Source organism: Tachypleus tridentatus, chromosome 6 (assembly GCF_004210375.1).
Source record: "Tachypleus tridentatus isolate NWPU-2018 chromosome 6, ASM421037v1, whole genome shotgun sequence".
In the NCBI taxonomy this organism is placed as follows: Eukaryota; Metazoa; Arthropoda; class Merostomata; order Xiphosura; family Limulidae; genus Tachypleus; species Tachypleus tridentatus.
This window is the reverse complement of record NC_134830.1, coordinates 140,619,461-140,733,941: the sequence shown is the minus strand read 5'-3', so window position 1 is coordinate 140,733,941 and position 114,481 is coordinate 140,619,461. Positions and strand designations below refer to the sequence as shown.

At 34.1% G+C, this 114,481-nt stretch overlaps 4 protein-coding genes across 11 annotated transcripts; 2 read left to right on the top strand and 2 right to left on the bottom strand.

Moving 5' to 3' along the window:
- Window positions 1-3,574: 3,574 nt before the first annotated feature.
- On the top strand, window positions 3,575-8,577 carry LOC143253857 (dCTP pyrophosphatase 1-like). Of its 2 annotated transcripts, none has more exons than XM_076508305.1 (5): window positions 3,575-3,720; window positions 4,560-4,666; window positions 5,705-5,815; window positions 6,097-6,131; window positions 8,018-8,577. In XM_076508305.1, the coding sequence occupies exons 2-5, from the start codon at window positions 4,575-4,577 to the stop codon at window positions 8,218-8,220; spliced, it is 441 nt and encodes a 146-aa protein (XP_076364420.1). In that variant the 5' UTR covers window positions 3,575-3,720; window positions 4,560-4,574; the 3' UTR covers window positions 8,221-8,577. The 2 variants fall into 2 exon arrangements, with proteins under 2 accessions (XP_076364420.1, XP_076364421.1); XM_076508306.1 differs by having other exon boundaries at window positions 6,097-6,156; window positions 8,018-8,160.
- Window positions 8,578-9,978: 1,401 nt separating this feature from the next.
- Window positions 9,979-58,414, bottom strand: LOC143253856 (NAD(+) hydrolase sarm1-like). Of its 3 annotated transcripts, none has more exons than XM_076508304.1 (9): window positions 58,280-58,414; window positions 27,068-29,194; window positions 26,802-26,978; window positions 26,118-26,242; window positions 25,638-25,873; window positions 18,937-19,039; window positions 18,258-18,447; window positions 15,982-16,103; window positions 9,979-14,849 (listed from the first exon to the last, which is right to left on the bottom strand). In XM_076508304.1, the coding sequence occupies exons 2-9, from the start codon at window positions 29,192-29,194 to the stop codon at window positions 14,585-14,587; spliced, it is 3,345 nt and encodes a 1,114-aa protein (XP_076364419.1). In that variant the 5' UTR covers window positions 58,280-58,414; the 3' UTR covers window positions 9,979-14,584. The 3 variants fall into 3 exon arrangements, with proteins under 3 accessions (XP_076364419.1, XP_076364418.1, XP_076364417.1); XM_076508303.1 differs by lacking the exon at window positions 58,280-58,414 and adding an exon at window positions 44,373-44,643; XM_076508302.1 differs by lacking the exon at window positions 58,280-58,414 and adding an exon at window positions 37,317-37,854.
- Window positions 58,415-63,158: 4,744 nt separating this feature from the next.
- On the bottom strand, window positions 63,159-93,325 carry LOC143253855 (carboxypeptidase D-like). 5 transcript variants are annotated; one of them, XM_076508301.1, is made up of 10 exons: window positions 82,372-82,964; window positions 79,997-80,215; window positions 79,764-79,861; window positions 78,380-78,552; window positions 77,678-77,865; window positions 77,110-77,283; window positions 76,193-76,345; window positions 75,650-75,792; window positions 75,180-75,275; window positions 63,159-64,344 (listed from the first exon to the last, which is right to left on the bottom strand). In XM_076508301.1, exons 1-10 carry the CDS (start codon window positions 82,382-82,384, stop codon window positions 64,210-64,212), a joined length of 1,392 nt encoding a protein of 463 aa, XP_076364416.1. In that variant the 5' UTR covers window positions 82,385-82,964; the 3' UTR covers window positions 63,159-64,209. The 5 variants fall into 5 exon arrangements, with proteins under 5 accessions (XP_076364416.1, XP_076364412.1, XP_076364414.1 ...); XM_076508297.1 differs by lacking the exons at window positions 63,159-64,344; window positions 82,372-82,964 and adding an exon at window positions 92,590-93,325 and having other exon boundaries at window positions 73,078-75,275; XM_076508299.1 differs by lacking the exons at window positions 63,159-64,344; window positions 82,372-82,964 and adding an exon at window positions 92,590-92,782 and having other exon boundaries at window positions 73,078-75,275; window positions 75,650-75,744.
- Window positions 93,326-100,558: 7,233 nt separating this feature from the next.
- Pis (phosphatidylinositol synthase) lies at window positions 100,559-113,492 on the top strand. Its single transcript, XM_076508295.1, has 6 exons — window positions 100,559-100,649; window positions 102,939-103,073; window positions 103,760-103,913; window positions 106,069-106,153; window positions 107,060-107,141; window positions 109,566-113,492. The coding sequence occupies exons 1-6, from the start codon at window positions 100,610-100,612 to the stop codon at window positions 109,721-109,723; spliced, it is 654 nt and encodes a 217-aa protein (XP_076364410.1). The 5' UTR covers window positions 100,559-100,609; the 3' UTR covers window positions 109,724-113,492.
- The last annotated feature ends 989 nt before the right edge of the window (window positions 113,493-114,481 follow it).

Sequence of the window (114,481 nt, the reverse complement as noted above, 5' to 3'; positions counted from 1 at the left end):
ATCTTGATGAAGTCCATAATAAACATACTTCACCAATTGTCACGTGAATGAAATGGCAATTTTTGCAACAAAGTTCATTAGTTACGTCTGCTCACTAAATATTACATGTTTTTCAACATTAACTGTAGATTATTCCTGGTGCAAGTTTGATAGAAAACACTTAACAAGTGCTCTAACACACTGGTTTTCTATCATTAAAAGAAACTAGTGTTCTGTTTCTAGTCAACATCCTGTATTTGATTTTAATAAGTGATTTGTTTGTTTTTTTGTTTTTTGGAATTTCGCACAAAGCTGCTCGAGGGCTATCTGTGCTAGTTGTCCATAATTTAGCAGTGTAAGACTAGAGGGAAGGCAGCTAGTCATCACCACCCACCGCCAACTCTTGGGCTACTCTTTTGCCAACGAATAGTGGGATTGACCGTCACATTATAACGTCCCCACGGCTGGGAGGGCGAGCATGTTTGGCGTGACGGGGATGCGAACCCGCGACCCTCAGATTACGAGTCGCACACCTTAAAGCGCTTGGCCATGCCAGGCCCCTTAATAAGTGAAATTGTTTTTAATGTAAATGTAAGAAACTGTAGCGAGACCAATAAGTCTACTCTGATCTGTCGCCAGGTGAGACAGCGATAAGTATTAGGGCTTACAACGTCAAAATACTGGGTTTGATTCCACATGGTGGATACAGCAGATGACCCACTAACTGCTACATATGAAATTGTTCATTTGTTTATTATTAGTTTTATCCTCTGTGCTTGAAACGAGAAATATTTCTTGCATTTTTACCTATAAAATATAATTTTAAAATTCAGTTTTCAACTTCCCCTAATTTAACGTTTACATATATTGCATACATTATTCATCATAGAAATTCAGAAAATCTTTATCTTATCAATGAATAAAATCATATACAATACTGTTGTATATATTATATATATAGATATACCACGCATTTCTAACTTTCTATTTTAATATAGCATTTATCCTGAATTGTATAATTTAGACTGTAAATATGACAGCTTCACTTAACATGTGGTCGATAAAGTTGTTTAAAAATGTCGTTCTAGCTACCTCGTTCTTTGTCATTCTATTGAGGTCACACCTGTTCTGTCCTTGTAGGAACATCTCTAACGCGGTTGAGTTGTGCAAGAACGTAGACAACTGCTTACTTCAACAGCAGATCAGGTGGTATATCGTAGTTAAAGTCTTCTCTATGCTTGAATGAGAATGACTCACATGATAGCGTTAGTAGATCCGGATAAATCCGACGTAAGTAATGCATATTGAATCTAAACAGTTATAGCATCCAGTAGAAGCAATCGTATCGTGTTTAATAAAAACAAGCACACACTCTTTGTTCTTAAATGAAAAAATATTGTTTATATTATGCACTATCCTCAGTTATTCAGGACTTAGAACTACTTGTCAAACACCTTGCTAAGTGAGCCAACCCCCTTGCTCTAAAGTTAATTCAGTTGGGCCTGAATATACAACGAAAAAAAATATAACATTAAGTCACTAAGAACAATGTTTAGAATATTTTTAATACCTAACTTACCAACAATTGTACTTGTAATAAATTCTTTATGTAAAATTGTAATCAAAATTCTATTTGCAAATAATCTCAGGTTCTTAAAGAAGTTGTCATAGATACATCATTAATTACAAAATAGTTATTGAACGTTGTCATAGATACGCAATTAGTTACAAAAAATTATTAGACGTTGTCATAGATACGCCATTAGTTACAAAATAGATATTGGACGTTGTCATAGACACGCCATTAGTTACAAAATATTTATTGGACGTTGTCATAGACACGCCATTAGTTACAAAATATTTATTAGACGCTGTCATAGATACATCATTAGTTACAAAATAATTATTGGATGTTGTCATAGATACACCATTAGTTACAAAATAGTAACTAGAAGTTGTTATCATTTGTTAAATAATATATTTTACCAATACAATGTAGATTGCATCACGTTATTTACAGGAAAGACCTCATTCTTTATCTGGTGGGTGTTTTCAAATCACGAAGTTCTTTTTTAAAAAGCGGAAATGAAAGTAATGTAAGACTCTTAAAAAAATTCTCTTACACATAACTTAAAATAGAGGTATAGTTGCTTCAACCTGCTGTGAAAACTGAATAAATCAGTAGGTAACTACATTCTTTATGTTTTTGGTTAAGAACTGAAACATGTCTTTAGTACATTGTGGAAATATACGTAAACACTATTGAGAGAATTATTAAAGGGAGCTTTACATTAGATAAAGAGTAACAACATTAAGGGAGGGAAGAACGCATATAAAAATATTTTAAACCCAACATAAATGAAAGCAATTATTTCATACAAAACATCAGTGAATTTTTATCCTTCATGAATTCATTATTTATAAGTGAGTTTGAAAAGTTTATAAAGGTTACAGTTTTGAAAGCGCACTTCTTAAAACATAAATAGATAAGCCACAAACTGTAATTTTTTAAATAGGGAAAAAGTGTAATTTTCACCTTTTTTTCAGGATGGTCAGAAATTTTTAAGAACCACCAGAAGTAAGAAAACAGCCAGTTAGCAGCACCTTATGACACACCATTAATACTAAAAAATTAGCTCTATGTGTGTGTATGTGACAAAACCACATCGGCCTATCTGCTGAGCCAACCGAGGGGAATCGAACCGCTGATTTTAACATTGTAAGTCCGTAGACTTGCCGCTGTACTAGCGGTGGGCAATTAACTCTGCCTTTTATAATGCACCAATACATTAAAGTGCGGATAACATTTTACTGCTCGTACCGATCCAAATCTGTTTTATCAGCCTTATGCCCTTTAACAAAGAAAGCTTTCACAAAATTTTAAATACTGTAAGAAATAACTAACTACGATTTCAGATATGCGTACAATAGTTTATTTTTTAAAAACTATACATTATTATAACAAATAAGACTGATGTGAGCAGTGTCACTGAATTCTTTGTCATTTTAATTAACTACTAAAATCTTCTCAAGGTTCGTTAGAATATACTTGAAGACGGTTTGGTTTGGTTGGTTTTTGGAATTTTGCACAAAGCTACTCGAGGGCTATCTGTGCTAGCCGTCCCTAATTTAGCAGTGTAAGACTAGAGGGAAGGCAGCTAGTCATCACCACCCACCGCCAACTCTTGGGCTACTCTTGTACCAACGAATAGTGGGATTGACCGTCACATTATAACGCCCCCACGGCTGGGAGGGCGAGCATGTTTTGGCGCGAACCCGCGACCCTCGGATTACGAGTCGCACGCCTTACCCGCTAGGCCATGCCAGGCCACTTGGAAGACAATATTGACTTTTATTCACCAGAAAATCAACTTGTATCAACGAATGCAGATATTTAATAAGTTAATGGCGATGAAGGAAAGATATAGTTAATTAATTAATTAATAAAAACACTAAAAACGAATTGTTGGACAGATAAAACATATCAAGTATATATCAATATTAAATGATATAAACAAAACCATATTTTTTAATAATAAGGAAAATAGTAAATTTGTTGACGATCCCTCTTTTCCTTTCTTATTTTTGGCGGGAAATTAGGGTATAACAAGAAATCTTTAGTTCAAAAGATACGTTATTGTATTCTAGTGTCCTGATACAAAATTGAGATCCACCTACAAGTATTTAGTACGATCCAATTCGTAAACCTTCAAAGATAAACAAAAGAGGAATAATTTATTGGTAAGTTTAGAAAAACAACTTTGTTTTTGTACACATTTTATTTGATTTTTTTAAAACATGAGCCTTACAGTTTCTCTAGAACCTAATATTAATCTTGTACAGGAAGTACTAGAAAGAAACTTGAATAAGACTTTTCTCTTCAAAAGTGTTAGAGTTACTGGGATAATTTAGTTATCTATGTTATAAGATTGTTCAAGAAAAATGATACTACGCGTAACAACTGTGACCTAGGCCACTACGTCTATGATATTACAGCTGGTCTAAAAAAAAACTCGTTTGGAGGTAAAAGTTGTATGAGTGATAATAAAGAAAATTTTACATTGAAAATTATTATATTTTAAAAATTGCTTACCATTGAGCCGTAAAGAATTATTCAGGAAGGTTTGGATATTGTATAGTGTGTTTAAAACTATCTTGAACTATTGATTGGATGTTATTTATTTAACCTTTCAATTCTGCCCAGTGGCTACTTTTAGATTCTCCATATTTCTGGGGTTATTCCTTTAGATTTCCTTTGAAGAAACCCCATAGACAAAACAAGACAATTTTGAAACTTACTGCATCATGTCCAAACCTTTGTCATTTAAAAATTATAATTATATTAAATACTTTTCTACAGCCATCCAGTGTTGATATGTTACAAATTAACACTGTTGTTTAGCTGATAATATTCCAACTATTGGTGAATCTAGTCAAAGATTTCATCAATTATTAAATGAGATGAAAACACAGTTAATAAAATCAAATGTTTTTTTCTTTTTTAAATAAGACTGTTTCCTGTCAGATGTGTTGTGTGTTCACAGTGAAAAGTAATAAACTTGTTATCTATTCCACTGAAGCGTTTTATAGAAAAAATGATGGCTTGTGGAGTGGGAGTTTGTGATTCTAAAAATAGCACAGATGAAGAACATTTTTCTTTCAGTAAGCATCCAAACCTTGAAGATATGTAAGTATGTTTATGTTTCCCAGACAAACAAGCTGTTCTTAGAGTTGTATAACTATTGTAATTGAAGTGAAAATCATCATTGATAAACAGTGAATTACTGTTTGGTAAACAGTAAAATATTGTTTATTAAAGACCATAGGTGAACTTTGTAGAAAACTTAAAAGCACAAAATAGTTCTGAGTGATAGGAAATAGTTTCTGAGGCAGAGAGGACACCACAAATGAAACAAAAGTTATGATGAAATTCTCAAAGATTTTTTGAAACAATTTCTAAGATATATAAAGATACGAACAATATAGTGAGGAAAATTAGTTCTAAAAAGAGAGGAATTTAAAACTGCCAGCTGGGGTTGTGAACTTTTTTTCTAATGGAGGTAAATAAAAAAATTGAAGATAAGAAAGTGAAACATTGGTACAGTTTTTACTGTACCTGTAAGAAATGTTCTGGAACATTATTTGAAACTGGAAGGAACTTAGTTTAGGCAAGTGGCTGAATGTTTAAGATACCAAAATTTGTGTATGTCTCAGTAAACATTTGGTTATCACTACAGAGCTGGGGTGTGGGTGTTTGTGTTCTAATGTTTTTATGTCTTAACCATACCAAAAGACAGTTCAGATGTTTTGATATATCACTGTTGATTATAAAATAATGGTTATATATCATTGTAAAGTGTATAAAATAATGGTCATATATCCTTACAAAGTGAAATAAATAATGGTCATATATCAGTGTAAAGTGTAGAAAATAATGGTTATATATCCTTACAAAGTGAAATAAATAATGGTTATATATCATTACAGAGTGTATAAGATTATAATTCTCTTAGATTTTTTAGTTTATACTTTGTAATATCATTATTTTTGATTTGTATTATCTTTACAGTGATATGTTTGTGTACTTAACACTAGAAGTAAGGTTTTGATACCCGTGGTGGACAGAACACAGATGGTTCATTATGTATCTTAACTTTAAGCACTTGTTGAATTGTATTGTAAACTGAAGATTGTTCCTTTATTCTGTTCTTATTAAATGATTTAGTCGAAAGCTCCAGGCTGAATTTTCTCAGGAAAGAAACTGGGACCAATACCACCAACCCCGAAATCTTCTTCTTGCTTTAATGGGCGAAGTTGGAGAAGTATCAGAATTATTGTGAGTAGTTTGTTATCTTGTGTAGTACAAAGGATGAGCTTTCTGCATGGCCGTCTTATTGAGTAGAAGAAATTATTAACATTGGTTATAGAATTATTCTATGACAAGACAGTTTAACAAGTGAACATACATCCTTGATATGAAAATTCATTTTTATTGCAAACATTAGAAGAAAAACAATTCACTGTAATTGATTGTATTTTCTTAAATAATTAGAATAAATTAACTGTTGCTATGCTCTTCAAAACTGCTGTTTAAGTTTTTTCCTTTCTCTTATGTAGTCAGTGGCGAGGAGAAGTGCCAGATGGACTACCAGGTAACAAGGATCATTTTGAACTCAAGTTCTTAAAATAAATCATACCACTGTAATTTGGTTATTTTATATATCAAACTATAGTAACTATGTATAGTTGTAGTTTTTAAGTGATACAGTTGACTGGGATCTTACTATGATTTTTTACCAAGTGCACTTACTAGTCAGGGATGTATGCATTCTTTGTAACATACATTTTTGTTTAAATGTTATGATGACAGTTATTTAAAAAAATCTTATTTCATATCTGGGTTTAAAAATATGAAACTTATGAAATATTAATTTAATATTAGATTTATATTTTTCTGTTTAATCAGTTTTGTTATTCACTCAATTTATTTTTTATTAACTTAAAACATTTAAATTCTTTCTATACTGAAAACTATAAACGTTATTTGTTTTAAGTAGTTTTTTAATGTAAAGTAGGTCTTAAGATAAACGTAAGTTTATGATGACTTAATTTTTGGAATTACTGTATGGAATGTAATAAATTAATTCAATATTTAGATAAAAGTGTGAACTTAAAGCAATGAAGTAAAATTAAAAATAGGTGAATTAATCAGGCAACAAATATTTCTGGTGTTGAAAATTTAAAAATCCAGCTCTCATGGACTTATAGTTTGTTTTCTGTTTCTCCTGTAAATAGGATTACATATGCAATAAATTCTTTTTATTACTTACATGAATGTCTCAGTTTTTACACACAATCTTTGTCTGATCTGTTCCCCAAAACTCCATAGCTGAACAGTAAAGTGTATTAGCTATTTGCCTCAGTTGTTTATCTCATCTGATGTATGCCATCATGACAGGTCCTTGGCCACTAGTTGTTGTTAGGGGAAGTTATACAAAATTCTGCATATATGCTGTTTTAGAGGCACATGGCCAGCATCAATGTATGATATAAATAACTTGTTCACCAAAAGTTCTGGGGTTTGGTATGGCCTGGTGGTTAGTGAGGTCCATTCACAACCTGAGGACTGTGCGTTAGAATCTTTGTCACTGAAAATACTTACCCTTTCAGCTATGGGAGTATTGTAATGTGATAGTTAATCCCACTATTCATTGGTAAGAGTAGCCCAAGGGTTGGCAGTGGGTGTTGTTGACTAGTTGTCTTCCTTTTAGTCTACACATTTACAAAGAATGTTTGTTGGGTTAGTGAACTAATCTCCATCTTCTAAGCTAACAGAAACTCGTTGAAAATACCAACAATAGCAATTCATCAGTGTATTTAATGATTTTTATGACATTAACACTTCTACTTAGCCTAGTGTACATTAATTAATAATTTAGTTAGCTCTGTGAAAGTAATTTGCTTTAATCACAAGCTATCAATAATTATAATATTTTTTCTTAACTTACTGCTTTGTACAATGTTGTTACTTAATAACATGTTAATTATTAGTTGTTTAATTATTATATTAGGCTTACTGTATTTGGACCACCTGAAGTGAGTGTAATATAAGCCTCGTATTTGAGTATTTGTTGGGTAAAATGTTCACTTTCAGGTTTCTAAGTTAGACAGTCAAATGAAAGTTAGAGAAATTAAGATTGTATTTTAAACTGATCACTAGTTTACATTAATTGTTTGTGTTGTGTTAATGTGGTGTCCTTGGTTTGCATTTCCAACTGTGGGTGTGTTATAAGAGTGGAAGGTGTTCATTCTCTCTTTTAAAATTAGGGATGGCCATGTCTGAACCATAGGAGTCAGTTGGCTTGTTGGTACATACGAAGTGTTATTCAGGTCGTTGAAATTGTTGGATTGATAAACATGTTTAAATTAGGTAATTTATGGTTTTAAACATGCAGGTCAATTAAGTTTCCTGCTTCTATACAAGGTTTGAATTTTCATAAATGGAATAAACAATAAGTAACTTTCCTTCTTTTGAAAGGGTGGTCTGAGAAAGACAGGGAGCATTTGGCACACGAGCTTAGCGATGTACTGATATACCTGGTACGACTGGCTGAGAAATGTCGGGTTGACTTACCAGCAGCTACTAAAGAAAAAATTGCCCTAAACAAGCAGAAATACCCAGCAAATAAGGTGTGGGGGTCAAATAAAAAATATACAGAATATACAGAAGATAAAATGTGAAAGTTTGGTAAAAAACATTTTGACAGTAAATTTATAAATTGTATATAATGACAAAGACTACCATGAAACTTTCTGCTTAGCAATCTACTTTTTTTGTTCTCCGAGTAAAGTTTAACAGAACAAGTTTAGAAGGTTTAAACACTTTTTAAATTTAAAAGTAACTTAGGACAGAAAACAAATTACAACTGTCTTTCATTGTAAACATAGTTTCTGAAAACCTGTATTAGCTTTAAGATTTTTTTTTCTGATTGAAATTATTTGTTATGAATATCAAATCTGTTTAAGCAGTTGTCTTCTCATCCTTTGTGACAAGCAACATGTATGTAGCACATGAATAAACTTTGTACTTCCAATTAAGTTTTTCTTTGTGTGTGAACATGATTTTAAAATGTGTGCGAAATTTATGAAAAACTATATAGAATTGGTACATGTGGAGAACTGTTGAAGTTGCATTGTTACATATTTTAAGTTTTTCTATACCAAATTTTGTAGTCTATTTTAGTTGGTACAACTTGTATACAGCTAAGCCTGTTGAGTTACATATATTAAACATAAATTATTTGTAGTACTCATGTTGACAAAACGTTGTGTTAGTATATTACAGTTTTGATTTTTAAATCGATAGCCTGTGTATGTGATAATCAGTTTTTGTGCAATGTCACCTAGTAGCTAATTATTTTATGACGGACTTATGTCTACAATGCAACGTTTTGTTTTCGCTGTACTGTTTTATGTATATTTAAAGTATCTGGTGTCCTCTAGTGGCAATAAAGTGAACTGCCGTGTTTGATTTTTTAATAAATATGGTGTTTGAGAATTTATCTTTTGATGCGGTCCAGCAGTGATTACTATCAAACCTTTACAAGTTATCTGTCTGCAATTTCTTCTCTAATGGAGATTTTTTATATGTGTGATGCTTCTAGCTAGACTGAACAGAGATACTGTGTATATCATGTTTCAAACCCAACCTTATAACAGAGTTGCACAGAATTAAAAAAAAAAAAAAATAAACTTTTCACTAGCTTCTTGAAAATGACTAAATTACTGTGAGTGTTTAAAGAACAGCTATTTCTCACTGGTACATGGAACTTCAAAATGCGTAATACATAAATAATGTTAGTTTTCATCTATAGAAAGCACTACCTAATAACATACCTTAATTTTTTTTTTAAATCTTGTTTCAAATTTTAAAGGTCATATAAGGATGTACTAGCTCCTGTTTATAACAATGGATTTAAGGTTTTGTGGGCCCTACATCCCATGTAATTTTACATGGAATAAAATTATCAATGGGTCCTATTAAGGCCATAAATTTCAGTCACACAAAATCTACTGGTACTTGATTTATTTAGTTATTTTTCTTAGTATAGCAAGTGCTAAAAAGTAAACAATAACTAACTACAAATATAGAAAAAATAAAGGATATTTTCCAAGGAATGAAATCTACAAACGTTATTTCCACAGTCTACACCACTTTGTACTCATATTTTTCACAGCACTTAAGAGATGTATCAATGAAAATAGTGATGTAGTTTAGCAACACCAGTCTTTATCAAAAGTTTTCTTACTTTAAAAAAAATACTATCCAAACAATACTGATAGTTTTGTACTTGTTAAAGAAATATATTCTGGATTTAGGTTTAACTGCTTGTTAGGCTTGAAAATTGTTTGTAACAAAGATTGTAAAACTGTACTTTGATTGTAAAAAAAATATGTAAAAGTATAGCTGTTGTCAAAATAAAGGGCCAAATCATAAAGTTTTTATTACAAGTTTTTATATAGAAAGTTTTAATGCATGTTAAATATACAGTTGTTTGAAACAAAATAAGTAACATAAATTATTGTATAAAAAACATTATTAAAAAAGCAAACAATATACAAACCTGAATAATAAAATCGTTTAAAAACAAGTTGGTTTAAATTTTGTAGCTAATTTGACATTACCTTCTAACCAAACACATCTCAAAACTCAATTACAAATAATTGATTCATTTTCCCTAATTTTTTTCTGTGACCAGTATTGTAAAGATGTCACAGGTTCTGTATTACCAGTCACGCAATAATTTAAGATTTTTCAGGAATTAAATGGGAAGTGCAAAACCATTTTTACATTCAACCCAAACAGAAGTATCCAAAGACACGTTATATCTATAAATGCTGTCTAGCTGTATTCACATATTTTTAAAAGTATGCTTTCTTCTATTTCAGTTTGATACAAGTATGTCTAAAGTTACCAAACATTTTCACAGTTACCATATAGAAATTAAACCCTTAAAAATCTAGGGGGAGAGTTTCCTCTGCTCTTTTGGAAGAAAAACATTTAGTACTCTGACCATGTGTCAAACCTCCAGTTATGAAAGGTTATAAATATTGGTATACTGTTTATCTGGAACTTTCTTACCACTTAGTTTCAGCGTTAACTGAAAAACATCTTATTTAGAGTAACATGATCATATAATTGACAATGAAAAAAACAAGCAGAAAGAGTATATGTTTTATACTTCAGCATACAGTTTCACACATTTCTTAGATTTCTAAGATTAAGTCAATATCGCTGTTAGTGGAGAGTGATTTTGTAAGAATATCGTTAAAGAAGATGGCAGTAAGCAAGGCTAAAGAAAACATTGTACAGTTTATTGGAAGTATTACATACTAATACTATCTGATGTCACTAACCAATCAAGTCGGTAACAGATGTCAATTTTTTTAACTGGTTAATCGTCTCGGTATGCTTGTGACTTTGAAAACATTAAACTTGTCAGTACCAGGTAAAAACCAGAAATTTGTTTAAAACGTTTTGAAATTCGTACAGTGAACTTTTTCATAGCTGAACCTAACTTTTTTAAGTTCAATTTCTGAAATTCTGTGAAAAAAATGGGCAGTTATTTAATTTTTATTAATCATGAAGCATTTTAATAACGTCTTCATTAGAAAACGCTATGGTTTGTTTTTCAGCGAGATGTTGAAATTCAATATTTTTCTGCAATGGCATGGAATTATTTGACGTATGTTGTTATAACCTGGATGATACTACTGATAAAACACAGGCCTAAATCAAACTTACAAAATATATTTGGAAGAAAAGTATTACAGTCTGAATTTTTTATAACCAGTTATGTTCGAACGTATTTGAAAGCTGTAACCGATTTAACTTGAAATCTACGAAACTTAATAGCTGTCGATATTATATTACGGAGCTGGCACAAATCAAAAGATTAATTTAATCCACACTTTATTTATTTATTTATTGAGTTTTGGTTATTTACTTGTACAAGAAATAGATTATTAAATTACTCTTCTGTTTCAGAACAAAATAATTCAGATGAGCCCAAATATTAATGTTACGACATCGGCTCATTTGTTCAGAACCATACACGTGTATAAACTATCATAACCACAATTTGTCGCACGATATGGCAAAGCAAGCAAATTTCAAATGATTCGTGACACATGCAGTAGTGTACATAAAATAGGTATTAAATAAGAAAATGACTGAGTAATGGTTAGGAAAATCTGCAACCAGTTATAGACTCGAACCGAAGTGTAACCAGTTATTTGAATCATCATAATGCCTCTATCTGGAAGAAATTACTGTGAGGTACCTAATTGCAAATTCATCGAAGTATTTGGAGATAATAGCAAATTTAAAATTATATAACACTAGCTCTATAAGAAGTATATTACATTACCTATACGATAGCTTAGTAAAACGATTGTTACTATTATTACTCACCACCAAGAAGGAATGAGATGACTCTTGCCTCCTTTTGATGAATGTTTTAAGCAATAAAACTACAGTGGAATTTTCTCCCATAATCCAGGAGTATCCAATATAAAGTTGCCAGCATGCATCTGGATAGAATCTATAAAAGGGGTTGCTACTTTTGGATGAAAAACTAGGTAAGGGAAAATTCAAAATGACATGTTTTCATTGAAATGTCTTTATTTTGATGTCACCCGAGATTATTTTTACACTTAAATGTACAATATACGGACTGCCATCGCACTCCCCACACATATACACTAAGTAATGAGATCCTTACTACGATATAAATTGTTACTAGCCAACTTATTTGTTCTACCTAAACAAAATAAGAATATAAAACCTGACAAATTTCATATATAAGCTCTAAGTAATAATTCAAATATTCTAGGGTTAGCCTATAACTTACACTATCAATCTGGGAATATCTTCTTTTCCTTGATAAAAGCTTTGGTTATTTTACCTGGTTCAAAGATTGATGTGTTACACAATAAATAATCATTAAATATAAAGCCGTCTTCAACAGACACATTAATTAATTATAAATATACGAAATAATATCCAGATGAAATTAGCAACTTTCAAGTTATTCAGCTGTGTCGTGACTAATTCGAAATATTACAATAAAGAATGGTTGACGACTTCATGAGTATCATAAAACAACTGCACTGTAATCAGGATTACCTAGTTGAAGGTGGGGTGTAGGTCATAGAGGATTTTTTGTTGTTGTTGTTGGATAAAACTCAATATTTCGAAGTATGTTCTCTACTAGATAAACCTTCATAATGACTCACTATACTATGATTACAAATAAAATATAAGGTTTTCTTTAACCGCACTTCACTCCATTTCATTACCAACTTTGGGTTGTAATCCTGAGTTCAGTTATGTTAATGAATTTATCCAAATACCAGGATTGTTTTAACTCTTTTAAGACAAATAAATTTCACTAATATCTCCTTTTTTTCTCTCTCTCAGTTGGAATACTTACCCAAATTGCATAAAAACAATTACCCGTTCTTTTTAGACCTCCTGCGTACGTGTTATTTTGTAACTATTTAAGTTAAATGAAAAATGCAATATTTATTATTTTGCGTTTAATGACTTTTGATTTAAGGCAAAATATCGCGTAAGTAAAACATTTAGAATCCCCCAAGTGTGTTGCTTCAATTTACGCCAATCGTATCCTAGAATTCTGAAAAATTCGGGACCGCAACCCCATTACTGTTCTTTTTCTCCTTCACAGTGTTGGAGTGATGTGACCGCAAATTACGCTTCCCAACCTTTTACCATCAGTGTTCAGAAAGCAAGCGGGTAACGATATTTCTTGCGGCTGGTAGCAGGTAATATATAAACATTTAATATCTCTGCACCAAACTAGTAGATTTATTCATGCTGTATTTCAAGAAAAAACACTCACTTTACACAACTTAAGTATGTTGTAAAACACACACTTTATTTTAATGTTCTATGATTTCAAATCAAGTGCATGCTCCTGGGGCATCTGTTATGGCCTATTTATCATATGACGCTGTTTTAAACTATTTTATGTTAACAAAATGTTCCGACTTGCAAACTAGGCCTAATGTACATTTATAATCAAACTTGCCAAATAAAAGTTAATATTACGCTATAGACTTAAGTAAATTTACATAACTTACGGATACATATCGTAAATATTGTAGCAGAAGATCATGGCCTGAATTTGTGTTTTTCTCTCGCTTTTAATTATGAACAACAATGTACAAAATGAAAACGAGTTTACATTGCTTTAGAAATTAATTTAATGGAATACTAATATAATAGTTAATGAACTAACCAATCTTTTCTTAGCCCTTTCTCTAGGTTAAGCCTTACAATTACAATTACAATGTTTCTAAGGAAATCGCGGCAAGTACTTCATTTGTCCCCTGGTGTAATAGACCTACAATGAAACTAACTATGACTTTTGTGTAATAAAAGTTCAAACACACCCATCGCCATAATACAAATATATGACATAATAAAATACTGATATGCTTAGATCTTTTAGATAGTAAAAATAGGATCGACGCTTAGGTCTGTGAAGCAGGAGCTTGAGAAACAAGTTAAATTTTTAACATACATTCCATAGTTTAAGTTTGTTTTGTTTTTGTAGCAAAGCCACATGGGGCTATATGCTGAGCCCACCGAAGGCAATCGAACCCTGATTTGAGCGTTGTAAATCTGTAGACATACCGCTGTACTAGCGGGGGCCATAGTTTAAGAAAATATAAGTTATTTATTTTAAGAATTTTATCTTTGAGGTACAACTATCTATTTTCTTTTAAGGTATAAATCTATGTCTATATCTCAAATGACTCTTAAAACAGCTAAGCTTCTTATGACAAAAGTCAACACCAGTGACACCTGGGAGATTTCTAGAAAATTATTTTTTCCCCATTGCCTGCCAAAATGGAGGCTAATAGATTGTTGAATGACCATTTTTCAATGTCTAATTTCCACCGTTTGCATATCCGTGTTTATCACAGTGCAAATGGAGTACGTAGTTTTATTATAAGGTTTTCTTCTACATGTTGAAAAAAATCGTTTCCACTTAGTGTAAGTCTTGATAATAAAGGGTCAAACATGAGATCCACCCGACGACCAACCATTACCGTTACAATGAGTGACTTCTCTGTCCGAACACGTGCTACCTTTTGCACTGTCATTACTACCACTACGCTGATAGAGGGCGTTTCGGTTAAGTGTCGTACTAGGCGTTCCCGGAGTGCCAGGGCCCATGCCTACGTAGCGACCTAGAGGGCCATCGCTTCTAACATTCATTTCACCTCTCATAAACCTCTCTAACTTGTCAACACATGCGTCTTGATAGTCGTGAATCCACCTATAATGAGTAAATGTTATCAGAAAAGAGAAAGACATGACCAAATTTCAGCAAACACTAACGTAAATTATTACATTGTTCATTTTTTGATACGCTATCGACCATTCAACATATTACGTTGTTACTTGCTTTACGTTTTTTATAATATTTGTTTAGATACATTAGTACAATATCAGCATCTTAATAAACACAGGTACTAAGAAAATATTATTGATTTGTTTTGGATTCCGCGCAAAACTACGTGAGGACTATCTGCGCTAGCCATCCCTAATTTAGCAATGTAAGACTAGAGGGGAAAAACAGCTCGTCATTACCACCCACCACCAACTGTTGGGCTACTCTTTAACTAACAAATAGTGGGGTTGATCGTCACATTATGACGCCTCCACGGTTGAAAGGGTTAGCAAGTTTGATGGGGATTCGAACCCGCGACTCTAAGATTACGTGTCGTGCGCCTTAACCACCTGGCCATGCCGGATTGTAATTCTTATTGATTGAACTGGAAATTTCAAAACTCAATTGAAGAAATGTTTAAATGACACTGCTATAAAAAGTATCGCAATAACTTTCAGAATATATAATACATATATCTTTTAAGTACAAAACCGTTCAAATTGCCTGTACCTATATGTGCTAAAGAAAAAATTTAAAATTTAGAACTTAAATACATTCATAGATTTAAAGTTATTTATATTATTCTGTATTTTAATTTTTGAATTTAAACTTTTATAATACAAGCAATAAAAATATAAAACAAAGTACATCAATATCTGTACATGTTTTTTTCTCATTTCTAACTGTAATACGTTTTCAAATTAAAAATTGTGATAACCAAAACACAATGTTTATTTTGAAAACGTATTAATGCCCTGTACAGTATAAAGTTAAATAATCGTTTAATTGATTATTTCTAGGATATATACAGCAATGATGATTCGTAAATATATATTTTATTTTAAACATTTCTAGCCTAGCCCATTAAATTGTACAATATTCGTACAATGAGTAAATGTTTTAAAAATAAACAGTTTGATTGCAACGTATGAGTAACGTAAAGAAAAAAACAAACAAAAAAACTACGTGAAATAGAAAATGGCATGTAACACTTACGTCGACAGATGGCGATACTAACCTAACTCCATTGAAGTAACACACTGCTCTCATGTCCTCCGGTAAAGTTTCTGGCTCAGGCCATTGAAAATTGTCTAATATAGGAATTATATTACACTGACTATGAAGAGCTTCAACGACTTCCTGTTCCAGGAAAAGGCAGGAAATCAGTCTTTAAAATACAGTAATTATACCTCAATAACAATATAAAGTAACTTATGGCTAGCGAACGTATAACAAACTACATATATTATTTTTTTTTTCGCTATCGTTTGCCAGTTGTTTATAAGGGCAGGAAGATGATGGGGTGACTTGAATAAATTAATTGAAGTATTATATGTTTATTTACTTGGTTGTATTATAAGCAGGATGTACGTATAGGGTTTATGCCAAAAACCAAGTTTACAGTTCATGTATCATTACAAAAAGTCCCCACAATTTATCAATGTCGTTAAATTAGATTGAAAAATTGTACCCCTGTCAGTGTATGTTTCTGGAACAACGTTAGGCCTAGTGTTTTTATATATGTCGCTGCTTCTAACCACGCGTGTCTCTTTTAATTGAAAGATAAAGGACCTTACTAAAAGATATCGAAATATCAGTTATTGTCAAGACAAAATAGTTATGTCTTAAAAAAAAAACAATATAAGAGGATAAGATTGTTTATTTAATATGATGGATGTTAAAATAGTTTAAGTTTATGACCGGTGTGAAATAGTTTACTTTTAGGTAATAACACTGAAAGAACGAGAACTAGAAATTAATTCACGCAAATGAATCAACAATTAACACCAACAAAACATTTATTTAATGAATACTGTAACTGTCACTAATTTATTTTACGAGGCACTATATATTATCAGTTAGGACGAATCAGTTCTAATGCATTAATCTGAAATCGAAAACTTTAAGTCTTTAATGGTTTGCTCCCCAGTGGTATAGCGGTATGTGTGCGGACTTATAACGCTAGAAACCGGACTTTAATATCCGTGGTGGGCAGAACACAGACAGCCCATTGTGTTGCTTTGTGTTTAATTCCAACCAACTTTAAGGGTTTTGCAAAAAAATTATTGAGACTGAATATTTTGTCTTTTATATATATATATATATATATATATTTTACGAGAAGAAACTCGGTAAAACTGGATTTAAACATTTCCCATATGGTTAATAACTCATGTTTCATCTGTAGACCTGTAATACTGTTCTTATATTACACGCTGTTGGTTGCTAAGTGTTGACATTAGTTCGTGTTTCATATCTAACAGAATGGTAAAGTCCAATAACCTAAAATAAGCAAGGCTTTCTATTCCAAATTCCTCACATTGTATGAAATGGCTGTTAAAAAAGTCACAATTATTTTAACCCTAATTTTATCATTCTTATAATATTCTTGATCTTAAAATAATTTAAAATATCATAATTAACTGGGAAACAAAAATCTAGTTATCAACATACACTTCTCCACAATAAAATGTTAAAAACATATGCAAAAGAAACACTTAAATTATAAATATGAATGGATAAAATGTGAAATAGAATCGATGCATTATTTAAAAAATGTTTATTGTATTCTTAAACACTGCATTATTTATTCCGTATATTAGGATTCATCCGAGAAGAAAGGTGTACTGTAATATTTGAGACACGCCATGTCCACCATATCTTAGTTTTGTTGTTGTAATGCACACAGCTACACAATGGGCTATCTGTGCTCTGCCTACCACGGGTATATAAACCCGATTTGTTTTTCTTGCACCTTCAGCCTACAGACTTACCGTTACATCTTGTGTACTTGTATTTAAATATAACTTAAAACATAATTTACTTTTATTTACTAGTTAGAAATAACACGGAACCTTCATGTTGTCGAATCCACGGAACTCTAACTGGACTTCTTTATTTCATACACACAAAATTTAGTAAAATAATCAAAGAAAACATTAAGATTTTATTGGTGTTGAGACTGATTAAATTAAGAAAGAACTGATAATTTAACTGAAAAACTCTCTATAAGAACGGTGTTTTTCTGAGTTTGCACAAAATATTATTGTATAACAGTAAATTTATTCGATTACAACCAATTAGTTGGCAAAAGTTTCTTTATTTTAAGTAGGAGAGGATTGAATTTGGAATTGTGATGCCTTATAAGCTCTTAATTGTAGAGCTCAGCGAAACAGCATGACACTTGAACCAAACTGAAGGAAGACAGAAGATAGGTAGTTTTAATGGAGACAATAAAGTGAAATGTAATACAAGATAAATTAACTGTTCTCAAAGTGATTAAAACGTCCTTACCCTGTGAACCCAATCTTTACAATCGACGTCTCCCATACAGCGATCTAAAGCGTTTGGAGTTAGGACTAGGAGAAAATGTTTGGCTTGTCTTATGCTATTGAGGAGGTTGTTATCAAATTTCCCTGCTTCCAGTCTCTCCACGTCGATAAACACTGAAAAACCTCTCAACTGAAGGTGCACCTTCAGTAAGCTGTTCCAAGAACGACCATGTAAAGAAAAGTGTGAAAAGCCATAGTTCCATCAAAGTCTAGCGAATTAAGAACAATTTCATTGTGAAGGTCAAAGAAAATATGTTGTTTAAGTAACGAAACCATCGAATAACGTAAAAGCAAAAACAAGTATTTCTGTTATAACCAACAACTCTTCTAGGAAAGTCAATAACCAGGAAATTTTCTGAACAAATAATGCGGTCGTTGGCTTTTCGACGACACTTCTGAAAATTTGACATTTCTCTCTGTCTTTCAATCTCAAAGCAAGAAAGACAAGTGTAACTAAAGAATACTGTCTGTTCTTTATTGTCAAGAAAGACAAGTGTAACTAAAGAACACTGTCTGTTCTTTATTGTCAAGTAGATAAAATCCTTTTTACATTTATTATATTTATTTATCTTTAAACATATGCGTTTGTTTTCTTATACTATTTGGGTTTGAATCTCGATGGCTTCCTACGAGTGACTTACCTGGCTAATTGAGAGCCGTTTGATCTTCGATAGCTTATGAAGACGTCCAGGCTCTTACTGTTAGTGATGTCCTCTTCGCTGCCGGTTCTAGATTGTGCCAAACCTTCACAGAACACCCAGAGACAAGGTTGGTTAGAGCAATATTTAAACAATAAGGTTTAGTTACATGTTCGAATATTGTGTATCATATTTTTAGTTAGGCATCTTTACGATGATTAAACAGTAAGTGGTGAACACTGCAGTATTACGTTGTTAAGGAAACTAGTCAACTGTAAGTTCCTTTCACACAGAGATAACAATGCAAACATTTTATTGTTGAAATATCCATAAAAAAATGTGCCGTTAGAGGAAACATTGTAATACACTCTAAATGATTATTGTATCAGAAATAACAAACACAATACACACATATCGTAACTGTTATACACAATAAACATATCAAATCTCCTAATCTTTACACTATCAATATATATACAGGAAATGACATATGTTTAATGTCAGGTCTTTGCTGTAACATACTGCGATTAAATAACAAGTTTTAAGATAGAAAACTATAAAATGTAATCACTGTACTTGTTGCGCAGTAGCATAGTGAGAAGTTTGCGCATGTGCAAATTCACCCGGATGGGTAGAAATAGGAAGTTTCTACGTCTTCTGTAACGTTTTTGAAATATGGTAACGTTCCTTGCAAAGTTAGAACTACGAAACAGTCGTGATAAACATCTGTCTTAAAATATCTTGTAGCTACATAGATTGTGCATGACAACGAAATGATTCACTCGACAGTCTAAATCTAGCTTACTGCAAATCAACGTAATGTATGGGGGTAATTACAACTGAGTTTTTATTACTTAAGATCATGGGGTATTGCCATTTTTACCGTCTTTCAAAATTATCATATATAATACAGGTACTGTTTTGCGTTAGAGAAACCATCACGATTAGACCTGCAGCTCAAGGAAAGATAAAAGGATTAATATATTAGTTCTTGTGAAAACACGAGTTAACAATACATCGTACAGTCGTGAGTCACGCTTGTCGCCACCTGCCAAATAAATACCAGAAATAACTTTATATTATCTCTCTAACAAACAGAATGTTTCAGTTCAAATATGTAAGACGTTCTTTCAAAGTTTAAACTTAACTTAACCTGCGTCACAGGGATTCTCTCCAATTCCTAAGAATAATAAAACCTTTTTGCTCAAATCAGAAAGAGCACTTTAAACTTAAGCCTAACTTGCCTCACTTTGATATACTAGGACACATATGCAAGTTGCAAAAGTTTGTCAATGGCATTCGACAGAATATATTTGTTACTGGTATTGAAGCCATAAAACGAAAATGTTTCTAATGAATATTTAGTACTAGAGGTTTTCAGAGGTTGAGTGCATTATATTAAAACGATTTTGGGGGCCACAATATCGTTACTGTCCATGTCGCTATACCCGGCCATCCTCTTTCTGAAAACTGTGTTTCTTGACAGTTGATTCCATTGTCATAAAGCTATTATGTCGAAGTACGTCTCCTTTCTGCATGGTTGCTATAAGCCAGCTTGAGTACGAGAATGTACAGTATCATGAAAAATCGTTTAATTTCCAGTTCTTTAAAGTATGTTAAAGCTGAGTGACTATATCGTGGAAGCAGTTTGTTCATTTGCCACTTTTTCAAACAAAGGCCATTGTTCAATATTGTGTACAGTTGCCAAGAGCTCATGGACGAGTTTTGCCACTTTGTGTTCTTGTTACAATACGCCGGACTTTGCTTGTCATGACTGGGAGTGACTTGTTGCAGGTCTGTTCTTGGACGGTTTTGGTACCCCAAGTTGATCCACATTCCTTTTTTTTTCATTGCCATTCAGTACAAATAATTTTCTTTGTCATTAAGCATAAGACTGCATAGGACTATTTCTGCTGTGCCCACCGCGAGTACCGAAACCCAGTTTTGGCAATATGAATCTCTCAGACTTATCACCAAGCCACTGAAGTCACGAGCATCTATGGCGTGGGGTCTACGAGCCTTAGTTCAGTTATAATACAGAAATGCACCTAAAAATAACTCGAAAAATCACCTCATATACTCTCAATACTAAACTTTAAAGAGTGAGGGTTTGAAAATATACTTGACGTTTCAAGAAATTATGCCAATAAACCGCCTGTTCGTGGGGCCACCGGTGGAATAGTGGCGTGTCTCCATATTCACAACTCTAGAAACCGGGTTTCGAGACCCCTGGTGTAATGTACAACTCTAACAACAATAGAATGGCCTGCGCTGTAGGCTAGATATGTAACATACAACTCTAACAAGAATACAATGACCTGCGCTGTAGGCTAGATATGTAACATACAACTTTAACAACAATACAATGACTTGCACTGTAGACTAGATAGGTAACATATTACTCTATCAAATATAGAATGACCTGCGCTGTAAACTAGATATGTCACTTACAACTATAACAACAATACAATGACCTGCGTTGTAGACTAGATCTGTAACTTGAACTTATTTGTCACTTACTTTGTTTTCAGTAACTTTCAGTAATGGGATTCTGATCTAATGAACACAATAATATCGTAGCTGATTTACTTTTTATTTTTTTGTAAAATATCACCACTGTGTATGAACTTCCCCTATCGGTAGATATTGTCATTATATCACATGCCCTAGAGCAGAAATACTGAAAATATTTTAAACGTACCTAACAGGTCGAGTAAACAAGGTCATTGCCAAAAAATGTTTAACGCCCTTACGTCCCCTTTTCACAGCACCACTCTCCCAAATGCATCACACCCAATCAGCAAACTATACTGCAAGAGGAATATTTATGATCCCCCGACAACTTAAGGGACTATCATGTTTTTGCACAAGTTGTTAATTAACAGGTATAATCAAAAGGTCATGAACATTTTGTACTGTCCCTGGTCTAAGACCTCCCTGTTACGTTCAAAGATCTAGGCTGTAATGGACGTGCTGAGACATTCCTGTTTTGTTCAAAGGTCTAGACTGTAACGGAGAAACTGAGGATTCCTAATACGTTCAGAGTTCTAAGCTGTAATGGAGAAACTGAGACATTCCTGTTACGTTCAAAGGTCTAGGATGTATTGGAGGAACTGAGACATTCCTGTTACGTTCAAAGGTCTAGGATGTAATGGAGGAACTGAGACATTCCTGTTACGTTCAAAGGTCTAGGATGTAATGGAGGAACTGAGACATTCCTGTTACGTTCAGAGGTCTAGGATGTAATGGAGGAACTGAGACATTCCTGTTACGTTCAAAGGTCTAGGATGTAATGGAGGAACTGAGACATTCCTGTTACGTTCAGAGGTCTAGGATGTAATGGAGGAACTGAGACATTCCTGTTACGTTCAAAGGTCTAGGATGTAATGGAGGAACTGAGACATTCCTGTTACATTCAAAGGTTTAGGATGTAATGGAGGAACTGAGACATTCCTGTTACGTCCTGAAGCCACATTAAGTTCTCTAAACGCATGACAGCGGGTGTAACTGACAGTTTGGCTTTGTAATAAGGCAGTGGTATTAAGAGAAAATAGTCTATTTCTGTAAATATTCGATGAACTGACAGCACTTCTATCAGATGTTGTGTAACACTGCTGTACGTTTAACTTAATACATTGATCTGGTAAAACAATTCACAGTTTTTCTATTCTTTTCTGAAAGTTTATTTTAGTGCCGGTGAGCTGGGTTCGAATCCGTGCGATATAAAAAAGAATCTTCCATACTTAAAGCTGTGGATACATTAGCGGAGTGACAATCAGCCCCTTAGTGTAGGTGGTGCTGTTTGATTGCCTTCCCTCTGGTCAGTAGTTCATAAACAAATTACAAAGGTTAATAAACAGTAACTTGTCAAGAGACAATTATTGGTTAAAAAAGAACACGCTGTGCAACAATGACAGTAGTTAGGTTGACATTTTGGACAGATTAAATGGATGAAAAATGTTTGAACCAGCTGGAAATATTTGAACGTCGTGTAATTAGGGCTACATCCTTTTTAAACACGAGGTTTACTGTTCCAATAAGATGAAATATTTTTGTTTCTAAGGGAATACATTTATTGTCATTTGACTTCCTCTTCCCAAGGATGAGTTTAATATTTTCTTCAAGCCTTTCTCTGTAAAAGTACTGAAACGTTATTATATAATCATATTTAACTGACGTCATAACTTTTACTTTCTGATGAACATTCGAGCTCTATATTTAGTGAATTTTATATTTAGGACCATAAAGACGAGTGACTGACTCTTTAGGACTTTCAAATATATAAAAAGAAAGGTAAAATTCATCGTCACGTGACTATTAAGAAAAAGACATAAAAGAAAAATAGCTTTGTACGATTTTCTTAAATGAAAGAATTTTCGATGACATTGAAAGGTTAAAGTTCGTAAAGAAGAAACTGTATTGACCAATCACGATATACTAGCTTTCATTTTAGTTTTACAAGTTCCACGATACATAAGTTTAAAAGAAACAAAGAAAAAAAAAAAAAAGGAAAATAATTATTTACTTGTGTTGGCCTGCGTCAGTACGTCACAGACGGCAGATGTTCTATTAATCTAGTCATCATGCTGACACTTACTTGTTAAACTCAGACATTCAGGCATCTGTCAGATTCTTTACGAAGACGGTCATTTTTGTGTGTCAGGAAGAAACATAGTAAACACTTCTCTATCATCACAAAATACTTTTCAAACAAGCTTTAGACATAAGCTACTCCAACTTAGCACGTAACTAGATACATTATTTTACCAAAAAATAAAAACCCAGAAACAACGAAGGTTTTGGATATTGAGAACATAATGTCTAATTTATGTATTTTAAGGGTTGAGAACACAAGGGTTAATTTTTGATTTTTGATGTAAGGACACACACCTCAGTTTTTAAAGGTATAGTATATTTGTGTGGAACTGGGGACAATATGTCCCCTCTTCAGCTAAGTTGATTTGTCTCAGTAATTAAACGACCAGGGACAAGATGTCCCCTCTTCAGCCAAGTTGATTTGTCTCAGTAATTACACTTCATTGATACTATGTTCAAATTTTCCAACATATTGCGATAGTCTTAAGATTAGTTGATATCAGATAGTGTTTATTATAATTCTTTACTTTTTCTACAAGTTACGATTGTATTAAAACATGGAGAAGTTAAACTCGTCGACTGACATTTGTACTGCAGTTTAAAGAAAGAAACAAATTTGTTTATAAAATTTATGAATCGTTATAAAAGACAGTTAGTAAACTGACATAGCTGGAAGAAACAAGTGTTGTTAACTTAGGTTTTCCAACATGGGAACGTGGAACATGTTGAAAATTTTATCACATTGACCGGATAAACATGTAAAGTTATATACAAGAAATTTGATTAAAAATTCCCAAAACATGTGAACATCGGTGAATCTCTTCAAACGAACAACCAATCAACCCCCCCCCCCTGAACTTAACGGTATTTGAGGAAAAAGGGGTATGGCTCAACTTGGGGCAAAAACCATACAGAAAGTTTGTTTACTGGAGCAAAGTCACATTGGATTATCTGCTGCGTTACCCGCGGAGTATCAAACCCCGGACCACGATGTAAGTCCGTAAATTGGCCGTTGTCACATCGGGGATCCATCCAAAGAGAGATCCGCAACAAGGTGTAGCAAGCAAAGTGTGGTGTCTTCTAACACGTAAGAATCCACGAACAGAATTGTCAGTGGAGAAAACTGCCCACGTGCATTAAGCAACAGCACGTGACATAATGGAGAAGAATATACGTCTGGAAAGTGAAACGGGTATTTATGTTAATTCTGACGAAGACATACTGTTAGAGTCGCCGGGCGCAACGCCCATGGATATATATATATGTTCAGACAGTTGAAACGGGCGTTGTCCTACACCAGATGTATAATGGAAAGCATCGGGGAGATAACAATCTTATGATGAAGCCTTTTGCAATAGATAGTTCGCTGCAGGACTATTGTCAAGATGCACTATCGTCCGATAGAGCATGCCCATACGTGACGACGTGTTGAGACACCAAAATCTGTTTAATATAAATGTACTCATCATTAGCAGAACGTAAATTTTGTTCAAGTTATAAAAATGGTTCCTCTGTTTAAACAGTTTTTATTCCAAACAACAAGATACCTTGGATAAAGTAGGAACGCATTTAATGTTATTATATCTGGTTTTATTAAGCTCACATTAACACATAAATATTAAAGGAAACGTCATGTAAAACTCACAATCAGGTAAAATTCCCAGTATCATGAAACTGACGATGTACAACGTTAATATTTACATTACGTCACGTGGCAGTTACTGTGATGGAAGTTATGAGTTTAGTGTCAGTTCGATGATTGTTGATAAACTTCAAAGGAACAACGTATTTCTTTTCTAACTTAGGAAACACACGAGATTAATCAAAGTCTGTTCTGTTCCAATTACAAACCCTTCCTTTAGCGTTGTCAGGTGCATTGTTAGGGTAAATAACGAACTAAAAGAATTTGTAATCGCTGTTCATAGTAATATGATGCTGGTAGAAAGTCTGACACCGCAAATCTTAGAAAGCCTGATACTGTTAATGATAAACTTGTGGGGAAGGGAGGGGAAACCATTTCCACCCACCCAGAAAAAGGAATTAGAAGAAGTTGACAGTAAAATTTCGTTTTCAGATTGAAGGTAAACTTTTATTAAGCCTAACTTTACCTCGAATAGCCTGACAGATTCGTATCCGATGTATACTGTTATCTACACCACACTCTTTGGCCATCTGTTCCTCAGACAACAGTAGCAAGGTGTCTTTGTCCACACCACACTGCAACATGGGATAGGTGTACTGACTCAAGTCTAAACCAAGGTCTTGCAGAAGACGGTTCAAGTTAGTAGAATCACAAGATGAATAATCGGCCATTCGTTTTAAAAGGCTCAATTCCCTGAGGAACCTGCAAGAAAAGGATAACAGGCTTAGCACAAACGTCTCTGTTATTTCAATAATGGTTTAATTAATCAATTTATTTTCTTTATAATAACGTAGACAAGTAGAACACTTTAACGTGAAAAACAGTATAGCCACCAAAGAGATAAACACTTCATTGGATAACAACGAGTAATTTATATAGGAATATTCAACTACACATTGACACTTTTTATTAGATCATCTTACTTTAAACTATTGAACTGTCCTACCTCTTCCGAAGAATTCCGTTTTTAATCCCAATGTCTTCTTTCAACATTTCTTCTGTCAGTTGAAGAAGGAGATCGCCATCCACTCGACTGGTGGTGAATTCATTACAATACTGGGAAAAGTTGATCTAGAAACAGGTGTATTAACACGCCAAATAAATCACAATATGTTATCTGGGGTAATTCAACTAAATGTAACCAACTAAATCACAATATGTTATCTGGGGTAATTCAACTAAATGTAACCAACTAAATCACAATGCGTTATCTGGGGTAATTCAACTAAATGTAACCAACTAAATCACAATGTTATCTGGGGTAATTCAACTAAATGTAACCAACTAAATCACAATGCGTTATCTCAGGTAATTAAACATTATGTAACCAACCAAACAATTAGACGTTAGTAGAATAAATGGATATAATGCAAGTAATGTTCGTTAGAAATATTAAGAGTTTTTCCTTGGAAAAACCCAAGTTCGATAAGTTACAAATCCATGCATATTTAGGTACCAATCAATTACATGTATCTTTGGTTTACTAGGCACCTAATATCCTTATACACAAGTATTCATTGAGCACTTGGGTATAAATAAGTTAATTATTTCTTAATGAACTGAGGCTAACCTCTTAATTCCTGAAGTGTCTATTGAACCCTGTAAATAAAAATGTTTGTAAACATCCTACCTGTTTAACCCACTCTCGCACGTCTTCAACGGTCCAAAGAGGGACTTGCTGAGATAACTTGTGAGGAATTTCTTCTCCAATCAGTTGGAGAGCCTGGGCAGCATACTTAGAAGCGATGGCGTTTGGAGAACTAGCGACCTTCTTGAGGGCCTCAACAGCTCCGATATCGTGGAATATCTGGTAAAGGTAATACCGTTTTGGTTACCAAATCAAACGTAAAATATAAAAGAATTTGAAACTATAAAAATAAATATTTCTTGCCTTACCGCTGTGTTTCCTTGTCGCTTTTTAATCCCAGCCTCCATGGCGAAATGGAAGGCTGCCAGACTTCTGGCTTCCTCTCTCTTGCTGTCCAGGACAGGAACCAGCCGAAGGAGCCAGTTTTTGGACTGCCCGTGGACGTGAGACACGGTACTGTTGGCAAACTCTTCGGGATTATGACTGGACACGAAAGGTTCAACAAGGTCCAGCGTTCCGGAACGTAATACTGCTGCTTCGATCTCTTTGTTAGCTACCAAAGCAGCAATAGCCAAGCAGGCATAGTACTTAATATTGTCGTCATTGTTGAACGCTAAGGGGAACAACCAGACGGGGACTTTGTGTTTGATCATGGCTTCCTGATTCTCGGACCCACCATATAAAGATAAGTTAGCTAAAGCAGTAGCACAATGACGGAGTGTTTCGACATCCGAATTTCTACAGTCGTACAAAATGGCTTTTAAGCCCCCCATTCGTATGACATCACTGCATGTGGTCACGGAGTGCTTAAAGAGGTGTTCGAGGATACCCGTGCCGACACGAGAGTGAATGACCGAGTTTCTCATGCTGCACGAGTAGGCCACGGAGACAACGCTGTCCAGACCTTTATCCACCACGTATCCTCGGTTCTCGGTTGATAAACACTGTTCTAGAAGCTGAGCACTAGCAAACTGGAGTTCGTCGTTACCAGAAGAACAGTTCCTCATTAGGATATCCATCCCACCGTTGTTCCTTAAGATATTGCACAAGTTAAACCCGAGTTCGTAGCCGTTAGTTGGAACAGCCCAGGCTTTTCGGATGATGTCGTTCATCGTGGTCAGAAGCGGCACTGCTTCCTCGTCAGAAGCAGTCTTCAATCTCTCAACACAGGTACTTATGCGGGACCCAAACCTTGTCATGGCCTTCTCAACTTCTGGAGACAACGCTGGCGAGTTAAGAATCTTGATATCCTCTTCAAGGCCCTGGGTGAGGGCAAGATTGGGAGAAAAGCCGTTTATGTGAAATGGTCCTCCTTCATCAGGAAACGTGACGATGGGACTCATGTTAACAGAGGACGAAATTCCCCCAAACCCCATCTGCTGTTTGTTTTGGCTGCTGCTGATAGCAGTGGACGATTTGAGATTCTTACTAGTAAACCATAGTTTGGAAGAGGATACATTCCTCTGCTGTTGGATGGATGCTTGAGAGAATTCCTCCTGTTTGGACATGGCAATCTTTTCCTCAGTAAACCCGTCCGTTTTAAGTTTCATCGTGGAGGACACTGCAGTCCGCTCTTGCTGCTGGATTCTGCCTTCGGTCTCCAGGTGGCTTTCTTTCTGTCGCAAAGCTATTGCCTTCTCAGAAGAAAATCCTTCTGTTGCTAAGTGAGCTTTGATGGCTTTTCCTTGATAGCTCTTAACTTCCTTGTTATTAGAAGTTTTGAATCCATCAGTAAGTAACTTCATCTTGGTCATTCTCTTCTGTTCGAACGTCACTTCCTGAGGAGAAGACCCTTTGACCTCTCTCTCTTCCGACAAGATGTTGTCCATTGAGAGACCCCTTTGAGCAGTGAAGGTTTTCTTTCTAGACTCATTAGTGCTAACAGCAGTCTCCTCCGACAGGACGTCCTCCATTGATGGACCCCTCTGAGCAGTGAAGGTTTTCTTCCTGGACTCACTAATGTTGCTGGCAGTCTCTTCCGACAGGATGTCGTCCATCGAGAGACCCTTTTGAGCAGTGAAGGTTTTCTTCTTAGACTCACTGGTGTTGCTAGCACTGCTGGCAATGCTGGTAACGCTGACGCTGCGGTTAAAGTTACGATTGCCAACATACGATTCACTTTGGTGCTTCAGTTCCTGGTTGACAACCGAGTGAAGTAGCTGTGATTTTTTGCTGACCACAGAACCAGATGTTGAAGATGATGTACTACTACTCTTCAACATCTGGGCGGAGGAAGAATTAGCACTGAGTTTTTCTGTGCTTGTGAAGGCTGAACTCGAATTCAGTTTTTCTGTGCTGCTAGTAAAAGATGCCGTTGTACTGTTTATTCTGTTCAGAACTGTTGACTTCTGATTAAAGTTTTCTACTAAAGAGGACACATCCCCGTTGGCCGAAACTGGTTTTTCTTCGCTGTTTTGTGCAGGAAAATCAGACATCTGTAATGTACAACAAATATTATTAATGAATCAATCACATTTATTGATTAAAATTAAAACTGGTAACACTGCAAAAACTGACTATTTAAAAATGTGATTATTTGATATAATTAGAATGCACTTTTTACCTGATACGGTTAAAGCGTTCTCTGAATATTCTTATTACTGTACTCCAGGAAAGTGCAACTCCAATGGTCCTAATAATGCTAGCAAACCTTATTTTACTATAGGACGTAAAGAAACTGTGATTTTAAAAGAAATATAAAAACCTCTGCAAATTTCAATAGAATCACCCACCAAAGATAAAACAAATTTAAAAAAAAATTGAATTTTGAAAATTGAAAAAAGTTCATTGAATTAAATTAAAACTGGAGGGTCCTTCCTGACACTCAAGAAAAGTCCATATGTTGAAACTGTACGATAAGTAAGAAAATACGTTTCTTAGAAAGTCATTTGATTTTCAAAAGGATATTGTCTGCGGTTATGATACGGTGAATAAACGAAGTTAATATAAAAATAATTCAAACAAACCCGAGACAGGTATGTAAATATACAGATAAATGAAGACAAAAGACTGACGTCTCTGTAATTGTCGTGTTTGATCATTTATAAGTCGTGCTGGACCATCCCCAATATAAGCAATTCTATTCACTTCCTATAATTAATCTCAGTTCAAAATCCACTACACCATGTCAGTACTGCTGACAAAGTTACCTTGTTGGAACACATATGCATTTATTATTAATAATCAAGCTATTCGTCAGTTCAGTGAGTAGAAAAAGATTGATATTAAGACAGAAATCCGACCTACCTTGTGCACAAACTGAACAAAAACAAAAATATTCAAGTCCACACAAAAGTCGGTTACGACCGTTGTAATAGACAAGTTCTTATTAGTAGAAACTAACACCGGCGTTTGTTCGACAGTCTAAACCAGTTGTTACTAGTCTGTTAAGACCACAAAATACAAACACGAAGCACCTAAATGCAGTACGCATGAGAAGAACTGTCAGGAAGGGCTAACAAAGTTATGAAAATGTTCCCGAAGCACGTGCCTCTGAAAGGTCAGGAAATTGCCCGTGACCTCTACCCTACAAGGAGTTTTATCTCTCTCTCTCCCAAATATGATTTGATGGCTTACCTGAATAATGTTAAAGAATTAAGAGCCATGCGCGAGCTCTTAAGGCGTAATTTCAGAGTCTAATCAACTTGCCCAAACATTCATTATTCATTTCACACACTATGTGAGAACCAACTGTTTGTAGTTATGACAACGTTACTACGCAACTCCGCCGTGGTCTCAAATTTTGAACTGCTGGTTAAGGAGAAGACAGTTCTTTTATCGTCGAGAGACTGGTTGCTATTCTTATAACGCAGATATAGCTCAAAGTGAAGGGGATACTTTTTGGTATCTCACGGACTCGAACCTTTGAGTAATAGTGTTACTATTAATGACTTCAAACACTATAAAAGTTTTCTGAGATTGAACATAAGTCTTATCTATCCTGGAGTACGTTTTTACAGTCATCTCATCAGATATGGAACTAGAGAGGGAGTAGTTAACACAGACAACTGTCCCAGTTCATCAATCAAAGTTTACAAACCAGCTTGGACTGAGGTCAGGTCTGAAACGGGTACTTTACACGTCACAATCATAGTAGTAACTATGCTAATATACCCACAACGAGTCGTGAACTTTGTACAAAAAGGAAAAAATATAATAAAAACTTCTGATCTCTTAGTTCAAAACTTGAAAGTAGGACTAAAATGGGCTGATTTATTTGAACTATTGGATGTAAGGTCTTCAAACGGAAGAATTATCAACATCCGCACATGAATTACTTGTTTCAGACAATTATTTGTAATCATTCATCACAGTAAAACTCAAATTCTAGTACTGGCACGTTTTATTTCATTTTAACTGCTTTGCTACAAATTATACATGATAGAGAAAACAGTTGCTATCAAGAGAGAAGAAACACCCTGTATTAACAATGTAACCATCATCGAACCTAAATTACTGTGATATTAAAGCGTTAAAGGGTTTTAACTGTCGAACATTGTACCTTGATTACTGTGTTATGAAAACGTTAAATGGTTTTACTGTCGAGCACTGTGTTATGGCAACGTTGAAAAGTTTTAACCGAACATCGAACCAAGATCACTGTGTTATGAAAACGTTAAATGGTTTTAGCTATCGAACATCGAACCTAGATTACTGTGTTATGAAAACGTTAAATGGTTTTACTGTCGAGCATCGAACCCAGATTACTGTGTTATGGCAACGTTGAAAAGTTTTAACTATCGAACATCGAACCAAGATCACTGTGTTATGAAAACGTTAAATGGTTTTAGCTATCGAACATCGAACCTAGATTACTGTGTTATGAAAACGTTAAATGGTTTTAGCTATCGAACATCGAACCTATATTACTGTGTTATGACAACGTTGAAAAGTTTTAGCTATCGAACCTAGATTACTGTGTTACGACAACGTTAAATGGTTTTAACTATCTCACTGTGTTATGACGAAATATCGAGAAGACTCCCATGTATTTAAGTCTCGAGTATAAACGAGAAACTTTCAGACGCGTCATCGTGACAAAGTGTTCAGGATCTTTAACAGTAAAACATGACGTCCATCTGCCAACCTTTTATTTCAAGCAATGTTACTACAAGCATTAAATAAATGACGACATCACTAGTGCTGCAACTTTTACCATTGATTATTACTGACGAGGGTAAAATTCAGTAGTGCTATATATTTCACTATTTAATATATCCATATACTTAGAGAGTAGACCGATTTGGTTTCAGTGAGTACTAAAGAAAAGTACTCATGGTTTTGTTTGTTTTTATTCTTGTCGATATATCTTATTTGTATATCCTAGTTTGAATGGCTCGATATCACGTGACTGAAAGTAAAATTAACACGTCCCTGCTGTGTGTTAAATACATAATTAGACACCTTAAGTGCTGACGTAAACATTCATCTAATTACTTTTAAATGTAACGTGCAAACGTATTCGTAAACGCTAATAATCGAAAATATCTCGCACAATTTGTATGTGTTTTCTTATAGCATAATCACAGTGGGCTATCTGCAGTGTCCACCGAGGAGAGAATCGAACCCCTGATTCTAACGTTGTAAATCCGATTTTTTTTTTTTTGCACGATTGGATTAGAATTCAATCATAATTTTGCTATTAAACATCTTTAAACTTAGCCTCGTAAACAAACTCAAACTTCGGCAAGTATTTCTTAGCCCACGTATAATAACAGTAAGAATCATGGCATAATCCACTGCGCCCTCACTTGGAGCTCCTCCACCCTTCTTCCCCTTGTTGTGTTTCGCTCTTCCCTTTTCCGGTATTAGACAACGCCATCAGTTTCTTGACCTGTTTTCCGCACGAGTATGATGCTGACCATACACGGTAAGAAGTCCATTTTCTTAACGTTTAACGCCCCTTACATAAAGGTCCTCAGTTCCTTACTCAGACGTTGTGGAACTTGAGTCGAGCAGACGACGAATGAAAGTGAGTCACAGATGGGCGCAACGGCACCACCTAGCCTTTTGGTCATTTTGGCGCTTTAGGAAAATATTTTAATACTGAGCTCAGATCGCTGATTATTCAGAATGAAAGCAAACTATACACCTTTCACATTTAAATAATAATTAGAAAGCAGGCTTTCCTTTAAAATTTCATTTACGTAGCTGCATGCTCTCCTACTACACAGATAAAAAATACAGTTGGATATTTCTGACACATTAAACTATGTCTCCAGATTTACAACGCTAAAATCAGGGGTTCGATTCCCTTCGGTGGGCTCAGCAGATAGCCCGATGTGGCTTTGCTATAAGAAAGCATGCACACAGGCAGAAGCCAAAACTTAGTTCTAAGGCTCTTTATTTGGCCCAGCATGGCCAAGCGTGTTACGGCGTTCGACTCGTATTCCGAAGGTCGTGGGTTCGAATCCCGGTCGCACCAAACATGCGTGTCCTTTCAGCTGTGGGGGCGTTATAATGTACGGTCAATCCCACTATTTGTTGATAAAAGAGTAGCCCAAGAGTTGGCGGTGGGTGGCGATGACTAGCTGCCTTCCCTCTAGTCTTACACTGCTAAATTAGGAAAGGCTAGCGCAGATAGCCCTCGAGTAGCTTTGCGCGAAATTCAAAACAAACAGACACATTAAAGTTATATTTTCACTACAGTTAAACATATCATTTGATAGAAGGTGCTAGTAAAAAACACCAAACATTTATTTGAACATTAGCATTGTAAACCTGTAAACTTACCGTTGACCCACAGGAGCGCTAAAATATTAATATGTTTAGTGTGACTGGTAAAATGGGTTGTATCGAGAAAAATACTGGAAATATTGAATAAAAAAATAGTTTTATTGAAACAACTTTCCGCGGTATTTTGGAAAGTTTCTTTTAGGGTTAAATTGTCTTTTAGCCTTAATAGTTCAAACTCTAGTAAGATAGTCATACAGACTTCAAGTGACTGAAAGAGATGTGACCTGTGGCAGGGCCAAGAGTAGATGACCCGGCAGTGAACATGTAAGAGCTTACAGTATAAAGTATAGATGAACAATAATTTGTTTTATTGTCATAAATAACAGCTAAAAGGTAGAAGTACACTAAATATAATACTAGTGATAAAAACAGTTCTTATCAGGCTAAACCATGTGTTTCTAAGAATGAAAATGAGTGAGAAAGGCTTAACAACAAGCATGGCTTTTCAGAAACCAGTGAGATAGTCTTTAAATAAACTTCTAAGACTTACTTAGAACGTCAAACTGTTCCTTGTTCTTGGCAGACTGTAAATATAACCTGTCATATATTAGTTGTAAGTCCACCAGTGTGTTAGTAACAAAATTACCAAGATAACTTACTGCTATCGTAAAAAACCTGACAACATCCAACCAAAGTGCTTTTATGTGTATTACCAGATTCTACGTTTTACAACCCCATTAATAATAATAATAATAAAAAAAAACTGTCAGGTTTACCATCATATCATAGGTCCGGCATGACCAACGTAGCTAGGAACGCTCGCCTCGCAATCTGAAGGTCGCAGGTTCGAATCTTCGTCACACCAACCATGCTCGCCCTTTCAACCATGGGGACATTATAATGTGATAGTCAATCCTACTATTCATTGGTAAAAGAATAGGCCAAGAGATGGCGGTGGGTGGTGATGAGTAGCTGCCTTCTCTCTAGCCTTACACTTCTAAATTAGGGACGGCTAGTGCAGATAACTCTCGTGTAGCCTTACACGAAATTCAAAACAAGCCATTACGTCGTGCCATCTATTTTTCACATGCTTTAAAAAAACGTTTATAAAAACTTCAAAATGTTTCAATATTTTAAGTCGAACTTTTCGATACATATTATGGAAACGTTCTCCTATCATTATTTCTCTCTTTTAAATAAATTAAAAACATTACAGTTTAAACGTCGAAAGCTGACTTAACATTTCTGACATAATTCGTATTAAATGCGTTTCTTTTCGATATTTCTCTTTATATGTTCATTTTTGGTTCAAAAACAGAGACGTGTAAACATACCGATACCACAGTAATCACAAGTTTTGTTTGTTTTGGATTTTTGCATAGGCTACGTAAGAGCTATCTGGGCTAGCCATTCTTAATACTGAACTGATGGACAAGAAACAAGGCAACTAGTCAACATCATCCACCACCAACCCTTCGACTACCTTAATCTAATAGTGGGTTTCACAATCATCCTAAAAAACAAAACAAAAACTCATTGCTCCAAATTAGGGGGGTGATAATTTTTTGTTTAGTGTATATCAGAACTTGAAAGAATAGCCTTTTATTCCACAGTCCGGCATGCTAACCACTTGCCACACCCTGAGCGCCACAAAGCTGTTCTTTCCTAGTAACCTCACTATCACAACGACTAAATATGTTTATACATATAATTTGATTCACACTATTCCGTCTTGTGAAAACCTGCAAGTTAAACGTTACGATCTATCGTTGCTATAGTAACTACAACGCTTTTCTAAAGGGAGAATCACTAAGGCAACCAAATATATTTTTTAGCCTTTACTGAAAGTATACAGTAAGTTGTTAAAGTACCTCCCATAACCCTAGCTATATCTTTACTGTAATATAAAGCAGGACATTTTAAACAAGACTTCACACTTCACTTAGCTACTTAATACGTGTTTTTGTTTAAAAAGGAAGAACAAGTTGGAAATGTTCTAAACTAGGAACCGTTAGGTTTAGGATGTTGTACTGAACTAGGAACCGCCAGACTTAATATACTAACTTATAAATCATTCTATGTTGTTAAGCAGAATCTAATAATAATAAAAAGAAACAATCGAATCATTTTCGTCTATGACCTAATAATATAACTCAATAATCTCTGTATTTACCATTTAAAAAACGGAGGCAAATGTAAGACTCATTCTTAATTTGTTTTTGTTTAACGCTGAGTTATACCATATGTGGCGTCATGTCAGCGCGATTCTTTCGAATAGCAAGTCTAATAATACATGTAAGCTGACTTCAAACAATGTGTTTATTCTGTCGTTTGGAATAACCTAACAATACGTATAAGCAGACTTCAAACAAAAACAAATTACTTCAAATAATATCAAACCTTTTCTTTATTGTTATGTAAGATCTAACATAACAACACTGACTAGAACCTAGGCCTTATTTTCACATCAAGAATCTGGCAAACAAAACAGTCACTTTTATTTTTTGAACATGGAATTATAAGGACTAAAATTACGTTGCACGTTTACTAAAATAATGTTTTAACTCAACATAACCATCCATATTATCCACTTTTATCATAATCTTTCATCTAAATCTTGTAAAATACACCCACTTGAGTAGGCCAGTGGGTTCCGGATGTTTGGCCTTATTGACAAACAAGTGATAAGCTGTCATTCATTTAGTTCCGTCTAAAAATACATTTTTCTAACAAAATAAATCATTTTTCAGTGTGGGTGTAGAAAAAAAACAGAAGTTTTCCACAAAACAGATGGAATATGTTAAGCAGGAGTTAATATTATTAAAGCTAATTTCTCGTATATCTGGTGGATATCGAGAAAAATGCCAAAAACAAAGTACACTGGGAATTTTAGTCTGATGTAGTAAAAAAAGCAGTAAGAACGTGAATGAATAGTTTAAAGTTATTAATGTATTTCTCGAGACTCGACATGGCCACGTGGTCAAGGCACTCGACTCGTAATCCGAGGGTCGCGAGCTCGAATCCCCGTCACAACAAACATGCTCGCCCTTTCAGCCGTGTGGGAGTTATAATGTTACGGTCAATTACACTATTCGTTGATACAAGAGTAGCCCAAACGTTGGCAGTGGGTAGTGATAACTACCTGCCTTCTCTCTAGTCTTATACTGCAAATTAGGGACGGCTAGCGCAGATAGCCCTCGTCTAGCTGCGCGAAATTCAAAACAAACCAAAGTATTTCTCGTTGTACGGTTTATAACATATATGCATAATATTTAAAACTGTGCCGTTTGTTAAATCAATGAGTGAATAAAATATTACTAAATACTAAAATGAGTTTTCTTTACTATGCCAATCTAAGCCAGAATTTTAGCGTTATAACAAACAATAACCTCAGTGTAAATAGTTAATACAGTAGTCATACGTTTCCCCACTAGATGGCCTAAAGACTGAAGGCTTATAACACTAAAATGAGTTTTCTTTACTATGCCAATCTAAGCCCGAATTTTAGCGTTATAAGGCTTCAGTCTTTAGGCCATCTAGTGGGGAAACGTATGACTACTGTATTAACTATTTACACTGAGGTTATTGTTTGTTATTTACGAATGTACAGGTCGAAATAATAATGTTTAGTTGTTTTCCCGTTAGGATTATAAAGTGTGCTCTCCTATTACTATTATTATTACAGATTGCACAGTTGGTTCGTTGTGGTTTTCTTTGAGACAACAATACACAACGTATTGTATGCAAAACTCGTGAGTAAAACACAGAATAAATAAACTAGCCATAAAGTTTTCTGATGTAACTGTTCGTGTTATTGTCATACATCTTATTACACTTGTAACAAAACCCGGCACTAAATTTGAATACGAAATCAAAACTTGCCTTATTCCTTGACTTTCCCTGTCCCAAACCTTTGAACACGCCTGCTAAGGCTGCCTTCATCTTTCTTGTGAGGATACCGTCCAAGTAAAATGACGACAGTTGACTTCAACCAGCACAGATAATGTTAACAGTTGAAATGCTTGCTTGCCTTGCTCACCGTCTGCTAAGCCTAATGTATCTTCTTTTTTTGTAACTTGAAATAGAAACTTATTCAGAATCCCCCCCCCCACTTCTTCAGATAAAGATCTATCCGGTGTAAAACTGACGTGATATCTCCTGGGACACAACAGTGGAGGGGACCCAACAACCATTACGTTAACTGACAACGTGCTATCTTTAGAACCTCTTTTGTTGGGCGGCAGGGTACGAGTGATAGTTATGGTTATTTGCATGCCTGGCACGTTGAAGGACATCCACGTGCAAAGCACGAGAGAGAACCTCTGAGAGCAAACGTGTGAAGGGTCATTGTTGTGAAGGCCGTTGAAAAACCACGGACGACATCTGATTTCTCCCGTAGCTGTGATTTCAGTACCTTTACCTGTCACGTGCACAAGTGATTGAACAAATGCGAGCCTGTATTTCAACATATTCGATAACACCCCAATAAAATATATATATATATATATATATACACACAGAGATTTCACAATAACACACGTTGAAAACCAGATAATTTAAGTTAAAAGGTGTGTTCGGTATTTCTGTAATGATAAAACATGTCAATAAAAACATGTCTAAAGTTATCCAAACGAAACTATGTATTACGTATTCAATACTTCAAGTTATAATAGGTAAACGTGTGAATAAAAACAACAAACTAAACTAGATACGTCACAAAGTTCCATAAGTCCAAATTTTCCTGGGTCTTGCATGGCCAGGTGGTTAAGGTACTCAACTTGTAATCTGAGGATCGCGGGTTCGAATCTCAGTCACATCACACCAAACATGCTCACCCTTTCAACCGTTGGGGGCGTTATAAAGTTACGGTCAATCCCACTATTCGTTGGTAAAAGAGTAACCCAAGAGTTGGCGGTGGGTGGTGATGACTAGTTGTCTTCCGTCTAGTCTTACACTGTTAAATTAAGGACGGCTAGCGCAGATAGCCCTCGTGTGGCTTTGCGCGAAATTCAAAATAAACCAGGCCCGGCATGGCCAGGTGGGTTAAGGCGTTATACTCGTAATCTGAGGATCGCGGGTTCGAATCCCAGTCACACCAAAGATGCTCACCCTTTCAACCGTGGGGGCGTTGTAATGAAACAGTCAATCCCACTATTCGTTGATAAAAGAGTAGTCCAATAGTTGGCGGTGGGTGGTGATGACTAGCTGCCTCCCATCTAGTCTTACAATGCTAAATTAGGGACGGCTAGCGCAGATAGCCCTCGTGTAGCTTTGCGCGAAATTAAAAAAAACAAACAATAAAAACAAACCAAATTTTTCGTCTTAATTGTTCGACGATGATCTAACCTGTAACCTAGTTAGGGTTAAAGTCTCCAGTACCTGTCAAACTAGAAACGTTTCATAAGATGGTAAAACATTTAACTTGAAATATGTACATAACCCACAAACACGTTAGGGTTATAATCTACGTTTACGTTTTGACTCTGAATCAACAAGCATTTACTGAAAAGTTGCCAAGCACGTTCTAAGATTAACAGTAAACTAGTGACCCACTACCCCATTACCTGCTTTCAGACCAAGGTTAAGTTTTTCGCTCCTATCTGTACTTCTCTGCGAAAAGAAAGATAATTTTAGACAGTGTTTCTTTTCTACTTTAAATTTGTCTTCTGTGTCAATATTAGAAGCTTAGCCTAAATGTAACACATGAAAACAGGAGTTAGTTAACATACTGCAGGTCTAGTGTAAGGCTTATACACATTTTGGTTAAGACTACTTCTGTCTTTGTTGTATCAATGTTCTTTCTGTTGGTTTTAAGTCAAAGTCACAATGTTCTATTATACAAACCAGTTTTTTCTTCTGTCCAGTTCTAAATAAACTTAATACTGACTTTTTGTTTTCGGAAAGTCAATCACTATATCGAATAGGCTTAACTCTGAATATGTTGTGTTAATGTTTATTTCGAACTATGTAACGTAATTGTTTGTGTGTTCTAATACGAGACTTAGACAACAGAGCTGTCATTGTTCTTCGGTCGGCATAAGGGTGGTTATGACGTAACACATTTTATAAACAGTTTTAATGAGCTCTGGGAACTAACTTATATTTTAAGTTCTGAAAACAACCGTATCTTTCAGGGACGTCCCTTCTTCCAGTAATAAAGTGAAGTGATTCATCGTCATTAGAAATGACGTCGTTCCTACGAACTCTTCGACCTTCGTCTTTTGATGTCGCCGATACCTTACACTTCTGTACTTGGTTTATTTCCTCTTCCTAAGATAATGCACTGGAAGATTTGATGGTGAGGAAGAGTTAGTTTTTCTCCTTTAACTTTAAAGATCGATCGGCTTTTGGTTTGGTCACTTCCGCCACTAACCAAAAGAGTACGTGAGATCAGTTCCAAGTCGAGGCCACCTACTGAATGAACTCTATCTGAAATTACTTCGACAGTACCGATAATCTGTAATATTTCGATTGTCGATAAGCCTAACAACAAATACTGTCAGTAATAGCATGTAAATCCGTCCAGACAAAAGTGATAATGTATTATAAGCTCAACTCTACAACAAAGCACCTGTCGACCAAACTTACCACATCATCTATGGAACCGTTTCATCAGAGACGTCTTTCTGAAATAGTCAAACCTACAAAACTGATTTCTAAGAGGATACAAATCAATCATAGAGACTTGACCTACACGATCTGAAACATCTGGTATGTTGGGGTGTTTTGAATTTCGCATAAAGCACGAGACGTCCCTAATTTCCCTAGTGTAAGACTAGAGGGAAAGCAGCTAGTTATAAACATCCATCGCCAAGTCTTAAGAAACTCTTTTAACAACGAATAATGGGATTGAACGTAACATTATAACGCTCCCACGGCTAAAAGGGCGAATATATTTGATGTGACTGGGATTTGAATCCGCAACCCTCAGATTACGAGTCGAACGCCCTAACCACCTGGCCATGCCAGGTCTAAACAGCTAGTTATAAACGATTAACAACGGGTAATGGTGCTGAAACAGCTGGTTATTCATGTTAACAACAGGAAATGATCTTGAAACAGCTGGATATTAATGGTTAACAACAGGTAATGGTACTGAAACAACTCGTTATTGATGATTAACAGTAGGTACTGATACTGAAACAGCTGGATATTAATGGTTAAAAACAGGTAATGGTTCTGAAACAGATGGTTTTAATAGTTAATAATAAATAATGGTTCTGAAACAGCTGATTATTAATGGTTAACAAGAGGTAATGGTTCTGAAACAGATGGTTATTGATGGTTAAGAAAGGGTTATCGTTCTGAAACAGCTGGTTATTAACGGTTAACAACAGGTAATGGTACTGAGACAGCTGATTATTAATGGTTAAGAACAGGTAATGGTACTGAGACACCTGGATGTTAATGGTTAGCAAAATGTAATGGTACTGAAGCAGCTGGTTATTAATGGTTAAGAAAGTGTTATTGTCCTGAAACAGATGGTTTTAATGGTTAATAACAAGTAATGGTTCTGAAATTGCTGGTTATTAATGTTTAACAACATGTAATGGAACTGAATCAGCTGGTTATTAATGGTTAACAAGAGGTAATGGTTCTGAGCAGCTGGTTATTAATGTTTAACAACATGTAATGGAACTGAATCAGCTGGTTATTCATGTTAACAACGGGTAATTGTTCTGAAACAGCTGGTTATTAACAGGTAATGGTACTGAAACAACTCGTTATTGATGATTAACAGCAGGTACTGATACTGAAACAGCTGGATGTTAATGGTTAAAAACAGGTAATGGTTCTGAAACAGATGGTTATTAATGGTTAAGAACAGGTAATGGTACTGAGACACCTGGTTATTAATGGTTAGCAAAATGTAATGGTACTGAAACAGCAGGTTATTAATGGTTAAGAAAGTGTTATGGTACTGAAACAGCTGGGTATTGATGATTAACAACAGGTAATGGTTCTGAAACAGCTGGTTAGTATTGGTTAACAACAGGTGATGGTCTTGAAACAGCTGGTTATTAATGGTTAACAACAGGTAATGGTTCTGAAACAGATGGTTTTAATGATTAATAACAAGTAATGGTACTAAAACATGGGCATTAATGGTTAACAACAGGTAATGGTACTAAAACATGGATATTAATGGTTAACAACAGGTAATGGTAATGAAACAGCTGATTATTAATGGTTATTAATTTAACAACAGGTAATGGTAATGAAACAGCTGGTTACAAAAGGTAATAATGGTGAAACAACTGAAACAGCTGATTATTAATGGTTAACAAAGGGTAAGTATACTGAAACAACTTGTTATTTATTGTCAACAACAGGTAATGGTTAACAACAGGTACTGAAACAGATGGTTATTAATGGTTAACAACAGGTAATGGTAATGAAACAGCTGGTTATTAATGGTTAACAAAAGGTAATGGTATTAAAACATGGACATTAATGATTAACAACAGGTAATGGTAATGAAACAGCTGGTTATTAATGGTTAACAACAAGTAATGGTACTAAAACAGATGAATTTTAATGGTTAACAACAAATAATGGTTCTGAAACAGCTGGTTATTAACGGTTAACAACAGGTGATTGTTCTGAAACAGCTGGTTATTATTGGTTATTAACAGGTAATGGCACTGAAACAACTCGTTATTGATGATTAACAGCAGGTACTGATACTGAAGCAGCTGGATATTAATGGTTAACAAAATGTAATGGTACTGAAACAGCTGGTTATTAATGGTTAACAACAGATAATGGTTTTGAAACAGGTTGTTATTAATGGTTAACAACAGGTAATGGTACTGAAACAGATTAATGGTTAAGAAAGGGTTATGGTTCTGAAACAGCTGGTTATTAACGGTTAACAACAGGTAATTATACTGAAACAGCTGGTTATCAGTGGTTAAAAAGAGGTAATGTTCTAAAACAGCTGGTTATTAATGATCAACAACAGGTAATGGTTCTGAAACTGCTGGTTATTAATGGTTAACAACAGGTAATGATTCTGAAACAGCTGGTTATTAACGGTTAACAACAGGTACTGGTACTGAAACAGCTGGCTATTTATGGTTATACTGAAACAACTGGTTATTAATAGTTAACGACAGATAATGGTACTAAAACAGTTGGTTTTGTACGGTAATTATTTATCTTGCTACCCATCAGTTCCTATTTGGATGACAAGTTCTAGAAAGCCACGCCACTGCGTGAGGAAATATAACTCATTCGTTTTTAAATGTCGAGTAACTTCCCGAAGGTTAAGGCGCTAATATATAAGATTTCGGGATACTTTCTGTTCTCTGAATCAAACTACACTGTTTTTAGGTATTTATGCCTGAGTTAATATTTCACCCGATACCAGGTCTTCACGTAGTGCTAAAAATCACCTATTCGTATGCTATCAATTCCAATAAATATTTCTAAAACAAGTTTATAAAAACAACATTAAAACACTATGAGAAATGTGAACTTATGTTGTACGAGTTTATGTCATGTACTTTGTTTCGTAACAAAGAAGTGTTCAAATATTGTGTTATCTGAGTATATAAAGTTTGGTACGTCAAACTTGGTCCAGAAATTGACTTACCTCTTGGTTTGCCTTCTGCATCTCTTTGTTTCTCTCGGGTATCAGATTGTTTGTTGTCAATTTCGTGCAAAGCTACACGAGGGCTATCTGTTCTAGCCGTCTCTAATTTAGTAGACTAGAAGGAATTAAGATAGCTAGTAAACACTGCCCACTGCAAACATTTAGGCTATTCTTTTACCAACGAATAGTGGGATTAGCCATCGCATTATAACATCCCCACCTTGACCCTGCATATACAGCAGATACAGTGCTTTGTGTTGGTTAAGAACGAAGTCAAAGCGAGAAATGAATGCATGTATTTTCTACTTGTGGCAAAACTATCTGCCACTCTCTCAAACTGTTTACCAAAGGGAAGGCAGCCAACCAGCAGCATGGAAATTGTCTTTCACTCTTATAACGCACCAATAGTAATCGAAGATCTCGTAGTATCCAACACATAATAACCTGTTCCGGAATCCAAAGTAAATATCACGGGGCAACCTCTGAGTCAATAAAATATTTATTTATTTATAGTGTTATTTTTATGTTTTTGTGACAATAATGATGTAGTATTGGGTAACGTGTTTGCGATGAGTTTTTTTACAACTTATACTATCACTACGCATGTTATTTTCATGTGATTGATGTTAACATTTGATTTTTTGTTGTTGTTAATTTCATCGGAGAGATAGCAATACATGATAGATATTTGATTAGTTAATTTAAGTCCCAGCCATTATCGCTCTTAAAATGTGGAAAATTATTAAAGTATTGACGAGGGAAAGACATGTTACTAAACGTCATAAACACTTACTAGTATTCTCAACAGATGGCGCTGGCGTTTGGTATTTTCCCCGTCAACCCTCAAGACTCCAGCTGCTCTGGACCCACACACACACACCATTCATAACGTGAACGTGTTTATAAGAGCAAGTTACACCTGCACAACGATATCGTTGCTTAATTCGTGTCTAAACAGCGAACAGAAGATAGCTGTTCTTGAGGCGATAGCTCTTAGCGAGCAAACAGGTCTTTGAACATTTTGAAAAGAAGCACGTGAAAGTATCATGTATCACATCAGTCTGTTTCATGTCAACGTAACATGGGGAACGAAATGATGACGAATTGTATCAAACATGCGACTATAAAATAGCCTGTTTATAAATTATCAACACGCCACGTCATAGACGCCCCCTTCCGATGGAGTGAGTTAATACGTTACAAAAGTTTAATGAGCTTTTTATCTCAATGTCTCACACAGGTACTTGTTTTTTGTTTGTTTTTTAAGATTTCATCATACTACGCATGCACCATGTCACTACCCAAGTTCTTAAACCTTAAGCAACTGTACGAAAGCCTACCTTGTGCGGAATGGTCCGAATCACCACAGTTACCTGGGTCGGGAGATAACATTCCATGATTTATAACAATGTGAAAATGATCAGTGATGTCGAGAAACCCACTTGTAGAGAAATATATATGCAAAAACGCTCTTCTGCGTAAAATATTTTATCAACCCAAACGAGCCGTTTTTGCATATATAATGTGAAAATGGATAACACTTGATAGAAATCACATCACACCGCTAACAGGACGATGCAGAAACAACTTGTTGGGATAGGATATCGCTTCACTATGTAAAGATGCGCGCGAGGTTCTTGGAACCCTGACGTTAGAAAAACGAACTTTTCGACTGCGAGAACTGGCTATGGCTTCTTGTGGGACTATTTTTGGTTACGTGAATCAGCTGTTACGAGGAAAAACCTTTTTACAACCACAGCTGTGGATGTCCTGCTTTCTTCTTTAGAATTTGTCAACTCGGATTAACAGTCGTTCTCAGGTGAGATACAAGATATAATCGACAACAGTTCTGTTGGAAGATGAAGCAACCCACTAGAAACTAATAGACAAAAAACATGAAATAACGATAAACATCACAACTTGATTTTTATGCACGAGAAACGATTATTTTCGACGACTGTGGAAGACAGATAAAAAAAAAGTCTGCCAGAGCCATTTAATATACGTGGACTAAATGGTTAATGTTATCTTGATTAACCGTCTAACATGATATGTGTTGTAATGATGTTGATTTGATTAACAGTCTAACATGATACGTGTTGTAATAATGTTGACTTGATTAACCTGGTTAACGTGTCAAAATATGGACTGGCATGCGGTTCCCGCCACATTGTTACTAGGACAAGTTATGACTGGTTCATTCTTTTTACTTGATTTTTGTGATAGGTAGTTATATATATATATGTATAAAATTGATAACAAAAATGAAGGTATGGTAACCTCGATACCGTAACGAAATGTTTCTCGTGACAAATAGTACATGTCATAAGTTGTCTGTAACTAAATGCCCCAGACTCTTGGACTATTAGCTCACGGTTCGCGTCTTACAGATGTAGAAGCGTTATACGAGTGACCGTCAAATCACACTGTTCGATTAAAGATCGTGGTAGGTGCTGTTAACTAGGTGCTTAGTTCTAAATTAGAGGCAGGTGGTGCATGTAGTTCATAACAAGCGAACAAACGAGAAACTACATTTTATTTCCGACATGGTGGGTATACCTATCACACTTAGATAATAGTTTGTAAACATCGGTAATAATACCAAGAACTAATAAAGTTTCTTTGGAAGTAACTTTTGATTTGTCAAGTTTTTTATTTATCAAATTCTAGATCTGCTCAACTGGGTTGATGAGACTGGGGCTCTGTGAGGCCAATGTTTCATTTGAATGACTCAAGCAGCTTCTCTCTTAACTAAATAATTTTTACATAGGTTGGATGAACATTTGAGGTCATTACTTTCTTGGTAGTAGATTTACCAATAATTCACAAACCACTGTGTAAATTATGATGGACCAGTATCTGATGGTACTTGCACTGGTCCATTATTTCATATATTTTGCAAATATCTCCTGTTGCCTCAACAGAAAAAAACCCTAAACCTAAGTTTATGGTAGGTGCTATGCATTGAGGGATGTTTCACCTTTTTTCTACCGGATGTATAACCTATATTTTGACCCAAATGTTTCAAACTTGGACTCATCCATCCATAACAACCTTTTCCAGTCACCAAAGTTTTTGTACTTATTTCACAAATTTCAGTCTCTTGACAACATTTAGAGATTGAAGTATAGGTTTTTAACTGCTACATGGCCAAATATTCATTCTTGTTGAATTTTCTTGATACTGTGGACCTGAACACCCCTGTCAGTTGGTACATGGTTGTATATCTTATGCTTGGGTCTTCCTTAAGATACTTAACATCAGTATCATTTAGTATAGGTGTTCTGTTTCTTACATTCCTAGTTTGAAATTTATCTGTCTCGGTCTCACGATTTTGGATGTACTTAACCTGAGGGAACATTTCAAGTCTACAGCAATTTGTTTTGAGAGTCCAACCAGCATCAAGTAAGGTTTTATGTGAACTCTCTGATCTACTGACAATTCTCTACACTTTTTGAGTCGTGACATAATAATAAAACTTAATATATAGTGTTAAATACTGTTTTTATCAATGTTCATTTGTAGAGTGCTATGAAACTGATTTCTTCTAGAATATACTGGAACCATATGCTGGCTTCTTTCAATATAGTTAAGACACTGCATAGGTTACCACGACATTTATTTCAGACCCTAAATTTGATCAGTATGTTCCTTCACACAAAATCCTTATTATATGTCCTTGTTACAAGTATGTGGGAATTATAAAAATGATAAGTATTCTCATCCTGGTTCATTCAGCTGTCAACAGGGATCAACAAAACATTACCACAGTATTGACCACAGTGTTGAAATTTACATTCTGTAATGGCATGGAAGAATTAGCCCCATAAAATGGAAAGATTGACAAACTATTCTCTTGTCCTAATACTTTTGCACAGAACTGTTTATACATAGTTATTTTACAATGATTAGAGTGTAGAAATTACTGCCAGTGTAATAAGTGTAATCTAGGTACAATATTTTTAACCACGAGAATTAAGAAGAAAGAAAACTAGTGAGTATCTTATTAATCTATATGGTTCTCCCTCCACCATCTTGTCCGATTTGTAGTGACGTCAGTAGAACCACCACCACTACATCATACATTACTCGTATCGAGAGCCATGGAAAGCAGAGCGCGACAGAAAGAGAGGGGGAGGGAAGGCGGCAGACGGTTGTCCCACAATGATTCACCACTTGTCGGCTAAAGACCTCGAACAGATCGGTTCACAGTTACACCCGCAATACAAGACCCTTTGTTCTGTCACTTCCAGGGTGAAAAAAAGAAGGTAAAGGTCAGGGGTCCAACTACACAAAGATATGATTCATTATTAACCGACAAACAACACAGGAATATCAGGAAATCCTGTTGAGACAAAAGCAGTAAAAATTCTTGGAAAAACGTTTCGCTTCGACTTTTTTATTTCCGGAACGTTTACCGTCTTATTCTCTCTTAACACATGTTGGAAGGACAATCATACGTAATATTCGCTGTACGCCTGAATCACTGATCCACGCACATGCCAGTTGTCTGGAGATACGAAAAAAAGAAAGGAAAAAAATGAAAAACGTCTAATATTAAAACACGTTAACATGTTGAAGTATTCTGATAGACAGGGGAAACAACAGACATAAAGTCGAGACACGAAGAGGTGTTTGACGAAATAGGAAACGATATGGATTTGATTTTCATATTCAGTGTTGAAAAACCCAAACATGGTCAGATTTGACACCAGAAAAAATCGTGAGAAACATAGAATGGAAAACTGTCTACATCACAATTTGGAACCAAGAAGGAATTTTTGTGCCAAATCTCGTGTAACTTAGTTGACATGTTCATGTAACTTATTTGGCATGTTCATGTAACTTAGTTGATATGTACCTGAACAGTTCACGAAACTGTGACACTGTACTCTCCTCATTGACAAGCTGAGCCAACGACAAAAATTTCAAAACTGTTAATATCTGTTTAATACCTGCAAAAAGTACCTTTGAAAGAATTTCCATATAAATTGGTCGAAACAAGGCTAAGTACTTGAGTAAACCTTTATAATTAAGGGTTTACTTCATTTTTCAATTCCCTCTAAAATGATTAAAAACAGGCATGTCCCATATTTGTGTTTGTATGAGTAACAAAGAATCCTTGTACCGAATCCCATTTAATTTGGACAAAATCCCAAAATAATGCTTTGTTCTCCCTTAATTACTGAACATTAGTAGAAACGTTATTCGTCGAATTTTTTGAAGAAATAACAGTAAGTGGACTTTTTCTCATTAAGTATTTGTGATTGGAAATACTGCACATGAAAAGTATGTAAATTATGTTATTTAGTCATACGTTACTTATTCCATCAAATGATTTCATGTACAGAGCTGAAAATGTTTATAATTGTTACTGATGTAAAAGTAATATTTTTATATACTTATATTTGTACCGTTTATTGAAAAACAAGTTTTTTAAGAACTCTAGTGTATCGGTACTATATTTACATATTACATTTATAAAGATATAATCAAACCATCACATATAGTCCTAGTGAAAGCCATGTGTAGTAGTGTTATTTAATACTGTGTTTTGTTGGAAACAAATGGTTGTTGTACATACGATAGTTATTTTTATAATTATCAGAATCTTGAGTACCCATAATATAAAATATGTTTATGGATTTTTGTTTGTGGTGTCATTCAATAGATGATGCAGGAGTTTTGGTTACATACATAGATACTGACATATACGCTACGATCATTATAGTAAGAAGCTGACCAAGTCCATCAACGAATGGGACCTGTAGAAAAGTATCTTTGTACAAAATTCTACGTAAATTGGCCAAAATATGGCCATGTAACTGACCCCAAACCCTAAAACCATGCTTTTTGTACGCTCTGATCCCCCAAGAAGATTTAAAACACGAGGGAACAATACACAGACGATATGCCTCTATGCGAGGATATAAAAAACATCACACAACACTGTCATCAAGAGGGCTTTGTGTAAAGGAGTCCTTTTAGAACGCCCGCCAACCACGTGGCTATATAACCTTATACAACGGTTAGTAAGAGCCAAGGCTAAACATCAGAAACTCAAAACTAGGTCAGTAACATCCAGTCTGAAATACGATGTTGTGAGAAGTTAGCGATCCACATTTTTTTGAGTAACCCGAATTTAAAATAGTTCTTTACGAAGGAAGGTCACACTGAACACGACGTTTGTAACTATTATGTATAATTTGCAGTTAGCCCTCCCCTACTTACGTATAGCCTGGCTACCAAAACTCGTCAGAGAAACAACGTGCATATAAAATTAGTAAAAATTATCTAGAAAGAAAAAGACATTATTCTGCGTTTTTTTTCTTATCTGAAAATAATAAACACAAGCTTATCTCGTGGTTGTTTCCACGTCTTTATTGGATAGAGATCTCAGAAAAGTGTGTTATCGGAGAAAATGGGGGGACAGAAGAGTTTATATAGTCTATGTATTGTGGGGTACATGACTGTCTGGATGATTTTTATTGGGAACGTGGGGGCAACTGGAAACTTCCTGTGAATTAGATTAAAAGTCAGTAGATGTATTACTATACCTATTACTAGGATATGACAAGAAAATTTCTGGGTTTTTCTGTTTTGTTTTCAATTAGAAGTCCCAAAACTGGGAACTAAGCCTGAAAACATCGTCTAAACATTCCCCAATAACTTCTAATTCTCTATGTACTTCGTCAAAATTTAGTTAATTATTAAAATAAATATAAACACAAACTCAGCTGATTAAAACTTTCAACGTACCTGGTGTTTTAGTAGATTTAGGTATCTATATGTGTGTACAGGTTTTTTTTATATTACATTAATATTATAATTTATGTCTTTCTACTTATTACGTGCTAAAAAACTTTATTTCAATACTCAGCCTTTTGTGTTAAAACGTATCCAGCCGTTAGTTGTTGTATGAACTCTTTCTTCTTACTTGTTCATGTATCAGATTGCCAATTTCACTAATACAGAACACAGAGCACTGTGAAACTGTTCTACATTCCTGGTGGTACAAGACGAAACATTTATGATATTGTACTTTTAACGACGGGCTTTCCTTTAAAACACCTTATTTTAAAAATGTTTTCCTAGCATTTATAACTGTTATCACGAATTTTCCCCTTCCATCTTGTAAATTTGACAATTGTTACAAAGAACGATACTGAGATTAAATAACAAATGAAACACACAGTGTAAAATGAGTTCGCATACCACATGCACGACTGTGACAGGTTAGACGTTCGAAATATAACTTCGCGAGGTTAAAATGACCAGGCAGTCTCGACCAAGATTATGTACAATTGCCTTGACCGGCTTTAAACATAAAGAAGTAATTACTACTATGTAAGAGAACCATAACACACAGTGCCTTCATTCTGCCTACTGACGTCAATGTATTCATTACATATAGATAATGGCTGGTTTGTTTTTAGTTTCGCGCAAAGCTACACGAGGGCTATCTACGCCAACTGTTCCCAATTTAGCAGTGTAAGACTAGAAGGAAGGCACCTAATCATCACCACCCACCGCCAACTCTTGGGCTTCTATTTTAACAACGAATAGTGGGATTGACCATAACTTTATAACGCCCCCACGGTTGAAAGAACGAGCATGTTTGGTGTGACTGGGATTCGAACCCGCGATCCTCAGATTACGAGTCAAGCGCCCTAACCACCAGGATATAATAGCCGGATTTCATGTTTTTTGCGATAGTAAGTAGTAAGAAAAAACATTTTCACCAGCAGTTTGGTTCATATTTTGTTTATTATCTTTAACCGTTACACCTGAACACAATAGAAAAGGCTTTTTAGTCCATAAAATGATAAACGTACGTACGTACGTAATTTAAAGTAAACCCAGTACAATAAAATAAATGGATTTTGAAAATAAAAATAGATAAATAAATAATAATAATAGTGTGGTTGTTGACTGCCGCACCTTTATTTGTGCCCAGAGGTAAAACACATTTTTAATTAGCTAATTATGCTGCACATTACAAACAACCATAAATTAATTCCACTTACATAGGCTTTATTCATTATACAAAAGTTAACTACGTTATGTTAACGGCCCGGCATAACCATGTAGGTTAAGGCGTTCGACTCGTAATCTGAGGGTCGCGGGTTCGAATCCCGGTCGCACCAAACATGCTCGCCCTTTCAGCTGTGAGGGCGTTATAATGTGACAGTCAATCCCACTATTTGTTAGTGGGTGGTGATGACTAGCTGCCTTCCCTCCAGTCTCACACTGCTAAATTAGGGACGGCTAGCGCAGATAACCCTCGAGTAGTTTTGCGCGAAATTCTAAAAAATATACAAACGTTATGTTAAAACAATTTTGGAGTCTGACTACTCTGTTACAGTCCATGTTTGGATACGCTTTATCTGTCAACCTTGTATCTTGACAATAGCCTATGTATTTATATTGTAAAAGACCCCATCGTAGGGCTGTCATGTCGAAAGGACACTACATTTTCCTAAATCTTTCCACAATCCTTTAAATATATGAGGAAGGTAGTTTCCCAGCGCTCGTTTCGACAGTGTGGTCACAAAATAATACATAAATGTTGTGTCTAGCAACTTAACCAGTGTGTTTCTGCATGTAATATATAGGTTTAATTTTCCAGCTTCTTGAGGTTATGTGACGGTTGAATGGTACATGATTTTAAACCTAACTTTGGTAACTTATATTCTGTTGGCCTTGTTTATAGACGGAGGACCTTCCTTATTACGTCCTACACTGTTACTTGAGACGTGTGAATAAAATTTATCACTAAAATTTACATTCATGATATCTCTCCTCTTACAAGATGCTTCACTTTGCTTACCACAGCTGGGCATGCCTTCTTACAGGTCTCTTTCTGGATGGTCCTGAATCCTCAAGTTTATCCAGACTTTTGTTTTCCAGTGCCATTAATTGCAATGGATTTCCTTATCTTGGAATTTCTACATATCTGATATAAGCACATCTGATCTGAGTGTGTGATATTTTACTTTGTTACTTACTCTTCCGAAAAAACAATTTTGGGTGGTATTACACCATCTAAATCGACATGCAACTCTGCTATATTCTATTCCACCGCACGTTTATTATCGTCTGTGATTGTAGCGTGGTTTACAGATTTGCATATTCAAAATATTTTTAACGAAACATAATTAATCGTCTCTGTGTATATATATATATATATTCAAGGGGCAATTTAAAGTGAAATAATTGATGAAAAACATTACCGAGTCTAAGAAAGTTTAAAATAAATATTTTTATCAGTTGGATAGGTTTCAAATTCACAGGATTTACCCTTATTTGGTTTTGAGAAACACAGCGCGAATTCATTAGGCTAATGGTTCCTTTAATATTCAGTTATATAATCAGCTTTATATCGCTTTTCAGTTAACGCGGATACACCAGTAATGAATTCTACACGTGCTAAGAATACCAAGGTATTCAAAAAACGGGCGTTCTCTGCAGTTTACCATCGCTATGCTTTATAAGTCATTGATTAATTCATGAAAGGTTAATTATAATAACTTTCCATTTCTCCTTTTACAAACATCAGCTACCACGGTAGCTTTTATTCCTAATATGACAGTTACATTCTTTGCATACAGAGTCGAAACTTTAATAATTGAAATAACTTATTAAAAATATTTCGAAACTAACAGAGGCTATTATATTCTGTATATAAGTTTTCCTTCAGAAAACTATGGTTAGTTTTATACTATCATTATTAGGGTTAGTATTCAACCATATTATCAGAGTTAGTATTTTACTGCCATCATTAGGGTTAATGTTCTACTACCATCATTAAGCTTATTTTCCTACTGCCACTACTAGGGTTAAGCTTCTACTATTATTAGTGTTCAATTATAATTATCATAACTAGCTAGGGCTAGGGTTCTACTACTATCATATTAAGGTTATTTTCTTCCAACAACTATTACTAGGGTCATTTTTTCTACTACCATTATTAGGGGTAGTCTTGAAGTTCTACTTCCATCACGTTTTTTCTGTTATCATCTGTTAACTCTTCGTTGTTAATATTTGTCATTGAAATTTTTTATCCTTGAATACTGAAATTCAATTATCCTCTTCTAAGTACTATATCAGTATATGTGTCTTCTTCATTTATAATTTTTCTATTTTTATTATACATTACACTCTAACTAAGCCTAATTTATGACTTATGTAATTTCCCTAACGGGGACTTACGTTATCAAAAAGAAATATCTTGTTGATTAGTTAATATACATCTTAGTCTGTACCAAACAACTAAGAATGAAGAACTACACAGAATATAAAGAAGGCAAAATGTTCTTGTATTACATATTTACCATGTATATATGTTTATTAAACAGAAGAGCTGGAGCGACATCTTAATAAACAAAAGGTTAATTAAGCAGTTTTTCACAGAAGCGGACGGAAGAATCATTTTCTTGTTTAATATTTTATTCATTTAAGTAAAGTTAAACATATAATACTTTTTTTAAATCTGATCTGTAAACTATAAGAAGTACCAGTCTCTCCTAGCATCTAAAAAAAAAGTCCTTTTGTAGTGTCTAAGTTTTCCCTTGGATCGATTGCTAATTTAAAAACGACTTAGTTACGGTTTAATATAAATGATTCAAGCTAGCGAAACATTAGAAAATAATAGGCCTAACTTTTGTAATGCATTCACGTAAACTGTAGATTTTTTTTCAGTTCTTTCTTTTCGGATTAAAAATCATAGATGTATAAAAATACCATTTCAGAGCTATATTTAGTCTCACATAGGAGGTATTTTGTCTAATATAAATTTACGTAATTTTTATCAGTAAAATTAGGCCTATTGAAAGTGACTTACTTCACATCCAATACAACTAGTGACGATTTAATGTATTATTGTGTGATGCTAAAAAAAACTATCAATTACATAATTAACGATCTTTTGGAAAACGTAGTCAATTAAAAAGTAAAATAAAAAAATGAAAATAAGATATACCCCCACCTTTCAAAATTTTCTCTATAATTACTTGTTAAACATAAGAAAAAGGTGCCGTAAAAGAACGGAAATGTTCAGTATTTACAACTATAAGAATTTCCAAGAACTACCTGAGAGAGGCCAATGATCATGGTAAATATATGGTGATCAGTGGGATTGACCCTCAGAAAACCCGCCAGCTATAATTCGTTAACCACAAAGCTACACGCGGGTAAAGAAACAACACCTTCCCCCAGTGGTAATAACAGTCTCTAGTTTACTCAGTTATTTCGATTTTCTCTCATTCTTTCAAAATAACGAAACATATTCAAAGTAAATATATTCTCAAGTGTTACTCTGTACTAATACGTAACAGTTTATATAAAATACTAGGTCAGGATCACTTCTATAAAACATACCAGTGTATGAACAACAAACCTATATAAACTAGAAGTGTAATTCTCAGAATAAAATTAGAGGTACCTAGCCAGGTGAAATGGGCCTGTTTTTGAAAAAAGAAAAAAAAAATATTTGGGTATAAAAATAAAAAACGACAAAGCAGGTCAAATAAGTCCCGGTACTGGTACCATCTTAAAAATAAGTTCCGGTACTAGTACCAGCAGAATTTCACCCCTGATATAAACTATATAAAACATAATATCGGATGATGAAATACCTATTTATATAAAATATCTCTTCCTTGTTAGTTAACCCTAATGATGCGTCGATATTCAAAGACTGGAAAAATATCACGAAGAAAAATCAACAACCACACTGTAAGGTTAGAAGAAGTGAGAAACTGAAAATAAGACGTCAAAAGGAGAAACACTGAACACCTTTAGAGGAACTTCCTGGGAAAGTGCAGAGCTAAGTGTGTTATGACAATTCACAAAACACTCTTCAACGTGAATTTATTCTTTTAGTTAGGTTTTCAAGAGAGTTTAGCTTTTGTGAATGAGACTTAATCTAAACCAAGCCTTCGTAATAGGTGCCACGGATTTATTTTGTTTAAACTTACACATACGATGTGTTTATTAGAAAAATGATGAATAAATAGACTGATTAATCGTGCAAATAATCTAAAAACATAAAGCAACTAGTCTAGCGGGCGTTAGTAACACCAGTTTATCAAATTAACCTGAGATGAAAATTTTCCAAGAACCAAAAGACTACTAGCTCGTCATTCATTCTATCAGAACGGTAATGAGGCATTTCTCCAAATTCCCTTATCTTAAAAATAGATAGAAAAGGGGAATACATAAAAAAGCGATCCTTTAACAACCCTCACAAAATAAGTTCTGTACGAAGGATATTGCTTGGGTTGTTTTATTTTGTACGAATGGTCGTATTTAAGTCGTTAGAAGCTTAGCTTTCGTATGCCAACAATTTTCTGCTTAATTTGTAGAAACGTATTGGCTAAGAAGACCGGCTTAACATCTGAAATTTGTGATATCACCAACTGAAAAACTTGTCTCATGCAAGACGGACGTTACAGCTAGGAAAGTGAAGAATTGCTAGTGGTACTGTACTTTGTTGTTGTCGGTAACCACCGAGAATGTCATCCTAAAATCTTGGAAACGTTAGGCACTTATGATTAATCGGTCAAATTAGATCAGTAGCATGGGCCGAGCCAAGTATTTTATTCTATCAAGAAGTCTGTTTGGTTTGTTGAAAGATTTGAAGTATGAAGGCTCACATTAATAAGTCATACTTAGTTATACTCACCATATCTCGTGATAACGAGAAATCCACTTGAAATAAAAATGTATTCTAAAGAAGGCTGGTATAAATTTAAAATTTCAATTAAAATAAAGTACAGAACAACGTTTCGACCTTCTTACGACATGTTCAGGTTAAAAATGAGATGTTCCATACATCACTTTAATTAATACTCATACTAGCCATCAGATCTCAGTTTACCAGAGATGTCACTAGGTGCTGAAAGATTCAGGGCTCGAACCCATAGATGCAGGAAGTTTCAGTATTATATCAATCACAGTTTTCTATTGTGATTTTTCAAGACAACAGCTGTGAGAGAGGGGATTCAGGGCACTGTGAAATAGAACTGGGGAACAGGCATCGCGTGCCAGTGGGAGAGGGGATTCAGGGCACTGTGAAATAGAACGGGGGAACAGGCATCGCGTGCCAGTGGGAGAGGGGATTCAGGGCACTGTGAAATAGAACGGGGGAACAGGCATCGCGTGCCAGTGGGAGAGGGGATTCAGGGCACTGTGAAATAGAACGGGGGAACAGGCATCGCGTGCCAGTGGGAGCGGGATTCAGGGCACTGTGAAATAGAACGGGGGAACAGGCATCGCGTGCCAGTGGGAGAGGGGATTCAGGGCACTGTGAAGTAGAACGGGGGAACAGGCATCGCGTGCCAGTGGGAGAAGGGATTCAGGGCACTGTGAAATAGAACGGGGGAACAGGCATCGCGTACCAGTGGGAGAGGGGATTCAGGGCACTGTGAAATAGAACGGGGGAACAGGCATCGCGTGCCAGTGCCTAGCGTCGCCTTTACAGTTTACCATAGCAGCACTACATTAGATCTATCATCGTACTATACTTTTTATTATATCTATGATTACAACACTAGCGAAGGGCAGTGTCAAAAAGCCCTAACATGATTTCTAAAATTTCCTGCAAAACATACGAGGTCTGTTAAAAAAATACTCGAACTGACGTCATAAAACAAAATGTACTTTATTTAGAAGTTACAGGTCTGGGACCCCTTCAAAGTACTCTCCTCCCCAACGCACACACTTATCCCAACGGTGTTTCCACTTGTTTAAACAGTCCTGGTACGCTTTTTTTTGTAATGTCCTCCAGCTCCTTCGTCGCATTTGCCTTAATCTCGGGAATCGTCTCAAATCTTCTTCTTTTCAAGGGTCTTTTGAGTTTGGGGAACAAGAAAAAATCGCAAGGAGCAAGGTCAGGTGAGTAGGGGTGGGTGGGGAAGAACAGTGATCGAGTGTTTGGCCAAAAACTCACGAGTTCTGAGGCACAAATTTCGCAGCAACGCGGTGCATCTTCAATTTTTCGGTCAAAACCTCGTAACAAGATCCAACTGATAACCCACACTCATCAGCAAGCTCCCTGACAGTCAGACGTCGATTTGTTTGCACCAGGGTGTTGATTTTGTCGACGTGTGGGTCGTCAGTTGACGTGGGAGAACATCCAGGACGCTCATCATCTTCAATTGACTGTCGACCATCCTTAAAACGTTCATGCCACTTGAAACATGTTGTACGCTTCATAGCAACATCACCGTAAGCCGTGTTAAGCATAGCAAAAGTTTCAGTCGCAGATTTTCCAAGTTTAACACAAAATTTCACAGCAAGTCGTTGCTCCTTCAGGTCATTCATTTTGAAATCCGCCAAACGAAAAAATCGCACTTCACTTAAAACCGCGTAGCTAATACACAAATGAAGATATCTGCAATCGGGAAATGGCGTCGTAATCAGCTGATCTGTGCGAACCTAGCGACACCAAGCGGATTCCCCTGGAACCAACTGGAGTGGCGCAATTCAAAGAGTCCGCGTATTTTTTGAACAGCCCTCGTATACCTTGTAGTTAAATAATGCTATTGTCCACTCTGGCCCGGCATAGCCAGGTGGTTAAGGCGCTCGACTCGTCATCTGAGGATCGCGGGTGCGAATCCCCGTCATACCAAACATACTCGCACTTTTAGTCGTGAGAGCATTATAATATTACCATTAATCCCATTATTCGTTGGTAAAAGAGTAGCTCAAGAATTGGCGGTGGGTAGTGATGACTAGCTGCGACGCAGATGGCCCTCGAGTAGGTTTGCGCGAAATTAAAAAAACAAACAAAAACAAAAGACTTGCTTCATTCCCTCTAGTTGTACTCTGCTAAATTAAGGACGGCTAGCACAAATAGCCTTCATGTAGCTTTGCGCGAAATACAAAACAAACAAACAATTGTCCACTTTACTTTTGAAGTTATTTAAACCTTTAACATAAACTAAAACACTGAAAATAGCATAAAAGAATGTTGTTGATTTTGATACGGGTAGGTTACCGTGATAACCTGGGTCTTGTAAGTGAACCGCTATATTGCGCACCATTTTACTTGTATAAGGGTGTCAAATGAGACGTCCACAAAACAGGATGAAACCTTTACATGTGAACTGGAATTGTAAGGCAGGTGAAACACCAAGAAAATAATAATGCCATCTACAAACAAAATGTAACACTACACAAACATTTTAACACAAAAATAAAAAATAGAGGTTCTGAATTTTGTTAAACTATAAATCTTACTTACCTAAACGATTATATTTTTTTCTATCAAAAGAAGGAGTTTTGAACATAGTTATATAACAGTACTCGTTCACAGATGTTAGATCTAGTGTCCTCTTCTTCGATGTCTCGTCTATGAGGCCTTACCGGTCACACAACGTGAATACAGACGAAATGCACCCTGTGACATGATATAAACTGTTTATGCGGACAGTTAGGGTTTCAGCAATTTATGAATGCTAGCGCCATCTATTGTAGACAAATATGAATAATGTAGCAAAAAATGGAGGATTCCCTTATGCTTTATGTGTGTTTAAAATACTTAAGTTCCCCAAAAGCATATTGAATAATATTTTTTAATGTTTTCAGTGTTATTTAGAAAATATTTTACAAATTAGTTTTTGTTGGTCAAAAAAGGATAGCAAAGATTTTGGAAAGCTATATAATTCAAGTTATATGAGTATCAAATATTTATAAAATTTATCCTTAGTTCTTTTATAGTACAATTTATTTCAATGTCTAAATTCTGTTCAATCCAAAGCTTTCTCAAGGGACATAATTTAAACTTTTTAAAATTTTTAACAATGCACAGTTTCTGTTAAATTAATCAGAATTCGTCTGAGCTATTGACACAAAATATTGCCCCTGGAGGCTTTGTGGTTAATTTCACACTTTGAACACTAAAATTCTAGTTGCGATACCCACGGTAGAGAAGCACATATAGCCTATTTTGTAGTTTTGTGCTTAATAATAAACAATACATTAAGTTAAGTTTTTTCTTACTATGCCCAAACTTTTTGAATGATTAGATTAGAAAAATGCCGAAATTATTTTATTGTGCATATTTTTTTTCAAGTGTTTGATTTAAAGCTAATGATAGTTTCATTTTTGCATTCTAATAGATTCCCCTATAAGATATAAAACACAACTCTATTACTGAAGGTATTATATTGTTGTAAACTAAGTATTCTTGAGCCAGTTTTGAATAAACGATTTTATTTCGCTTATGTTTCTCTGAGCTTGGAACATTAGTGTCTAAACTTTGAATAATAAACGTTAAAAAATATACGTTTGAAGATCCCATAAAAAAGTTATGTTGATTGACAGGTAGAATTGTGTTTTATTACAATGAACTACAATGGACCTTTGGTCGTACTGTTAGTCAGGCTTCAAAATTTAATTATAATTCTCGTTTAACATTTCGTAAGTGAAATATAGAGAAAGTATTTCACTGCTTATAAATTTTCACCAGTCTAGTGAATTCTGTATTATAGAACTTTAGACATAAAGCACTGTTACAGGCAAATATTTTGCTTCCGTCAGAGCTTCCTTTAAAGCTAATCAAAATTGCACAGCTTTGACGTTTCAAATAGTTTTGCTTTTTCTATGACTTAAAAAATTCTCGACACAGCTGTGTCAACGAATTTTTCTTCAATGATATTCTCCGCTTCAAATTTATAAACATATTTGTACTAAAAGAAATACTTTTTACTTCTTCAAAAACTAAGCCCTTTTAGATTACTCTGACATTTTATTCTTTTGCTTTTAGTTCCTGAATACAGGCTATTATACTGCGTGCATATTAAATGAAAAAAAAATCAGTCATGCCTATTTTACTGAAGACAATTTTTCGAGGATACATATCTTAGCTTATATACGTATATATATAAAAAAGCTAACGTGTGTCACGTAACATCACGCTTGATTTCTCGAAGTATGACGAATCATAAAAGTCAAAACGTATTTATCCAGATAGAATAACTCGATTACTGTCTACTCATTATGATTCTAGTAACGGGGGTGCATGGGGTCATGAAATCTTATAAGTGTAGAAAGTGTTGATATTATGAGCCTAAAGCAAAGACGGAGTGTGGGATCACCTAGTCTAGAGCCAAGCTCAATCATGAAAAAAATAAAATATTAATTCAATTTTAAACTTAAATCATTTCTCAATTAAGGTATTTTCTGTTATATCACCAACGTTTTAAATACCCAATGAATCTCTTTAATCAACGGAGACCCTAATTTAAAAATTCAACAATTTTTTTCTTTCCAGTTTTAATATATACACATTTCATTTTATACTTTCGGTACATAGACTAACAACGTTAGGCAATACATTTGAAGCGATATGACATAAAAGCCATTGTAAGAAGGTTGAGTTACCAAAATTCACTGACTTTTCTATATATTAGAGGTTGTTAACCAAATTTACCAATACATTTTTTACATTTTTTTGATGTATATATTACGAATCATTTCGTAAATTATCTTAATTCTGATTGGATCATAAAATAATTTATCGAGGTTTGACTGCCTTGACTGTACTTTTCTGCCTTTTTGTTGGTCAAGCTTGATTTCGCAAAATTTATTTATTTCAGTTAGATATGAAATGTGAGGTTAGGGTATAATATTTAGAATATTTTGAAAGTCAAACCACACTTGTAATTCACAAAACCCTCGAAACTCAAACTACCAAATGACAATACTTCTAAGGACTTTGTTTCTAAGTGCAAAGCTACCCAAGGGACTATTTGTGCTGTGCTCACCACAGATATCTAAACTAAGTTTTTAGCGTTAGAAGAGGGAGACTGGGGAAAAGGGCGTGAAATAACTTTGGAAAATAGTTCATGTTGATCATTTGATTAGACAAACTGCTTCACAAAAAAACAAAAGTATATACAAAATGTTGTTTGTGTGTAAACACAATTAAAGCTACACACAATGAGCTAACACTGTGCTTTGCCTACTGAAACGCAATTTTCGATGAACCAACAGGAGGCAGGAGAAAATTGAAAAAACAAAACACAACTATTTGTCTAGCGTTAGAATATTAATTTGAGTTTCCTAGAATAAACTACAATCCTTTGAACTGCTAAATTAGGGACAGATAGCGCAGATATCCACCTTGTAGCTTTGGGCGAAATTCAAAACAAATAAACAAACAAATTATTTTTCCGTAACAAAAATACCTAAACATGTTTTTTCAGAAAATAAAAGTATTTTACTTATTTTGTTAAAGTAAAACGTACTCTTTTTTGCACGTTCGTAATTACATTAACTAGCGTGTCTTCGAATCCAAGAAAATAAATATTGTCTAAAAACAAATTCCGCGTTCATCTCCTAGCGTGGGCGTAGTTTGCACGATGTCACGTGACTCAGTAAGTCATTAACCCTACATTGAGACTTCGTTTCACTATCGTTCGATTACAGCAAAATAACTTCCAAAAGAATTTGGCATCACCCACCAACAAAATAGACGCCATATAAACGTTTAAAACAAAAAATGTATTATTTTTTTATATTAGTCTCATTTATTTTACAAGTAACACAAAACGCCAGGGATTTTAACCTTACACAACTTCGCAAGAAACACGAGAGACAAAAAACAGATGAGTTCTTGTTTTATTTCACAGTCAGAGCAAGTGTTAATGTATTTTATTTGTTTACCGTGTATTCTTTACATGCTTCGTTAAACAAATCCTTTTTATTATTTTACTTTGAAAATACTTGCCAGATTTTAGGCATGTTACTGAAAGTTCAGAAGTTAGAGTTGTGCACGCTAGAAAGTTTTTATCATTTAGAAGAAAGAATTAAACACTCTAAACACTTTAACAGTATCTGAAACTTAAATTTCATACTGATCTTTGTTCTGTGTTAACAGTAACAGTACTACTATGGTTACTCTTAGTAGCCTTACCAAAAATAAATAAAAAAAGCCAAGAGAAACTGGCTTAGTGAAAATGAAATATTATTGCTGTTATATTTTGTTTTAATTCGAATATTCGCTAGATGGCGCTTAACAATATATTTGTTATGTAAGTTTCATGATCAGTCTTCAGAAAGGGGAAGAGTGGATAAGCTAAGAGTGAAATATTTGGATCAGTTTTAATTATAAATTATTCCGCTGACTAGCCGTGAAACTGTACAATTAAATGTATGTATATTATTAAGTTATAGACGTTAAAAAATAAACTGATTTGTTATCGGTGCGTGGACAGAACGTTTAAGGGCGTCGAGAGGCAGGTCGGGCCCCGGGGACAATTATGTCACTCGGCCCCTTTTTGAAGTATTCATAAATTCATGGTACATTCATGAGTGTATGAAGAATTTTTCTGGTGGGTGGAAGCTAAATCTGTAGAGATTTTACATTTTTTGGATGAAAAGGTATTTTTTGAGGCAAAGCGATTTCCCACAGTACTGCGATTTTCCTTAAGTATATTATAAAAATGAGAATACATCATTCTTTATCCCATATTTCCTCGGGCCTCGGAACTGTGGTCATCCTGATCCCCCTCTCGTCAGACCTGAGAACGTCGAATTATTCTAACGTGTTTACGAAGAACAGTTAGTTATTTTTAGTTCGTAACGTACAAACTGAAACTTTTTTCTTACATATTCAAACAATTTTGCGTTGTACATCAGTATTTTATCCGTTGTCTACCATTGTCTTTCTAATTCTATTTGAAACCCGTTTTGTTAAGTTGAATAACAAAATTTTTAGCATTAGAATCCCTTAAACTTACCAGGATGGGGCACGTGGGAATGAAGATTGCCTTAAATGATTTAATGAAAAATACAACCTGAAATATTTTAAAACTATGTTGTACAAGAAAAAGTTTTTTAAATCTGATTTCACCGTTGATAAGTCATTTCAGCTCTTTATGTTGTTTTAAACACAAGGTTCCTTCGAAGTTGCCATCATACGAAACCACCTCAAACACAATCTACACGAGATAACGAAATCAATGTTTTATATTCAGTTAAAAATTCTTTGAAAAAATAGTCTCAAGGTTACAAATGTTTTTATGAACTCTAGAAAATTTTCAATCCGTAAACAGAACGAATAGAAGACCAGTTGAGTGACTAAGACCTTGTGAATTAAATAAAAATAACACAAAAAATTGTGCTCTCATGTTTTAATATATATATATATATCACTCATCTAATGATCCTACATCAAAATCTAAAAACAATAACTTTGTTTAAATCAACTAAAAGCAGTAGTTCATGATTCACTCTATTAGTTTGCAAGCTTAAATAAACGTTAACTATTTATTTTACGAGTGAAATGAATACAGAATAATCGATAATAAATAAAATAAATAAATTACTTAACTATTCATCAAATATGAATAAAGGGCTCTCCATTTCTTAATGTGTATATAGAAACTTTTCTTAAACAAACATTTCATCATACTATTAGCCTAATTTCTATATAAACAAAGAAATATAAAAAAAACAAAGAATAACTTTAAAGTTTATTTAGTTCTCTTAATTGCATTTTTCATCTATAAATAATGTTTTTAATAACACTTAGTTCTCTCTTTGTTCATTATGTGTTGCTACTGCATATTATTTTAGTTATTTTTAATATTAATCAAAAATATACAGAATATGAAAAGACCGTCACAGATTTTTATTTAAACGGCTAAGTAACAGAAATTTTATTGCTGAAATTAGAATCTTACAAATCTTTCATCAATCATTTTTGAAAATTTATTACCTAGTTTATTGATAATTTCAGTTAAAACACTTGGGGACTAAGTGTTTAACACTCCTACGAAATGTGGGGCCTAATAGGCCCCAGAGCAACTTGAAAGGTTATTAATATTAGGCTAATAAATTTGTATTTAAATGAAATTGCAATTTCATGAACACTTTTCGTAGGAGTGTTAAAATAAAAAATAAATTACGGACGGACATCACTACGAGACTAAAGAAACGTATCTTAGTGTCCCAGTTCTTAAAACTGAAGTTAAGATATATATTAAAATATTCATAAAATGACTGGTGACGTGATAGTTTAAAAAATAAAATAAATAATAGGCTCAACATTTTAGGACATTATTAAAAAACCGTAAAAATGTCATTAGTAATGTCCTTTCTTTGCTCTAGTAAATTTACAGGTGTGCAGGTAAATTCAAAAATATTGAGTGACGAAAGGTTTTCACATCATCCTAAAAACTCTAGAACACTGTTGAACCTGTTGGACAGTGAATTGAACAGTGACGATAGAGGACCCAGTCGTCTGCGAGGAGGAAGTCGCTGAGGCCGGGGTGGAAAACGAAGGTTATCTTTACGCCTAACCTGTGAGAAAGCAATGTTTACTTATACTGACTTGGTATTTCCCATTTACTATTTTTGTAAACACCGTTCACATAGACCAACTTGACGTTTTTAGTTCACTGTTAAAGTATTTAGTAAAACATTGTTCACTTAGGCCAATTTGATGTTTTTAGTTTGCGGTTTTGTTTAAGTATTTAGTGAAAAACGTAACTTAGGCCAACTTGACGTTTTTTGTTCAAATTGTTTAACAGTACTTAAAAATATTTTTGTCACGTTTTTCAGTTTTTACTTAAATGCAAAGCAGTTATTTTTTGATAAACTAACTTAATAATAAAGTAAAGGTATGTCTAGTTACTGGTAAATTATGTTCTTGAAGTAGCTGACTAAAGTTACATAGCTAGGAACAACAAAATAATCGTACCAGTCACGAAATTCTTTTGAAAGTTAGGCCTAGCAGATCCTTTGATTTGTGATTAGAATATTCTAAAAACCTATTATCATTCAACTTTAATTAGATGATTAATTTAACGTCAAACTTATATCAGACCTAATTCATTTTAAACTTTATTATTATATCATAATGTATTATACGTTCTCGTCAAGTGATTCCAACATAAACATACGACATACCTCGAATAGTGGTTTAATTTACTCTCCTGTCTTCAATGATGTTCGATTGTATTTACATTTAAAAGAAGCAACTAAAACTAAACCTTACCTTTCATTTGGAACCTCATGGGGAAAAATATGTAGACAAACAGATAGACACTGAATAGCACACGTTAAGTGCAAACAGATTAGTTCAACTAAAAAAACTTATAAAGAGAAATACGTTACAGCTTCATTCCACCCTAAACTACTTGGTAAGTTAGCAGTTCATTCAATGTTAATTTTTAAGCCATGTAAATACATTGTTTCAACTATTGTTTAATAACGTACATTCCATATCGCTGGTGGTAATAATTTTGATTTACATATTCGTTTTATTTGGAGTAACTGAAAAACAATTTTCCTCTACATTCATCTTTACTAACAAATCAAAACTAGTATTTTCAGAATGAATTAAGTCTCTCCTGATGACAAGTGCAACTGTATTTTTCCAGACGATATATCATTGTACTAAGAGAAGTAAAGAAAAGCAACAAACAATGTTTAATTTAGTTATTGTTTTATGGCGCATAGCTACTAGACTATCAGTGCCAAACAACCAGTAACAAATCAAATAACAGTAAAAGTATTATAAAGTGTAAAGGAAAATTATATTAAAACAAAAACAGTTGCCCAACGTCGGATAAAATCTAAAGTAGGATTAAAATGGCCAGTGGTCCTTAAAAAATCAAAAACATTTGTAACATGGCCAGTGTCACCGTCGTTAATGATACTGTCCGATGTCAGGGGTAAACCTATGGTAAAAATATGTCTAAAATGGTGCTGTCGTTCAGGGTTGTAACGACGGCACGACAGTAGGACTACCGTGACCTGAGTGCCACATAGACCACACATTGGTGCATCGGTCCAAGATAAAAGAAAATGATGAGTTAAAGAACTGTGGCCAATGTGTAGTCTAGTTAGAACAACTTCCTCTTTCCGATCCCTGTCACACCAAACATGCTCGCCCTTTCAGCCGTGGGGGCGTTATAATGTTACGGTCAATCCAATTATTCGTTAGTAAAAGAGTAGCCCAAGAGTTGGCGGTGGGTGGTGAAGACTAGCTGCTTTCCCTCTAGTCTTACACTGCTAAATTAGAGACAGCTAGCGCAAGTAGCCCTCGTGTAGCTTTGCGCGAAATTTAAAGCAAACCTAACCTTCCCATCCTTACGGAAACGAGACGGCCAAAGTCCATAAGAAAGGTTTTATCTGGAAAAGCTTTTTATCACGTTATTCACTTCAAGTTGATTGCCAACTGGCACGGAGCCGAGCCTTGAACACAGGACCATAGTCCATAGATGGAACGGGCACAGCAGTGATAACAACAGAGCAGACAGACTTAGCTGCGGTGTCGGCGAGCTCGTTTTCGCAAATACCAACATGGCCTGGTAGCCAGAAGAATTGGATAGAAGTAAATGTTAAAGAGAAATGGGTCAGTCGGTTTTGAATATCGGCGAAAACTAACGTGAAGTGATTCCAGGGCCGGTAAGGAACTAAGCGAGTCAATATAAATAGTACAATTTGAGTACTGCTTAGCTACTATGTGATCCAGCGCAAAAGAAATGGCGTACAGTTTGGCAGTAAACAAACAAATTGGAAATTGTAGAGTGGATTGTATGTGCAACCACCAAACCATAACAAACTATGGCAGAGCTCACAGAGTCACCTGATTTCGAACCATCTGTATAAATGGGAATGGAGGGAAAGTTCAAAAGTTGTTCAGTATATAAAAGATGGTACTTTCGATCGGGAGTATCTGCTTTTAGATGACTTAAAAAAAGGTCGCATCTGGGGACTGTAATTAGCCATGGTGGGATGGTCTGACAAGTGAATACAGCAGTGTCATCTAAGGACAGATTCAATTCATCCAACTGTGCCTGGATACAAAGGCCAAAAGGAACAATGGCAGATCGCCTGTTCTGAAAAAGCATGACCCACAAAGGAAGGAAAACACAACACCAGGTGGGATGCTGTGGTAAAGATCGAATTTTGAAGCATACAATAAAGAAAGTTGTAAACGGCAGAGGTGCAGAAGAGGGTCATGAGACTCAGTGTACAACCTTTGAGCTGGAGAAGTGCAGAAAGCCCCTGTGAAAAGCTGAAGCCCAGGATGGTAAGCAGAGTTGAACATCTTCAAGGTTGTGGCATAGACCAGTTCTGATCAAATGAAGGCACAATAGATCTTGAGCATATAGAACATCGATCTGCTCTTCAAGATGTGAAAAGAGGATGTTCAGTGTCCTTGTATACTTGATGTATGGAATGAGAGTCAACTTATGGTCATATATAAGCCCCAAGAACTTTGACTCGGGGACCACAGGAAACACAACTTCACCAAGATGGAGTTCAGGATCAGAGTAAATACCTCGTTTGTGGCAAAATAGCATGTAGACAGTTTTCAAGAGGGAAAAAGTAAAAACTTTTGCTGTGGTCCACTTCAGTAAATGATTGAGGGCAGTCTATAAGTGCTGCTCAATAAACCTCATGCTCGACAACTGACACAAAATGTGAAAGTCGTCAACATAGAGCCCATTTGTAAATGGGAATTTTCCAGTAATGGAATTAACCTTTATAGTGAAAAGTGTCTTGAGGGACTCCTAGTGCCTGTGAGAAAGAACGGGAAAATGTTGAACTCACATGAATTTGGAAGCACAAGTCCATTAAAAACATTTTGATAAAAATGGGCAAATGACCACGCAACCTATGAGTGGTGGTCTTGCACGATGCCGTATATAGATGTAGTATCATAAGCCTTCTCAAGGTAAAAAGTACAGAAATAACAGGTCGGTTGAGAAAGGCTTCCCATGATTGATGTTTCAAGTCGAATCAGGTGGTCTAGGGTGGGGCGCTGTCGTCGGAACCCACAATGGGTGATGAGAGGAGATTGTTTGATTCAAGGAACCAAACAAGACGAGCATTAACCATCCTCTCTAAGATCTTACAGAGACAGTTCGTCAAAGCAATTGGATGGTAGTTTGAAGGAATCTTGGGATCCTTTCCGGGCTTAATGAAAGGTAGGACAGTATCCTGGTGCTATGCATTAGGAAAAACATTTTCCGGTCATATCTGGTCAAAAAGAACCAGATGAATAGCAAGTGAAGCAGGAGAGAGGTGGCACAGCAGCTCCTAGTGTATATCATCAGATCCATCTGATGTACTACCAGAACAATGAAGAGCAAGCTTGACTTCCACCAGTGTAAAAAGACGATTATAATCACAGGCACAATTAGCCCAATAGGAAAGAGGTGATTGTTCTGCCAGAGTCTTGATGACCAGGAAGGTACGGATCATTGGAGGCAAAGATCAAAGATATACTTCTGGGGAGACAGAAGTATACTGCCCACTGACCTTCTGAATCTTTTCCCATGTGGCTTTGGAACAAGTAGTAGAAGAGACGTTAGTTGTGTACTTAATCTAAGATTCCTTCTGGCTTTTTCATCTTACCTACCGAGGGTGTGCATGACCCCACTGAAAAGTGTTGTGGTTTAAAAGTATGGGATACTTACAAAATGTATTCTAGGCCCATTTTTGATCTTCCATGCCATGTGGCAGAAAGGATTTAGGAATACATTGAGTAGCTGCCCGGACAATACAGTCAGTTACTGCTGCCACATAGTCGTCTATCGATGGCAGGTTCAAGTTACAGGAAAGCAGTGAAAGTGGGCTAATTGGCCTGGTCCAGCTTCCATCGAGGCACATGGATAGGGTGGCATCATCCACGGCAAGTCTCTCTCCAAATGGTAGGAAAATGATCACTGCTCCATGGGTCACTTTCAATCCTTTAAGAAAAGTATGAGAAAAATGAAGGGGAGCAGATAGAGAGATCAATAGCAGTAAAGACTAACTAGGTGCATAGAATAAGAACCAGTATTGAAAATGAGAAAGATTGTGATCTGAGAGTATATGCTCTATGGAACAACCCCTCCTATCAATATCAGCACCTCCCTAAAGGGGATTATGTCTATTAAAACTCCCCAGGAATAAAAATGGAAACAGTAACTGTTCAATGAGAGCATGAAGGTCTGGTTGATCATAGGTGTCTTCAGAAGACAGGTAGAACAGTGATGGTACAACTCAAGGAAGCACAGACGGCCACAACCTTCAAAGGTGTATCAAGTGATAAAGACAGGGTGGGCACATGCTGACTGACCAGCAATGCAATCTCTCCATGTACTCATCTATCACACAACCTGTCATTTCTGTAAAAGAAAATTGCTGAAAGGTGACTGTATCAGCAGGTTTCAGAAACGTTTTCTGTGAGGAGACACACACAAGGATGATAAGAACCAATCAATTCCTTAATGTCATCTATATTAAAACGAAGATCTTAATAGCTCCTCTGTATCAAAGTGGCCACTATCACACAACCTGTCATTTCTGTAAAAGAAAATTGCTGAAAGGTGACTGTATCAGCAGGTTTCAGAAACGTTTTCTGTGAGGAGACACACATAAGGATGATAAGAACCAATCAATTCCTTAATGTCATCTATATTAAAACGAAGATCTTAATAGCTCCTCTGTATCAAAGTGGCCACTTTTATTTAGGTGCAGGAGAATTGACCATGGGTTTTCTTTATTGGAAGGAGGTCTTATCAACCTCCATGGATCCTGCTTTGGGTTGAGTGGGAAGGTCTCTGTCTGTGGAGGAAGATTCCAATAACTGAGGGTGTGGACAAATAAACGTTCTTCATCTCACGTCTGGAAAAGATAGACCTGAGAAAATGCCTGAACCTGGAGTCTAAGGAAGTGGATCCAGGAAGTCACTGGAAAGAGCAACGGGGACAAAGATGGGAGTAGACATAGACTCGTCAACTCTTTTAATCAAAAGACTCTTCAGATGTTTTACCATCGACTCTGTTGGAGGCACGGAGAGATCTTCTGTACTCCCACTGTGGCAGTAGAACAAAGTGCATCAGCAATGTCCGAGATGGAGTGGGGGACAACTTCCGTGCTTCTGGGTATGATATCTTGTTCACAGTCTTTAAGTGTTGCACCTATTTCTCCTCCACCTTAGGGCAAGAATTAGAGTAAAATTGGCATGGACCACAACATACAACATGGCATGGTTCTAGTTTGCCCTCATAAGTGTCATGGCCTTTGCCACCACAACAAACGCATGTTAAATAACCATAACATGATGTCTTCAAATGACTGAGCTGCTGACAGTGGAAACACTTGAGATAATTGGGAATATATGGCTGTACCAAACAGTTCAAATAACCTGTCTTGACTGTCACAGGTGGACATGGTAATATAAACGTCAATTTCAGAACATTAGTAGGCATCATAATTTTGCCTTTGTGAGTGGAGATTCAGCACATCACAGAAAAGTCTTGGCTGGTAAAACCATCTAGGATCCCTGACTCTGGAATGTTCTTCATATCCCTTTCAACAATAACTCCTCTTGAGGAATTCACAGTAGCTTGGGGAGTAATCTCAATGAGTATATTCCAAATGCCTTTTGAATTCAGGAGTTTAGTGTGTTGTGGTAAGGATATTTCCAGAACATAAATTCTTTACTGAATTGGGGAGCCAGCAAATGCCTCTAGTCTTTTCTGAATAAAGAAGAGAGACATCTGCCCCAATGATTTATCAGATATCGAATGCCAAATGAAAAATACAGGTACAGAAACCAATTGTGATGATGATTGTTGAACAGAGTTATCCATTCATGGCTGTTTACCAATTATCAGTTCTTCATAAATTTTAGTTTTCATCATCAAAGGTGGGATCCATAGCAAAATAAGAACATTTTAGTACTCACTGCCCCCACCAACCAAGGAACCCTATGAGAGGACACACTGCAATGCCAAACATGGACTCTGAAGCAATGCCACGGGTTCATGAGCATTATACCCAAACACCAGTATCAGACACAGTGTCCACAACACCTGCTGAGAATGTCCAACACTGGTACTCGGTTGATCCTAGCCCAAGTGGATCAGCCGACTGCCCATATATAGGAATCCAAGGCCAAAGTAGTGTGTTAGGGTTGAACCCCTCCACCACTTGGATCCTCTCCTCCCCTTCAAGAGTTGCCACATATGGCAACACGTGGGTGTTAGATCCCAGAGGAAGTAAACTCAAAGTACAAAACCTTCACTAGGAAGTCCTTTCACCACATACAGGAATCTACCTCGAGGGAAGAGGTAAAAACACTAACAGACAAAGATAATATTACATTCAATTGTACTAAGAGAGAGGTAGAAACACCAGCAGACAAAAATAATATTACATTCAATTCTACTGGGAGAGAGGTAAGAATCTTGTACTGAGAAACAGTCAAATAAATGAACTGCATAAAAAACTGTTTATAAGTACAGAAACCTTACTAACTATAATGTCCTAGGTTGTTTTTCAGCAGAAATGTGAGATATTCAACATCTCAATTGTTCACACAAGTTTTATTGTATTAAGTCTGAATTTCTTAAAATTCTCAGACAAATACTTTATCTTATGCTTTGTTTAGAAATAAATCGACACTTTGGATTCGGGAAGAACAGTTGTTTTCTTGTATATATATTGCTTTCAACTATTAATAAATTGAAATGATTTTAACCCATTAGGTGTAATACAGATATTTCAGTTGTTCTGACTTATAAATCTTTAAAAACAATACTATAAGAAATCCAGAACAAATGTTCCTTCATTAATTTTGTTAAATCAATAGATATGGTTGTGTGGTAGTTAAACTAATTTTCCTTTATCTTATGTTTCATGTATAGAGCCACTTCAAAATAAAAAGCCATTTTAGTGTAATTTAATAAATGAACTTGAAAAAAAAATCATATTTTAATAACTTAAGTGTTATTAAAAACTGTTTATAACACAAAAATGTTATAGTGAGATTATAATCAAATATATCTTTATGTATTTTTTTCATAAATTTTGTTTCTAGCAAAGACATTTTAACTGTATTTTGTATAACTCGTGTATTAAGATGAATTACCTTGTGATCCATGTTCTAACTTTGTTGTTTCTTAAATCATGCTAAATTTTATTATAAAAACACAGATATTATTACCATGTGACATGAAGTATGGATATTCATTCCAAATACCAATATATGACATACCCATACTCCAGGGTTTTCTATAAGTACAGCAACACAAATCAAATACTGGTGATAATATACAGAAAACCATCCTAATTTCAAGACTTCATGTTTCACTCCTACAGATGAAAAAGAGTTTTGAATTCCAACATTAAACAACTGATAACATTTTATGCCAGTGATACCCAATGTATCAATGATGATAAAATAAGGAATTTCTTTCTCTTCATAAAAGCAGAGCTAAACTCATGCAGATAGCAGTAAATCATGCTTGGTAAGAAGTCCATGGTGGTTATTTAATCTAATTAATTCTTATAACTTTGCATTGTTATAGTTTGCTTAGTTAATATAACTATGAAAGGTTCAATTAAGCATGCTTGAAATGTGCACCTTCGTGCTTATTATGGTTAGAGTTTGTTTAAACATAACAGATGGAAAAGTTTTTGAATCAAGTAACCTCTGCAGATTGTGGCCCTAAAATCAAATCATGTCTTTCTCATAACCAGATACGTGCATTAAACCAAGCTAAGCCAACTATGCCACACCACAATGTAAGGATAAATGTATTAGTTTGACTTTGAAAAACAACTTTTTCTGATCCACAAAAAAGAATGCATTTGTTCTTTTTTTTTTTTAAACTCTGAATGACTATCAAATGATTTCAGTATACGTTATGGAAACACTGCTTATAGAGAGAGAACTGATGAATTGGCTTACTCCAGATTATAACAGTATATCTGATTAGCTTTATAATTTACTGGGTTAATTTCTGGTCCTGGTTGACATGACTATCTTTTTTTAATCATGAATTAATGTTTAAACATTTTTTCTTAGTCGTCTTATATGATTGTACTGTCGCATAGAAATGTCAATTAATATGTTGGATCTTTTATGGTAAAAAATACTAGTTTTAGTATTCTTTATGATTTTATAAATTGTCCATGCAATTTTCTGATATTAAACTATCTGTGCTGAAACAAAGATTGTATTAAATGACGTACCACCCACAGTGCATGCTAAAGCTGAGAGTAAAAGAACACAACAGACAAAAGTTAAAAATGTTAAAACAGTTTATTTACAGAGAAACAGTTTCCTGTGCAAGCCACAAATTATTCTTAAAGCTTCCCAACACCACCACATGCTAAAATAAGGCACAAGTAGGTAGTAACTTGACAACAAACTATCAGAATTTAATATACTGTATAAGCTATACACACACACACACACACACATTTAACCATCATTAAATTACCCAAGTGTTACTAAAGTAATGATAAACAGGCAGTGATTAGTATACTTTGAAAATGTACATATATTATTACCATAGCAACAGCAATCAAAGCACTCAAGTATAAGTTGAAATGTTCATAGAAGAGCACCTATAAAATAATAAATGTCCAATTCTTCTTTAAGTTTTCACTGCTGTTTTTCTTCAAGGAATATATTCTGTTAACTCTAGTCACAGTTCCATATACCCTTAGTTGCTTTAGCTACAGTGATTAGTCAGGTTAACTGATTATGTATTACTAACGTCACTTTAACACTTTCGACAATATTGTAACAACATATAGCAAAACTTAAGACTTGAAACTAAACCTTCATGATGCAAGATCCATCTAAAGTCTAATTTACAAATGTCTAATACCTGACAGTAAGCAACCAATCAAAGAACAGGGTTTAGAGATTATGTTTACATAGAATATTTTATAGGTGAAAGAAATTATTTCATTGTTTTATTATCGACTTACGAACCAATATGTAATACAAAGACATAACTAGCTTTAAAGAAGTGAATCATTTTAAGTACAAAATATAAAATTCATTTGAAATACTAAATATTCTATGCTACAAAAGAAATGAGATACTTCTGGTTTACTTCTTAAACAGTATAATGGATAACCAGAAACTTGATCAAGCTGTTATCATGTTGGGGTTATGAGAGAGAAGTACAAAATTCATAACATAAATTAATTTACTAATAAAATATTCCATAAAAAATATAAAAATGTTTCAGAAATGTTTTGTACTTTAAGGGGTTTCAGATTAAAACAAATTACCCCAAAATGCTAAGTGACTAGTCTGGACTCAACAGATGATGGACTTCCCACCACCAAACATAAAATAAACAAAATTAAAATTACATACAGAAATTAAAATATTATACAGTCCCCTTGGAATTAAAAAAGTAACCATAAAATTTCTAATTATGATTTAAAAAAACAAACACAGGCAGACATACAGACAGATATAATTAACACAAATTCCAACACATAATACTTCAGTCACTCTTCTAAAATAATTTTAATGAAAGCTCTTAAATATTTATTGAGTATTTCTAATTTTACTTTAACTGATACTGTGAAGATTTAACCTTCTATTTCAGGTTAATAAAGTAAAATCATGTATCTGTGAAACTGTTGCTGATTACTGGCTTTTTGAAAATATTCCATACATTTCTTGTCATACACCAAGAAATGTATTATTACAACAAGGATGGAAATTTATCTTGAACAGGTGTCATAAAACCAGCATTAGAGAAAGGGGTGAGAAGATAGTTAAAAATGTTAGTAAATATGATGAGAAACTTTCTTCTCCTAGGTGGGTCTAGGATGTTGAAATAAAACATATTCATCTTTGGTTTTTACTACGTGGTATAATTATTAACTATCCACTTTTTACAACTGAATTATTTTATCAAAGTTAAGTATGATGTTGCTAAAGATTATAAAACACCAGTGAATAACCTACAACTGTTACTGCATTATGAAAAAATAAATCATTTGACACAACATGCTTCCATTCACACCCTAAAATGTACAGTCAACAGTGCCAATACTTCAGTGAAACAAGACACCAGGAAAACACTACAAGCACTCGACACATAAACTTCTAACACGGGCTGTGCTGATGGAGAATGCTGTGCTGGAACAGAAGTGCTTTTATTACTGTTAAAGAGCAAATCTTCAGAAACAGATTTTGTGGCCACACCGTGAGTAGTTAGTGTTACAGAGGATAAGATGGGAGACAAAGTTGTTACCATTGTCGAGCTTCCTACAGCTGTTGATGCATCAGTGACCTTAGCCGTACTTTCATGATTAAGGTCAAAGAGTTGACCCCATAAATACAAAGTTGATGCTGTTGTACTTTCACTTACCCCTAGAACAGGTTGCATAGAAAGATTAACCATGGCTACATCACCTTTCAAAACTTCAAATTCCACTTCAGTAGGTCTGAAACCATCAGCATATGCCTGTGTATGAATAAAACATACCATAAATGTTGTATAAAGTGATATATATTGTAAGGTACCTTTGTAATGTAAAAAATAATTATAGGTTTCATGGCTTGAGGTGTTTTAAGATTATGAAAATCAGCATTTTTTTTCCCATATTTAACAGCATGGATAGAAAACTAGGGAACACAAATATAAATTCTAGATAATAATTAAGCCAGTTTTATTTTTCTAACAGAGTAGCTGGCCTATAGAATGGGTTGTCTTCATATGCAATAGATGCAGTTAATTTAAGAGAGTTTAAAGAAAGGTTTAATAATTACTTAAATAAAGGATTTCTCTGGACTTTTAAACTTAGTTTTAATTAATACTAGAAAACCAACCATGTTTACCTCTAGGACATAAGTTCCTGGAACAAGAATTCTCCAGTATTCTCCTTTCTGGGTGGAGTGGAATCCAATACTGTGCCCTTTAATCTTGAGACTAACTTTAGAAATAGGATTATTATTTGGATCTCGAATCAAGCCTCGGACACCTATGTTAAACAAAAGCATGTCTGGTTGAAATAATTATTGTTTTTAGGTTTCTTTATACTGATCTTCAAAAGAAAAAAAAAGATTATATACACTGATAGGTTTTTTAATTGAGTCACAGACACTTACAGTAAATTATAAAAAAGAATCGTTTACATAAGATTGTGCTTCCGTCTTTCACACTGCACTTAGAAACAGGTTTAATTTTGGATTTCAATTTAACTTTGTCCACCTTTAAAACACATTAAAAATAACCGTGTTTCTTACGTTGAAACTTTCCACACTTGGTTAACTTTATCAGTATGAAGTTTGATTGTTTTCTATCGAAACAGGCTAGACCAACGACACCTGGTTTTTGTAACACTTACTAGATGTTATATCGAATTTGAAAAACAAACAAACCTTGATGAACCTGACCCAAGAACCTGAGCAATGCTTTCCTATTATGCATCCAGTACTGTGGCAGTTCTGAAGCATATGGGTATTTACAACACGATATTTCAAATGTCACCTCCATACACCCTCCCCACACGTAGTTGTAGTCTTGCATGCCACCTAGTGGGTAATAAACGTATATATTAAGCATGGTAAATTTTTTCGAGAATATAAAATTCCCTTTATAAAAAACAAATAAACAAAAACTTTGCCAAAAGTATTAACATAGTGGTGATGCATATGTTAAAGGGCTAATACAAAACAGTGGTATAACTATACATTAAATAATTAAATTTATCCATAACATCTACATCAGAAGGTGTACCGAGTAAAACAGATTTTAATGGATAAAAATCAGTCACGACAACCCTACCATTAGGAACGAAAATAACATCGTAACAGGGCTATATTACACCTACACGTTTACTTTGTTGTTCTTTTGAAAACTACTAATTTTTTTAGGTTAATCATTTCACAACGTCTGTTTGCTGTCTGATATCTCATCCAGGAAAACTAGACATGTTACCCTCATATTATTTAGAACTTTTTGATATAATATTATCATTATAGAAACTGCTTCCCCCTTAAAATTTTAAAACCAAAGTTATGTTTCTGCCTTATTTGTATAAAAACATTACTCGACCATGACCCATCTTCTATCGGGGGTAATACAGGAACAAAGTAGAATGTTACAAGTTCATATCCTATTTTCTTTAATAATTATTTACAACTAGATACAAATACTTTGATTTTGAAATATCGTCTAAACCTTCTTCTTCGGGTAGATTACCCACAAATTTTTTATTCAGTTTTAAACATTTTAGATCAGGACAATTATCCAACAATCCTATCTCTTAGAGTACACCAAGATGCTAAAATATTACCTGTTAAAGGATACCAAGCTGCACCATTTGTAGTTCCATTTTTAAATCCAGGTGTCCCGGTAGGACAAGGTAGGCCTAAGTGCATATTGTGATGATTAAATGAGTATACTGCCGCTAAGTGGCGAAACACGTCATCGTCTGGTGTCATTGAAGGACTACTATATGACTTGAAAACTGAAACGAATTGTTATTAAATTAGAAGTTTCAATAGAAAATAAAAGTTAGTTTATATATATGTAAGTCATAAGATATTTCGTACTGATAAAAAGCGTGTTTGACTTCTCTAACAGAAATTTGAATTGACTGAAATAATATATAAAGAAAAACAAACCAAATATTGAAAGACGCATGAAATATATGCAAGGCAAAGAAATAAAACTCATAAAAAATGTTAAAAGATAAGTTAAAATACAAACATAATTGCCAAAGTAAAACATCAAAACAAAAGATAATTCATATATATAACATAAAACGTATTTATAGCTTTAGAGACTTAAGAACACAACCTTTCATTCCAAATTAATACCAATAAATTAATAAACATATATTTTATAAAGATGATTCTCACCTGAATTAGGTGTATTGTCAAACGGGTAGCTTGCAACTAGCGCTCCCCCGTGGATATTTCCAGATAAAACAAACTGAATTCGCTCAATCCACTCTCGAACCGCTTTGGTCTCAGGTTGTTGTTTTACATCATTCGCTTTGAAATAGTCGGGGAAATTCCGATTAAGGTCAAACCCTCGAGCGTTGTATCTAAAATAAGAGTGAGTTTCTGTAAGGATACTTAAAACAGTCGTTGACCTAAGAACACTTTTTATACGAGAATGTTAAACAAAACTGCAATCAAGGAAACCAGGAATTTTGTTGTTAGGTTAAAGCACCTTTAAAAAATGAAGCCTTTTTTAGTAGGTCTTTATTTATTAAAACAAAGCAAATAAAGGTTTGAATCACAGTCCACGCTACGACAGTCTTGCCGTAAACGACTGAAAGCAAACAAAACAAAAGTAAATAGTTTTTTTTATTTCAACACCAGAAGTAAACGTTTCCAAAATAACTGTAATCATATTTTCTTTACATAAAGAAAAGAAAAGAGATTATGAATGACGAAACTTCATTTGTACCGGTTTCAATGCTACAGGTTGCATCTTACCTACTAATTTACAAATAAAAAATAATAATTTTGAGACGTAGGTATAATCTTCGGACTATCCCTACCTTCCTTGACCTTTTATGTACTGTACAGTTATAATCTTAGGACTATTCCTACCTTCCTTGACCTCCTGTACATTGATTTACTTTCGCGACTTCAAATCCATCTGGATTCATGGATGGCATGATATGAATCCTTGTATTATCTAAGAGCCAACGAACATAGTCATCAGTATGGTAGTTCTTGACGAGATAGACAATAAGATGTAACATCAACTCTCTTCCTACTGCCTGTGGAAGTAACATCAGGTTAGTGTCAACTGATACTGACAGTCACTCCTAAGTTCAGTTCTACAACATCTTAAAACATTCAATAAAGGTAATAAAGTTGCTCAAATATTATCGATACACAGTTGTACTAAAAACAACACCAAGAAGGCACACTTCGTATCCATATGCTTTTCTTGTTATAGTTGTATCAAAGACCGTTTACCGCTAAGACGGCTTCCCTTACCTCGAGAAGTGAATATTTTAATAAACAATTTTTGCTGTTCAACAATGTGTTGAACTGCTGTTTTATTGGTTTTTTTTGCTCGTGTAGATACCAACAGTATTGCATGCGTATACACACAGACGCTTTTTAAAAATACGCCAGGTAATATGGCTATTTTCTTGTAAACCTGCCACTAGGAGAGCTGCGGTTATCTGATTACACCGACTGAATAGCCTTAGTGATATAAGGGCTTTGTCTGTACTCATTGCACTGTGAAGAATCTTTACAAGAAATATACGTTCCTTTAGTTCATTACTGATAGAAATATCTGTCACTAGTTTCCTATTTGAACATTTTCGAAAGGAACAACAACATAGCACACTCTAAGATTGTAACATGTTTTAATTAACCTTAAATAATTATTTCAAAGGGAATTACTCAGTTGGATTAGTGCCAGTAGAAGATATTAATAAATAGTTTCTATTCTTATTTCCTCAGAACTTGAGAATTTTAAACTTACAAAAGCTAGCAAGTGTGTGATACTTGTTTTGGAGGATGTTACATAACAGGTTGAGTCACACAAGTAAATACGAAATCACCTGCTTCCAGTCAAACTGCTGTTAGATGTAGGTTTAGTTTGTTTCCAATTTCGCGCAAAGCTACACGAAGATTACCTGCGCTAGTCGTCCTTAATTTAGCAGTTATAGACAAGAGGCAAGGCAGCCAGTCATCACCACTCGCCGTCAACTCTTCTTCTAACGAATAGTGGGGTTGACAATAACATTATAACGCACCTTGGCTGAAAGAGCGAGCATGCTCGGTGAAGGAGTTTCGAACCCCTAACCACCAAGAATATGATTTGAAAGAGATAATAGCAAAGACACTATTTGTTTTAGCTTCAAAACTGCCTCAGTGTAACTAGCAGAAAGCTCACTATAATGAAAAACATGCAGTAAATAAACCAAACAAATTAACAGATATCAAGAGTAGAAAATAGAAATATTGTTACCTCATTGCCATGCATATTGGCGACATATTTGACATTAGGTTTCAACTCTGGTTGTTCACGAGGATTTTTCGAAACAATTGTAACCCACAAGTCTCTTCCTGATAATAAACAAAATATATATATATATTTTTAAATAAAACTGCATTTTTATATCAAAACTTAACTAAACTTTCTTCCCGATAAAATATAAAGTCTTACCTTGAAGACTCTTCCCGATAGAATATAAGTCTTACCTTGGACACTCTTCCCGATAGAATATAAAAGCAGAAAATGTGGGTAAGTCCTGCTGATATTATGTAGGAACGCTGTCATTTCGTCATGCTTGTGGTAGACGAAATCCAGGTCTTGTCCTCGAACATACTGGATGGCCGACAGATATAATAACATGAAGACCACAATGAACCCAGATATGTACCAGTAGGCGGGTCTCATGACGTCAACGGGACTTTGTCCTGCAATAAATATGCAGACGATGGTTGAGTAAGTAATCTTTCACTTTATTTAGTCTAATGAGACATGATTAACATGTGAGAGAACTGAGTGGAGTTTAAGAAAACTATTACAAGTCTAACAAATGTGCAGCGTTTTGACAAGATACCTGATGGCGAGAAATCTGTCGAAACATTGAACATTAGCTGCTTGCTGTATTAAACATGTAACAGCTATCTTCGAGTTTTCTTGAAACTTTAATGTCTCACAGCAGGTTCCTTGTCGTGAAATTTTATTACAATTTATCTGAAATAAACCACGTGTGTAGTTAAATATTATCTATAAAAAAGTCTCTTTTTTATCTCTTAATAATTATCTCTTACAAAAATTAACAAATATTAATAAACTTTTGTTTGCCCCCAGTGAGACAGCGGTAAGACTAAAGACTTACAGTAATATCCAGGGTTCGAGTCCCTATAATGAACAGAGCAGAAAAATCAAACAAATTATAAATCTATTATTCGGTTTCTTGAATACTGAGATTTTATTTTGTTCGGGTATATTTCTAACTTCCTGTATCGAAAATTGACGGTATCTCAAAATACCGGAAGTATTCAAATCAGGGACAGGAAGTTTCCAAGATTGGATATGGTTTGAGAGTGTGGGGAACAAGCATTATTGTCCTTGTGTCCGTTGTAACAGTTGTGTGCTTATTTAAATAAACAAACTACACCACAACTACGGAGCTCTCGAAGAATACATCGAATCAAACAATAGATGATATATAAACACAGAGAAGTACAAGACACTTTGATAAGAATGCATAATTTTAACCATGTGCTGTAAGAGTTAATATAATCTCAGCTGAGCTCCTAATTTACGGCACCACATTTTATTTGATGTCAGTCTGTGGTAACGCTGAAGTGAATTGGAAGAAACACTAATTAGTTTACATTTTAATTTTATGGCGAGGAAATAAAAGTTTGGAAATGACTCGGAAACGAAAAACACTAATGTAAATGTAAGAGTTTTGACAATATCATGTCAAACTGTCTCCAAACGTTCAGTCACTTTCAAGTTTTTCAGAAAAATAAATAAACTTCCAGAGAAAGTTTCTTATATAAACTAATAAGTCGTTACTTCTAACCGAACTAGCAACTTTCGTCATTCGAGACGAGGTTCGTTGTCACTCTACCTAGGCCTAAAATTTTAAACCCACGGACAGACACCTACTAAAATGGCTAAATAATCACGAACGTATTCACAACCTCTGTTAAACAGTACTTAACGTTCACATATTGTAAGAACAAAAAGCTGTATGTAAATGTTAACCATACCAAATCTGCCATATCTCGCAATGACAAAGTCTTTCGTACAATATCACGGATCATCGGGTCGGTTATAATAGAACAGACATAATAAGTGCTGTATACGTTGTATATAAAGAGTGACTGTTATGGTGTCACCAAATTAAGCATGTGAATTGGAATTAGCAACAATTTTATTTAAGTTAGTGATAATTCAAAGTTTTAGGATAAGATTTAATAAGAAGATTATTATTTATTTGTTTTATTTTTAACATCGATAATTATATTTTATTCGAATAGCCTTCACTACCACTGACACTAAACCGCCAAAACGTTTACAATTTCGAATAATTATTTCCATAAAAATTCCACAATAACTTTCCCAACTGCGCCTGTAACTTTAAGCTAACTGGTTTCCGGTTATATGCCAAAACTGCGATATGAACCAATTTAATTTTTAAACTTCCACACAGGCCCAGTAAGACAGAAATATCTCCTAATAATCTTAAGCACTTCTTTATATCTCAGTAACAGTGGTGTTGCGCTAAAAAGTGTCGGAACACGAAATCTATTACACAAGTGTGTCAGGTTGGTTTTATTCGAAATGATTACGTACAACGTTCTGCTAAAAGAGAAAGAAAGTAAGGTTTGATAGTCGCTACTCTGTTCGGCCGAGACGTTCTGTTTATCTTAGACCTAGTAACGTTAGAAACCAGGGACTAATCTGTAAGTTAAATGTTTACAATCGTGTCGTAAGCAAATGATCGAAATAAACATATAAATTTACCCTGAAGTTGAGATAAATATGAACATATGTTAATAAAATAGTTTTCAGGTTGGTACATAATACTGCTGCTATCAATACCATTTACCTTTCTTCTTCATTCTCTCTTTCCACGCCGGAACAGCGAACGTTGGTTACATAGCACTCACTCAGCCAGACTGTCGGAGATCACTTGGTTACATTTATACTAACGGATACTAAACTAGGCGCTCTCTCCTCTACCAGGAAATGACGTTTTAAACGCTCTATCGCATTTTGCCACTCACTGACCACCACTGGACATAACAAGATGACAAGGTTATCTTTTACTAACGTGCGGTTATAAGTTTTCACAGCACAGACAGGCCTAGATCATACGTTATGTGACCCACTTTGAATATGTTTGATTCCCGGAATCCGTTTGTCAGTGACAAACAATTTTGTTATTGCAATATGAATAGAACACGATAACAAGAGACCATCGGTGGATTTGGAAGTATGACCTCAGGTAACACTACTACAATTTCCTCTTTTAGGACCACGCTAACAACATAGCTTGGCTATTTGTATTTTGTTCTAAGGTCTAGTTCACTCCACAGAGTGGGAAGTTTAATAACCATTTATCCGTTGTCATGACTGCTTCCGATGTCAATATAAATTCGAATACCAGACGAAATTCAACTCAAATATTATCAAATCTGTCGTCGTTTGACAGGAATGATTGAGATAATTTTATTTCGTTTGCTCACAAGAATCAAACTTAAGGTGTGAGACTTGGCAAAACCGGAAATACTGAGTCTTCTTTGATGGATTGTTTAGGCACAGTATTCGAAACGGTGTCCTCTACACTCATGTCTTCACAACAGGCAGTTGCCGTCCATTCTACAAAGTTTCATCTGTAAATACTGAAAAGTTTTATATTATATTTACTAAAGATGGTAATACAAACTGTCGAATCATTCCGAACGTCACAGTTTCATAACTGTGCCCTACTTTTTTCCAGAGTTAGATAATTGTTATTGCTACAATGTAAGTTTTTTAATAATTTAGTGCCATACTTCCAACCACGATAGTCTGGGCCACTTACTTCTGTCATCTAGATGGAACACCGTTAACGTTGTTTTTTGCAAACAAGCCAAGACATCATGTTTTTACATTTTTGACCAAAATTACTACAGGATTTAAAACGATTGTCGGCCTACGTTCACAGATCATCTAGCTGTATATTTGTTATTCCACATGATTGTATTCTAGCTCTATCATTGGTCTTTGTGGTTCCACGTGATTGTGCACTAGATCTATCATATTTGTTGTTCCATGTGATTGTATTCCAGCCATGCCATTAGTCTATGTTGTTCCACGTGATTGTATTCCATGTTTACCATTGGTCTTTGTTGTTCTACGTGATCGTATTTCTGCTCTACCATTGGTCTTCTTGATCCACGTTATTATATTTAGATCTTTATTGGTCTAAAATATCATCAGTGTCGTTGCTCGAATTGGTTATATTTTAAATTATGCCCTATTATTGATATTTATTGTTCCGTGCTGTTGTATTTACATTATTAATGGTTTACAGTACCAGGTTATTAATATTTTAATATGTTGCTATGAAATATTAAAATCTTTCTTTCAACAAAGTACTATCACTGTGACATATTAATAGGAAAACGTTCGTCCTCCATGTGATTAGCTCGAGGTGTCGTGATATTTCTAAATTATATCAAATCAAATCCCTTCTGTGACGTCCTAACAAATATTATTTTCACTCAGTTTAGGAATATATATATAAATTTGTCTATGTTTTATCAGATTTCAGTTGGTGTGTGAATCACACAATACAGAAGGTTTCTTTCGTCTATTTGTAATGCACCACAGAAAAACCGAATGAGGTTGCAGTCTGGGACATTGTTTGTTCCTGAGAGAGGAAAGGAAATAATAATAATTATCTGTTATTTTTATAAAGCAGTTCCTTAAACAACAGAGACGCTCCCTTTCATCTACTCTTTTAAATGCCCTGGAGGTCGGATGGGCCTGTCTGTCTGTCCTACGTGATCGGTAATTAGCGAGTGTAACCCACTGATAAATAAGTCAGGAACATAAATTAACTTCCAAGACCCTTGAGACCCAAGGATATAGATACGATCGTTGTTTTGTTTTTATTCTAGACTTTTTTGGAAAATTAGAAAGAAAATACCGAGATTCAACGAGCGAAAGCAAAAATTTGTTTGTTTTTGAATTTCGACAAAGCTAAACGAGGGCTATCTGTGCTAGCCGTCCCAAATTTAGAAGTGTAAGACTAGAGGGAAGGCAGCCAGTCATCACCACCCACTGCCAAATCTTGGGCTACTCCTTTACCAACGAATAGTGGGATTGAGCGACATATTATAACGCCCCCATTGCTGAAAGGGCGAGCATGTTTGGTGTAACGCGGATTCGCACCCGCGCCCGTCGGATAACGAGACTAACGCCTTAACCACCTGTAAAGTGAGTGAATTATTACCAATTATATTCACGTAACCTATAAGTTACACATACAACAAAAAATATTGTAGTGTAAGTCAGGTAAAGTGAGTGAACTGTAATTATTACCAGTTATATTCACGTAACCTACAAGTTACACATACAACAATAAATATTGTAGTGTAAGTCAGGTAAAGTGAGTGAACTGTAATTATTACCAATTATATTCACGTAACCTACAAGTTACACATACAACAATAAATATTATACTACATGTCAGATAAAGTGAGTGAACTGTAGTTATTAGTAATTCTATTCACATAATCTAGAAGTCCCATATATAAGAATAAATGTTCTGGTTTAAATCAAATTAAGCGAGTGAACTGTAATTATTAGCAATTATATTCTCGTAATCTACAAGTTACATATACAATAATAAATGTTACGGTATAAGTCAGATAAAGTGAGTGAGTTGTAATTATTTTTAATTCTAGTCACCTAATCTACAAGTTACATATTTAGAATAAAATTAATTATCAGAATCTCTTTTTATATATTTTAACAACGATTATTTATATACGTACAAGCATTATTATTATTTTATTCCTAATTAGCTTTCTTATCACTTACAAAGAAGTGACGAATCAACAAGATGGTTCCCAGCTTCCAGTTGAATAGAACCATATTAGTAATATGTATCTCAGAACGGCTGGTACGGGTATTATCACTTTTATTGATAAGCAGAGAACAACTGTAGGTATATATAGAGGAACTAAAACCAAAATTAAATAAATATAAAGGAACATCTTTTTACCTACTCGTATAGCAACAGCGTCTTTGCAAGAAAGCCCTTAAACTTGAACTTAGTCCATGTTGAAATATACCCAACAAAACCGAAACCCCAAACTTGAAGTTTCTATTATTTTTCCTACTATAAGGAAACACACAAATTGATTAACAAACAATTCACATCTGTGAGAATAACTCATACAAGAAATGACACAGGGGAAACATAAATGTTTTAGAATTTCGCGCAAAGCTACACGACGACTATCTGCGTTATTCGTCCTTAATTCAACAGTGTAAGACTAGAGAAAAGTTGCTAGTTATGACCACCCACCACCAACTATTAGACTACTCTTTTGCCAACGAAATGCGGGGTTGACCGAAATATTATAACGCTTCCACAGCTGAAAAAGCGAGCATGTTTAATGTGACGAGGATTCGAACCGGTGACCCTCAGATTGCAAGTGAAGTACTCTAACCATCTGGCCATGTCAAGAACGATTAACAAACAATTCGCATCTGTCGATTTAACTCGTTCAAGAAATGACAGGAAAGTCAAATCGATCAACAAATAGTTCACACCTGTCAGTTTAACTCGTTCAACAACGACATAGAATGTAAAAACGATAGCCATTGGTTGAAGGATCACGTAGAACGTTATAAAGCAATCAGAGATAAAAATATCTGTTTTGCGTTATACGTCATTATGACAATAATTGACTAATAATAGACTGCTGTGGTGTATAATATCATAAGGAAAATAAACCGGGAAAACTTATACCCCAAAATGTAATAAAATAAATATTTCAATATTCATAGCGTTTCCAGTTGGAACGCCCTCTCTCTGGTGAATTCAAACTATGAAAGAATACACTGTTTGATACGAAAAAAACACACAAAAAACATGAAACCTGGGATATTTAAACGTAGCATGATATAACAGAGCTAGATACGAGTACATATGAACCACTGGCAGTTTATAAAACTAGGACTATATTAATGTATACGTTATGATAAAGAAATAATACAAATTAAGAAATAAAGATTCAATTATACATAAATGTTTTTAAAAAATGCCAACAATAATAATAATAACAGGTAAGTTACTTTCTGCATATAGTTAGGCTTAACAAAGTCGCGTTCCTAAAATATGAAATAAACTATTAAAATGAATACTGAGAAATATATATACGCACCTATGAGTATGTGTGTGCACGCTCGCATGCTTTCGAGTGTCACGCGTTGCCACGAAACTTCACGATGCATAACATGGTGTCATATTAACATCAGCACTTCAGTACTTAGATCTAACTACATGTACAGAATCAACAGTTTTTCACCTGTAGATCGAAGTACTTAGTTACATTAATATGAACACTTCAGTACTTAGAGCTAACCACAGGTACACAATCAACAGTTCTTCACCTGTACATCTAATTCCTTAGTTAATTTAACATCAACACTTCAGTACTTAGGTCTAACTAGATGTACACAATCAACAGTTCTTCACCTGTACATCTAATTCCTTAGTTAATTTAACATCAACACTTCAGTACTTAGGTCTAACTAGATGTACACAATCAACAGTTCTTCACCTGTACATCTAATTCCTTAATTAATTTAACATCAACACTTCAGTACTTAGGTCTAACTAGATGTACACAATCAACAGTTCTTCACCTGTACATCTAATTCCTTAATTAATTTAACATCAACACTTCAGTACTTAGGTCTAACTAGATGTACACAATCAACAGTTGTTCACCTGTACATCCAAGTACTTAGTTACATTAACATCAATACTTTAGTACTTAAATCTAACTACATGTATACAATCAACAGTTGTTCATCTGTACATCTAAGTACTTAGTTACATTAACATCAATACTTTAGTACTTAAATCTAACTACATGTATACAATCAACAGTTGTTCATCTGTACATCTAAGTACTTAGTTACATTAACATCAACAATTCAGTACTTAGATCTAAGTTCATGTACACAATCAACAACTGTTCATCTGTACATCCAAGTGCTTTGTTTAATATACTATTTGATTATATAGTGGACAACTGTCCAAAGAAAACCTGTTTCAGAGTTAATCTTAATATCTATAATTGTAGTCCAGTTAAACTTCGCATAGAATTTCAATGGTAATGACCTTAAGATGCTATAGCCACTTCAGGGTACTGACCATTTGCCACTCATCGACAGTGAAGAAATTCATCTATTGTGTTAGTACCATGCACTGAATGGGAACAATCGAAATACCTTCTTTTCTATAACTTTATGTGTGTGGCAGAGAGAGAAAAAGAGAAAATGCGGACATATATACATGCGTTAGGACTATGTCACATGTAATCTTCCTCGTGTATGCGCATGCACAGATATCAATATTAACTTGTGTTATTTCATTTCATTTCTAGATACCACATGCTAGCTATATTTTGAACTTTAGAAACATGACATTGTTGCGAAGCAACAATGCACAACACCCCATCTACTTGTTATTAATAAATTGCACTGTTTAAACAAAGTACGGTTGACATGAGAACAGAAATGAGTCGAAATTTAAACCAAGTAAAGAAGATGACGTGTCGTGACGTCAATAATATTAAAATTAGCAAATACGTTAAAATAAACTTCAAAGAAAACTCACAAAAGAAATGAATTTAAAATTGTAAAATGTCAGTCATCAAAAGACGTCAGGTGAACATGTATTAATACACTTATAATGAACGAAAAAGTTTTGACGTTCAAGTTATTAATTCAGTACTTGTTATTATGATTGAATTTCAAATATAATTGGAAACTACATTTTCATGGCATATGTTATTATTATTGTATTTGTAAAACAACTTTGATTTTATTCGCGTTTGAATTTTTGGATATGTTTCACCAAACGTTTCGTTTCATCAAAGATCAAACTCACCAGAGGAAGGATGTCCTCTGACGAACAGTAAAAAGAAAATATATTTAATATCAGCCACTTTTGTGGCATGAGTTTGTTCTTTCTTTTCAATAACTGAATAAATTTTCTTCATATATTATCATTATACCATGCATTTAGTCAGTTAATTATCAACATACCATGTGTTGAGTACAGCTAATCATCAATAGCCATGTGTTGAGTCAACTAACCATCAATATACCATATGTTGGGTCAGTTATTTGTCAATAAATAATGGGTTGGGTCAGTTATTTATTAATGTACCATATCTTGGGTCATATATTCACCAACAACCATATGTCGGGTCAGCTAACTATCAATAGACCATGTGTTGAGAAATTTAATCAATATACCACATGTTAAGTTAGCTAATGATCAATACACCATGTGTAAAGTCACTTAATTATCATGTGTTGAGTCAGCTAATCATCAATAGACGGTGTGTTGGGACAGTTAATTATCATATATAACATGTGTCGGGTCAGCTAATTACAATATTCCATGTTTTGAGTCAGCTAATTATCAATACACCATGTGTTGGGTCAGCTAGCTATCAATATACTATGTTTTGAGTCAGGTAATTATCAGTAGACCATGTGTTGAGTCAGTTATTTATCAATATACCATGTGTTGAGCTAATAAATTATCAATATATCATGTGTTGGGTCAGCTAATTACCATATACCATGTATTGAATTAGTTAATGATCAATACACCATGTGTTTGGTCAGCTAATTATCAATACACCACGTGTTGAGTTAGTCAATTATCAATATACCATGTGTTGGGTCAGCTAATCATTAGTACACCATGTTTTGAGTGAGCTAATCAACAATAGACCATGTGTTTGGTCAGTTAATTTTCAATACTATATGTGTTGGTCAGGTAATTATTATCACAACATGTGTTGGGTCAGCTAATTATCAATATACCATATATTGAGTCAGCTAATCATTAATAGACCATTATTTGGGTCAGTTAATTATCAATACACCATGTGTTGGGTCAGCTAATTACCAGATACCATGTGTTGAGTCAGTTAATAATCAATACACCATGTGTTTGGTCAGCTAATTATCAATACACCGTGTGTTGGGTCACTTACTCATCAATACACCCCATGTTGGGTGAGTTTGTTATCAATATACCATGTGTTGAATCAGTAATTATCAATATACCATGTGTTGGGTCAGCTCATAATCAACTCACCATGTGTTGAGTCATCTAATTATCAATACACCGTGTGTTGAGTCAGCTAATCATCAATAGACCATGTGTTGGGTCAGTTAATTATCAATACTATATGTGTTGGTCAGGTAATTATCATCACATGTGTTGGGTCAGCTAATCATCAACAGACCATGTGTTAGGTCAACTAATCATCAATATATGATGTGTTGAGCCAGTTAATTATCAACACACCATGTGTTGGGACAGCTAATTATGAATACAGGATGTGTTGGGTCAGATACTCATCAATATACCCCATGTTGGGTCAGATACTCATCAATATACCCCGTGTTGAGTGAGTTACTTAGCAACATATCATGTGTTGAGTGAGTTAATTATCAATATATCATATATTGGGTCAGCTAATCATCAATACACCATGTGTTGGGTCAGCTAATTACCAGATACCATGTGTTGAGTCAGTTAATAATCAATACACCATGTGTTTGGTCAGCTAATTATCAATACACCGTGTGTTGGGTCACTTACTCATCAATACACCCCATGTTGGGTGAGTTTGTTATCAATATACCATGTGTTGAATCAGTAATTATTAATATACCATGTGTTGGGTCAGCTCATAATCAACTCACCATGTGTTGAGTCATCTAATTATCAATACACCGTGTGTTGAGTCAGCTAATCATCAATAGACCATGTGTTGGGTCAGTTAATTATCAATACTATATGTGTTGGTCAGGTAATTATCATCACATGTGTTGGGTCAGCTAATCATCAACAGACCATGTGTTAGGTCAACTAATCATCAATATATGATGTGTTGAGCCAGTTAATTATCAACACACCATGTGTTGGGACAGCTAATTATGAATACAGGATGTGTTGGGACAGCTAATTATGAATACAGGATGTGTTGGGTCAGATACTCATCAATATACCCCATGTTGGGTCAGATACTCATCAATATACCCCGTGTTGAGTGAGTTACTTAGCAACATATCATGTGTTGAGTGAGTTAATTATCAATATATCATATATTGGGTCAGCTAATCATCAATACACCATGTGTTGGGTCAGCTAATGACCAATACACCAAGTGTTGGGTTAGTTAGAAATGAATACACCATGTGTTGGGTCAGTTAATTATCAATACACTATGTGTTGGATCAACTAATTATCAATACACCATGTGTTGGGTCAGCTAACCATGAATATATCATGTGTTGGGTCAGTTAATCATCAATAGACCATATATTGGGTCAGCTAATTACCAGATACCATGTGTTGAGTCAGTTAATAATCAATACACCATGTGTTTGGTCAGCTAATTATCAATACACCGTGTGTTGGGTCACTTACTCATCAATACACCCCATGTTGGATGAGTTTGTTATCAATATACCATGTGTTGAATCAGTAATTATCAATATACCATGTGTTGGGTCAGCTCATAATCAACACACCATGTGTTGAGTCATCTAATTATCAATACACCGTGTGTTGAGTCAGCTAATCATCAATAGACCATGTGTTGGGTCAGTTAATTATCAATACTATATGTGTTGGTCAGGTAATTATCATCACATGTGTTGGGTCAGCTAATCATCAACAGACCATGTGTTAGGTCAACTAATCATCAATATATGATGTGTTGAGCCAGTTAATTATCAACACACCATGTGTTGGGACAGCTAATTATGAATACAGGATGTGTTGGGTCAGATACTCATCAATATACCCCATGTTGGGTCAGATACTCATCAATATACCCCGTGTTGAATGAGTTACTTAGCAACATATCATGTGTTGAGTGAGTTAATTATCAATATATCATATATTGGGTCAGCTAATCATCAATACACCATGTGTTGGGTCAGCTAATGACCAATACACCAAGTGTTGGGTTAGTTAGAAATGAATACACCATGTGTTGGGTCAGTTAATTATCAATACACTATGTGTTGGATCAACTAATTATCAATACACTATGTGTTGGATCAACTAATTATCAATACACCATGTGTTGGGTCAGCTAACCATGAATATATCATGTGTTGGGTCAGTTAATCATCAATAGACCATGTGTTGAGTTAGCTAATCATCGATACACCATGTGATGGGTCAGCTAATTATCAATACACCAAGTACTGGGCCAGCTATTTATCAATATACCATTTGTTAGGTCAGCTAACCATGAATATATCATGTGTTGGGTCAGTTAATCATCAATAGACCATGTGTTGAGTTAGCTAATCATCAAAAGACCATGTAATGAGTTAGCTAATCATCGATACACCATGTGATGGGTCAGCTAATTATCAATATACCATTTGTTGGGTCAGCTAATGACCAATACACCAAGTGTTGAGTTAGTTAAAAATGAATACACCATGTGTTGGGTCAGTTAATCATCAATATTCTATGTGCTGAGTCAGTTAATTATCAATACACCATGTGTTGGGTCAGCTAACCATGAATATATCATGTGTTGAGTTAGCTAATCATCACTACACCATGTGTTGGGTCAGCTAATTATCTGTAGACCATTTGTTGATTCAAGAAGTCATCATGTTGAAGCAGTTAATCATTTTACACCTTCTAATGTTTTTATGGGTGCAGTTGAATAAATTAATAACACTCAAACTTAGAAAGATACGATAATATATAACTCGATATTTCTGTTCAAATCTCTTATAGTTATTGTTTGTTACATAGTGTATCTATCTTTAAACGAACAAGTTGTCTAATGAAAAGAAAGTGGTAGATAAAAGTCGGCCCTAGTAGTTCAACGGTAAGTGTGAAGGCTTATAACGTTAACAATCGGATTCTGATACCAGCAGAGGATACAGTACAGATAGCTCATTATGTAGCTTTGTACTTAGCAACAAATAAAGGAAGTTTAAATGATGAAAGACAAGTAGAAACACATCAACTTACGATTTCTCATGACGTGATATTCTTACCCCACCGGTTGAGTATTCTAAAGATTGTTAAAGACGTGGTCCTGTTTCGGATTGTTTGTAACTGATTTGTAACTGTTGACGTTATTGAGCTTGTACGTAGTTAAGCAGTTTCCTGTTGGTGCTATACGCTGTCGGAAACAACAAACAGGGGGCGTTTTTCGTGCACGATCGCTGTGATAATGAAGGTGGACTACTTTAAGATCAACATACATGTCCATTGGAACTGCCCAACGGAACACAAAGCTCTATCAGGAGGTTAGGTCAACTCGAACTGTACGTTTTAAAACCAAAACATGCCAAAGTCTACGTGCGTTTTTAATTGACGGAAACTTAAAAATCAGGGAATTTCTTATACAGTATTTTGTGTCTTACGAAATACTTCACGTGGTCAACGAAGATTAACCCTAATAATTTAACAACTCGTGATGAGCGTTTCTTCTCTTTGTCGTGAAACATAAATCTTTCCACAGTAGCGATAAAACGCTTAATATTTGTGTTATACGTCTTCGATACTTCTTGTGAACCCCAGGAGGGCAGGTATTAATAACACCCAGATGAGTCCTATAGCAATGTTTTCATGTCTATGCGTTATTCCAGACACAACAGTAACCACACCGCGCCATTACTGCTACAATACGAGTTGTTTGACACATTGCAACTGCTATTTTAACGAGTGTTAGAGCAACGGTAGTAACACCACGCGAAACAACAGTGTGTGGGTGTGGAAGTAAACCAGTCACCCGACACTAGATGCCAAACTCACGGATTGTCCGTTGGGTTGGCTCTCTGCCTTGTAAGATGTAACGTGTATTTATCTTTTAACGTGTATCTATCTACGTAATAGCTACTTGTATTATTACACTATGTGTTCCTGGATGTGTTATTTCTTAATTGCTTATGTTGTAAAAGTACAGAAGATGGCCATTATTCCCTTCAAATTCTGCTTTTGTGACCTTGATAATGAAATATAGAAATTAACCTATTTTCTATGTAAAAACGGGTAAATTAGCATATTTTCATTTACATAAGGTCTGAATAAAACAACATATTAATCAAGATTTACATGTATTTATACTAAAGTTATACAGAAATGTTTAGAAGTGAGTAGTTTTTCGAGATTTACGACTGTAATGTAAATCAATTTCATGTATCAGCCCCCAAATATAGTCTCCCATCATATTTTCCTTATACTCTCCCAGGTCACAAAAGCAAAGTTTGAAGAGAAATATAATTCTTTTCCATTTACTTTAGGCATAAGCAATTGGGAAATAACACTTTCTGTCCAGGAATAAGAAAAAGTAAAAACTTTGTTAGATAGTGTTATATACACTTGTCAAGGAATAGAGTCCAGCTGTGTCAGTAGAATGTTTATGTTTATGGGCTTAAATCGATAAATTCCAGTTTTTTTATTTCCCATAGTCAAATTTATTTATTTTATCCCCTTCTTACTACTTTACTCATTTGTTAAAATCCGGCGTTCAATTCCCCGTGGAAGACAGACAACAACTAATGGAGATTAATGCTACGAAACGGTACACAGGTTTCTATTAAACACTGGATCAGAGGTTCTAATGTTAAGATGAAGGTACACAGGTTTTATTAAATACTAGATCAGAGGTTCTAATGTTAAGATGTAGTTACACAGGTTTCTATTAAACACTGGATCAGAGGTTATAATGTTAAGATGTAGGTACATAGGTTTGCATTAATCACTAGATCAGAGGTTCTAATGTCAAGATGTAGGTACATAGGTTTGTATTAATCACTAGATCAGAGGTTCTAATGTCAAGATGTAGGTACATAGGTTTGTATTAATCACTAGATCAGAGGTTCTAATGTCAAGATGTAGGTACATAGGTTTGTATTAATCACTAGATCAGAGGTTCTAATGTCAAGATGTAGGTACATAGGTTTGTATCAATCACTAGATCAGAGGTTCTAATGTCAAGATGTAGGTACATAGTTTTGTATTAATCACTAGATCAGAGGTTCTAATGTCAAGATGTAGGTACATAGGTTTGTATTAATCACTAGATCAGAGGTTCTAATGTCAAGATGTAGGTACATAGGTTTGTATCAATCGTTAGATCAAAGGCTCCAGGAGGTGTAAGGGACATTAAGAAAAGTACCTAAACCAGAGCTCGAACTTTTGAATGTCGCTGCTCTTCGAATTTCTCGAGGTCCCAAATTTTCATGTTTGTTCTTTCTTTGCCTAGAAGTTATTGATTTCCATGAAGTGGATTACGGTATTTCTAGTGTGTGTGTGTAAGATGCCATCCCCACTAAGGAAATGAGAAACATAACTCTATCGTTGTTCATTCAACATATGTATATGAATTTACAAGTTTATTTTTATTTACTTTACAATTTGCCACTACTTGTTACACTTTATTTTCGATTCTGATAAAACTCACCAGGTTTGTCCACAGTCTTACTTTAATCACTACATACCTACACTGTGGCTAAATATACAATACCATCGCTACACGACGGCTACTTGGTTATTGGACATGGGAATTCTCACCTAGGTCATCAAAGAGACCGACGCGATCTTGCTAACATCTCATTGTAATCGCGGTCAACCTGCTGCCACCTACCGGCAGATAGATATCAAAGAGACTGACTCGGTCTTGTTTTTTGTACCACATGTAAACAATAAATGCCCCTGAAATATTGTGCACTACGTAGCCTAAAATTACTGCATTCATAAAAATAGTTGTTGTTTAATCAAAGTGAAAATACTATACATGATTAATAACTTAAAAAACAAACTAAGTTTACTATTATGGAGTAAATGTAACTGCAAGTCTACAGTAAGACTCAGATTACCCTTAGAAACATTAAACGCATCAAACTTGACTGTAAGATCTTACCTATTCTCTTGACTGTCGTGGCAAAACTTTGAAGGCAGGACATTGTCCCTTAATTTTAACTTTATCCTCCCCCTTAAAATTTTATACAGGTGCGCATAAAGTGGTTAGGGTTACAGTATTCTACTGCTATTTCTTTATCTATAAGTTTACAGGTCTTTTGTATAGTAGTTAGGGTTACGGTGTTCCACATCTCTGCCTTTGTTTCCAGGTTACAGCTTTCCATAAAGTAGTTATGGTTTCGGTATTCCACTTCCCTGCCTTTGTTTCCATATTACTACTTATTTTTCCGTAAAGTAGTTAGGGTTACGGTGTTCCACTTCTATGCCTTTGTTTGCAAGTTACAGCTTTCTGTAAAGTAGTTAAGGTTACGATGTTCCATTACCCTGCCTTTGTTTCTACATATAACTCTCCACCTACCTAATGTCTTCGATTGGTTGAAATTTCAAAATCGAAAACAAATTTTATTCGCGCGATTGGTTTGTCTTTTCCTTTCAGGTTCACCGAAAAAAAAAGACTTAAAGATTAAGCCAAGGAAACCGACCGAGAATGTAGCTTCTTGTGTCGAAAGCAAGCTTTTACCTGGAAGTTGGCTACACTCAGATATTTTAATAATGTAAAATAGCTTTCATTTTGTATTTTAAGTCCTGCCATCTATTGTTGTATAACAAAAGATGAAGTATTGCTTGTTTTGAATTTCGCGCAAAGCTAGACGAGGGCTATCTGCGCTAGCCGTTCCTAATTTAGTAGCGTAAAACTAGAGGGAAGGCAGCTAGTCATCACCACCCACCCACCATCAACTCTTGGGCTACTCTTTTACCAACGAGTAGTGGGATTGACCGACACATTATAACGCCCACACGGCTGAAAGGGCAGCATGTTTGATGCGACGGGGATTCGAACCCGCGACCCTCGGATTACGAGTTGAGTGCCTTAACCATCTGGCCATGCCGGGCCCAAACATAAAGTATACCCTATCACTTTTAATTTTGTTTTGAAAATATAAGAGAGATAAAGCGATATTAGAAACTATTTCTCACGTTTATATAAAAAAAGAAAACAATAAATGCAATTTACTCAGAACTGACTCTAAGAACTTTTATGGAAATACAGAGTTCCAATTTTACGTGGCAGTGTTTTGGGGTTGGGGGATCTATGTACCAATGGCAATGAAACAATTAATAATTTTAAATGACGCGGTATTTTTGTTGGTTTTCAAATATTTCTGTAAAGCTGCTTAAGGCTTATCTATAATAGTAGAATCTACTTTTGAACTGAAAGCTAGAGAAAAGAAGTTAGTCAAAACCACCTACTGTGAGCTCTCGAACTACACTTTTCCAGTCCAAAGGTTGGGTTTTAACGTTACACTTATAACGCACTGATGGTTCAAATGTGTGGAACGTTTTTCAGTTTTGTTTTGTTTTTTGCGGGTAATGGAACGTGGGACGTGACGAATTACCTACGGTCCAGCACGATTGTTACGACGAAATAACTTTTTACGTCAGGTGTCTACGATTTTATGTTCGTGTACACTTTGATTCGCGGATTTTAAATTTAGCTTTGAATATATAGTGGAATAAACGTTATAGCGATGTTATATATTAAAATCAACAGTTAAACTCGTGGTATATTTTATGAAGATCTGTTTAACTTTGTAAGAACCCTATCAAGTTCCATAGGCGGAGAGGTCACTCACCTAAGTCTGCCCTTGTAGGACAGTTGTAAAGAGTTTCCGTCAAGATATGTAGTTCCGCGAGCGCTGGATCAAACAGGCTTGACAACGCGTTTTTTTGTTTTTTGTTTTAAATTATCATTCGTCTCTCAGTTCTTCCCTCTACTAAGCCTAAAGACGTGTTTTTTAATACTGTCTCTTTTGGTAACATGTTACTACATTTCTCATTTACTGTGTTTTTCTTTATATAAACAAAATAATTCATACTACAGTTTATTGGCAATTACTCCATATTCTTTGCACGTTATTTTAATAATTTCAAAAATTAAATACAATAACCCTGAAGCTAATAAATTAACACGCTTTAAGTTTTTCTGTAATGCCTTTTTCTTTTTAACTTTTAGAAGTTAAGATATCAAAAATATACAACTTGTTGCATCATTTCTAAGTTTTATTTTAATTGTCCCCCGCTAGGACAGCGGTAAGTCTACGGATTTACAACGCTAAAATCAGAGGTTTGATTCCCCACGGTGGACACAGCAGATAGCCAGATAGTGGCTTTGCTATAACAAATCACACACACTCGCACATTTTTCAAATCATAAGCAGAATTACTGACTGGTGTAATCGTTTATTTTTTATTATTAGTTAGCCACGAGTTGAAAGCTGACAAATAATAAATATTTTAATATGAGAAATATCTAAAAATCATTTTAATTTCCATGTTAATTCTATTTACAAATCACACCGAGAAAAATGAAACGTACAATTATCGTAGTTTAGTAATTTTTTAGATGGTTTTACAGTTTGTTTTTGTTTGATATTATTGGTAATATTATGTATTTCTCTTAATGTTTACACAATTACTGAACTACCAAACTATTCGACCAATTTTTTATTTTCTTGCAAACTTATTTCCAATATTGGCCTAGTTTCGGAATTTATAACTGTTATTTGAAGTAGGCCTAAGGATGCAAACGAAAATATTTTTCGGTGTGTCAATTCTGATTGTGGATACACAAACACACATCGTCTGTTAAGCGTTTTAAGAAGTTAAAAATTATTGCGTGAAAGGTATGATTAAGATGAATGTTTATGGAAAAATCGTAATGTTATATTTGAAATATCTTCTGAGGGTTCGAAACTGTGATGACGGCACACTGCGTGGGTTAAAAATATAACGGTTGCAAGACAGAACAACTGTCACTATAACATGGAGCTAAATTCAAATACATTTTCTTACCTTTTCTTAGTTAATAGGTATTCCTTTCTTTTTCTTCTGTCGTTTAATTTCCGAATAAATTCAAAATTCAAAATATCATTCAGTATGTTACGTGTTAGTAAACTTTTCGAGACGTTGATATTAATAGCAGTCTAGGAACAGAACGAAACTTCAAGTAATTATTCCCGGCTTTTTTATTTCCTGCGTTAAGATTGCGTCAAAGTTTACGGGCGAAACGGACACGCACTGTATGTAGAACCGTAACTTACTTCCGTGTTTTGCCCTGAGAGGGAGTCTTCAACCAGGTAGTTAGTCCCCACCCATCAAACCGGTGAACTTAATATAATATTTCTCTCAGGCTGTTGTCATGCTAACGGCCAACTGTATTTAGTTACAATTAAGACCGATTGTGATTTAAAATGCATGTTATTTTAAGAGACTATCTCCCATTGCTTGTTACAATGAGTAAATAAATCAATGTACCTGTGTGTGCATAAGTAAAAACTGAATAAAACTAATACATGCTTTCAAAGTTAAAAAAATATATTTCTGTGAGTAATCAAAATCAAACAACAAATAGGGTGACTTTTAAGAAATAGTTGTTTCTATGTCTTGTAATTGATATTAACTTCTGGATATGGACCAAGCTATGTATTAAAGTAAAACCACAACTTCAGGAACAAACTGAATAAGAAACGTTCAGCTATCGAAAGTGCTCAGGTTATAGGGTAGCGAATTTTTATATTAAACCAATTTCTTATATGTACTTATTTTCCTAACGTCATCAATATGACGTTTTATTTTTCTTACGTATCTGCTTATAAACATTAGTATACATTGTTTCGCTGTTAACAATATTGTGGGACGTAAACCTAATAATACCTCACGAGGTTCCACTAGTTTAGTAGATTTAGGTTAGTCTTAAATACATATATATTAAGCTGTCAATATAAAACAATTTCTATAATAAAAGTTTAATAATAAACAATGCATTCAAATAAAAGCCAGTGACATTCGACGATTTAAATAATATAATCAACACAGCTGATGAAAGTAACAATAAAATAATAATATGAAACACCTTACTTCTGGAATACTTTCTTCTTGAACTACTGTCGTAGAAGTAAACTTTAGAAACTGTAACCTTAATATAGCAGGCATAGTTATTATCTCTGTCATCATCTTTTAACTAAAGTCGAGAAAATAGTTACATCTGTGATAATTTAAAACCATACCATTGTTTAAACTGCGTCATAGGTTCGTGAAAGCTAAGGAAGTATTGTTAATATGGGAAGATGTCTTGTAACTATAAAAACGAAGGAAGTGTTATTATGGAAGAAGTTACTTTCTAGCTTCGCGATTTAAGTCACGTTTATTGTTTTGGTTATCTTAAAGATCGAATTAGTTACGTGATCATATAATTCTCAGAAGTTTAGAATAAATTTGTAAAAGATATGATACTTTTGGAAGATATAAAAGCTATAAAACAGTTTTTGTGATAGAATGTGATATGATATGTTAAGTCTGTTCAGAGTTAAACCAAGTTGGTCTTTCGGTAACTCTAAGATAAGACAGCCTTTTTTCTATATTTATGCTTTATAACAAACAAACAATTAAACTAATTTATTCTCGGAATTTCAACTTTATAACCGTATCAAACATTTATGAAACTTTAATTAATACGAACATATTATTTACACCAATAGATGACACAAGCGCATGAATATGTTATATTGCTATTACTATTAGCCGATGGACCAGTCTAAAGGCGGAGCGTATGTAGAGTACCATCCATATTGTGTATCTTTTATTAAGAAATGCAGTTATAATATATGTGATAGCAAGTAAATTACGTACTATTCATGCCTAAAGATATTACGCAATGTATACTTAAAAGATATTCACTGTCTTGTTTATGTGACGATTTATACTGTATCCAAGTTATATAAAACGTTAATGAATAATGAGTTTAGACTGTTTGTAAATGTATTAAACAACGTGAAAATATGAAATTGTTAATTTGTCGAGTACAATGTTTTTGACTCCAAGTTATATTTCTTTCTTTTTTAAATGTATTTTATATTGTGTAATCTTTATTTAATGCAGTATAAGAATATCCTCAAATAATTTCTATTGAAACGTGGACTTATTTATCAATTAATATTATGGCATAACTCAGTACCGCTAGAGGGCTGGGGTAGCTAATTGGATTGGAAGAGTAGGTAAAGCAATGTCTGAGAATATATTTCTTTTCGTGCCAAATATAATAGGTATGTTTTATTCGAACGAGTATAATTTTTAAGAATTTTATTGAAATTAAAATAAACAGTTTAAAGAAATGATATTATTAGAAGGGTAAATTTTCTGACTATGGTATAAATGTGACTACAACTTGTATTAGTAAACTTCAGTGTAACTATTACCGAGTCGTCTTACTAAATATATAAAATAGTATATGAGTTATTGGTAAGATAGTGTAACTTTTATTAGAGTAGTCAAATTGTTGCATGTGTTAATACTATAATTAAACATTAAATTCTAAATTTTCCTTTTCATTTTGACTCCTGGCTTGACAGCCGTAAGTTCAATTCTCCTTGGTGGACACAAGTGATAGTTTGACGTGACTCTGCTATAAAAACGCACACTTCTTTTACTTCTTCAAATTTGTAATTGTTAAATACAAGACGACCCCTTAAGTTCCTTTTTTAGAAATGATCATATTGCCAGTGTAATGACAGTTTCTATTGTTTTGTATGACAAAGTCTGTAATATGGAATACAAAACGGTCCACAGTATTTTTGTATAAAATTAGACAACTTGGTTAAAGTAAAACACCCCTTAAAAGATGAAATTTTGTTTTAAAAATAATTCTATTAAATTCTTTGAAAGATACAGTTATAACGTGACTCAGAACTTTGTAAGTACTTTTTTTTTATTAGACTCGTTCATGAAGTAGCAGTTTTTGATAAATATTTTATAGTACACAGTGTGATCCATACTTGTTTCCTGGTGATTTCAGTAGTGTTATTGAACATGGGTAATTGTAAACACCCTACTTTGAAAGAGGAACAACAGACAAACAAAACAATAACTTTAAGACAATATTAAAATCAAAGTTTTATTTCACTAATAAAATCAGCACTTAATAAACATAATTCACACTTGTTTCACTGGCAGTTGACAAATTTAATGTGCTTACTTTGTGAAAGCTCATAATTTCACTTCTTAGAAATCAACCAATAACAAATTACCTCAGTAATTGTTTACATAATGTGTTACAGTTGATGCTAGTTTATTATTAGTACTAGTAATGTATACAGTATGATAGTATATTAATTGATAATATGTTTTACAAATGTTTGTTATAATATGGAACAGAAAATCAATTATGTCTCTGTCCTATAAATGTCAAAACCTAGCTGGAAAGTTTTTAATTTATTAAAGAATTACATTACAGAACCAGTTGTAAGTTTATTTGAAAGTGAGAACTAGTGATCCTGATGGATCCATCTGGCCAGCTATGGAATGTTCCTTATATTCTCAAGTTCGAGGTTTTGCACCTAGTTTAAAGTAGAGAGCATTATATAGTATAGTATAGCTAGTAACAGCTGTATATCTTTGGAACCAGAGGGACTTGGTAATGGTGGTATGAATATAGTTTGACATAACCCATGAATGACAAGGGAACACGGGTTCATGGGTGTCCTTGTACACTTACCCTTGGGAAAAGTTAAAATTTAAAACCACCCTCCTTCTACTTGTTAGGAAATCATTGACTACTCCCCACCCCTGCAAAGTGTTTGTCTACTGCTGTACTTGGCCCATTCCATAAGCTGTTTATCTTGTTAAAAAAAAACTAACTGTTCATGGAATTACACAAAGTATGAACTGTCATAAGTTGACAGGTAATGACTTGTAAACATAAAGAAATGACATGTATGTCTACTGCTGTACTTGGCCCATTCCATAAGCTGTTTATCTTGTTTAAAAAAAACTAACTGTTCATGGAATTACACAAAGTATGAACTGTCATAAGTTGACAGGTAATGACTTGTAAACATAAAGAAATGACATGTTTCAAGAGGCCAATGTTCGCCAATGTTCTTTCGAAACATGTGGTATGTTCCCCAAAAGATAAATCACTATAATATGCCTAGAATTCATTGTTTGCTAACTTTTATTAATATAATACACTACCTTATTCAAGTACCAAATCTGATGTAATATGGAAAAATAAAATTGTTGATAGCTGAATACAAGAGTATTAAAGACTATGTACTGTTTCTGTTACAGACATGAAATTGTATAAATCACAGACAGATAACTGGAAATATTGTCTCTTTTTCTATCTGTATTTAGTTATTTAGTGTCAATTATATAAGCATTTTAGGACACGTGTTTCTCATCCAATATACCTACTTTATAAAACTGAAAATAGGTGGAATGTAGGCTTGTATATTTCAATAAGAATATGGTTTAAAATTAACATGATTTTAGTGTAGATTTTGGCCTAGTTCTGCATCTACAGAAATGGGTGATAAGTCTTTATAAATATGTAGGATATGCCAGGATCTTGTTGGCACTGCTGTCCTTCTGGTTCATGCCAGTAAACCATGTCAAGGCCACCATATGCTACTTGACCAGTGGATTTTTAGATGCTCTAGATGGATACGCTGCTCGACTTTTTAATCAGAGTGAGTTTACTTGAACTTTCTTGGTAATTTATTGTTTACAAATGATGAAAACATTAGAAGCTGTAAGGTAGAGGTCTGTACAAGTCAAATTTTGTAAGTTTACCCAGTCTAGCCTGGTAGTTATCTGGCCCAGGCTCAACAGGTTATTGTCACAGAATTGACAGATCATTGTGAGATAGAAATGTCTTGTTTTTGTGTTCCAACCTGCCAAGGAAACAGTAGAAATATAAATACTAATATATGTACTTATCAGCATTGTGGGTGCTGTTTAATATGGTTATTTTAATATTTCATACAAAATAGGTCTGAGAAAGTCTTTACAAAATTCCTTAAAGCAACATCTTTACTATTAAATATAAAAACTATGAAACAGCCAAATAAGTATTATTTGGTCACAGCTATGGGTTTGGGTGACTGTTTCTCAAGAAATAAGTTTGGTAACATATTTTTTAAAGATAGTTTAAAAAGTTAAAAATTGAGTAAAAAGCCCAAAGAAGTCTGAATTTTTATTTTTAAAAAGTCTGATAAAAACTTCTAAGCCCAACCTGGATTTTTTAATTATTGCCAGCCTATGTCTGTCCCATGGGCTGGGTTGGGCCAGACCTTGGCTGATGCATACCTATATTGTGAGGGCTTTGCATTAAAACTAGGGAAAAACATGAATTTACTTACAAAATTATTTTCAGGCACCAAGTTTGGAAGTATGCTGGACCAGTTGACAGATAGATGTGCTACCATGTGCTTATTGGTGACCCTAGCCTATTTCTACCCAAGCTATATGTTTTTCTTCCAGTTGAGTATGGTCATTGATATTGCAAGCCACTGGATCCACATTCAGACGTACGTAATTTTATTTGGATTAATATTATATAAATGTGTGTTTAAAAAACATTAACTAAAGGAAGTAACAGTTGTAAATACTTGACAAAATACAATAAAATCTGTCTAAGGCAGAATCACACAGGACCGAGTAAAATTTCCTGCTTAGACAGTAAACATGCATTTCCTTGATTATATATAATTTTTCAGCAGAATGTTATACTGGCTTGACTCAAGGGAAGTAAGATGTGAATAAAGTTATACTGTTTATGGTATATTTATTAGAATAAGAACAAAGATAAACATTCAAAATGCACATAAGTACACAAAATCTTAATCAAATTTATTTGAAGAAAGTGTTCAGTTTCAACTGTTTTGATTTTTTAATGGGCTTTCTCATACAGTTAAAAGAGAACACTAACAGCCTTTTCATGAAGTTCATTTTCCCCCTTCATTTTTGCATATAATTTGATAACGTTAATATAACTTAACACTTGTGGTGAAGTTGGAATTTGTTTCCTCACTATCTTTTTCATTTTGTTCATCTTCTGAATCTCTCACATTGTTACCATCTTACTATTCTATTATAGATTTTAAATAAATTTCATCAGTTTCTGTTAAAACATTTATTTGCATCAATCTTCTCAATCAGAGTTTGGATTTCACTAGAATCATCATAACAAACAACTTTTAAAAAATAAGGGTATTGAGTAAATTTTCCCTAAGTTTTAAAATTAGGAAGATAATTTTTTTTGTGAGAATTATTTAAACAGTAGAATTTTGCACTCAAAAAACAAATATGTTTCTACAAATCATGAATCTAATTTAACTAAAAATAATGATGGCAGAAAAAAGAACAATATATTTAACCAATACTTACTGAAACAAAATGTCTGAGAATTTATCAGTATTTGAACAAGTTATTAAACAAGAATTTATTAATATTTAATCAAAATATTTTTCTGCCTTATTCAGGTCCTAATCCTACTTGTTGATAGATGAGGTTTAGTGAAAGATGGCTTTCTGTCCACGTTACTCAGGTTTTGCCATATAGAGGGCCTTTTATAAGAGAAATCTTAAGATAATGCTTCAAAATTTTGGTATTTGCAGCTTGTACAGGTTTCTGCCCTATGCAGTTTCTGGCTTAGACAGGTTTTATTATATATTATTTATATTTTTTATATATAAATATTAGTCAAGGCACCTAGCAATCCTAGGTTTATAAAAGTAATACTATAAATGGGGACTTTTACCTCTCTCACAGTTTTGAGTTGTAGCACAGTTTGTTCATCTGATAACTTTTGTGTGGTAACAGATCCACGTATTATGCAACTGAAATTACTCAGTCGAGCTCTCATTCCTGGTGTTATGGTATTAAAATTGAAATAGTCTAAAAACCTTAATCTTTGTCCAGCTTACACTTAAACCTCTGTCCAGTTTACAAACTTGAATTTTTGTCGACTTTAAATTGTTTGAAAACCTTTGTCTAGTTTACAGACTTGAACCATTGCCCAATTTAAATTTGAATCATTGTCCAGTTTACAAATTTGAACATTGTCAGGTTTAAACTCAAATCTTTGTCCAGTTTAAATGTGATCTCTGGGAAATGGATCTGAATTCCTCCACAAGATTTCATAGAAGTTTGTTCAATGTGTTTGTAAGAAACAGTGTATCTTTAACTGAAATTCTACAACTTTCATTTAGGGTTTAACTTACAGAAGAGGGTAAAAGAGTTGAAGATGATATGGGTTTGATTTATATAAGATACAAAAAAATTGAAGTTTGGGCAGTACTTAAAATGGGTTCTGGCATGGATGTTAGTATAATGCTATAAGTAAGTCTTATATTTCTAACATTTTCTTTATGAGCTGATTGTTGGTGATATAAGATGAATTCACCTGGAAAACTTCAAACTACACTTTAACATACGTATATGTAACATAATTTTTACTGTAAAAAAAAGATAATTAAAGAGAAGTTGGATGAATTCTTAGATGTTTACACTTAGTATATCCATTAAATATAACAGTTAAACCATTGTTTCAAAACAGTCATAAGTTTTACTTTATGGAATAAATAACTGTATTTCTTTCTTACTTGTAAGGAAGAGGTGAACCAGTACTAGAATATTATTATGTTGCCAAATATAGTTTTTACATTCATTCTTTCTCACCAGGAGTTTGATGCAGGGTAAGACGAGTCACAAGTCATATGTTGATGCAGCAGAAAACCCAGTTTTGAGAATCTATTACACTTCAAAGGTAAGATAATTGTAACATTTAAAATAGTAAAAGTTATGAAAGTGTGCTTTATTCATGACTCATCACATGCAGCACGTAGTTAAAAATATCTTATGTAGCATCATCAGGGCTGAAAATAAAACTTGGTTAGTAGGTTTGTGTAGCATCATCAGACCTGAAAATACTACTTGGATAGTAGGTTTATGTAATATCATCAGGCCAAATAATACCACTTTGTTAGTCAGTTTTTACTAACCCTAGTGATTCTGTAGGTTACCAACCTTAGTGATTTTATAGCCTACTAATCCTAGTTATTCTGTAGCCTACTAATCCTAATGATTGTATATCATACTAACCATAATGATTCTATAGCCTACTAATCCTAATGATTGTATAGCATACTAACCCTAGTTATTCTCTAGGTTACTAACCATAATGATTCTATCGCCTACTAACCCTAATGATTCCATAGCCCACTAACCCTAGTAATTCTGTTGGTTACTAACCCTAATGATTCCATAGCATACTAACCCTTGTGATTCAGCAGGTTACTAAGCCTAACAATTCTGTAGGTTGCTAACCCTAGTGCTTCAATAGCCTACTACCCATCACAATGACTTACAAAATACATTAAAATTTAAATTTTTCCTAAGTTACGTTAGCAGCTTATAGTTTTGCTACTTTTACTTGTGTCTTGACATAATAATTAAAACTTTTTCTATTAGATAAGTCTAGTTCTTTAATAAAGCTTCTGAGTGCATTCTCATTGTGATAATACTCTTCAAATATAATTAACAAGTTTTACAGTATGCAACTTAGTTCTGAATTTAATAATTACAACATTTCAACCCATAATATCTAGTTATTATCAAGTAGATCTTACCTTAAATTTTGTATATGCATACTATATAATTTTTGTTATTGCAGCTTGTCTTGTTCTTCATGTGTGCTGGAAATGAACTTTTTTATAGCATGTTGTACCTGATCTATTTCACTGAAGGACCTATCGGTAAGTTACATTGTTAGAATATTGTCAGAAACGTGTTATTCGCTGTTATTGTTGGATCCATTATCATTCAGAATTTTGAAACCCAGAGGTAACATGAAAATAAACACAATAATAATAAAAACTAAATTATTTAATGAAATGCTTAGATACTAATGAGAGTGTAATTATTTGTATGTAAATATTAGTTTGATCAAAGTTACCAAGATGTTTGTTAATACCAACTGCTCATATAACAAATAGAATAAAAACCTGAAATGTTTGTTGAGTGAAACACGTAGGTGGTGAGAGACCACGGTTTGAGGTTATAAACAAACAAAAGGATAAGATCACAGTACGTTGAGTTAGAAAGAATTCTACCAAAACATGGTGTACTCTGTAGTACTACATTTATTAACCAAGTTAAAATGGTCTAAGGCATATATCTAAACTGCATTAGGGCCATATTAAAACAAAGTCTACCTTGAAAACATGGATTTACCATTGTGATCATTTGATAACGTGGAATAAAATTTATTAATATGAAACCTATTATGTTGTATAATGTAAAATAACTAATAATAATCATAGTGTGTGGAATGTTGTAACAGCTGTGAAACCTACGATGATGTATAAATAACAGTAGTAAACAGTGTAGAATGTTGTGACAGCTCTGAAACCTATGATGACTTATAAATAATAGTAGTAATAGTGTGGAATGTTGTAACAGCTGTGAAACCTATGATGACATATAAATAACAGTAGTAATACATTCATAGAGTGTAAAATTTTGTAACAGTTACATATTTTGGTAAGCAAAATTATTGAGTATTGTGAAAATGCAAAGCTGTCGTTAAAGACAAAGATGGCTGTTCTAACTAATGTAATGGTAATATGCTAGTGATAAGATTATGATTACAGGTGAATTAGTTCAGTTACCAATATTATAACTAATACTTTAAACTGCAAGTGTACTTATTTTAATTTTTGCTGTTGTAAGGGTTTGTTTTCAAACTTCTGAATGGTAGTGTAGGTGTAATAGAAAATCTTAGTGCTGCTGTTTGTAAAACTGCTGATGTTATGTGTGGAGTCAGTTTTATTCTTTGTACATACAGATATGCCAAAACTTAGTTAAATCTTTTGTGTAATTAAATATATGTATTTTTATAAAGGTTTTTGTCAAATAATAAAAAAATTAAGCCAATTTTTAAATTAAGAACTGCCCACATAAAGTTTCAGAATGTCAGAAAAATTACTTTTGTTCATGTATGAGTTGAGAGTCCAGTTCAAGTTTTGTTCTATAAAAGTATTTAATTTCCTCAATAACATAGAAGATTGGGTATTGATCTATTAATCATTGGCAATAAAGTTAGCCCCCAAGTGTTGAGTCTGATGGTTTATACTGTTAACTACTGGTGGACACAGCACAGTAATTTTTGGACCAGCTACTGACTGCCTTTACTCTTCTGTTAAAGATTCTCTCTTCCAAATTAGTGTATATTTAGATATTTAGTGTTATTTATATTGTACCAGTTTCATGAAAAGGTGAAATAAAAATCAATAAAAATATAGATAATTAATGAAAAACAAATATCAATAAAAAATACAGATAATTAATGAAACACAAACAAATATCAATAAAAATATGAATAATTAATGAAACAAACAAATATCAATAAAAGTATAGATAATCAATGAAACACATCAATAAAAGTATAGATAATCAATGAAACACAAATATCATTAAAAATATGAATAATTAATGAAACACAAATAAATATCAATAAAAATATAATTATCAATGAAAACCAAATATCAATGAAAAATATGGATGGTTAATGAAATACAAACAAATATGAATAAAAATATGGATGATTAATGAAATACAAATAAATTTCAATAAAAAATATGGATGATTAAGGAAATACAAATAAATTTCAATAAAAAATATGGATGATTAATGATATACAAACAAATATCAATAAAAATTATGGATGTCAAATGAAATACAAACAAATATCAATAAAAAATATGGATGATTAAGGAAATACAAACAAATATCAATAAAAAATATGGATGATTAAGGAAATACAAACAAATATCAATAAAAATATGGATGTTAAATGAAATACAAACAAATATCAATAAAAAATATGGATGATTAATGAAACACAAACAAGTATCAATAAAAATATAGATAATCAATGAAACACAAATATTTCAATAAAGACATGGATAATCAATGAGACAAACAAAATTCAAATTTAAGGCTGTTTATCTATAAAGTAAATTCAAAATTTTGGTGCACTTAATTTTGTTGGAGTTAGGTAATTTGTTGTAATTCTCTCCTGTTTCCCAGGTTGTCTATAAACCTTTTGCTCAACTCATAAGAAAGTGAGAAAGGTTTTTAGTAAGTGTGTTTTGGTTTTATCTCTTTTTCTGTTCTAGTATTCGGTATCAGTCTCTTTCGGCTTTTTGCTTGGCTCACAGCTCCAGTTGCACTAGTTAAAACCATGATCAGTATTATCCAGCTTGCCGTAGCCTGTATAAATGTGGGAATCATTGATGTAGAGGAAAGAAAGCAACAAACAGGAAAGTCCATGTAAAGTTGAAATGTTCTAGCAGTCTGCCAACTGTCAGTCATTTGTATAGAATAAAAGCTTGTGCTTTTTAGTTAGTTGTTTGTCCTGAGACAAAAAGTGTACATATATAATATGTTCTAGATGAGCTGCAATAATCATAAGATGTAAAACACACTCTTGGTTTTGTTTAGTTTTTAAATCTCCTTTTTAGGAAATGATCTTAAGGTCATGTTGTATCAGTTTAATTTCAGAATAATTGCACTGTTTATTATTATTCAAAACTGATATCAAATTTAGATATTCAACAAAAAACAAAAATACAGCATTTGTGACTACTGCTGTGTGTAATATTAGTGTCTGTTTTTGTAAAATGAGCCATTTGTTAGTCCTTAAATTACCGTTTGTTCATGCCAAAGACACTTGGTCATATTATGTGATTATGAGTGTAAAACTGTGACTTATTGTTTCTCTTTGTATTTTAATTTAAAACCATGTGAACTACAATATTTCCTTCAGTCATGTAGTAATTAATTTTTTCATGTTGTTTGAAGGATGTGCTTACTAGTCAGTTGCTAGTGATAGATTCAAAGATCAATGTATTCCTTTACAAAGTTGTTCAGGTAATGAATTCAGTAAAATATTTCATTGTTTGATCTCTTAAATATATTTTTAAATACACACACATATTTTAACTCAATTAATTCTAGTTTTAGCTTTGTACATTGTAGTTTTATGTATGGCCCATGTATTCATTTATTTTGTTATAACCATTACTCAAATTAGTTTTCAGGTTTATGTCTCTGTTCAATGATTGCTCAGATTTATCTGTCATTTATTTGAATATTGTTTCTGTTGCTACAAACTTAAGTTGTTGTACAAGAAGTAAAAAAATCAAGCAGTGGTTATCTGACAGTTTCAGAAAACATAATTGGATAAAACAAATCTTTGTTAAACAGACAACAAGTGTTCAACTGACATTTAGATAAATTAATCTGACTTCCATAATAAAGTTCCAACTGGTTTTCAATTCATTCCAAATTAATCTTTGTAATAATTGTGAAATTTATAAAAAAAGGTGTGTCAGTGTTTTCAGTGTAGACTAGGTTTTCAGAATATAAAGTGCAAAGATGAAGACAACCTGATTTCAATCACTATTAGAAAAGTGACACCTGGTGCCTAGATACTGTTATTGTTTTAATTAATATTTTGCTGTCATTAGATTAACCAGCTTGGGATAGAAACATTTCTCCGTCTATGTACGGCATCTTTCTTATTCAAGGTGTCGTGAATGTTTTATTACAGTTTGCATTAAATAAAAGGAGATGTGTTATGATTAACATTGAAGTTATGTAGTGTATCTATTCATACAGAATTTATTTGTATGAACAACTATAGAGCAGACTGGAATAATGGGTTATCCTCTCTTCATCTTTTAAAAACCAGCTGTTAATCCATATCATTAATGGCATGTTCATATATAAATACCTATTAAAACATTCTGTGAAATGATGTGAATAAGTATAGACTGTATGTGGATGTATTTACTTTGTACCCTAGTTATTACACACCTTGAACTAGGCCCACATATATGGTTCTGTGCTACGGAGTTGTAGTTTTCTACAGGTTTTGTTGGGAGTTTCTTGAAGATATATATATATATTGCATTACCATAATTGATCCAGGTCGTCAACTTATTGTCATAGTAGATAATATATGTGGTAAATTCAAGGGTAACTATCATCCCACAATTGGCTACAGACAGTGAAAAACAGCAGAAGCTGAGACATTGTGGGTGTTATCACCCAGCTTCGTACTGTTATTTGATTTTCCATGACAGACTGGATATCCCCAACATATCTGGGTGCTATTACCACACATTATCCACTGTGACGATAAGTTGACAACCTTAACTGATAACAAAAATGTGATATTTAATTCATTATTGTGTTATAGTGCTAAGTCAATTGCCTATTAATAATTAATGTAATTAATAGTTTGAAAGCTATTTATATATAATATATATAAACAAACACATTTTTTAATGCACTTTATAATTTTTCCAGTTTTTAGATGTTTTCTAAATGTATTTGTTAAAACCTATTTTGATATTTCTGTAATTGTTTGTTGAGATAAGTCTATTATTAAATGTCTTGGTTTGAGATTTTGAACATAAAACTTGTGCATATATTGTTATAAGATACAAGTTCTTCCTTAGTATACCATACTTATCATATTTAAACAGTCTAATATGCTTTAATTACTGTATAGGTGGTGCAGAAATATATATTATATGTACATGTGTATATTTAGTTTATTATAGCTATTCATTAACTTTGGTATGTTTCATCAAAGACCACTGTAAAATCTAATTAAGAAATAGGAATAGAAATACATACAAACTTTTGTCTTTGGTTTTTTATGGGAGAAACCCTGGAATATTGTAAATGGTAAAAAGAAATTTATAACTTAGCTGTTAATAAACAAGAATATGTGTTTTGTCACCAAGACTTTAAAAACTGACCATTAATAATAACGTATTTAATTACCTTCACTAATAACTGTATAATCTAGATAAACAAACTGTTGTGAAAACAAATATTTCAATAATTGACTTTTCACATACTTTCCTGCATGAGTTACAGTTGTCATATTTCAAAGGTACTTAAAAATGTGTTAAATTTTGTATGGACTTGAGTGAGGTTCTTTCAGTTGAATAAACTTGTTTGTACCATTAACAATCAACGGGTTTACAGGTGTGAAAATAGTGAGAAGCAATGATGTGTGGTCTTGAAGATGTAATTATTATGCAGTCTTGAAGACATGGTTATGATGTATGGTTTTGAAGATGTACAGTTATGATCTATATTAACACAAACGAAACTATAGTACTGACCGAATTCTGTAATTCCTTTTAAAATTCACTTCTCTGAAGAACAGTTCCTGAAGATATTGAACAAATAAAATTAAAAACAAATGTGTTGTTTACCACACCAGGTTGACAGTTGTAGACAGCAACCATCTGAAATACAAGGTAGGATGTAATAATTGAAAGTAGCCCTGTAGTTACACTATCTTTTATTAAAGATGTTAAAAAAAATTTACACTATGTAATTTACCCTGAAATATCTCTCCTGCAAATATGATTGAATAACTGTCTGTGGCTTTAAACTTAATTTAGCCACATTGGTTATTATGAACACTGTAGTCTGTTGCTTCAAGCTAGATTAAGTCATATGAATCATCTTTAATATTCTGTTTGTGTTGTAACACTGGATTACGAAGGTTGATTATCTTAACTGTTCTATCTGTGGCTTCATGCTTTATTAAGCCAAGCCTTTACATGATACCAACAGATCTTTTCTGAAACCTTGCAAACAGAGTAGTTGTCTCACGTCACTGAGCTAAGATTCTGTCAGTTATAACATTTCAACATTGATTATAGAAATAAGAAAGTCAAGCAACAGAACTGAGGTGTTTTATTTGAGGTATATTTGGTAGAATGATAAAGAATGTTGGTCCTACACATATTTAAACCCCTGATGAGTGTGGTATTTTCACATTTTCAAAAGACGTGCACATAGTAAATGTCTTATAAAGGCTTTACAAATCTCTCTTAGGCACTTTTCATGCATTAGTCAACGTAGAAGTGACATTGAACAAATCTCCAAAGGTTAACACTTAATGACACTTTTATTTCAGAATATAAACTTCATAATTGCAGTTAAATAAACTATATTTATGTGTTTTAATATGTTTGTAAATGTTAGTGAAGAATAAAACAGATTTAGCTGTGGTCATTTTCTCTGTTTCTTTTTTCCTTCTAAAATTACAGAATATAACCACTGTAAGTATTTCATCAAGTGGAACTATTAATATAGTTCTGTTTAATTGTTGCTACTATGTATATACATCAGTCATACACAGCAGTTATAGTAACAATGTTTGTTATCAGTTATTATGTGCATACACAACAGTTACAGTAACAGTGTTTGTTTTCACTAAGAACAATTTTAATTGTTATGATGTACATACACAACTGTTGTAATACACAACAGTTAAGTAACAGTGTTTGTTGTTAGTAAGAACTGTTTTAATTGTTGTTACTGTGTATGTATACGACAGTTATAGTAACAATATTTGTGAACAATAAGAACAGTTTTAATTGTTGTTACTATGTGCATAAATCAGTCTTGCACAGCAGTTACAGTAACAATGTTTGTTATCAATAAGAACTGTTCTAATTGTTGTTACTATGTACATACACAAGTCATACACAACAGTTACAGTAACAATGTTTGTTATCAATAAGAACTGTTTTAATTGTTGCTTCTATGTACATACACATCAGTTATAGTGACAATATTTGTGAACAATAAGAACAATTTTAATTGTTACTATCTACATACATCAGTCATACACAGCAGTTACAGTAACAATGTTTGTTATCAATAAGAACTGTTCTAATTGTTGTTACTATGTACATACACAAGTCATACACAACAGTTACAGTAACAATGTTTGTTATCAATAAGAACTGTTCTAATTGTTGTTACTATGTACATACACAAGTCATACACAACAGTTACAGTAACAATGTTTGTTATCAATAAGAACTGTTTTAATTGTTGTTACTATGTACATACACAAGTCATACAACAGTTACAGTAACAATGTTTGTTATCAATAAGAACTGTTCTAATTGTTGTTACTATGTACATACACAAGTCATACACAACAGTTACAGTAACAATGTTTGTTATCAATAAGAACTGTTTTAATTGT

Bases quoted from the DNA above. Each gene is read 5' to 3' on its own strand.
- LOC143253857 (XM_076508305.1), top strand. From the start codon at position 4,575: ATGATGGCTTGTGGAGTGGGAGTTTGTGATTCTAAAAATAGCACAGAT. The intron at 5,816-6,096 runs GTGAGTAGTTTG...TCTCTTATGTAG, and splicing joins GGAGAAGTATCAGAATTATT to TCAGTGGCGAGGAGAAGTGC. The intron at 6,132-8,017 runs GTAACAAGGATC...TTCTTTTGAAAG, and splicing joins AGTGCCAGATGGACTACCAG to GGTGGTCTGAGAAAGACAGG.
- LOC143253856 (XM_076508302.1), bottom strand. From the start codon at position 37,376: ATGAAGGCAGCCTTAGCAGGCGTGTTCAAAGGTTTGGGACAGGGAAAG. The intron at 26,243-26,801 runs GTAGGATGTTTA...ACCTGTTTCTAG, and splicing joins TGCGAGAGTGGGTTAAACAG to ATCAACTTTTCCCAGTATTG. The intron at 18,448-18,936 runs GTAAGTCACTCG...TTCTTGGAACAG, and splicing joins AACGGCTCTCAATTAGCCAG to CTTACTGAAGGTGCACCTTC.
- LOC143253855 (XM_076508296.1), bottom strand. The intron at 76,346-77,109 runs GTAATATTTTAG...ATTACCCACTAG, and splicing joins AGCTTGGTATCCTTTAACAG to GTGGCATGCAAGACTACAAC. The intron at 75,793-76,192 runs GTTTGTTTGTTT...TGTTTAACATAG, and splicing joins CTTGGGTCAGGTTCATCAAG to GTGTCCGAGGCTTGATTCGA.
- Pis (XM_076508295.1), top strand. From the start codon at position 100,610: ATGTCTGAGAATATATTTCTTTTCGTGCCAAATATAATAG. The intron at 103,074-103,759 runs GTGAGTTTACTT...AATTATTTTCAG, and splicing joins TGCTCGACTTTTTAATCAGA to GCACCAAGTTTGGAAGTATG. The intron at 107,142-109,565 runs GTAAGTTACATT...TTTCTGTTCTAG, and splicing joins TTTCACTGAAGGACCTATCG to TATTCGGTATCAGTCTCTTT.